Source organism: Rhopalosiphum padi, chromosome 2 (assembly GCF_020882245.1).
Source record: "Rhopalosiphum padi isolate XX-2018 chromosome 2, ASM2088224v1, whole genome shotgun sequence".
Lineage (NCBI taxonomy): Eukaryota > Metazoa > Arthropoda > Insecta > Hemiptera > Aphididae > Rhopalosiphum > Rhopalosiphum padi.
Genome location: NC_083598.1, coordinates 82,224,294 through 82,338,452, shown reverse-complemented (window position 1 = coordinate 82,338,452; position 114,159 = coordinate 82,224,294). Strand labels below are relative to the sequence as shown.

The 114,159-nt window shown below is 26.5% G+C and overlaps 6 protein-coding genes across 10 annotated transcripts; 1 reads left to right on the top strand and 5 right to left on the bottom strand.

Annotated features, from left to right (window-relative positions):
* Positions 1–725: 725 nt before the first annotated feature.
* On the bottom strand, positions 726–6,306 carry LOC132921326 (myogenesis-regulating glycosidase-like). Its single transcript, XM_060984290.1, has 8 exons — positions 6,150–6,306; positions 5,512–5,616; positions 5,076–5,383; positions 4,314–4,770; positions 3,150–3,408; positions 2,066–2,447; positions 1,813–1,969; positions 726–1,703 (listed from the first exon to the last, which is right to left on the bottom strand). Exons 1-8 carry the CDS (start codon positions 6,196–6,198, stop codon positions 1,417–1,419), a joined length of 2,004 nt encoding a protein of 667 aa, XP_060840273.1. The 5' UTR covers positions 6,199–6,306; the 3' UTR covers positions 726–1,416.
* Positions 6,307–17,720: 11,414 nt separating this feature from the next.
* LOC132921922 (myogenesis-regulating glycosidase-like) lies at positions 17,721–22,741 on the bottom strand. Of its 2 annotated transcripts, XM_060985168.1 has the most exons (9): positions 22,588–22,741; positions 22,402–22,506; positions 21,641–21,742; positions 21,225–21,532; positions 20,419–20,875; positions 19,263–19,521; positions 18,441–18,822; positions 18,188–18,344; positions 17,721–18,107 (listed from the first exon to the last, which is right to left on the bottom strand). In XM_060985168.1, the coding sequence occupies exons 2-9, from the start codon at positions 22,415–22,417 to the stop codon at positions 17,896–17,898; spliced, it is 1,893 nt and encodes a 630-aa protein (XP_060841151.1). In that variant the 5' UTR covers positions 22,418–22,506; positions 22,588–22,741; the 3' UTR covers positions 17,721–17,895. The 2 variants fall into 2 exon arrangements, with proteins under 2 accessions (XP_060841151.1, XP_060841150.1); XM_060985167.1 differs by having other exon boundaries at positions 22,402–22,741.
* A 1,337-nt stretch (positions 22,742–24,078) lies between these two features.
* On the bottom strand, positions 24,079–30,347 carry LOC132921987 (translation initiation factor IF-2, mitochondrial). Of its 3 annotated transcripts, none has more exons than XM_060985259.1 (16): positions 30,286–30,347; positions 30,025–30,140; positions 29,853–29,967; positions 29,488–29,599; positions 28,973–29,159; positions 28,698–28,858; positions 28,447–28,623; positions 28,070–28,119; positions 27,793–28,010; positions 26,609–26,813; positions 26,415–26,519; positions 25,683–25,824; positions 25,478–25,615; positions 24,684–24,848; positions 24,458–24,601; positions 24,079–24,392 (listed from the first exon to the last, which is right to left on the bottom strand). In XM_060985259.1, the coding sequence occupies exons 2-16, from the start codon at positions 30,051–30,053 to the stop codon at positions 24,220–24,222; spliced, it is 2,121 nt and encodes a 706-aa protein (XP_060841242.1). In that variant the 5' UTR covers positions 30,054–30,140; positions 30,286–30,347; the 3' UTR covers positions 24,079–24,219. The 3 variants fall into 3 exon arrangements, with proteins under 3 accessions (XP_060841242.1, XP_060841243.1, XP_060841245.1); XM_060985260.1 differs by having other exon boundaries at positions 30,295–30,331; XM_060985262.1 differs by lacking the exons at positions 29,853–29,967; positions 30,025–30,140; positions 30,286–30,347 and having other exon boundaries at positions 29,492–29,599.
* Positions 30,348–40,723: 10,376 nt separating this feature from the next.
* Positions 40,724–112,433, top strand: LOC132920634 (NADPH oxidase 5). The gene is made up of 20 exons (XM_060983164.1): positions 40,724–40,939; positions 45,975–46,371; positions 83,252–83,346; positions 89,147–89,258; positions 104,207–104,307; positions 104,443–104,563; positions 105,500–105,650; positions 106,194–106,404; positions 107,641–107,867; positions 109,060–109,248; positions 109,325–109,518; positions 109,595–109,916; positions 109,993–110,167; positions 110,243–110,418; positions 110,520–110,655; positions 110,753–110,978; positions 111,048–111,164; positions 111,229–111,438; positions 111,527–111,730; positions 111,838–112,433. Exons 2-20 carry the CDS (start codon positions 46,006–46,008, stop codon positions 112,033–112,035), a joined length of 3,531 nt encoding a protein of 1,176 aa, XP_060839147.1. The 5' UTR covers positions 40,724–40,939; positions 45,975–46,005; the 3' UTR covers positions 112,036–112,433.
* LOC132923000 (uncharacterized) lies at positions 94,216–97,258 on the bottom strand. Of its 2 annotated transcripts, none has more exons than XM_060986770.1 (3): positions 95,268–95,697; positions 94,731–95,077; positions 94,216–94,638 (listed from the first exon to the last, which is right to left on the bottom strand). In XM_060986770.1, the coding sequence occupies exons 1-3, from the start codon at positions 95,523–95,525 to the stop codon at positions 94,341–94,343; spliced, it is 903 nt and encodes a 300-aa protein (XP_060842753.1). In that variant the 5' UTR covers positions 95,526–95,697; the 3' UTR covers positions 94,216–94,340. The 2 variants fall into 2 exon arrangements, with proteins under 2 accessions (XP_060842753.1, XP_060842755.1); XM_060986772.1 differs by adding an exon at positions 96,948–97,258 and having other exon boundaries at positions 94,554–95,077; positions 95,268–95,579.
* On the bottom strand, positions 99,819–101,752 carry LOC132923001 (uncharacterized). The gene is made up of 3 exons (XM_060986773.1): positions 101,584–101,752; positions 100,719–100,760; positions 99,819–100,510 (listed from the first exon to the last, which is right to left on the bottom strand). Exons 2-3 carry the CDS (start codon positions 100,740–100,742, stop codon positions 99,887–99,889), a joined length of 648 nt encoding a protein of 215 aa, XP_060842756.1. The 5' UTR covers positions 100,743–100,760; positions 101,584–101,752; the 3' UTR covers positions 99,819–99,886.
* Positions 112,434–114,159: the final 1,726 nt, after the last annotated feature.

The following is a 114,159-nucleotide window of genomic DNA, read 5'->3' as shown; positions in this document are numbered from 1 at the left end:
ATCATTGAGTTTTATTTACGTAAATAAAAGGATTGATTAAAAATCTGTTGACATGACGTGACGTTTTAGATCTTGAGTGCTGTTAATATATTATATAAAATTGTATACAAATAAGGTCACAACACCATAGTCACCATCTAACATTTAACGTACTAAGCTACGACAGAAATTTCCCAAAAGGATTAGGAAAAATTGATGAAATTATAAATAAATTTCTTATATTAATATTGTACTATTGTAGATTCTGAAAAGTCTATCATAAAATAAATCTACACTTATAAGAAATATTTAGTTTTATAACTTATATGGTTTTTCTTTTTTTTTGTCGGTCATTATTTTGAATTAATTACGGAAAATAAATAATTAAAAATAATGGTCATTATCCATACGTATCATTCACGCCACTGACATCGTCATGTACATAATATAGTACACAATCACCCTCAATAAAATAAATGTGAGTTCCCATGAGCAATTCTGGTTGCCAACTAAGCCGAATATTAGGCGTTATGATTCTTTCTATTAGCACCAAGTCGATTGGTCGGTCAAATTATTTCAATTTTTTCTATTATTCATTAAACATTTTACATAAACAAAACTTTGAATACACTAATTTCATATATAGACAAAATCTAAGGGAGTTTATGGGAAAATTAAGAAGAAGACCTACATATTTATTTTAAATTTAGTTTCGTAGTACAAAAATAACAAGAACAAAAAAAAAATAATATGTAACCATTTGTTGATAAAAATTTAAAACATGTATATTTTTATTAATATAAAGTATATGTACTCGTTCATATTCTTATTTTATAAAAATAAATATATACTTATAATCGATTATAGATTACTTTAGGTGAATCAAATATATTATAATTTATTGTAGCTTACTAATATCCTCAGTACCTGTAATACACATTATTATATTATATCCGTACATTATAATAATAATAATAATAATAATAATTGTACATATAATAATATGTAAAATAAAATCGAATCTATACAATTCAAAAACATAATAAAAAATTCATCCTTTTTAAAAAAAAATATAATAGATTAAACGATTAAACAATTTGAATTTTTCAATTAAATGTCCCTATATTATTAAATTAATAAGTAGTATATACTCCGCGAGCTACTTGGCAGCTTATTTAATCTAAGACCACGCTTATTCATTTACTTGAACTTTCTCTTACATACAAGTTGGCACGTATAATTTCGTTAATAAATTAAACAATGTTTTGTAAAATGTCTAAATTATAACTATAATAATATCACGTCAGTTGAATAAATTAAATTCCAGCTACATTATTTGACCACTGGCTGTACAAACAAGTGTATAAATATTAGGTATATTATAATATTACACTATGTTAGGTAGGTAACTATAAATTTCATGTTATATCATTAATTTCATCGAAATAAATACGCGATTAAACCTAAAACGAAAATATAGCTAGCGGATGGTATACGGCAAATCGAGCTGGAGGGTTCTGATAGACTCTCAGAACTAACTCTAGTAAACCACGGAAGAACTTCAAGACTGGCAGGGTAATTGATCAGCCATGTTCTTCCAGATAACAGTGAACTTCCGGGATGGTTCTCATCTCTCCACAAACCCGTTGGCAAGTAGATATTACGAGAAGTTGCACCTTCGACGAGTACTGGAGCTACCAGGATATTTTCACCCAAAAGAAATTCTATAAACAAAACAAGCACATACAAATAAACAACTAATTATAAACACGTAATTATTTTACAGGATAAACAAATATTGATTGATGTTTATAATAAAATATATTTCCTTACGGTCATCGATCGCATATGCATCTGCATCAGTGGGATCGATCCACCAGACAGGTGGATTCACTGGGCTACCATTAGCAACAGTATTTTTCATTAGATCCACAATTGTGTCAGTATAGTTGCTGCGGAGATCCATAAAATGTCGGCACAAGTTTAATGTCTAAAATGTACGAAATTCCGATGTTAGTTATAAAACAATTTACTATATTTATTTTGTTCAACTAATATTAAAGTAAGCCCATTAAAACGCAATTACTTGTGAGTCAAAGTCCCAAGGAGTATATGAAAACTGTACGACTGGCATAAATACAGCGGCTTGCATCCATCTAATATACATCTCTTTAGATGGCGGTAAGTTGTTATAACCATTTCCACCGATCATATCCGGCAATACGAACGGATATCCGATCATATTCAGATGTATCAGAGATGTTATTAGTGTTGGTAATCCTAATTCGTAACTCCACCGGGACTCGCGATCAATCATTCTTAACAAACAACCAAATTCTTGACTTCTTCTGGATGATCTGTACTCTATTCCGTTGCCAAAAGCCTTAATTGTATTGAGATATGCGTTTACAATGTTATCAGGATAGTATGTCAAATCATTATCGTAATAGATTGGAAGTGGCGGACTCCTATGTAAAAACATAAATATTCTACTGTGAATCTTATGTATAAATGTGTTGGTTTTATAGTTTAAATAATATATATTGTCTATTTATAGTATTAGAAACCTATTTCAACGAAAAACTAAGATTTTTCTACAATAACAATAATATATATATAATAAATTAAAAATTATTAATAACTTTATCGACATTTTTATAATAATTTGTTTACACAACCGTATGACGAATAATACATTAAAACATCGTCATAAAAAATAATCGCTTTTCGTATGCAATGATTTATTTCTGAATTAGAATATAACATATCCTCTACATTTATCTACCCAATTACAAAAACGTGGCGTATGAAGTGGAAATGTGTGGTCAGATCTCTTCATGCACTATTTATTTTTTGAATGGATCAAAATAGTCAAAACTGTAGAAAAAGTTCTATAGAAACTATCGAACAAATTCAAAATGTGTGTTCTAAATTATAGAATAAACAACGATTACTATTAATTCGAGTAATAATAAATATAATATGTATGCTGTTATAAATCCCATACTCTAACACCATTCGGTAAAATACTCTTGAAATATTTCTTCATAAAAAAAAATGTACCTAAATTTATAATTTACATATATTACACAGCAGAGCAACTTCCTGGTTATATTTTATTATTTGCACTTAAGATTAGTACTTTATTTTATTGCGTACAATATACGTACCAACTGGATTCTCCTGCATCGAACTTCAATGTATCAATGCCAGATGTTGCAAGTAAATTACGTAGAGAATTGGACCACCATGCCGCTGCTTCGGGATTTGTGAAGTCTACATAAGAAGCATTGCCATTCCACCATGTAGAATCCACTGTATTCGATGTACTATTCACAAAGTATCCTTTGTTTTTGATCGTCTCGTGAATAGAACATTCTTTATTTACGAACGGATGTGTCCATAAAGATGTCTTAAAACCGTATGATTCTAGAAATTAATTATTATATTATATAAAAACAGTTAAATGATTATTCGTGCATAATGTTATAATATATTCATAGAAATTATCTATTGAAAAATAAATAAATAATTCAATTAAATCTGTTAAAGATTATGTACAAATTGCGATAAGATCTTTTCTTACCCATGATATTCTTACAAGCATTTGATGTTTAAAAGTTAATACATGCATTGCTTTTTTTAATTTTTACATAAATCTACATTTTGATCATGGAATATATTCAATATTTGATATTTTCAAACATATTGATATATATCATACTTGTATTGTATCAATATTCTGAGAAAAGTTAAGTGCTTCAGGTTATATAATGGTTAATATTAAGATAATTTAGAACGTTGGAATTTTATGATAGATAAACTTTTTAAAAATGTATGTTTTGTTTCAACTAATCATTAAGGTTTATACTAATTTCAAAACATATATTAATTTACCATAGAGAAGCTTTTAACAATGACCGAGTTGGTATTCAAATTGAAATCAACTATAGTAATTATCATATAATTTTATATTATAATATTAATTTGTGAGTTTTATAATTATTACTAAACATAAAATTGATTAAACAAATGATTAATATATTGAATAGTAATAAATAAACACTCAAGTAATGAAGAAATATTTTATAATGTTTTTCTGTATAATAAAGATGGTAATTAATTTAAGTTCAAAATAAAATCAATTCATACTTGTATTCACTCAAAATATTTAAAAATTAACTTAAATTATTATTCATTTTCAATTATGTTAAATTACCTACCAGAATTAAGTACAACTAGTGATATAATAAAATAAAAATCACAGTTTATTAATTTTTAAAAGTAGCAAAGTTAAAAATGTTATTGCTATATTAAATCAATAATATACTTACTTAGTTTATTTACTGTATCATGAATATTTTCAAATCGCTTTACATCAACCTCTGCATTACCGTAGCAAGTTTCCCACTTGTCATCAATCTCGAATGTACCTCTTTGAAATCCATTTTTTACTATTTCTTCGGCATAACTCAAAACGGAAGATGTGTTGACAACAATCTTATATCTAGCCCATGTTGACCAAATCGGGTACTTTATTACATAAGGATCGGGTATAGATGTAGGCGTGCCAAGAAAATCTTTAATAGCGTTTTCGTGAGCTATTCGGGGATTACTAAATTTGCATACACGGAATTGCATAATATTCCTAACTTTTCTGTACGGAGCAACAACTTTTGAGGTAAAACACATTTTTCCTGGTCTAGGGCCATTAATGTCTACAAATAAGGCAACTGAATCGTTGATGTGTATGTAAAAACCGTCGGAGTTGAAGAAATAAGACTCGACGACCTACGACAAAAAGTACAATTTTATTAATTTAATAAACTACAAACATTTAAAAATGAATACATATCTCTTAAACTACAATTGCTGAAATTAAAAATTAAGGGCATCGCTAAACACTGTGTCGAAAATTAAAAATAAATTTCATATTAAAGTTGTTAATGTTTAAGTTTAAATTTTAATAGATTTCAATTGAAGAAGACAAAATATAATAATTCTAATCAATGAATAAAACTAAAAAATAATAGAATCGAAAATTAATATTAATTTAATGTTTTTAGTTTATATTTTTTAAGAAACTATATACTCACTGCTTGGCTGTATGATTCTTTTGTTACATATGACATATCTGTCCAGTTAAGTTTATTTAGAGGCCATTCTTGTAAGCCCGTTTCAGCACCACCAAACCAAGAACTATTCTCCATGTCGACACAAAATTGAAAAATATCATTCATTGATTCACTGATTTGTTCGAAATGCTTACATTCCTGTTTTTCTGATTCTGAAAAGTAGCGTATGTAGCTTGAATTGTCTCCTGTTTTCGATGTGCAAACACTTGGATCTTTATTGATACAATCTTCATAGAAGGTTAGCTTTAGATTCTTCGATGTTATTGTTTCTGGAATTAATAAGAATTTAACAATAATTAGTGTTAAACTTGTTTCAAAATACATAAGATCTAAACAGTATTATTAAATATATAAATGCTTAACATTAAAAAACGTAATAATATAATATCGTAATTACTTTCATATGTCACTTGCAACTCCTTTTCATTTTCGGAGTATAAAACGATATAATCTGATGTAGCCAAAGACGCCGATACTAACGTCAATGCAATGACACAAAATGCTAAACAGAAAAAAACACCCATATTTTAACGATATATTTTTTAAATATTATTTTATTTGATAAAGATAATACGCGACAATCATGGAATTTTATATTCCAAGAAAAGTTTAAAAAATATTAATTTTATATATTTAATAGCATAACGTATCATCAAGTTGGGCTATGTTTTACTAGATTACTAGAATATTATTAGAAAGTTATTATTATTTTAAAATGTATTCAAAACAATTATGTCAAAAAAACTTGTGAAATATAAAGGTATGTAAATGTACAAACTTAAATGTTATATTATGTTTTATAATAATAAAAAATATAATATATATATTCAAAAGAGTTTTCTTTCTTTTTACTTATACGTAACTGTTTCAAATCAAAACCTTAATTAAAAACACTGAGTACTTTGAAATAAATTCAATAGTTCATAACTTGAGCCTTACATTTAGTAAGTAATTTTCTATAAATAGTAAGTAATCTAAAATAGCATTATAATTATGATAGTATAAATATATTAATTTTATGCATCGTATAATTACCTAAGAAGTTTGCCATTTTTAATTTTCTGTTAAAAGTTTGACGGTCCATGCGCGAGGAGTGTCAGCATATCAATGGTTCGTGTTGTTTGGATATCATCCGTATTATATAAATGTTATTCGAATTCGATAAGATTTATGACACTGAATATTGTATCATGATAATGACTTTAACTAAAACAAATGGTATTGAAGTATTCTGTTTACATAAGCTAATCTTTATTTGGATAATGAATTATTATTTAATTTACTAGAAAAAAAAAAAACAATTTTTTTATAATAATTATTTCCGAATTTAATCGGTTTACTGTAATTTTACTATCACAAAATATGGATTACCAATAGATAGCTAATCAATAGTTTTGATACATTTTAATATTTAGTATGCACCATTTTTTTTGGTTTTTTATAAATATATTGGTGACGTAATGACATCAGTCAGTCAATAGCTAATTTTCACTTATTCAATGGTACTTCATACTATACGTACATAATTTTAAAAAGATTACCTAATATTGATTTTTAAAGAGTACATTGAGTACAAATATTTAAAATAGAACATTGGAATAAGATTATTAATTGGTTAAGTAAAATAATGTTATCCTGGTGAGGTTTTAATTTATCTACAGTAGGATTATTTTCCTAATACTTCTTAATTCATAATCATGTATACTTTCTAGCCATTTAACAGTTTGTTTCGTTTTTATTTTAAATAAATATTTATTTAACAAGTTATAAAATCTTCGCTCTTTTTATTTGTTATATTAAATTAATATTTTATTTCAAATAGTTATCAAAAAATATTAAAAACATAATTTATATTGGTAACATTGATAAACTTTTTTTCATTTTATAGATATATTTTTTTAATAATTTAAATATTTTCCATATTAGTTGGTTAACAATTAATTTTGTTTAATTAGTGTGTCAAGTGTAATTCTTTAATAATCTTACATAGATCAACTGTTGACGTTTATATGAACGTCATATACTTTTATATTTATTTTATTTATCATATCTTCATCCGGTTGGATTACCAACTTTTATTGTTTCATTTGAATGAGTATTTTTCTTGTAAATAATTTCCTTGTTGTCATATCTTCTAGTTTATATCCAGTCTCCAGATAATATGTGTTTTTGATACTTAAAAAAAACAACAACAACGAAAAATATCATAGTTTTATAAATACTTAATATTAATTCATTCAATTTGTATTTAATTATAGTTTTGAAATTATATTAGTTATTACTTACAGGGTGACTCCACTTTTATTCGTTTTATCAAGCTTATGAGAATATCTGTTTTCTTCTAATTTAGTTTAAAGTGCTCAAAATTTAAAAAATGAATGCAAGTTAATCTATTAAAATAATAATATTAATTATAGTAAATAGTAATTAGTTTCATATTTCATATCGTATTGCTTAAACTTGAAATTTTTTAAAAATTAAGTGAATTTCATAAAACAATAAAACACCGATATGAATTTCGGTAAAAAGACTTAAATTAATTTAACGGTGCAAAGACGAAATTAGTTTATTTTATAATAAAATACTTATTTAAATCATTAAAATTGTATCTTTGTATGTTCAGTTTAATCTCAATAACATTAACCAAGGGATGAATACAGAGTTTATGGTTTTATACTTTTCAATGTTGAATGAGACCAAAAAATACTTGACCTACCCTATTCAAGTACATTGTATACCTTTCAAAAATAAATAAATATTTAATAATAACATTTTGGACGAATTAGTTGAACGAGCGCGAAATCGCTTCCTCGGTTATGCTGGATTCCTACTAAAATTGATCATTCCCAACATTTTTATCAATCTGTCATAGGTGCACTAAATCTCTTGCCTCTTGAAGACAGGCGACTAAAGGCTGATCATACTTTTCTATTGAAATTGATTCAATAGAAATTAGTAGTCTTTTAGTAGTCTTTTGTTAAAGCTATGCGCAATGTAAACAATAATAATGTTAATATATTATGTCCTTAAATGTCTGTATTTTAGTATGTTTTTATTATTCATTTATTTTTTTATTTTTTTTATTATATTTTGTTATCTACATCACTTATGTAATTTAATGTATTATCTATACTATACTACTATACCTAGATATGTAAAAAGCCGATTAGCGTTTATATCAATAAAATATATATGACATAATAACTAATATATTTGTTGAATTTTTAAATTTTTTTTAAAACTTAACTATACTATATGTATATAATTATAATTATTAATTTTATAATTTTAATAATATAGGTAAAGTAAGACCAGACAAATATAATGATAAGGCTTATCGGAGGATTATGATATTGAATATCCTATATCCCATATTATATAATATTTAATGTAAAAGTTATGGGCTGTCATTCTATTGATAAATATTAATGATACTAAATATCATTTTGAAGTGTTTTGTTTATATGAATCAATTATTCATATTTATATTATATAAATCATATTATTATGTTGAATTTTTTTTAAAAAATAGTAGTAGCAAATAAGATAATATTGACATTGAATTGGATGTAATTGTGTAGTTTATAAGTGTTACTTTTACTTCGCTCACCAAGCTATTGTTTTATAATGGTACTTATAACATACAATGGAAAATACATTTTTAATAATGGATTAGATATAAATACAATAAACATTATAATACCTAATTAATTTTCTATTAATTTTCTGGTCATTGCAATATAAATTAAAAATCGTAAAATAAATTTTATTTAAGACTTTTTATTGATTTCAATTAGATAATATTTACATATATTGTAATTATTAGCATTTTGTAATATTCTTTCAGATATTAATTAACAACTCTAAATGGAATTTCTTTATTATCTCATACTCTCTTTTATTTCTTCACTTCCTAGAATTGTTTACAATATATTATAGTTCTATCCAAAATTAAATTAACAACAGGTATTCATTCAAATATGAATTTTTACATGGACAATAAACATAAAGTTGTCAACATTTAACTATAATATAATATTTTTTATTAGAATCAAAAAAATTAGAATAACATAATGACAAAACCTGCTGATATATTATTTTATATGTTTATTGTTTACTAATTTTTATTTAGTGGGACAATATATAATATATTTTATATTTTATACTGTACATTAATTACGAATATTTCCGTAATCAATAGTCAATATACTAATGTAAATTTCATGAACTTATGTAACATATTTGACAGTGTATACATTAAACGACTATAATGCAATACCCATTTTTTTTTTTTATTACTAATAGTGTGTGTTAACAATGTTTGCTTGCATATTTTTCTATTATTTTATTGTACTTGTCTAATGTATAAATCATTTCAAGTGACGTCTTATTTACTTACATTGACGTATTTAATAACACTGTATTAAATAAAATACATTTTTTTCTTTATATTAGTTAGGTATGCTTATTAGTTCAATTTATTCTGTTTCTCGATTTTAAAATAAATTGTACTCAGCGTTGTTGTAGATACAACCTATTCTATATTAATATTTGTGGTAGGTACCTAGTTGGCATATAAATAACACTCCATAATTGGAACAGGAATTGCACACTTAACCTTACTACAAGCAATTGGGTATATAATAATATATTTCTGAACGATATTGACATATTGTATTGAAATATGTATACCTAAAATAATAATCCAAACATTCAAATTTCAAAGTTTCTAATGAGTTTTAAAATGTGTGTGAAACAACACTATTATATATTTGTGATTATAATGTATATAGGTAGTAAATATCGTTAACAAATATATTATCAATAAGTAAATTATATTATCTATTGTGTTCTTGTTAGGTGCTTACATTTAAATGAAAAATATGCATTCATAAAAAAGGTAAAACCCGTTAAAACTCCAATAAACAATTAATATATCTAACGATGCATTATATAAGTCTTATTATATTAAAAATAAATGTGTACTCGTAATATCAGCAATCATCTTTAGGAAATAATTTTTGAAAGTGGAAAAAATAAATCTAAGGAAAAATGTAATTTGACTAATAGCATTTAATATAAGTACATTAAAATAGCCTTTAATTGATTGAATTTCTATACTGCATAGGTACTCGAGCCAAATAGTACACACACTTCAAATACATAAATATAAGTTCCGGATACAATTTGACGGGTTTGATTATATTATAACTGTCATACTTCTAATCCGCCTGTCACTCAACCTTATATATAAGAAGTTTAGAAGTATGAATGAAATGGAATATCTAACAATGAAAAAAAAACAATTTAAAACCAGAATTGTTTCCATTGTCCTGTTTGAACATCTTCATTTATTTTTAAATAGCCTGTTAAATAATATATCTTATCAACGAGATATTTTTTATTTTCATCAAAATTTATCAATAACTATTTGGTATTAAATACTATCAATCATTTGTTAATAATAAAATTATTATTTTTTTATTGTAGTTGTATAATGCAAGTTACAATAACTATTTATTATTTAATATTTTGTTGGACTGCATGATATTCAAACCCGAAAAATTCTTATTTACATTTGAATTAAAAGTATATACTCGTAATAATATGTCACCCTTTATTTTATATCGACATATGTATAGGGTCATTCTATAAATTTGTGTGACACTGTCACACGGAGAGCGTTACCGTGACGTCATGAGGTACCTATAGACTTATGACGAAATTTATATGTATCACAATTAAATATACCTGCCTACAAAAATATTATATACAGCGTGAACGCCGAATTTCAAAAATCAATAACGACCATAATATTCATGATATAACTGGTTGTTGGTATGTGCAATGTATGCACTATACAGGTGCGTGTGTAAATTTATTCTTTACACGCGACAAAAAAGTTCCTAGTACCTAATAAATCGTATAGATAAAACCAATATTGGTAAATTAGTCAGTAGTCATAAGACATAATATACATTTCCGTCGTCCGATGTATCTGCAATGAAGATACTTTTGTTTTATCTTTTTTTGTATTACCTTTGTAATTTTTTTTTTTTATTTATAAATAATAGAAAAGCAAAGATAATATTGGTCCTCCTTGAGGGACACCCGACGGTTTAGCAAAAAGAGTTGAAATTTTACCTGAAACAATAACCTATTGCGTCCTTCCTGTTAAATAAGAGCTTAACTACGACAACTGTGGGCCACTAATATCAGAAATACTAAATTTATTAATAAAAAGTTTGTAGTTCATAGATCAAATATAATATATAAATACATATTATTATATTATAAATCAATATATGCATTATGCAATTATGCAATGTTTTCAACAAAAATTAAATTAACCTACTATAATACTAATAGTTAATAAAAGACTTTAATACCTATACCAAAAAACATAATAATATCAAGAAATATGCTCAGTGAAATTTGTTTTCAAACCATCTGCGCTCAAAATCATTTTTCATATGCAAATATAAGTACGTCATTTTTTGTGGTTGGAGGAGGGGTAGTGGTCAGAGTCTGTGATTTCACCGCTTACTTTTGAAATTTCAATTAACCTACTGAACTAATGAACCATTATTTACATAATTTAAATATGACTTGTTGAAATGTTAATAACTACAGTATAGGTAGTAGGTACATATAGAAATGTATTAACATTATTATAATTGTAAACCATAGATTAATATATTACCTAATTAATATAAGTATATTAATATGTATTATAATCATGAAATATTATTTTTAATTTGAATATTATCACTAGCAAGAATACAAAACCATAACTTTTAACTTTTATAAACATCTAATAAAATATAAGGCTGACATTGAATCGAGTCCCGCAAATACTTTTGGGTTATCGGAGTTGAGTCCAACCAATATTGTTAGGTTGTTCGAGTTGAGTCCCTTCAGCCTATTATTGATATATATATTGATTGCTTACATTGTTTTTAATAATAATCATAATAATTATATGTAATATAATAATGTTAACAATTAAATATAGTGTAAAAATTTAAATGATACAGATTTTAAAAAGTCAAATCTCCAAATTTGCTTATTTATATATTTGTTTGTCTGCTCCCGTAAAAATTTTTCTTTTTCCAATGTTTCTTTACATGGTCTTTTTACTTTGCTTTTTAATTTTATATATGTATCAGACTGTATTCCTAGAACTGATTATGGTAATACAAGATTTAGTAACTTGGCGCGTCTAAAAAATACTGACATTATGTATTTTCGTTTGAAAACTGGTATGAAATTTGACGAAAAAAAAAATTGATAGCAATTTAATAAAGTACTGAAAAATATTTCTAGAGTTTTAGCTGCTGTTGGATTCGTATATGACTAACGTTTGGTAATAACTATAATTATCAAATACATAGTTCGGCATGCCTCTTTATATACGTATTATAGATGTGTATAATTATATTATCTTCTAAGTTCAAACTTAGGTATTGCTAAACTGTTTATGTATGCGTATACACATCTGTAGTCATACATCAGTGTAGGACGTGTAGGTATATAAGTATGGATGAAAGCATATACCTATACATGTACCTATACAATTAACTGATAATCTTTAAAATAGTTAATATTCAACCGTAAAAATAATTTATTTTGAGCGTTAATTTTCAATTTTTTAATTCATTAATTTTGAAAGTAATACATATTTGAAATTTAATAAAATAAACTTTAGTTAGTCAAATTTTAATAAATAATGTAGAATTTCCATTTTACGTTCTATGCCAGTGAATATATTATTTCTCTTGATTAATCAAAAATATTGGATAAGTACTTAGGTAAATATTATAGGAATTTTTATTTGTATTATAAAAATCTGTTAAATAAATAATACGATAATCATTATATAAAAGACATGATATTTAAAATGGATATAGACGTTTCACAGTCTATATTGATCGATTTTTATGAAAACAATCCAATGAAATTTTAAATTGAACAAACGACATAACTATTTATTAAACTAACAACCATAATATATAATTTAAATTTGTTTTGTTTGAACTCAATTACTAAATGATTATAATAATTTTTAAAAATATATAGTTACCCAATAAATTGGTCGCATATTGGTTCGTTTTAATTGAAACACATAACATATTATGTAATGACAGTGCCGGTGGAGCAAAGAATACTGTGCTTGCTAAAGGCGAATTGCATTGTTTTTTATAGTTAAATTTTATTTTTATGAATTGGTGATTTTTATCAACAATATGAAATTACCTACGTCATTGTATATTTGTTTATTATATAATATAATTAAATTAAGTTCTTTACTCAATTATTTTAGTACTGAAGTATTTTGTTTAGATACTTATGTTAATAAAATATAATTTCAATTTCAATTAAAATAAACAAAAAAGTCATTATTTACATAATTACTTAATTTTAAATACTTAAATATTTCACTCGATTAGAAAATTAAAAAAAAATGGACAGCATGTCATCACAAGGCACTCATTTTTTTTTTACTTCTCACACTTCGTCACGCGTGCTTGTAACTTTTATACTATATAAACTATATAATAGCCTATAGCATTTATTATAATAATATAATGATTTTTTTTTTTAAATAATAAGACATGATAAATCATCACATTTAAAAAATATTAATTCTGTGCTATTGTATTTATAATTTATAATTTATTATGATTAGTATTCGTTTAGTTATTTGATATTCAAACTTTGATTTTTTTATATGCTATTAAAGTATTAAGTAAAATAATTTGAACTATTAATTGGAATTTAATAGAATACACTAATGTAAAATATTTATTAATTATTATTTTTACGTACAAGTACAAATTATGATATAAAAATAAGTCATATAATACACTCGGATAAAAACATTTAAAAATTTTAAAATGTAATTATTATATTAAAAACATTTTACTTTACATTTTACAATAAATTATCAAAGATGCTATAATGGAAAAAACTATTAAAAACATGATTTCAAAATTATATTTTTTTAAATATTTAAATGTATAATATATTTTATTACACTACATAAGATAGTATATAAAATAATTCATATTCATATTAATATATTTTAAATTATAATTATTAATATATTTTGTACATATTGACAATATTATACACTATACAGTATATAACTTAAAAATATACGAAATTATAACCGTGAGATACTTTGCTTTAAATCACATTTTTTTTTCAGTTCAATAGTCAATTTTACAATAATTTATAGTAAATGAAATGTTATATTGGTCTAATTTGTATTTTTTATTCAAAATTATTAATAGTGTGTCAACCAATTTTAAACTTATTTTAAATAGCCTAGGCACATAGCTTATGTTGGAGACTTCCATCAAGCAAGTTATTAATACTTATTTGAAATATTAAATTTTAAAAACGACTATTGCTTGCTTGAAAATTAAAATATTGTAAAAACCAATGGGCACAGTTACATAGTGTTTTTACATCTAAATTAGTATAATCTTAAGTCATAATAATATGTATTTTTTTCTTTTAATGCATAAAATTATATATATTATGCAACTGTATACAAGTAGGTACTCATTAATTAAATAGTGTAATATGATTTATTTTCTTGTATTTTTATTCTGATAATTGTTTTTAAAATATACAATTTTAAAAATATTTCATTTGTAATAATCAATGTTAAAATAGGTACAATCATTTTAAACTGAAATACACCCTCTGTTTTTAATGTTATCTCAGAAGTATATAATAAGACATAGTATTTCAATAGACATTTGACTAGATAAGAATAATTTTACCATATGGAAACTGTAAAATATATCTAAACGAATTATATTTAGAAACCTAAATATATTACTAATCAAGTTGAAAACAGTGACAAATTAAAGTATATTTATACCTTTTGCTTCCAAATTTACTGATTTTTCATAAAATATAAGACATTTTTAAAGCTATTTAGTACATCAATACCGTATCGCATGAAAAATGTATTGATTTAATGATTCAATAAAATTGAATGAATAAATTACAAGCTATTAAATTATGTTTAAGAGACCATTAGTCCATCATTAATTCATTAAATGTTTATTGATCATTCGTGCGAAATGCTGCTGCTAATTATTTACAAATAGTGAAGTGTATAATATGATTTAGGAACAATCGATTACGATAGATTACATAAGAAACATTTTTTACTTTTTAACTAGCTAATAGCCATCATACCCAATACCTACTTATTAGTTTTAATCGAAACCAGATTTGAATTCTTTTTTTATATATATCGATTAATCATATTATAAGTATAAAATTAACTAAAATAAATAACTTATTGTGATGTAAGCAAATTATAATACATTTTTAAAGATAGTCCTTAATTAATATAACACGGTAATGACATAAAACAATATCTTATTATCATATCAAATACATTTGTTTGTATGCACTAATAGTTAATACTTTAAATATTTAATAAAATAAATAAATAAAAACATTTCAACACAAAGCCACATGTATTCAAATAAATAATATGCGAATATAGATTAATGTATATGAATCGATTTAGGTATTGTAATTAATTTCCCTTGAGGAAAACAGTAATCTTTGGGATATTAAACACAATGAATTATACAGATCAAATAAATGTTAGTAAAAAAATGATAATTTTATTCTTTAATACTTTTTAATATTTTAAAGTAAACATCGCATGTTTTAGATTAGATAAATATTAGATGTTTCCGTGTCCCACCAGTCAAAGACTTATTAGTTTCAATAAAAAAAAATAATAGGATAGTAAATAACTGCTATACTGTACAGATATCTGTGTACCTGATTATTGAGTAGGTCACTGTAATGGTTGTGTTAAATTTGAATTCAATTATCAGTCATTGCATACGATAAACGACTCTGAGCGGAAACCATCCATTAACATATATTATATTAATTAATTAATTTTTTTTTATATATTTGAGTAAAATACGAGTACATTAATTTTTGCGAAAAATTCGAATTTAATATTTTATTAATTATTATAAATTATAAATTACAATTATAGCATATAATATAATATTTATTAACTTTTGAGTCAATACCAATTTACCGTGGAAGGGTATGATTAGGTTTGTGGTATGAATAGATACCTTAAAGTTAATTTAAATGTTTTGAAAATTTCTTATATTAAAATATAATATAAATAAAATATTTAAGTCCTCGCAGATATTTTTATATTACAAAAAATAATATAATATTAAAATCATTACCTATTTTTAATTTATAAATATAGTGCAATTCTTCGAATTTGAATTTCAAATTTCAATAAAAAAAAAATAATAATAATACAAGTTGAGATTACATATATTTTCAATTTTTTAGGATATCAGTAAGCTCTACTTATGAGAAACCTCTTATTAAATTTTCAAACCTTAGCTATATAAATTGAATATATTAAATATTAAATCATAGATTTATAACTACAAAATAGTATAGGTATTAGGTAATAATTTCATGATTTTGACGAATATTGAACTTCAATTACTTGCAAAAAAATGTTTAACCTGCATGTATTTTGATAAAAATATCATTACCATATTAATATTATTTGCTTCAAGAAAAATTTACAAGGATTTTGTATTACACTTATTTCAACATTTTTTATTCACAAACCGAAATTTTATTGTGCGAATATATAAATTAAAAAAAGTACTATAAAATAACAGAAAAAAAATTACCAACTTCAATATTTTAATATATTAATAGCTAATGAGGTTATTATAATTTGTCCGGCTGCACTTGACAGTTAGAAAATAACGTTTGTGTGATATAATTGTATGCATCTAATTAGTTATTAGTTAAAAATAAAAATTTACATGCAATAATATCTAACAAAATGACAAAATAATAAGTAATAATTGTATTATTTTGTGAATAGTTGAAATTAATATTTATGTTTAGTTTTGATTGGAATGATGCCATGGTATTCGTAAAATGTAAACACATTAGGCCATAATATGATCTTATAGGCGCTTGCTACCTAACCCGACACACTGGATAGCTGATCGTCGTAGTACAATTAATGCACTTATATGGTGAATCTGTATTACGCCACATCATATTAGTGTTCGGTGATCGGGTATTATGTTAGTTTGTAGTGTGAATAACTAAAATAAAAATTTACTGAAAAAGTTGGCTTATCCAAATCGAAAATATTCAATATTATTTCCAAATTATTTGAGTGAATTGTGGAAAAATATTTTTTTAGCGAAGTTGATTTCTTGATTGTTTTTCAGAATATGTCATCTCTTAAGTTAATATTTATTCTAACAATATTGAGAAGTGTATTCTGATATAAGTTTTTTTTATGAAATTGTTAAATAACTAGTTTAATAATGGTTTATCTGAAAGGATAAGGTATTTGTAACATCTAGGCCAAACACAAAGTTTTTCAAATACTTAATTAAAAATTATTACGAATTGTATTTATTATAATAAAATAATACAAAAAATTTTATTTTAAATAATAGATACTCAATATTTGTTTTAACTTAAAATGTTTGTGTTACTTCTACATTTTTACATTCTATAGATACCGTGAATATCACGTGAAAAGAAAAACAATTAAACATAAGTTAAGTATTTTTTTTCACAGATAATTTAACAATTAAAAAACAATAATTATTATATTCGATGTTTGTTTTTACATTAAAATATATATAATATATATGTATAAAATTATAACTAAAACTAATATTATGGAGCATTATTAATGTTATTAATAAATTAATATTAATTATTAAAACATGTGCGGACCAGCTCTAACTCTTGTAAACCACGGAAGAACCTCGAGCTTGGCAGGGTAATTACGCAACCATTTCCTGCCTTTAATGAGTTGTGAATTTGGATGATTTTCATCTCTCCAAATTCCCGAAGGTAAGTAAATATCTCGGGACTTAGCACCTTGAACAATGACCGGAGCCACAAGGATATTTTCGCCCAACAGAAATTCTATAAAATGTAAATTATAAAATAAATTATTGATTCAAAACTAAAATGTAGTTGCTTAAAACTGAAATATATTTACTTACCGTCAGCAATTGCTTGTGCAACTGGATCTGTAGGGTCGATCCACCAAATCGGAGGATTTAACGGAGTACCCTTACCTACACTACTTCTCATCAGTTCAATAATGGTGTCTGTATAATTAGCACGCAAATTCATTAAATTTCTGCATATATCTACTGTCTATAAAAACAAGAGATTCAGGTGTTATACAAATTTAGTAGTTTAGTTTGGTTAATGATTATTTTTGTCAATAATTAAATGGTCAACCATAATAACCTGTTGATCAAAATCCCAAGGTGTGTACGAAAACTGTACAACTGGCATGAATACATTTGCTTGCATCCACCTAATATACATTTCTTTGGAAGGTGGTAAGTTATCGTATCCGTTTCCACCAATCATATCAGGTAAGACAAACGGATATCCGATCATATTCAATTGTATCAGAGATGTTATTAATGTCGGAAGTCCAAGTTCAAAATCCCACCGAGAATTACGATCCATCATTCTTAAAAGACGACCAAATTCTTGACTTCTTCTGGATGCTCTGTATTCAATACCATTACCAAAAGATGAAATAGTTTTAAGATATGCGTTTACGATGTTGTCGGGGTAGTAAGTCAAATCACTATCGTAAAATACTGGAAGCTGCGGACTCCTACATAAAACAAAAATATAATATTTTTATTAATATTTTTCTGTGTTTGATAAAAGAAAGAAATTAATCATTACATATTTTAAACAAATGTATGTTTTTATATTAAAAATCTGTATATTCATTTTTTTAGACTGTGCCTATATAAATATATATAAATATATTTTAAATTTTAAATCGTTTTCGTTGTAATAGGTACAGTATTTAATATAAACTATGAATATACTATAATAAAGAAGTTTAAGTACATAAGTATAGCATTGTATGCTATAGTTTAGATGAATCTGTGTTTATTTATGTTAATAAAAAAGACTCAAACTAAAAGTTCAATAATACGTTTTAAATAATGTTTAGTCTTAAAGTGTTCACATCTAGCTATAGGTACTAACCGTAAATTACACCTTAATATTAAATTGGTAAATAAATTATTGATAAGTAATTACCAACTGCTTTCTCCCGCGTCAAACTTAAGTGTATCAATTCCAGATGTTGCAAGTAAATTACGAAGAGCATTAGACCACCATGCAGCTGCTTCAGGGTTTGTGAAGTCTACATAAGATCCATCTCCATTCCACCATGTAGTATTTACTGTGTTTGATGTACTTTTCACAAAATATCCCTTGGCTTTGGCGCTATTATGACAAGGGCATTCCAAATTTACAAACGGATGTGTCCACAAAGAAGTCTTGAAACCATTAAATCCTATAAAGTAATTAAACATATAACAGTTAATCGGATATTCGGTTAGAAAATATAAAATGCTGCAAACAGGAAGATACTTCTAGAGCAGTGGTTCTCAAACTTTTTTTTTACGTACCACTTAGGTATATTATCAATCAATCGCGTACCACTAATAACTAAATATAGAACGATCCAAATTCCAAATTGTACAATTACACACATTACATTTATTTTAAATAATAAGGCAGTAAAATACTACATTTAGTACAACTTCAGTATAATAATATTTGTATTTATTAGTTTTTTAAAATAAGATATAAATTAAATAATTGAATGGGTTTATTATCCAAAAACGGCCTTCCACAATTTGAGAACTGCTGTTCTAGAGAATAGTCTTACAAGGATTTTTTGAAGCTCAGAATAGGAATTATATATTTATATTAGTATATTACTAATAAACTAATAATTAATATTATTTAATAGCATTATTTCCTATAAAATTTACATATTTAAATTTTATACGATCGAAAAATAAAGATTTTCAATATATCTATTTGAATACACTTAATTCATTAATATATTATATAATATGTATAATGTATATTATATATGAATGTATAGAGATATATTAAATATGTATGAATTTACGTTTTTATAAAAAATTAATATCGCCATAAAATTTGTAATACAAAATATAATAAATTATGGGTACAGTTGTAAAAATATGCAATTTTAGATTATAATACTAAATTTAAATTTGTAATATCAATTTTAGAGATCGACAGATATTTTATTTATTTATAAGAAATATTTGTAATATCTATTATATCGCTATACAACAGTTTATTGTACATCTATAATACAAGTACCAATATTATAAATTAATCCAATTTTAATAATACATTTTTTAATACTTACTTAATTTTTCAACAAGTCTTTTTATATTCTTAAATCTAGATGTATTAAATTCTGCACTACCATAGCAAGTCTCCCATTTGTCATCAATTTCAAATGTACCTCTAGGAAATCCATGATCGATTATTTCTCGAGCAAACTTTTTTACAGTTAACGTGTCAACATCAGCTTTATATCTTGCCCATGTGGACCAAATTGGATACTTTATAACGTATGGATCAGGTATAGATGTAGGCATACCTAGGAAATCTTTAATAGCACTTTCGTGCGCTACTCGAGCGTTTTTGTATTTGCATACTTGGTATTGCATACTATTTCTATCTTTTCTATATGGAGCAACAACTTTAGCTGTAAAACACATTTTACCCGGTCGTGCACCATTTATATCTACAAATAGAGGAACCGACTCGTCAATATGAATATAATATCCGTCAGAATTGAAAAAATAAGACTCGACGACCTAAAATGAAAAAAAATATTTATATAAATGTATAATTATATTAAATTCGTCAGATTTTTTTTAAAAATAAATATATAATAAAATTTAAAAGTAAAAATTAATTTATCTTGTGATATCTTATTCATTTATTTTGAATATATAATATTTATTTTTTGTTAGAATTTCTCAATTGATAAAATATCATCAAATTATGACTTAAAATTTAGTTAAAATACAAAATTTCTTTAACAATACGTTTAGATTTACGCGCAAACAAGCATTGTCAAATGCTAACTAAAATATTGGCCAAATTGTATACTGAAGCCTTAGGTTTCATAAAATAAACTTTAATAATTATTTCGATACTCACTGCTTGGCTGCCTAATTCTCTAGTCAAATATGGTGTATCCGTCCAATTAAGTTTGTTTAATGGCCAATGTTGAAAAGTCGTTTCGGCACCACCATACCACGAGCTGTTTCCCATATCGACACAAAATTGCAAGACATCGTTCATCGATTGAGCTATTTGCTCGTAATTCTTACATTCTGGTTTTTCTGATTGTGAAAAGTAACGCAAATAATGTCCATTATCTTTTTTCTTTGGTGTGCAAACACTTAGATCTTTATTAATACAATCTTCATAGAAGTTTAGCTGGAGGCTCTTTTCGGTGGTTATTTCTAAAATTGATAAATAATAAATAACACGTATTGAATAAACACATTAAAGAATTAATTATTACAGTTAAATGTTATTTATTGTAATTTATAATAATATATAGTAATTACTTCCATGTTCCCCTTTCAATTTGTTCTCATTATCTAAGAACAAAACAATATTCTTTGACGCCAAACATGCTGACGAAAATGCCAATGTAATCAAATAGAAAACTAAAAATCAAAAAATTAAAAATTTTATTATAATCGTATATACCTACTCGTACAGTATAATATCTCATTGATTTGAATTATTCAAGTCTCTAGGAGATGTTCAACTCCTCTCCACCCCCCTAATGCCTTTCTTCGCATCTAAGTCATTATCAGCCATTCTTTTTTATAAAATTAAAAGAAAGTTTACTTCTGCAAAACTTCCGAAGTATAATAATGTATGATCGAAAAACTTCAATTATAATCACCTTTCATATTATACCTATTTAAAAATAAATATAAACATAGGTACTTACCTAATATCTACTCTTTTTAAATACTATTTTTTTTTCATAACCTCCTCGTATTCTTATGTTAAACGCACTAATAATAAGTATTATTATAGTATTGAATAAATAGCAACTTACTATAGAAATTCAATTATTTTCAAACTTCTATAATCAATAGATCATTAGTAAGTATAAGTAATAGTCGTAATAGAAAATATAGTTATAATATTCACAATAATTCTTAAAGTCATATATAATCTAAAACTTTTAGTTTATATAAAAAAAAAAATGTTATTTTAAATTTAATACCTACATAGTTGTACAAAATAAAATCATGCATACAATCATTAAGTCTAATTTTCAAATAATAATGCTTATAAAATGTATAATTACCCAAGAAATTAGACATATTTCTCCGTTTGAATAGCAACGTAATGATGTATAAAATCACTGGCTATTGACTATAATATTAGGTAGCTGCTATAGTACTTGCACTTCCTAGCGTTGTATTTTATAGTCAATTTTTTTTGTGATAAGTAGGTTTTCAAAGTTTGAATGGCATTTTTTTATAATACTTACGTCATTGACCATTGTAGATTTGATTGCTATATCATTCAATAATATTTTAATATTGAAGTATTTTGTTTGTTCATGTTATTAAACATGAATACAATTAAAATGTTTTTTTTTTTTTAAATCGTTATTTACATTAAATAAGCTAAGTAGGTAGTCTTCCTACTTTAAATGCACTTGACTGTAAAATGAAAACTAATGGACAGGAAATAGTGACTATGCATTCGTTTTGCCTCACCTACTTCAATACACACGGCTATATTATACCTAATGTTAAACTGTTTTATAATATGCATATTCCTAGCTATTATTATTTCAATTTTGACCCAATGATAAATGATGACATTCGAAAAATAACAATACTATGCGCATTCTATAAAATGACTTCATTGTTTATGATTTTTATTAGTTTAATTACCTATTTGATATTAAATAGTTTTTATTGTTTATTATTATTAATTTTCATTAAAGGTAAGTATATAGGTATCTAAATAAAGGTATAAGTAAATATGAGTAATACTTTAAAATTAAATTAATTAATAATTGGAATAGAATATAATTCACTAGTTTAGAAGTCTTAAGTAGTTATCTGCATAAATTACAAATTACGTCAAAATAAGTCGCGGGTACAATATTATCATGGATATCTATAATACAGGTACTTATATAGAAAACTTGATACATAAGGTTTCACATATGAATAAATAACATCAAACATCAAACCTAAAAGTCTAAAAGTTGGCGGTTTTATCTATAAGTACCTAAAGTTTAAAAGTGGACAAAATTAAATATTTAATGAAAAATATTGATTATTTTAGTTATTTTTTTGTTAGTTACCTATACCTATTATTGATGATATTTTATGTATAACATATACAAAATAAAATAACTGATAGTGAATAAACATATCTAGTTAAATTGTTTATTAATTTAAATTTACGCCAAATGGTTCGAGTACAGAAGTAATATGTAAGATATACATACAGTTTGTACTGTTTGTAGTTCATATGAGTGTGATAAAAATACAATACCTATACAATTAAGATACAACTAACAATTGTAAATATCATAGTATACTTAGTTATAAGATAATTTTAATTAAATTTGATCATAGGTCAATTATTATAATATTAATATAAGAAGTAGAAATAACACTTAGATATCAGTTTATAGGGTACACATAAAACATGTCCAGTAATTAAATGATGCAGTGCAAAAGATCAAGAAGAAGAAAAGTTTTTTAAATATTAGAAATATAAATAAATAGTATCAGGAAGACTCAATATAAAATATAATAGTTTCATGGGGAGTGCAAAAAGCAAAAAAATGACCATGTTTCCTCTACATTTTAGGTACCTAATTCACCAAGAACAGTTATGATAATAATTATATTTAACTTCTGGCTGTAAATTTTTTCTCAAAATATTAAACAATTTTATGATGAGTAAAAATTATTTTTGTGAAAATCATTACTAAAAAAAAACCATGTAATTAAAATAAAATAAATACATTTATATTTTTACAATTAACAGATTTGGTACATAATTGTTAAATTAAAAATGTATATTTTAACGAAGAACTAAAAACAAAAGTTATAAGAATTAATATGTAATTCAGTCAATATAATAAAATAAGTGTTTAGAAACCGGTTTCCCAAGTAATCTTTTGTTGTTGTTCTCGCAAGGTATAGCACACTATTTTATCACCTGGATTTAGTCTAATATTTGTATCTTCTAACCGTATCCCACATTCCATATTTGTCTTGATTGTGGCTACTTCATCTTTTAGATGTCTCATGGATGATAATTTACCTATTAATTACAAATGTTTTAATATTGTTATTCAATTGATGTTAATTAAAAATGAATGTATTAACCTCTATAAAGAACTGTATCATAATCACGGATAACTTTAAAAAGTGCTGCTTTTTTCAGTGTACCACTTGTGCATCTACATCCGGCAACTGGGATTTTTTTCTTATTTTCATTAATTAAAAATTCTTGTATTACATTGGCTTCCCCTATTTAAATATTTAAACAATAATAATTAGCTATTATATAAAAACATTTATGTTATAAGGATTATATGAATCAATTATATACCTTGTATATCCTCAACTTCAACTGGAGGTAAGCAATTATTCATTTCTTCTTTTATATCATCTACTAGTTTGTAGATTATATTATGTTGTTTAATAGTAATACCGTTTTGTTTAGCATTTTCTTCTGCGTCTTTTAATGAATCAACATTAAAAGCATACACTATAGCTAAAATAAAAACAAAATAAATTAAATTCCATATTAAACATGTATTATACTAAGAGAACGTGACATACTCATTATACAGTAAATTTAAATTTTATATTAACTGTTAATAATGTTACAATTGTATTATTTTTAATATTAGAATAAGTTAACTCCATAATTGAATTATTATTGAATTTCTAATAATAACAACATGATTTGCTTTTAGCTATTTTTAATATTTTAAAAAAAGTTTTCTTACAATGCAATAAAAATAACCAACACAAAAACAGAGAATATGTTTTAATATATTTTTAGATTACCATAGGTCTATTTATGCTATACTCTATTCCAAATAGGTATGGTAAGACTCGTGCCACCGCAGGAATGTTCGGACCACTGTAATTGGCAACAGTGGTTGGTGTGTATCATTATTCATTGTATGATACTGTGATGAATAGTGTTTTTCAACAAAGTTCTTTGGAATAGAGTATAGTATAAAACTGTGTTATTTTTGACAAATGTAAATTTACAGTACAAGTTGTATATTCTAAAATAGATATAATGGGTGTCATGTCATCCTAGTATACATTTATATGTATAATTGAAAAAATCTTTCTATTTTATAATTGAACTTCTTTAATTGTATTTACCTTTGAAAGCATCAGCATACTCAATATCAGTAACACATACGTTACCTACACCATAATGAATAATATCTAATTTGCATTGGTTACTTTCATAAGTTTCTAATACGTCTAAGATTGCCTCAACAGACCCGATAACATCTCCTAAATCACGAACAAGTACATGGTACATAAAAGCATTACAATTTATAGTTAAAATAGTTTGAATTACCTTTCACCACAACATTTAAACAGATTTCGTCATCAGTGGCATTTTTTCTATTTTCTAATTGCTTCTCTTGATACACTGCGCTGAATCGTTTTCTTCTGAAAATACCACCCCTTTTTTTTTCTGCCAGATGGCTTTGATATTCCTAATAAATCATACAAGTCTATTTTAATCACTTTTACTTATTGAAAAATATTGTTAAATACAAAAATGATCAATAAAAATGGTATTACTTATAATATAAATACTATTATATATTCATTATCAGTTATCACTACTTATTATCCAAAATAAAAACAGTTATACAAGATTTTATATTCTCAAACTCATACTAACATTTTAGTATACTAATATGAAAATAAAAATAAAATTTTTGTATCATATTTATTAGTGTTACATTCTGTTTATGTTAAAAAATTTCCTCCACACTAACCAGTTTTTAATGGTCAGACAAGTATAGAATATAATTCAGTAAAATGTCTATTTTTTATATGCTGTTAACTAGTTTTAAAATTAATTTTTTAACTTAAAAATATAAGCCAACCACTAAATTGTATTAGATATATCATATTAAATTGTTTTTGTGTATGAATTTAAAAAGTATATTTTATATGCGTTATTTTACACAATTAGCTCAAACTATATGAGCCTAATAATGTAATTTTAATAAATTTGTAAAATTTAATTTAAATAATAAAAAAGGACAATATTAAATCAGATAATTTTTATGTTTACCTTATTATGCTCTTCTAGTTTTGTTGAAATATAAATACTATCTTCATTTTGTTTTTGTTCAACAGATTTAGATATTCGGTAATCAATTACTTCCCGTGCACGTTTCTGCACAATAATAATAATTTTGATAGTTATTTTAAATTATTGAATAACTAATTTATGTGAAATAAGGGAACTGATTTTAAGATCATTACATCAGAAGAAACTTGTAAAAATTCTTGTCCAGCTTGAGGTAAGTTTTTCCAACCAATTAATTGAATTGCATCAGATGGATTAGCTTCTCGGAGAACATTGTTTTGATGATCCATCATTGTTCGTACTTTTCCCCAGGTGTTGCCAGCTACAAGTATACTATTATTTAATAATTTTCCACGTTGAACAAGAACTGTAGCCAATTTTCTAAAAAAAAAAATAAGTAAATATTTAAAATTAAAATTTAATGTATTAAAATAATTAGAAGTATTTTTAGAAATCAATTAGAGCAACTAAAAATGTACTACTCTTAACATTAAATTTAACTTAGCTGTAATAAAAATAAAATAATTATTAATTAATAACGCCAAAATAAAAATTTGTAAAACAAGAACAAATAAAAAAATAATTAAATAAATAGAAATTTATGTTAGTAAGATAATTTTTATATTATTTAAAATAAAATGACAAAACACATATTACTTAACAATTTTAATTAAAGTAAAATTGTTATATTAGGATAATGTGCACTAATACACTAAACAAATAATTAAAACATTATTTATTAGTTATTGAGCGTGGATATATAAAATAAATTTAATATTTAAATAACATTAACTTAGATATTTATAAATATCCTACTCATGTATATGTATATAATATATTATATGATATACTTCATTCCTACAGAGAATATTGGAAAAAAAATAATACCTAAAAGCAGTAAAAGCACTGCAGTAGAAACAATAAAACTATATAATAAATTAATAACACTATATATTATATAGTATGTATTACAAAAATTAGTCCAAAAGTAAGTTTTCCCATTTTTTTTTATTAAATAGGTAATAACTAATAAGTAACCCTGGAAATTAGCAGTTTTAAAACCGTATTCAATTGTAAAACATTAGCTATTATTAATTTTTAACTAAAAAAAAAAATAAAATGCATGTTACAGTAGCAGTTCAATAATAGTTTTAAAAAAATGGTGAGTCTATTGGATAGAATTGGTTTTAAGAAAAAAAAAAGAAAAACTTATTTTTAGACTATCACTTGTACATCGATAATACATTAACATTTATGATTTGTCTATAAGAAATTAATTACTACCCTTATTTATTTTTAAATTATTAAGTTAAGTTGTTTAATTAATATATTATAGTAAAATATATTTGTGTTAACTAACCCTTTTTGATTATCAAGTTTTGATTCTATTATTACACCTTCTGCCGGAGGATTAGGATCAGCACGTAAATCTAATATTTCAGCTTGAGTTAAAATTGATTCAATCAAACCGTCGAAATTGGTTCCATGCAAAGCAGATATTTGAACTACTTGTACACTACCACCAAATTCTTCAAGATCCAATCCACCTTGAGTTTGCAACATTTTTTTACAACGTTCCTGCAAAAAAAAATACAAGTAAAAAATGTTCTAAAATGTGTAATTTTTTTAATACATACTATATTTGCAGTCGGTTTGTCTATTTTATTGATTGCCACAATGATGGGAACTAAAACAATTTTAAATACATATTATAATTTTAAATTATACAAAAAATTGTATTATAATTACATATTAAATTTGTATATACCAACAGAATGATAAGTTAGAGGTATAGCATTGTATAGCCATGAGAATTTTGAAGTCATAATATATTATTATATTATATTTTTTAGGATAGATTATCAGTGCATTTTATTTATTTCATGGGTATATGAGATAAGTTTTGGTTGTTGGTACTTGATAGTGATTATTAATTTCAAAAATATACATTTGTATATTAAATTTATTATTTAATTATAATTTGCATGGTTGTTTATTCTGATAAAACACAAACCTTTCGCATGTTTAGCCATTCTAATTGATTCAATAGTTTGCTCCTTGACTCCGTCATCAGCTGCTACTACTAATACAACAATATCTGTTACATGTGCACCTCGACTTCTGATAGTTGCAAAGGCTGCATGTCCAGGTGTATCTAAAAATGTTATTTTTTTTCCATTTTCCAAAACAACTGAAAATAAATTAATTAAAACGTGAACTATCAAATAGTGAATTATTATATTAACATTAAATTATTATTATTACCTGGAAAAGCACCTATATGCTGTGTAATAGCACCAAATTCAGATTTAGCCACAGATGCATTCCTAAGAGTATCTAATAAAGTGGTTTTTCCATGATCTACATGACCCATTATTGTTACAACTGGAGGTCTCGAAATTGTAGAATCATATGGTGCTGGAGGTCTAAAAATAATTGTAAAATATAAAAATTATATTTTTATATTAATAAATTAATAATGGTAACACCTGATGCTTTATATTTAAAATTAAAAATCAATTTAATTTAAAATATTATACCTTTTAATAGCGTCTTTTAAATGTTCATCAGTTGGTTTTTTATTTGTATTAGGATTTGATGTTAAATTAGATTTAAATCCACATTTTTTAACAATTTCACGAAGTATTGAAACATTATCTATTAAACTTGTAGGTTCAAAATACATATGTGAATTTTGACCTAATTCAATTATTTTAAGAATATTATCTGAAATAAAAATGTATAATTAATATTAATCAATGTCAAATATGAAAAATATAACTATAGTACCTAAATTACAATAATTTGAAAATTATATCATAGAACATATTAAGTAAAAAAGTAAATATGTCACAATGTGTTTAATCCCATTAAAAACCTTTTTTTTTTAAATTACTATTTTTGGAATATTTTAACTTAACTATAATATTTAGTTTTAAATGTATACAGCAGTCAGATAAAAATGTACAAGATCAAACACAATGTATGAGAGTTATGAGACATTGTTTATAATAATGTAGTATTGCATAGTTTTTCATCAATACATATAATTTACCTACAGGTATTCCAGTCGCATTTGCCAATTCCAATACTGTCATATTTTTCCAAACATCAATAGTTTTATTTTGTTTTGGTTTTAAATCGATTACAGGTGGGATAATATTTTTCTAAAAATAAAAAAAATCATTAAGTTTGTTATGATAAGTAAATTTCAAGCAAGTAGGCAAGCAAGTAGGTTCAACAATCAAAGGCTTTATTTAAACAGTTTTATAGTAGTAAAATTAATCTTTGTTACTATATTACTAGGATATAACTGTCTTCTAAATGTAACATTAAATACTATCCACTTGTGTTTGTAATAGTATTTAAGAAATGTCTGTTATACAGAAAGAAAATAATTAATGGGAAATTGTACTTTACTTTTTCTTCTTTAGGTTTTCTTTTTTTTCTTAATATGTTTGATGAATATATATTAGCCTTGAATATTTCATTATAACATATTCGCAATTGAGAGCTACGAACCAAGTTACTCAATCTGAAAAAATTGGTTAAATATAAATAAATAAATAACATTTGAAATGAATAAACTCACAAGCTGAACTTCCCGGCAGTGTTGAACATGTTTGTAGTTTATAAAACTGATTTAAAAGTGCAACAAGCTAACTTAAACCAATATCTTATAACTTATGATGATGATAATGATGATAACTATTTAATTTATGCCAGTATAATTTTTATTTGAATTTTTGAAGACGAATCATTTTTAAAACGATCAGATTATTCATAAATAATAATTAGAACATTATTATAAATATGTATATTCATTGCAATAATAAAAAATAATAAATGGTACCTGACGTACGTTTACATCAGGAATCTTAATTCGTGGTTTACATTACTACGTTTATCCCTTTATCAAAATATAGGAGTAAAATCTTTATCAAAACAAGAATGATAAACTACTGATAACATCTAGGTAGCTGACCGATAACAACCACCACGGTATATGTGATAACAATAAACAGTAATATCGGTAATTATTACATGGGCATAAAAACACAGATACCTACCTATTTAGAATACAATTTATTCTATGTATCAATATTCAATAATATAATATCTGCAACCATAATAGCAAAAGAAATGATATCTAATTACTATTTTTATTTTTATTTAATAAATAATACCTATTATTATACTTAATGTTTATATTATATTTTTAAATTATTTAGTATGCTAATAAGTTGCCTATATCGATAATACAATGGGGTACAATTAATAGTCATCATAAAATAAAATCCATTGGTAATCGACATGTTTTTATAAAAAGTTTTATTTTTTTTAGCTTCTCGTAATATTTCTTAATTTTATTCATAAAAATGTATTTTAGTCAGTTAAATATAAGATGCGTTATTATGTTATATGTTAGTCCAGATAGGAATACAGCAAGTAAGTAATTTTAATATAATTTACATTATAATTATGTATTTTCTAGTGTGACAGTAGATTTCCTAATCTTAATTCTTAAAGTATAGGTGCCTACCAATTTTATACTATTTTAGGTTCTGAATAGAGCGATGAATATATATAATGTTATCAGACTGTACGGTTTTTTGTGTCTGTATGTACAATAACTATAGATAGTCGAAAGAATAATTTAATTTTCAACTTTGAGGGTAGTTTTGGAAATCAATTTGGATATAGTTTGTACTACAGAGAGGTAAAAAATTCAAAATTACCAGTATTTTTCAAAATAATCGGGAAAAATAAACAAAAAAGGTTGGCAAGCGAATATCGCTATGCTGTACATTAGGCGTCGAATGGGTCACTGCTATGGATGTGTTAATATTAAATTTGAATTAAAGTACCTACCTAAATGATGTATCATCGCATACAAAGAACAATTCTAAGCGAAGGTCTACCAGCCTATATCACTTTAAGTATATTTCATGATATACCTACCTCTTTGAAATAGCTATTAAAGTTATTTTATTAATGATTAGTATAAATTATAATACTATATTTAGGTATAATGTATCTATACCATACTATATGTCTATATCAGCTTAATCTTAGCTAACTCCAAATGTAATAACATAATATTTCTGTAAATATCATAAAAAGAAAAAAATAGGTTCATAGTATAAATAGATAACATCTTACAATAATCAAATAATATGTCAATGCGTATAGTAAAATTATTGATAATATAATATTATATACATAACATTTTAAAATCCCATGAGACTACGAATAATTTTTTTTATAATAACAAAATATTTTATACTTAATAAATATCGATATTAATAGTTTAAATAATAGTAATTTCTTCCAAATGTTAACTTAAAATATCTATAAAAAAATAATTCTATTATGAATTACTTATGAAGAATCTTTTACTACATTTTTAAAAGTTACTAGTATAAAGAAAAGTTGTTATGCATTTCTAACTACAAAATAATTTGATACCAATTTATTGAGATTTCGACGTACTTCGTATTTTTTTTTTTTTAATATAAACAAAAAAAAATTGTGTTTGTATTTTTATAAAGATGTAACATTAATGATTATGTTTGATCTTAAACTAAATTTTCAAAAATGTCGAGCATACGGATAATTATTTTAATTGATGTTTTAAAAAAAAAAAAAAACTAAAATGTCATGGATATAAGTATAGCTCAAATAGAGTTGAAATATTATCTTAAATAGAAAATTATATATACATTTAGTGAAAACAAGAAATTTTATGCGAATCCAGTATTACTTGACAAAATCGATATTGTTTTTTTGACTTGTAGATACTTGAAATTTTCAACAAATTGTTATTTAATAATTTTTTATATTTGGTATAATTTTAAAAATATTTTTGAACTTTTTGAATCATTTGGAGATAATTCAAATTTTCTATGAATTCAATGATAAAATATACAACTTCTCCGACTTCAACAATGGTTTGATTAATAATTTCATTCATCTTCTCTAAATCTCTTTAAAATAATAAACATTTTTTCACCTTGATAAATAAAAATGTATCAACCCATTTATATTTTTTTTTATCTTCAGTTGAGATTTCAACAGTATAACAATTTCTTTCTTCCTCTTTCGATCATATTGCCTTGTTAAATTTCCTATTTAAGTATTTAGTTGTTTTAAAGATAGTTCTATGTTAAATAATGAAAATTTTGATGAAAATTAAAAATATATTTTAATCTACTTAGGGTATACATATACAGGGTGATTCTTTTATCAAATTACATTCATTATTTCAAAATCTATGAAAGTTTTAAAATATATTTTTTGAATAAATTCTAATCAAGATAAACAACATTTAAAAAAAAAAAATTATATTTTGTATGTTTTTTGAACAACAGCATACATTTTTAATTTCATATTATGAAACAGAATATTTTTCGGAGTATTTCAATACATGAAAATCGAAATTCGAACGAGCAGTTATAACTGTATTAGTATTTAGTTTCGCTACGTGATGTAGTAGAGTAGACCAATATTTTACGGGATATCCCCGTACCACTGCACTTTCCTTTTTTAAATTTAAAAAAATACTTATCACTCATACACTAATCATCCTAATTTCGACTTCTATAAATAGAAACATATATATTCTGAAAAAATAAAAAAATATATATATACATATATATTCTGCGTTATAATATGAAATTAAAAATGTATGTTGTTATTTTAAAAAATTATAACATTAAAAAATATAATTATTTTTTTTAATGTTGTTTTATTTCAAGTGAAAATTATGAAAAAAATATATTTTTAAAAATGTTAATACATTTTCTGTTAATCACTGAATATATTTATAAAATTCTAATAACAGTAACATTATAAACTGTTATCAATTATCAGAAGTATATTTTTCATCGTTGTACCAAATGTAAAACTTTTCTGTACCTACTCATTTGAATCATGAAATCTATTCTGCTCTTATCTTCACTATTGTGCAGATATGTCACTATTTTAGTCACCATGTTCATAGTTTTTCATATTATCACTTTGTATCTAATATTCATTTTCGCCTCTGAATAACTCGTTGAATGTCGAAGGTTATTCGTGAGAAACATAAATTAAAGAATTTCGCAATAATTGCCTTGGTTAATACAGATTCAATTTTTCGTCCTCGGTTACTTGAATTATCCTCATTTTCATGAAATTTAATGCAATGTTTAAAGTTTACTAATATTAAGTACTTATTTTTAAATTGGATATTTAATTTTAAATAAATATTAATATTATACATTTTTTTTCTAATTTTAATCAAAACGTAAAGTTTTTGATTAGTTGATTTTACAGAAAGCCTTGGTATTTCTTTTCATAATATATCATCTCTATTTTATATGTTTACCTCAAGTATATAATATAGTGGTATTCTTAAAAAACTATTTTGATTTTCCAGAATATTATTTTGGCCTTTGGGAATATTATTTAAAAAATTTAAAGTTATTTAATTATATTTTGAAAAAATCTATTTTTTCACTATTTAATATCGTTATTGTTTTTGATTTTATGTTCTCAAGCTAAATTTTTTTTGAAAAAAAATTATAAAACAGAATTATAAATAAATAATTAATTAGTCATCACTTATAAGTATTCAATGTTTAGATAAGTACAAACTCTACGACCAAGTGATTATAGGACTCATATTGTCTGAAGTTATATGTATAGGTCATTTTCTCTCATAATATAAACATTATAAACTTTGAATATGTATTAAGTTATAAGTTAATTTGTTAATAGTTAACTTCTATTTCAAAATTTGTATAGCTATATTAAATTTCATACACAATTATTCTGGCTTATTTACTTTATGGTCCTTATGCAATGTATTCTGCACTTGTAAACAATTAAAAATAATAATATAATTATAAAATAGTGAAAATATGAATTTTTCCAAAAAAGCTAAGTTATGAATAATCAATCTAAAATGTTGGCATATAATAGAATCTAATAATGCGTGATTAAGTTTGGTCGAGTCCAGTAATAAGTAACTTACTCACGGTTTCGCGAAATATTGTCGATATAATTAATAGTCATGATTACAACAAAATAATATGTGCCAACGTGTTTGAAAAAATGAATGGTATTATCTCAATTTGGCAATGATCATTTTGCCAACATTGTGGAAATAAACATTTCAAAATATTTTACAAAGATACATGGAATACGAGTAACAAGTGACTTCATAGAATAATATTGTATCATCACATATTCACATATGAGTATATGACTATTATAATTTATCTATTATAAATGAACGATATTTCTGAAACTTAGTCACGATTATAGTATTTAATTATTTACGAATACAAAAGTAATATAATAATGTGAAGAATTATAATTTTTTTTTTTTTTTTTTTAGATTAAAATGCCATAATTATTTGGTTATAATCGTATCATTATCAATATTATAATTAATATTTTTACATTGATATTAGGTTAGGTATTATCTTAGAAATATTCATAATAGCAATAACCTGTATAACATACAGCGTACAGCGTACATATCAAATTATTACTATGTAATATGTTGCATATGTAATTAGTTCATTATAGTACCAAAATAATTTTTTGTATTTAAATGTTTATGTCAAACAAAATATTTTATATAAACTTATTAAAATAAAATAATTACATGAAGTTGAATTTTCCAGTAGAAATTTATTATCTTACTTTAGTAAGCTTAAACTAGTGTACGGTATTTGGGTAAACATAAACAAATTAGTATGGTTAAATATTATAATACATAAAATATATTTACTTGTATAATATTCTAATTTTATATTATTTAAATTTTAAATAAATACTTGAATTTTTCAATTATAATGTTTGAATTGCATAAAAATTACAGCGTATTCAAATTACTATTCATACCTAACTAAATAGTTACACCTACTTAGACCAACTCAACTACAACACTTTCAATAATTATTCAAACATACATAATACACATTATTATACTTTATGTTTTCGTTAAATTTTTGTTTGATCTGAATTTGTCTTACATTAGGTAAACTTATCGTTCTACACATACGGACATTTATTGTGCATACCTACTTACAACTTTCTTAAATATTTTTCATAATACAGAATTTTTGTTTATACTGTTTATAGCCTATTATTATATAATTAGTGATTTTCTTTTTGAATTGTTGGTAAACTATTTATTTTTTATTTTTATCTCTTTATAAAGTAATGCTGAAGCACTGGCGAGTAAATACAAACTGATACATTGACTCTAAAATAATTTTTTATAAATCATAAATTCATAAAATATTAACTTTATTTTCTTTAAATTTTTAAATATAAATGTATGGATAAATTGGTTTAAATTCTCACCATACATTTGGAATACCATACTTAATATTTTAGTTTGTAATATCCACTCGTATACCACGTTTTAAAATTATGATTATTATGTATTTTTAATAATGACAACTAGTAGTTAAAATTATAGTTTTACCGTGATAATAAAATAAATTTCAGTTTAATAAATTAAAAACTCGTATTGAAAAAACAAGAATTTATTCATATAAATAAGATCTATAATTATGTATTACATATTATTATATACTTGTACTGTATGGCTCGTGTTTTATCATAAGTCTCCAGGGGGTTATTTAGTCATAAAATGTATTTGTACTTGTTTTAATGTTGTAAGAAATTAAAATAGCAATATTATAAATAACAATACCTACCAATAGGTGAAGTAATAAAAATAATTAATCAAACTGGTTAATCATAAAATTGCATTTAGATAATATAGAATTAAGAGTATATATTGGCCGAGAACAAAATTAAAATGCTGATATTAAACAGGACTTTTTTTAATTCTTTAAAATAATTCAAGTATATTGTAATAGAAATGAATTATTATGGCATTGATATTTTAATGGACTTGTAAAAAAATATATATTTTATTTATTCGTAATAATTAAATGATTATTCTGGTTAATGTCATGGAAAAATTATGAAAAATAATATTCCTGCAGCTAGTTTTAAATTTAAAACGATTATTCAGTTTAGAATTTTTGCTTTGATTATTAGTTTTATTATTTTTAAATATTTATTTATTTTAAGTATTTTATTTCAGTATACTATTAACAATACATTACATACAATTTGGAAAAAATATTGAATTAATGCTCTTGTAGACGTTAATAAGTTTATGTTCAATATACGTCGATGAACAGGGTTTATGCTCATTCATTTATGTACTTTAACAACAAATAACAAGTAATAATCTTTTGATGGTTACAATTGGCTTGTTGTAAATTAAAAATAATGTAATAAATTTATTTTAACACTTGAGAATTGCAAGAAAGTATATTTTTTCTTCGTGGTGATTTTTCTGCCTTATGAATTTTTTTTTATTTATAATATTTACTAAAATTAAATTTTTCCATCTCGAACACCTACCTTAATTTATATTCTTTTTCTTTTATTTTAGTTATCTTGTATATAATGTATACTTGACTATCTTAAGTTATTCCTTATTCGTATCTTTTTTTTTCCATAGCACCTGTCATTTGTGCAGCATCACTTCGCACCTACCTCATGATGATACTACCACCCTGACTTCCTGCTCGCGCTCCTTAATTCTGCGTCACTCTTTGGCCTAGAGATTAGCTGGGGGGCATTCTAGCCTGGACTTGAACAGTTATACTAAACATGATTTTATAATACTTCGCAACCAGAATAGTTTTTGAGTCTGGATGAGGGCTGCTCTATTTTAGAGGCTATCTTTGGCGCCTTCAGTGCCCAAACCGGATACTTTTTAAGTACCTATATTGATATTGAGTGTAATACACTTAAATAACTTAAATTCAATGGTTTTTTTTTTTACGAAATTTGATGTATATATTTTGTAATTTTAGTTTAAATATTAATATTGAGTTCATAGTTCATGCTTTAAGTACCTATATACTATATTATATGGCTATCTGTAGAATAAATATTAAAAAATGTATAATAATATATTTTTTAGGGGTTTTTGAAATTACAAGAATATAGACTTTATTGTTAGGAAGATCGAGTACATTGATATAAATTAATATTTTTAATCATTTAAATTTAAGCTAGTTAATTAAATTTAGTTAGTTGTTATAATATATACAATTTACATGTTGACATTTTTGCCTTATTATACTGAACTTTGGTTTAATATATTCATAAAACTAGTTAAGTATTTACAGCGTAATTCGTACATAGGCTTATTTTGATACAAAAATAGTTATACTATGAAAAAAAAATATTCAAATTCATATTATGATTTTCGTGCTTTGAATCCTGATAGGTAATACTAAATGTTTTCAGTATTGTATACATCTTTTATATATGTTTTAAAATAAATGTATCAAAGTTCAAGATAGAATAAATAAAAAAATAAATATTAATATTGATACAATAAATTATACTAAATTTATTATTATATTCCTTGTTTTAATAAAAGTTTTTTTTTGTATTTTATTACTTTACTAGTTATCTTTTTTCGTATACATTTTTTTTACCATCCCTTTATTAGTAAATATAAAAATATAATAATATTTTACATAAGTACTTATGTTTTATAAAAATGTTAAAGTCATTTTATCTAAAAATCAACAATATATGAGGTATCTTATTAGTTATTATAAATAATTATACTAATATTTCGTGTATTATGTTATATAATTTTATGTGTGAAAGGAAGAGATTAAATAAAATATTAGATATTTAATTACTTACTAATTAAATGGTTTGTTTAAAAAAGTAAAATTGTATTAATTTGTTAATCAGCTTTATAACTCAAATAGTTAGTAGTTACTGTCTAAGTTTATCATTGAGTTTTAGATGTTGATAAAAAAAAAAAAACATGCTTTATAAAAAAAAACTGACATGTAGAATCCGGTTAGTATTTGTATTACGTGTCTTTCACAGCTCTCAGGCATGTGCTCAGAATCTTTAATATATCCTTTAGATCTTATTATCGTTTTATTAAATTTAATGAAAACTTCAATTGTAGTTAATAGGCTATTAAATTCTTATAATGTATTTTTTTTTAGGTTTAATTATCATATTCATGGTTTCCCATTATTAATCAAAGAAAAATATTATTTATCAATTATTACAGTAATGTATAGTTCATCAAAAAAATAAAATAAAATACAATTATTATATTTTTTGTATTTTATTTGTTAAATACTTAAATAATAAGTATTAAATAGTATAACATCTAGATAACTAATCTAAATCACTTTAAAATTGCTAAAATAATCGATTTCCATTATATTACATCACCAATTTAATTAATTATATTTAAATTGTTGTGTACATTTTATAATATCGTATTAATTGAAGTAAATATTAATATGTATATATTATATTACTTTTTAATATAACATATATAAATGTCTATTCATTTTACTCTTAATCGCTAGAAAATTGATTATTTATAATACCTAGTTTAATACACTTTTTTAAGTATATTTTATGAATATTATGCACTATTTATTGTACCTAATACCTATTATATATTTAATATTGTGCACCAGATACACATAAATAAATCATAAATGTTTTGAAGAGTCAACTATTAATTAAAAGTACCTTTACAGTATTTTTTTAAAGCGTTAATTGTTGATATAGTAGTTATACAACTGTTAGATAGGTATTCAATGTATGCTAAAAAATAACAAGTATTTCTAGAAGCTAAGTTAGAAAAAATTAGCAATCAAAACACGCGCAAAAAATTCCACTTAATTGGATTTGTACTTGTATTTTTAATTAGAACCTTTGGAATAGCAATAATATTATGAATCAGTTTCATTGGTAAACTAGGATAATAATCTGACATATACATTTTATTCATCATATAATCCACATTCCTTAAGAAATTATTTCAACAAGAAAGACTTCTGTCAACTAGTCAAAACATTTTTAATTAACTGACAATATTCATAATAAGTACCTAGGTATTATATAAATATATATTTATACATTAGGTACATAAAAATATTGTACAACATAATATTATATTTTTATTGATCTAAAACAATTGTTTACATTATCATTAAAACCACAAATACCAAAGATTGGATAAATTTACAAACAAATTAAATTGTATTACCTTCGTTAGTGCAGTGTCTTTAATTATTTTTGTTGTTTTATCGTAATAGTTTTCTTGATTAATCTAAATGTGATTCATAATACATACGCTATGACTTCGATTTTCGCTACTCAACGACATTATAGGTAATACATGTTAGGTTTTTTTCCGGTGGATATAAAAAAATAAAACCACACACGTATATAGTATGTGTATCAAACATTGATGGCTTCTCGTTTCCCGCGGTATACTTTATGAACCTACAGATCGTATTAACATGTGGTTTTGTCCGTTTGTGGAACTGGCCACCACTATCATCGTTCAACCGGAATCTTAAAAAACTTCTAACTTGTTGTCACCAAGTGTCAATTAATGTGTATAGTAACTATTTTTAAATTAATTGATACGTTTTTGTAGTCCTATATAATTACTATTAATTCTACTCACAATAATTAAAATAGCCAAAATATTTAATTTATACTATAGTAAATAATTATAATATTATACTTGTATAAACAAAGTTAAGGGTTTGTTGAATTGAATAAATATAAAAATACATCGTCGGGCTACCTGTTAAATTTATATTTGTTATATTTGTTATATTCATATTTTTATGATTAATTGTGTATTAATAAGCTTATTTAAAAATTTATCTTATTATAGAAATGATAAATATATAAAACATCAATGTAAAATATTAATTGTTATGTATACATATGAAAAAAGCATTTTCAATAAATTATTACTCAGAATTTTTTCTTGCTTATACAATATATTCTTATCCTAAATGTTGTTATTCATATAATTCGTTCATACTTATATATATTGATTTGAGAGCAGTACAAACATAATATTATTCTATAATGTCTAGTTATATCATTAGTTGTGGTTTGTAGATTATTATAGAGGAAAATGTTAACGAAACGGGCGTTATCAAAGGCCTGATTGGTCAGTGCTTGTAAGTAAAATTACCTTGAGTTGTCATAATTTCCACTAAAATCCTTGTGCGTTGGTATTTTATTAGTTAAATGTATCGTTGTTACACATTAGATAGTCACCATGTGTATCGTATTCAAATGGGCAGTGTTAGGTAAGTATAAGATAATACAAACAAGGGAAGGGGCAGAGAGAGGAACGTATACCGCCTTGTTGCGGGATGCTGGGTATCTAGAAGACGAGTTTTAAACCTCCAGTTACCAATTGTCGGCTCCGGTCACCCGACACGCAAAATAACACGAGTTCGTCTAGTTTATCGGTTTACTTTCAGTTTCGGGAAATTAACAGTTACGTTTTTTGATTTTAATTGTCTTGGTGCGAATTTATTTCGGTATTTTTCTGTGCTGTTTGTTACTAGTTTTTCTAACGATATTATTATATTGGATGAAAATAAAATATTTAGGTAAGTTCAATTAATTTCGCCTAATATAAAAATCGAAATAAATGGATTTATTAATTTTTTTATTGAAAAATTATCAAAATTATCAAATAATTAAACTAAGAGTATATTAAAATAAATAAATATATATTATAATGGAGTATATTTATATATCCTTATAGTATTATAACTGTTATAAGATAATAAAATACTATTTTAAATAAGGTAATCATAAATTGTTAATTATTAAATTATAAATATTAAAAATAATGACAAGTTTTTAATTGATAAATTAATTTAATCTTGATTTCTTTATATATTTACAATATCACTCACAAAATTATTTGTATTATTGTTTTAAACTATAATGATTAAATGAATAATATAATTATCCTTAAATCATTATGTTGATTGATTTATTTTTAATATCATAATAATAATAATAGTTACATAAAAAGAAACAAAAATAAGTTGAGATTTTTAGTGTTTTATTTGGTTTGTGGATACCATTTTACAAAAAAAAAACAATCAGTAACATCTTTAGTACCTATATTCTTTGCTTATTATAGCATTTTATTATATAACTAAAATTATGTATTACTAATTGTATTTTATTATTGATTAATTTGAGAAAATATAACTTTGATATTATAATATATAACACTGCAACAATAAATACTAAAATCGGTTATATAATTATGTACATTATAAGATATCTCAATAACTATATTTATTACTGGGTATCTACTATATTTAGGTGTAACTATTTTGGTTTAAACACTTTTATTTTCTTAAACCTTAATTTATTATATTTCATATTTTTCAATTAGATTTATATACAAATATTTCGAACTTTATTTTATTATTACAAAAATTATAAGTAATTAAAAAATATGTGCATAGTATAGCTATGTGTATAATAAAATTATGTACGCAGCATTGAATATATTATACGAGTATATACGTATATTGTTGCATATTTGCTATACTTAAATCTATGAAATTATTGATTAAAACTTAAAAACAATATTTAATTATTTTAAATTACTATATTAAATTTCATAATTTCACCTATTAAATAATTAAATGCGAAAAATACTTTTGTTAACATAATTGTATGTGATATTGTTTATTGTTGATTAATAACGGGCTGGGCCCAATAGCACAGAATTATAATGTACTTATCTATATGGTACAATTTTACTGCCCTCGAGTTGTTTAAATATTCGGTCAGACGTCTTTTGAAACGTGATGACGTTATGTAAAACCATTTTTAAAAATCATACACCGCATTCTCTATAGTAATATAGCCAATAGGTACCAATAATCAAACTTGTTATTTCTATTGTTTGACAGTAAAATATCGTTTGGAAAATTTAAAGATATCCATAACATCTCAATCAATATTCTTCGACAAATATATACATAACTATTGAGAAATATTACTCATAACGTAAAATAATAACCGTATGTAGATCCAGTTTTCGATTTGTACGATTTCTGTTTTACTTGGCATAAATTATACCTCCGGCTATTTGCGCGAAAATTAATAACTAACGATATGTCTTTCTATCTATTTTTTCTGTTATTCATTATTATTATTTTTATACAGTTGGAGAAATAATGATATGATTGATTATTAAATCTGTTCGATGAAAGACTGTATAAAATATATATCACACAATATTATATGAGACAACAAAATACTTCTGCAGCTATATCAGTTCTGATACTGTAACAGAGTGCTGACCTAAGGTAATATATTCAATTTAATGTGTGTATTATTTTGACACAATGTCAAAAGTCTAATTATGAATATCATTAACAAGCACAAAATTTCGATAGTTAATTATAATAAATATACATATTATGTGTAATTTTATTGATTTTTTGATTTATAAAGATATATTATTATAATCGAACTTGATTGGTCTAGCGTCTGCGGGTTACAGCGGCATCGGCAGTCAGACTTGTGGTTTCTTTAAATTGCTTATTTAGTTGGTCACGACACAATAACTTGGTCATGTGTAAATATAGCCAACATGTCTGGATACATAATATTTACGTACCTGTCTGTTTCATGTTTATTTTTTTCCATATAAATATGTAATATTATGATTATAATTGTACAGCTTATTAATGATTCATATACAAGTGCGACTCCCGGAAAGAACAAATGGGGCTAATTTGTCCACATAGCAAACTGCACCAACAAATTGTATATTCAACTGGTTTATCAATTGGTTTTGCGTGAAATAAAATCATAAAAACAGCTTAGTTATAAAAAATGAAAAAAATGAAAAATATAAGCAGTTATTTTATAGCATGGAACTGTAGGTATATATATGTAAATTATATGGCGTTACCGTGCCCGTGCAACGCGATGCACACATGAGTTAGTATAGAAACATCTAAAATAAAGTATGGGTAGGTACTAGTACCAAATATATTTTTACTTTTAAAATTGATTACACAATCGTATAGTATGCATAATAACTGTACATATTACTCTTTTTGAATTTGATTTCTATTTACTAAAAATCCCAAAGTATAATATAATTATATAATTAAATATATGTATAATTATGTATACTATAATAATAAATGTATATTACATACTTATATACAATATGTTTAGGCGCTTGCAAAAAATAATACTTATTTTAAAATTTATATTTTTAATAAAAAATTGTTTTTACTAATATTGTGAATATAAAATCTATAATATGTAATACTGATCATACATAATAATATATTTGAATAAATCTCAACCAAATAATTAAATTCTGCTAACTGTAATATGCTCTGAAAACAAAAGTAATTTATTTTTATTTTAAATATTGATTAATATTAATATTTATTTAATTTTTTTAAATCGATATAATATATATATTATATACATAGCTTTTGTATTATTATTGGTACCGAGTGACCGAGCAAATCATAGTATTATGTGAAAATTGTATTTTGTTATTATTATTATTATTATTATTATTATTATTATTTAGTTATAATAAGTGTTCATGCATTTATGTATACATAGAATATAGAAATATTTATAAATTTAATATGCGTAAGTGAAATTATAATATTGGTAATAGCTACCAGTATATGTAAACGAACTAGTATCGTTAGTTGTCAGATGCTGTTTTCTTATATCATAAAATATATAAATTTTGTTTTACAAGGAAAACGTTTTAAAACTGTTCTACGTCACTGATTTTAAATATTACAATCTCTATAAAATCTACTGTGAACTTATTACTGTTTGTTGTTTAAGTGTATTTAAAAAAAATACAACTTCACTCATAAAATACAATTTTTATAACTGAAAGTGAGGGTTATTTTTGATTAAAAAATAGGAGCCTATTACAAAATATACTTAGATATTTTTTTTTAGAACATGAAGATAATGTTATGATGTTTTCTAAAATAGCTAAAGGTCGATGATAATAATTTATCATTAAACATTTACATGTGAAACTACTAACGGAATGTTAGATTTATCTTAATTTTTAACTTATTTTTGAATCATTATTTAATATTTATAATTTAAATCGGTTTTAAGTAAATACATTTTGTATAAATTAAAAAATAGGTAGGTAGGTTTATAATTAATTTATTATTAATAGTTGACAAAAACCATCTACTTAAAAATAATTTTTTTAAGAGACTTTAAATTGAAAAAGATTATGGAATGTAGAATATAACTATTAAATACAATATTTATTTTTAATTTTGGTTTAATTTATAAATTTAATTATTCTGAAGTACTTATTATTTTTCATCTCAATTTTGAAATGAATAGAAACAAATTATAGCTTTAAAACTTATCTTGAAACGTTTGAAATTATAATATTAGATTTTTAATTTCTTTTGAGTCTGAAGATATAAAATTGATGTCATACGTCAATCTCAGCACAAGCATTTATTTTTAGCGTCATTATTTACTGTAAATGTAAGTGCCAGTGATTCGTGACTCGTGTGACTACAATACAAACGTTTATCTTTTTTGAGACTTATGGCCGGCCGCTTAAGACACGACATCGTTTTTGACCTGAAAAAAACACGTATGCTAGTGCAAACTAACCGAACTGATTTTATTACGACGACGGTATCGATAAAGTACACCGTTTTAATCGTCGATCAATCAACATTATAAATAATAATAATACTGACTGACCGACCGACCGACTGCTGTGCCGTTTTGGAAACCGTATAAAAGATCAATCTGACAGCGAAATGATGTGTATGTTTGTTTGAACAATGTAAATAGAAAAAAAAATCGATTGGGCGGGCTACTCACGAAATCCTAACCGGTCATCGGGTATTAAGAATTGATATACGCACCCAGTAACATACTGTTTGGTTCTGAAAACGTTGGTGCTAAATCATAATTGATGATAAATGAATGTAATAAACAGACTTCATCTCAAAATAAAACGATTTCAATGTAGTTTTCAAATAAATGTGATAAAATATTTAAAAATATAATTTATTATAAGTGTTTGTATAAAGTATGTTTAATGCATATAGATATTTATTATGAAGAGTATAAAGTATATACTATATACTATGAGTATAAAACAGTCTTATACAATTTTCCAATGAACGTTAAATAAAAAAATACGTGTAACTTTTAACAAGTTCAAATTATAACAACCTTAGATTAAGTAGTGAATAAAAACTATAATTTATTTAACTGATTTTTTTTATATTCTATTTAAGTACATATAATATTATAGTCTAAATAATTTATTTTGACGAATAATAGGTTTTAAAAAAATAAATCTATATGATTTTTACTACAGTTTAGTCGCGATAACTCGAAGTTGAAGGGAGATAAAAATTCGCTTCGAGATATTTAATTCGAATTTTTATTTCTAGGGGAATAAAAAAAGATTCGAGTTGTCAAGTTTTTTGAGTTATTGCGACTCAAATGTATTATCTAAAACTCAAAAAAAGGGTTACGTAACATTATAAATGGACTTCATTCCAATAAACATGTTTTACTAATTTAATTATGCTGATATAAATATTGTTTAAATTTATGTTTCAGACATGCATAGGTATTGAAAACTATAACAGTCATGGAACAGCAAAACTCGGTACGTGGTGACGACGACACGGCTACCAGGCGTAAGTCATTGGGTCGGCTTAAAGACATGTCCGTCGCGTGGGATATAGACCCGCATGGGGACAAGTATTCGCGCAACGATGACACAGAACCATGTTGTCCAAGTGGTCGAACCATTAACGAACAACGGACTTCGGTAGATGATCTGGTAGATGTGGAACTGACGCGGAAACCACCGAATATGTCTGCTATGGAAATGGAGAGCATTAAAGAACGGGAGAGGGCGTCAATGTTAAGAAAGTGTGCTCAACATTTGGAGTTGGAGAGTGTAAACGGAAAGTACAGCAGAGAAAACTTTAAACGTGGAATACTCAATAAGGTAAGTCTATTTTATTTTTTTAAATTCATACTATAGGAATACAGTTCTTAATACTTGATAACTCAAACTTAAATTAGATAAAATTCGTCATAGATTTAAAAAAAAAATTTAAATCCTGTTAAGTATCCAGAGTATCCTAAACACTTTAGGTAGTACGTAATAATACTGGTTTATTTTTATCCCTTCAACGATAAATGTGTAATCTTAATAACTAAAAAGTATTTTTTCTCTCAAACTTTTGAATAATCGAAATCAATATATATAATAATACTTAATAATAAAGAATACTTAATAATATCTATAAATATTCTACGCAACTTCATTGGTCACGCGAACATCTAGTTGGAACTTAAATTCATTTCATTCTATCCCTTGTAATTGATTACGTTAATATTTAGCTCTTCTGTGATTGATGATATTAGAGGTAACTACATATATCGGAAATACCCAAAATAAGCAGTCACATGTTCTTAGATCAAGTGACCTAGGGAGCGAAGGAAAAAGCATCAGATGATTCATTTCAATAACCCTGTAAACTCGTAATAGCGATATCACTCAATTAAATATTTAAGACGAATGACGATATTTTTCTATGGATAGCGTGAATGTTTTAGACACAGTTTAATCCATGATCGAGGTTATTATTAATTTCGTAATTTTGAATTATTGTTGCATATAGTTTACTCATTAGTATTGTTTAGGTTACCATAATGAAATTCAGTACATATTATTATCATTTATTGAAGGATGAAAACTAGGGTAACTGGTACTTTACAAATATTTAGATGATATACCGCATGTGTCTGAGTATAATTACATTTTAAATTATACGTAATACTAAATATTTTATACTTGTAAGTTAATGAAACATATTATACAAAGTAACTATTATTTTTTTATTTAAATATATAACTAAATGTCATTAACCTAATTTTTTTTAGTTTACTTTATAATATGATATTAGAAAAATTAAGTTAAGAACATGGTATGTAAATCCCTATAAATTTTAAATCTTAAATTCTTAATTAATTAAATAGATTTTTGTTAGCTGGACATATTTTAATTTTTTATATACTCGTAAGTACGTAAACATTACTGTACTTAAAATATACAATATATCTATAGGAGAAACAAATATGATCGACAATTGAATTTTTTAATAATTTATTAAAATTCACAAGAATCTTACTGGTTTTGTGTTGTTAAATTTAAATAATATATTTAAGAAAAAATAAACTGCGTTTTATTTGACTGCGTAGTCTGCTATATAGCTGTTTGAAACCGTGTCACGAGCCAAAACATTCCTCGGCCCGGCGGCGATGTGTTGGACACCTATACCTAGTGATTATCAAGACGCGATTGCGTTAATACTATAGGTGCTATAACATTCGACATAGATGCTGCACGTGTTTCGTTTAATAAACGTTCCCTAGTCGGGCTAGTAGGGGGTGGATGGATATGAAAATAATGTAATAAATAAAAGCTGTCAGACAGTTTCATTTACATATAAGGTGAATAGCACTCATCGAAAAAATAACGTTCATGAAAACGTGAAACCATTAAAGCTCGCGGTCGATGTTGATGACAGTTTTATTATATGATTTGAGATAACTTGTCGGGAGGGTGAATGATGATGATAGTAGTGGTAGCAGTATATATGTGTGTGTGTGAGAGGGAAAGAAACGAAACATGACACGCATTATAGATACGTCAAACAACTTATGTTGTGTAGAAAATATAGATGGCATCGTTCGAGATGGGAAAAAAATAATAACTTACAAATAACAATGATATACGTGAACGAACAATTAAACATATATTAACTTGTCATCGCTAGTGCCGACGTTTATGTATACAATTGCAAGCAAACCTAGTACTATTATTATTATATTTATTGCTTATGCCTCCTCCGCTGCTTAGCCGTAAAACAAAGTCGCAGGCGTACTGATAGTTTTCTCCAACCCAAAACGCAATCGACTTTCAGTCGTATTATGATATGTAACAATAAAATATAAAATCAAGACTATTTGACGTATACATTGTGTGTTGATAAAATATGGTATTTTAGTGCATGCTCTAGCACATAAACTGCAATAATGAGCGACGGATTTACTGGTACATATTTTTTAAATATTTTTTGTATAGTCCGAGTAATAGGCAATTTTTTTTTGTCATAAAAAAAGAGAAATTAAAGATTTTTAATTAAGTTTTTAGTGTAGATATTAATAATATTTGATGAGCCATATACTTATCTATTTTACTTCTGTTTGATAAATTATACAAAAAGATAACTTTATTATTTATTTATTAATTGCCACTTTTCATCAAATCATTCATATATTTTTTTTAATTGATTTAAACACATATCATATAATAGTATTAGTTAGTATATTTAACTACTTTATTTGTTATCTATATTGAAATCATTATTTGCAACAAATATTTTATGTTAAGAGATCATATACTATCATTGCCTTTTTAATGTATGAAATCATCTATTGTCTAGTATTTTTTATTTTTTTACACCTTTTCTTGTCGCCCATAAGTAGATTGCATGTTTGAATTTATTTGAGGTAATATAATATTATTATGTATAGGTTTTTAAGTGCATTAAAATTGTATGCTGAATTTATTTAATTATTTTATAACGCCCAAATAATCACGTTTTCACTACACCATACGTACTTTTATAAATGAGAATAAAATATTGCTATTTATTTTCATATATTTTAATAACTATAATACCTAGTATAACTATAACTTAAACTATTATAAACAGTGTATTTGCTTTTTGCATTTTATTATGTCATTTAAACACATTAGCGTAAATCGAAATATGTATATAGGTACATTATACAATGTATATTATACACGCGTGGAAAAATTAGAAGTTTCAGGTTAGAATTGCAATTGAATTATAATACAGCCGTAATGGCCATTAAAACATTTAGCGTTAATAAAATATCCAACAAATAATATTTGTGAATATTATAAAGATAATAATATGCACCGGTCGATAAATTTGCTGGTGCCGGCGCGCGGCGGTGGAGCAGATCATCAGACGAATATGGATCGACATGCATCGTGTCTGTGTGAGTGCTGGAGGGGGGTATTCGTATCATATAGCTTTCCGACCGAGCTATTGTTTTCGTGTTAACAATTAACAAATCGTGTAACGTATTATAATACCTATTATGATGACACACGGTCACAATGTGAGTGTGAATGTATTACCTATAGTGCATGTAAACTAGCGATGCGTATACGATGGTCACCCGCGCCCATTCGTATGCATGCAGTTAGAAAGTGGAGAGTAAGTCATTTGTCTGTTGCCGACAAAATGTCGGTGGGTCAAAGGTGACTTGTGTTCGCTAATAACCGCGTCTTCTTCGCGCCAATTCATCTTTCAACCACCAATAAGTACATATTTTTTACAAGCATTACGTGCCTTGGAAAACGTGTTTTAATAGAAAAGTACTATATGCACACATTTCCGTCGAGCCGACTAAATTATGTATGGTAATAATGATGATTCGAGAAATAAAATTAATTATTTTTAGTAAAGTACGGCGTGATCACTGTGTTATGTTTTATAAATTTAAACTAGTAGGTATTTTGAAGATTGAACTACTCAGCGATAATGGTATTGTTATTGATTATAAATATTTATAAATATTAATAATTAATGTAGTATAAATAATTAATGATATTAGTCTTGTATGATAATTTGGAATTTCTGAATAATACTTTTGAAACGATCGTTTTAATATTATATTACTTTCAGTTCTTTACGATAGTTTAAATGGAAAACATTTTTTAATAATTTTTGTGTTAATTGTGTAGTAATAAAAATAGTTATGTAATAATAAAAATGTATACATTCTTATAGATATATAGGACATAGATACAATATAGATTATGTCTATAAAAGCTGAAGTTTTGTATAATTTAGAAGCATCATATTTTATTTAATATGTAGGACGTAGATATATTTTAAAACAATAAAATATATTGTACTATACATTTGAACATCGTTATGGTTATAAATTGCAGTTTTTTATATAATTATAGATAGCTTAAAGATAAAAATATATTATTAGAAAAAAAACCTTCTTTAAGATTATTATTTTTATTTTTCTATTTTATATACCTGTAACATAGAACATTCCTATGATAACAAATTATTCAATCTGAAAATAAATTTACACAACATCATATAATAAATATATTTTTCATGAATAATTAAAATAGCAACGAAAGATCCATGAGTCATTTTTTTATATAGTTATTATTAATTTAAGTTTTATTTAATAATTGTAAATCAAATCTAATGTTATGTAATTTAAAATAGACTTATAAAAATATACATTTCAATATAGTTTACAATCGTATGTCTCCATTCACTACAATAATAATCGCTTAATTTTGCTATTTATTATAAATAATAAATATAAATAAATGACTATATCCATAATGATAATATATTGTATGGACACTAAGCACGCCTTACTATAATACTTTATAGATAAATAAATGGTGTTTGACAATGGTTATAAATTTATATGGATTACGAAATGTTATTTAAGATTACGTTCAAGTTTATAATATTATTAACTACGATAATGATATTGTCTACGACACCCTTTTTTCGCATTCGCTATATCGTTGAAACCAGTAGTGTATATCTCTGAAAAAGGTGAATCCAGGTTGATTTACTATTCGTATCGCGTATAAAACTTTCGAAACGTTCGTAATTGGACAGTAGCTGTACTTAACACGAACTTGATATTACCATTCGTGTCCCTGTGACTTCAGGGTATTCTACAATGATTAGGTAGTAGAGTTTTGGTGTGTTTTCATAATATTAACTATCGAACGATTATATTTTGAATAAATTATAGCTACCTTTTTAAAGCACATGTTATATTTTAAACACCTACATAATGTAATAATGGGTACTTACGTATATGATATTGTTTGAGTAACTAAAAATCTATTTAAACAATTCCAATAGCTGTAAAATATCAATAAAAAGGAAATACACGCAATCTATTTTTTACATACTTATAATATATAGTAGACTCGATTATTCGAAATTCAAGGGATCGAGTTAAAAATTCGATTTACGAGTATAGGGGTTTTAAATTTATCGAGTGGAAAAAATAAATAATTCAAATTAAAGAGAGTTGAAAAATTCTGTTAAATACATATTTATTATGCATTCTTATTTAATTTATTATAAATTAATTTTGATATTTATAAAAGTATTATATATTATATTTCATTAAAAATCGTATTATTATTATTATTTTTTTGATGAATTACTGGCCACAATCTGGTTCATAGCGTTTATCAACGAGCATTTAATATATTTTGTACTTTACTGAATACATTTTCAGACTGACCATGGTATACTAAATTTTAACAACTGTTTGCCTATCGCAGAGGTTTATAGTAGTGATAAATGATAAATGATACGATAAAAGTAGAAAAATCTAATTTAATTTAAAAATTATTGCTACATTCTGATAAACTACGATAATATCTTATCGGCATCGTTATTAGTTTTATTACGAGTAGGTCAATGGAACTATACTTCTAATTCAGTTTATTTGAATTTATATACAATAATGAAATTTAAATTATAGCGATTCTTTTCTGCCTGAGAATTGCAGAATGTCTCTCACCGTTGAACATTTAGAATTAACAAAGGAACCACATTAGTTTTCTTCGAATTATATACATTTTTATTTTGAATTATCGAATATATATAGAATATATATTATATTATTCAATTTTAAGTGAATTACAAATTAAAAAAATTAAAAAAACTATAGTATACTTTAATAATTAATTAATTTTTTACTATATATAGTAACTCCTAACTAATATGATACCATAAAGAAAAGAAATATAATTAAAAAATGTCCATACTATTATAATGTTTTTAAATTAAGTTTGCCTTCAAAAAATATAGTATCTATTTAACATTTTAGAATTTTTAAACTTTATTTTGTGTAATGTATGCGCAATATTTGTAACATAATAATATAAATTAAATAATTTAAGTCAAAGTTATTAACACTCTGGAGTAGATAAGTTCGTGAAAATCAATTTTTACGTTAGTTCAAATTTCGTATTATGTAGAAAGTTATTTTGAATATTATAAAAATAAAGAAAGTTGTGTAAGTAGTGTTAGTGTGTAAGTAGTGTAGTGTTGTGAAGTTGTGTATCACCTGGTCTGCATCAAAATATTACCTTTTAGTTGAACAAGTGTAATAATTAACGTCATCTCACTAGACACTTTTGCCGATCCAGCAATATTATTCGTCGGCAGAAACGGTGTTATTATAGTGCAGTAATGGTTATAAACGGGTCTAAGTGTATTATGTATAATGTATATTATAAATATATATATATATATGTATAGTGTATACGTATTTACTACACTATACTACGCATGTTGCGTGTACTCTTTCCCGTTATGCAAATACGAATGTCCAACTTTGGGTATACATTATTTTCAACGATAAATTCGATAATTAGAGCGAGCTGAGCATATGCGTAATGTGTGACTGTCATATACTTTATAAGAATTAAAACTTAACATAATTCAAAATATCAAAATATTTAATTAAAAATGTATCTATATAATTGAATACGTTAAATGCTTTATTATAGAAATAAAGAACAACAATCGTTATTGCGATTATTTAATCTGTATGTAAGATTAACTATAATAATATTAATTGTAAACATGTAGGTACACCAGTTGAAAAATATTTCTATTACATTTTTATTGTTTAAAACAATTTATTGTACCTTGATAAATTGATACTTTTGGATATTTAAATCTCAAGAGGCAAATAACTGCGTTAGTTGGAGAGTTCATAAATCTACCAAACCTGTCATTCCCAGACAGAATACTCGGCACTAGATCTAATTACCTAGTGAAATTCCACGTCTCCCATTGTTTGCAAATGGACCACCGCTCTCGGTGAATTAAAATCGCTCGCCGCAGCAATTCCGGATATGTGTATGAAAAAATAATATAAAACAAAAGCATTTCCATTTCACATTGCCGTTTATCTCGAGGGCCCCGTTATGTTCTTATTATCGACCTCCTGACATAATGTTATCCGTGGTTCTAATGATGTTAAATCAATGTCACTGATTTTCCCTCAGATATGTACTTCTTCCTATTTTTTTTTTATATTATTCATGTTTCAGCCCATTAAGCCCAGGCGTATGAGTGATATTATAAACAATAATAATATAATATTTTTCTGGACACACGTTATCATCTTTATCACGTCTTACTGGTATATCAATAACAATTATACATTCCCCAAATAAAATACATAGATGTCTGATCAAAAATTGAAAAAAATCTTGTCTTAAAAAATACAATCTTCACTTCTTGACCCGTAAAAATATTCTATAATTAACAATTAAAATTATTGAAAAGTGTGGTTAGATCATTAAGTTAATGTCATCAATATACTAAACTAATAAGAATCGTTAAGAAAAATACTCAAACGTTTAAAATAATTTAGAAACATACAGGTAGACATGTGAATAACGTGTTTTGTAATCCTTTGACAGTTTCAATTAAAAGTTACAATAAAAGTATCTTAATTAATATTTTATAACATTGTCATAAATTCATAAATGTTGTATATTTTTTTTTATTCCATTTTACTTTTATAGGATGTTAATGATAAATTAATAAAAATTTGAACCTAATCATATATCAACTAGAGTGACTCGTTATCCACACTCTACTATGATACATATTTAATTGTACAAAAATACTTAACGTTGATAATATTATTAGGTATTCACAAGTAGATATCTCTTTTTGTCAGTATTAAGAATATAATTTATATTTTATTTGTTTGTAATTATTAAAATTTATTTCATTAAATATATAATTTAATATATTTTTTTATTGTGCGATATACCACAGCTTATTAAGGTTAAATTACGAATATTCATCGCTAAAGTAAGGCTTAAGATATGATAGGTACATATCGTATAATATAATATTAGGTAAATAATGGCATACATAATATGTGTTATTTGTTATTTGTTCATAATCATTGTACTATCCTTGACGTAATAATTATATACACAGTTTTCACCAAATATATTTTTAACTATGATAAAACTGCACGAATAGTTTTAAACACAATAATTCTTTCAAAATTTTGTTTGCTTAAGCACCCGATGAAATGCCTATATAGACATTTAAATTATTAATGGTGATGTTATGTACTTGTAGTACGATAAAGATCACTATTCACTATATAGCATCATTCGGATATTATAAATTATAATATAGCATCGATCACCGCGTACCTATAAAATACGATTTGTTTTCATCAAACGATTAGTTTTACACGTGTAGGTAACTTTAATAACGAAATAAATTAACTAGCCTAAGACATATTGCCCAATTAACTGTTTCGTGGTGGGGGTCATACGTTATTTCAAACACGCCCCTAAATGACGCCATTCGCACCTTCTAACCCCTTGTTACGGATATTTTTGATTTAACGCATTCGTGATGTTATAATAATTCGTTTATATGATCACGCGTGTAAGAAAAGTAATCTTTCTTTTAATTTTTTTTTTTTTACAAGAGGTCCTTGATCGCAACAATGTGACGAGCCCGATGACCGTTTCGTGCAGCGGTGTACATGGCAATAAATAATATATCGGTTATGCCCCACTATATAATAGTAAGTAATGAGTCGAAAAACACACGATCACGACTCGGTCGCTACACGAAGTTCATGTCGAGTCGGGTAAAATGTTGTGTTCTTGGACACCCTTGATTCTCGCCCAGATTATCACGGTGTATATTATAAAATATAATAATGTGTGTTTCTTTTTGTCGAGCATAATATGTTGTATAAAAAGTATGGTATAATCCATACATATACCTAACAATCGAAAATAATTAAATAATAAATAGTAGTATTGTCTAAAAATATTTTAATTATTATTATTATTTATTTATTAAATTTTGTTTTCGTAAACATCTATATAATTATATAAGTGATGAAACCGGGCAGTTGTCAGTTCTTACTCGTGTTTAAACATAACGGCATTTCGTTTGAACTAAGAGGGCTACCGGCGGCGACGGTGGTCGCGCCGCGCCGTCGACAGAAATGATTTATCGGTTAAACCAAGCCAGACGTATGTATGCATAACATAATGTCGTTGAAGGTGAAACACTCGTGTATTTCATCCATTGGCACCCTAGGACCGTCAACCGTCCTCTTAATTATGTCAGAAATAAATTAAACACAATGTTTTTTTTTTTACACAATATACGTCTATATACTTTCGAATAACATAATTTCTGTTAGTCAACGAAGTGCATTAATTTCAAGATACATAATTATAAAACAAACAACATACCTACACAGTAACAGTATTATTACTATTTTTAAACACTAAAGTTTTTATAAATTATATCATAAATATTATTATAGGTTATTGTTATAGTGATATTTACCAAACTTAAATTTTATTTAATAAATACCAATGATTCCTTGTTTTTTTAAATTGTTGACTACACAATATAGTATAGTTCGTATTACATATTTTTATGTTCAATATAATACAATAATAATAATAATAGGTATCAGACATCAGTACCTATTTTTTTTTATTTTTTTTTTTTATGATAATTCAACAATGATAATAATTTATAATAACTTTTGTCCCCCAAAACATATTGTTTAATTATATAAAAACCACCAGTCTAATAAACCATATTTTAATGACCTTATTGGAGACTTTGATGAACTCCATTGATATATTTTTAATTATTATACTATAAGAATACAAATATTAATTTTATATTAATTTTATGAATACCAATTCATTTTTAAATATACTTAATGCATTGATATTAACATAAAATTATATATTTTAAATTATAAATACGAGTATAATAAAATAAATGTGTAAAATATTAAATTTAAAATATAAGAAAGATTAAGAATTTTAACATGCATATACTTTGTTTTCAACAAAGTATTTTTGTTTTTTTAAAAATGTTTATAATAATTTATATTATTTATTAACTGCTTTTAAATATATTAAACTTAGAGTTTATAATGCACTTTGTAAGTGTTTATATTTAATTACTAACTGTTAAGTATCAAGTCAAAAAAGTGGTTAAGATGTTTATCAAAAGAAATAGGTAGTTAAAAACTGATATAAACTTTACTATAAAATATATATGATTTCCAAATTAAAGATTTTTAAAAATATTTCACAAAAATCAATAAATATTTTGTAAATTTATAAACGTCAAATACTTTATAAATATTTTATCAATTTTTATGAACATAATATTAATAAGAAAAAAAAATGATATAATAATAATATTTTAATTGCCACAAGTCCATAAAACTTATAACTACAAATAGCTCCTAAGCTACAAGGTATGATTATAATATTACAAATTGAACGTTTATTAAATAATAAATCTGATGGTCCATTTAGCCTAACTAATTTATCCATAGTTGTTTACATACATTATTAAAACGTGTAATAAAAGCCATAATGTTTATTAGTTCTTCGTAATGATAAATTATAGACGCGCTCCGCTCGCTGGTTGATATCTATTTATTAATTTTTTTTTTATTATTAATTTATTAAATTAAGATTAACCTTTTGGATTCAAAACGCATATTGAATACGCGTATATTTAATTATTGTTTTTAATATAACACATTATCTCTAGTTCTGTAGATGGGAAATTATATAAAATCAGTAGGATATTTGTATATTATGTTATTGCTTAATATATTTTACTTGTTCTTAGCGTAAAATGTCAAAAATTATAAATATATTTTGAATGTATCTAGCAATACGATTTAAGTTATTAGAGATATCCTCAGTAACAATTCTCACTTTTTATATCAATTTAGTGACAATCAAAATATTATTAATTTAATTTAGCATTCATTGATGTACTAGAATTTAAAAAGTAGAGTACTTACGTGTATTTGACAAGTATTATTATTTATATTTTTTAAGATATTTTCTTGTTAAAATAAAAACGTCTTTTATTAAGTACTATACATTTGATAAATATTTTACTCTAAGTTATCAAAAAATAAAAACAATTATATCTTTTAGATTTAGAACATCTATACTTATTAATAATTATACTAATATTTGATTCAAATTTTATATTATGATGATATTTATAACATTTTAATAATAACATATAAAATATAATATTAATTAACCAAAATAAAAAATAAAAATCCTAAAGGTTTTTTAAAATATATGTTTACCAATCAATATAAACTATTTAATATGCTTACTAGATTATATAAGAATATACCAAGTAATATAATTTTACAGAAAATGAATTATCTTTATTTTTTCTATATTTCTGATAATATAATAAATAGTATGCAGATAAACGTAGCACTATTAACCAGATACTTTAATAATATTAAATACTTTTTAATTAATGAACGTTTATTATATGTAGGTGATTATATGTTAATTATATTATATCCTCGACCTAAATTATTAAATTTATTATTTTTTAAAGTTTAAACATTTCTTTAATAAGTTAAATATTATCATAATTATGTTTTTATTTGAATTGCTTATGTATAAATACGAAAGATTCGGTGGAAAATTCAAGGGAGATTAACAATACGATATTGCATAGATAAATAATATTATAATACTCATGTAGTTAATAAACCTTGATTAGCAAAACAAATTAACTTATAATTTAATTAATTGAATACAAATTTAAAGTTTTATATTTTTTATACCGTTCTTATAATAACTACATTTTATTTGTGTTTGTGTTAACAATATGAATTAAGAATATATACCATATATATTTATATTATATACATTATACATGGTTTAAATCGTTATCGTTTGTATAGAGGTACTTAAATATTAAAATTATGTATATTTTGGCAGGTACCAATTACAATTATTCCAATTATAAAACATATCTATTTTACATGATCATTATAATTAAACGTTAAAACCGTTTAACAGTGACCACATGGCAACGTCTCGCGACGATGAAATACTTAATGTGTGTATTATAAAAACATTGAATCCATTTTTTGATCTTCACTCTAAACCTAAAAATTATTATTATTTTTTTGAAATAGTATATTGTGCTTATTCGGCACTTTGTTTAAAGAGTAATAAAAAAAGAGAGGAAAAAATTATAGTTATGATTTTCTAGAAACTCGTGCAAGGTTTACAATGTCAGGCGTGAATAATGGTTGTGCGGATACCGGTTTTTCGGACTTTGTGGACCACAAAAGATAGGTGATAACGTTTGTGGTCGACAAAGATACCATAATAACAGGTTTTATCATTTTTAATAACTTCCCTCCGGTGTCTAAATCCATAGTATACCTCTGTATATTATAATAATATCTAATACACTAAAACATGCAATATATATATATATGTATAACAAATTATGTATGTTTGTATACATGCCATTACTTTGTTATACATACACGTATATGGATTTAGTGGCCACCAAAAATGGGCCAACCTGACCCACCACAATAATACGATATAGTGAGTTGAAAGTGTAATAAATAACATAATATTAAATAAACAGAACAGGTTGGCGTTTTTTATATTAAAAATAATATTTAACTTCATAAACTTGAAATATTTTATGAAACGCAAAGTCACTTTATGTGTATTTATTTTTAAATTAAATGATGACAATAATTCCTTTACACAATAAACTATATACTAAGAATAAATATATATAATTTGTATTTACATGTTATTATGCTTTTACTAAATAACTGAAATATATTTTCCAAAAAAATATTTTATTAAACGAACTTAACAATTTACATTGATCATTTTATCAAAAATATTTAATAAGTATACACCTACTTAAAATAAATACGTTTATTTCTTAACTTCATTTTCTTATCAACAAAAATGTCTATTATTTATAATAATCACTTGTAATGATAACTGGAAAGTGGGTCAGTAGATAACTATTAAATTATTTTTCAACAAGAGAATAAAAATAATTTTATCATTTCAAAAAATAAAGTATTTGCTCATATTTTTAATAATATATTGTACAAATTAAAAACCACGTTAAAAACATTTTTTTTAATTCATAACATATTTTAACATATTTGTATGAAAATATTCGCTTAAATTTGTTCAGATTCTTGGACGATATTATTTTTTTATAACATTGTTACATAGAACATATTTTTCTGTAAGAAAATAATATTTAAGTTTACAAATATTTATAAAAATCCTTTATGATTACTTATCGTACTTTTACTAGTTATGACATTTAAAAAAAAAAAAATTATCATTTTAGTAATTTTATATTCTTTCCTAATAATTAATTACTTATTTTGAATGTTAAGTCAAATGCATTAATTGTGATTAAAAATAGTTTTACCAATTTAATCAACACATTCATACTGAGTAAGTATGTATTTAAGAGCAGTTAGGTTGTCAACGTCAAATTTATAACTTTATTTTGAATTATAATGTACTTAATAAAGAGACAGGTGTCGATTATTCAAACCAAAATAATAATATCTTTGGTTGTCACGATTTTAAGAACGATTATTCTGTAAACGAAGGTTCATGTAGATGTATTTTAAACTGCCTAGAAGCTATACTACATTAAAACACACGATTAGTCGATTTATGATCTAAAAATCTGTCAAATATATTGGTAAAATGATATGTATGCATATACGTATATATAATTATGTATCATCCGTTTTACATCTCTTCATGTATTTGATTTATTATCTAACCGTAATTTCTTCTGCCATGTATAATATTTACGCAAAATTTTTTTATTGCATATTGTACTGATTAAAAAAAATAATAATTAATTATTTACATAACAACTTATGGTAATGGTGTAATTTTGATTTATAAGTGTTAAAAATAAATGCAAACATATTTCTGACGTATCTTATTTTGTGTATTAATTTACTTCAATACAATTATTATATTAGTATACACAGTATACTTTTCAATAATTTAAATTTAAAAATAATATTGTATATTTATATATTATACAGATTTTATTTTTCATTTATTGTACGTTTAAGATGAAAAATGTAATTAAATGAAATACAGTAATTTAATTAGACACTCAAGAGGTTAAAGGGACATGCTTAGCTAAATTAATGTCTCTGACATTGAATATTCTGATAATGATAAATGTTCTGAGCGGTGAAGTTGGATTTTTAAATAATATAGAAACGTCTTTGATAATTGGTAAATGCATATTATATACAATAATAATAATAATAATTAAATTAAATTAATAATTATTATTATTATTTTATAACGATACTTTTTACCTATACAAACTAATGTACATTAGAGATGTTGGATACAACTTTAAGATTTGTTTCACTGTCCTAATAACTTACTGTGTTTAAGTAAATATATTGGTTTTAAAAGTAAAGTAAGAACTCATAGACATTTATTATATTTTGATAGTATATATACTGCATAACGTAAACTAATGTATAAGTATGTTTTTTAATATTTTAAATGATAAAAATAAATAAACTAAGAATCTACAAATATTTTAACATAATGCTCTGTTTCGAATTATATTTTTCGATAGATTATACTTGAATTTTAAATCTAAATTTTAAATTTCTTAATAAAGTCTACAAGTACATAAAAATCATTGTTTACATTATAATAATTTCTAAGATCTATCGTAATATAGTAAAAAGTAACACGTGTGTAAGAAATAATATATTTTTCTAATGACCTTATTGATCGTTTACAATTTAAAATAATCTTTGATGACAATCTGAAGTATAAAAAAAAATATTACGTTTGATCTAATAATTGCTCTGACGTACCTTTTATCCTGTTATAACTATATAATTATTGAAGACAAGTGTTTATAAACATGTGGAATGCGCTACAATAAATTTGCCTGTACTCGAAACTTCAATGAGACTTGGATCGATACCGGCAATGTGTAATATACCTGAACCATTTAACCGTGTACATTTTTGAAATTTTCTTTCACGCCCAGTCATTGTGACTGGTAAGTGGTAAGCGTGTGTGTAACAACGGTAAACAAGTATAACCGTGTAACTCCACAGTCGCGATGTTTACACACAGTCATACATAACGCTTAGCAGCAGCAATGTGAATGTAAAACATATAGTATAAATCACAATTAAGCCTAATACTCAATGATGCTGGTTGATGGTCGATATATTATACTTCATGAAATTATTATTGTATGTCATATAATCAACTAAATACAGAGCTGATAACATACTATACAATTTATAGAAAAGCAAATCAAAATTGGTAGTTACTTTATTTATTGATTTAATATCAAAATATTTTATTGGACATAAATAGAAACGTTTATAATATAGGTATTCTGTTTCATGAATTAGAACAAATGTTTAAAAGAATATTGTTTTCTATAAAAAGTTTTCAATTTTATTGGTTTAGATTTTGCATCCATTTTATACGGTAGTTCTGATAAATACATAATGTATTATAATAAAAAATATGTAATATTGATATCAACATGTGTGTACAAATTGTATTTAGTAGTCATATGAAGGAATTTAAATTTTGTTGGTTATACGTTTTGTTCAATTTGTAATGGTTTATAATGTTCTAATTAAAATAATCATAAATTTAAACCACGAATTTCTAACATGTTAATATTCTTTGTTTCTATTTGTATTGTAGCCCAGGGGTGATTTATAAAATAGATTTATAATAGCCCATTGGTAAATACCAAAAATATTGAGTTTGTTATAATTTACAACCAGAGGTTTTTCGATTTCCAGTGTCCGTTATTGTTCAAAGTTAAAATGAGCTGTTATAATATTATTTTGTCGGTTGTCGATAACGTCGATTCTCGTTTTGCTCATAATATTTTATGTTGTGACTGTAAATAATGCCATAGGTTATAATAATAATATAATACAAGCTGAGATCTATATGATAATATATTTTAAAGAATTTATAGCCAACTCGATATTCGGATCGGATAGTATAATACAAGACAAGTATATTGATACAGCCAACAGCGTATAATCCCCGGGCTCTTAAAGTTTCATTATAATAATAATAATAATAATAATAATAATGGTACTCCACTACTTTTTTTTCTGTTATACATTCCACATTCCCACATACGTATTTTCATTGGTGCGGTGTGTATTCCCGACTGTATTGCAGTATATTATATTGTTTCGGTTTTAGTTTTGTATCATTTATCGTATTCGATCTGGTTTCGATCAACTTTTACCATAATATGTCACCTTGACAGTACGGGCTGGCGTTCACTTTTCACATAATATAGAGGTGGCGATCGCCTTGGATCTGAAAGCCAATAATGAACGTGTAGACGTGTCATAAGCACCGCCCACATGTCAGGGTGTTGCGATTTTCGCCGGATTACGCGTTACCTCACTACTGTGCAATGGACTTCTTGTCTCAAGTACATTTGATCGGTCTGCAGTTATACTCCACGAACAAGACCTTGATTGGGAATAATTGATACAAGAAATTAGAAGCTCTTCTTATTATAAAAATATTGTTATTTCAGTTTACTAATGTTTAGTCAATTCATAGTCTCTGCTCAAAGCTGAAGTTTGTAGATTGTAAAAGTACAACTTTTTATTCATCTTGGAAGGTTTCGACTTTGATTGTATTCGTTTCAATCAAATACTAAATTTTACTAATATTTTACAAAATTATGATTTAAAATCATTTGTTTATGTATCGAGTACGGTGTGTAAGTCTACTAAGACTGAAGCATTACCGTCAAAAATTAAATTCACTACCAATCTACATTTATTTACAATTTTGATTTCTCACTGATTAGGTAGGTATACCAAAATGTGTTGATAACGAAGTTTGCGTAAATGTTTCATATTGTATATAGAATTATTTCACTTTATATGCCCAAGAATCTACGTCTTTTCGGGACGGCTGGTATATACTATATAGGTATTATTATGGTGTATACTTGTAATTATTTTTTTTTCCGTCAAATGACCTAGGTTCAGATCAAATCCAGGGGCGTCTAAATGAATATACTTGAAACGTGGAAGCTATTCATTATTCTATTATTGAATAGATATAATAACGTGTATAAAAAGAAAAATCGTTCCGGCTCATGTTTGATTTACCGGCTCCTTTGGTTCACGTGACGGACGTACAGTTACGAGCAATTATAAAATAAGACATATATTATGTACGCTTACACGTCTTGCCAGATAAAAAAAATCATACCAATCATGGATACTTCAAATAACTGGGTTAGTTTTTACAAAGCAAGACAATGGCACGATTGTTGTTTTTGCCCTTACATTGTCAACAACAGCTTACTATTATTATTACTATTATTACACATTTTCCCATCATAAAATATGTCTTTTAAGGTTTTGGAAATGTCAATTTTTTTTTCTTTCCGATTTTTTTTTTTTATTACTATTATTATTATTATTACTACGAACATATATTGAAAACCAGCACTATAAACAAGAAGTAACAAAACGTAACTCGCACGATTCTGTCGTGATGGACCATTTGAAACGCGTTTACTATAGCGTGGGTGAACCTCATTTTATTGTTAGCATTATCTGAAGGTAGCCGGCTGAGTATGCCAACAGCTACTGGCAACAAACGTTGTGGCTTAAGCAAGACCACGACTAAAGATAATAGTATCTTTAGTCGTGGGCAAGGTGATGAACATCAAAATCTCAAGTGTTCCGGTTGATGCACCCATCTATAGTAAAAAATTCTTCGGTTGGCTTATAAGACTATTTGCATAAACTTGTTCGTCGTCTTCGTGGTTACCTTCGAGTATAGTTATACTGTAACAACTAATAAAACATAAATGGTTCATTCATATTTATTTAAATTCAATATTACATAAAATCACCATTAAATGTAAGATAGTTTGATTTTTTATGTGTTGGCTGAATTTACTACAGTATCGTCAAAAACTAAAACATCAGGAATTTTTTTTAAACTTTGTGTTATTGGCTATAATGCATTGGCGTCTAATTCTGATTACAATTTTAAAACTGTTTTTATTGCATCTTACCTACGATACTTGCCTGAATATTATCTCGTGGAATGTCCATGATGGCTTGTGATTCTTGTGAATCTCTCAGTGTTACACATACATACACGAAATCCAAATATTTTGTTTCGATTATTCTCTACCGAAACTTGTAATACGAGTTTGTTGGCGACAGTAAAATTACATTATAATTATTATGCGTTGATGCGTATGGATGTAAGAAATAATAAAGAAGCATAATATTGTTATTACAGCCATCAAACATTCTGTTCACATTGAACTCCGAATATTCTTACAGTTGAACCGGTTTTAAAATACATCCAAAATAAAATAATCGGAAGCTACCAAATAAGTAGAGCAATATAAATGAATCATCTTTGTTTCAAACATCTGTATTTTCGTTTATAAAAGGTATTCATGTTGAAGAAAAAAGCGTTTTAGTATGAATGCTGTATATAAATCATAATGTATTAGTTTAAATGGTTTTTTCATTTAAAATTTGTAATATAAATAAAATAATAAATTGCATGCAACACTAATATAAAAATAGTATTAATTTATAATGCATTGAAATAAAAGTACTTAAATCGTATTTTTATTCACGAGGAACATGAAGGAATTTTGGTTTCTTTTACATCGAAATTATCGAATATCTACACAATATAGTAATGTAACAAAAATTTACGTTTTATAGAAATAATAAACTCCAACCAAAATAGGTGTGAAGTTAGTAGTTGTTATTATAAACACGATATGTTGGTATGCATACAATTAGGCCAAGATTAAGGAGGGTCATGGCCTCGGGTCTACAATTCTATATTTTCTAGGGACTCATTGGTCAGTGATTACTACTATTTAAATATTTATATAATTTATAATATTATATACCATTTTTAGGTATAAACATATTTTTTCTCTTTTTTAATTATTTACTAAATTTAGAAATTCTTAGCTAATGCTTACTTTTTTAATTTGAAAAATGTTATAAAATAATAATATTATTATAATTCTTTATTGTTTAATTATTATACATACATAGTTTTATTAATACAAACGTTGAAGTATTAAAATGAAAATGCTATCATGGTTATAGCTACTGTATTGTGTACACGATAAAACGTGCAATTTTTTACATTTCCAGTTTTAGTTATTGAATGAATAATGATAATAATAAAAAAGCAATTTAAATAAACATAGAGTTCTGTAATGTTTCTCGTGGATGAGTTTCAAAATCGAAATTATACAGTAATTAGTAATTACAACGTTAGACTATACAGAAGGTAGGTATCATGCAAACAAATCGTTGTAACTGCGATCGGTATCGATGCTATAACGACACACGTTTCTGATAATTGTCTTCGGCCCGCAAAATAATAATAATCATAATCATAATCACAATCGTAATTGGTGGCCTTTTGGGGGAGGTTGCGCGGGAGCGTGTACCTACATGTATTCTGCATCATGGAATATGTATTCGTGACCAGACCTATATAATTTCAAAGTCGTTTCATGCTTATAGCCCACCACAAATTCGATCTTACTAGTAATTTATTTGCTCACTATTACCTCCTCTGAATTTTTATCCCTCTAATCGTTTCATTACGTGCACCTGTATAATATGCTGCATACACACTAATCACGCTACCGCATCTTTGCAACCTCAGCGACTGTCGTCGTATTAACAGGTATAATACTGTATGTACATTGTACAGTAATTAGCAGTAGGTCATTAAAATAACTAATACATGGAAGTTAAGTAGATAAACGGAAACCTTACAAGCTCAGACATCGTGATAATACCTCCGATCATTATTTCATGAAACAAATATAACTTATAAGATATAACTACAATTTCTGTTATGCTCGTTACTAAATACATTATAACATCATTTTTGTAAATTTAATTTTACCATCCGATTTAGGCATTATAATGGTTACTAAATTAGACGGCACATAATTTTTTATTTAGTATCATAGTGTACTTTTATATCACCACAAAATAATGGACATAGTCAATCGATTTTAAGTTTTCTCGACATTTCTTTTGATTGCCCAAAAAAATAATAATTTATGAAATCAAACTGGATATCACGAATTTAATATAAGTCAATTTAATTCGGTTTGTATGTTGCTTAGGTGTTTATCTATGTTTTATCACCATTCGAGCACGTAAATCACCAATGGAATAATATAGTGATTACCTACGCTATAAGTCTTACAGGATAAAAGCATAAAGCCCATCGCAAAAATCTTCGAATATTATCTTTTGACAATCGTTAACCAAATACTGATTAAAATATTTTTATTTATATATATATATATATATTATATATATTATAAATATCATTGCTATCATATGTACTATAATAAATAGTAAGAGTATTGTGATTGTGAAACGTAGTTAGTTTTGATGTCACAGTTTTAATTAAAAATATGTTTATAATCATTGAGTGTTTTGTTCGTACGCCTAATATTCAATATTTTATTGTTAACAACCATTCCGCGGTTACCTTCTTCTTTAGTATCGATTCATGATTCATTTTTTTAGTTATTTAAGTATTTCAAATGTTTGCTATCATCACGTTCATTCGAAATTATTATGTTTTGTTAGATCTTGTATATTATTCATTAGTATATACATTATACAATATAAGCTTATGAGGCACAATGAGTAATTAATCATTACTATTATGTCGATATTTTAGAAATTTAGAACGACGATATTATAACTTATGAGTACCTAATTTAACCATATCATCTAATTATAATATTTTAATTATTTAAAAAAATAATCAAATTTTTATTTAAACTTTAAATCAAATGTGTACATAAATATTTAATTAACACTTTCTTTAAATTAATTAATATAAGTCACTTCGAAATTTTTCTATTGTAAATTGTAATATTGTTCAAACAGTCGATACTGAAATAAATGTAAGTATACATTTGGTTACACAATCTTGTAAAAATATGTAATAATTTATGCTTAAGTATATGGTATAATAGTTAGTAATTATTAAATCATTTTTAGTATTCAATTATTATAAAATTAATTTCAATGAAATATTATGCGCATAGTACACGTGTTATTGTACATAGCACACAAAATAGTCTAATCAATCAAAACTTCTTCCTTGAGGCGAACATTTTGGCAATCAAAAATAACAGTTGATAAATTTTGTACATATGACATATCTACATTGAATCTATTAGCGAATAAAAACAAATGGACAGTTCTTCTAGTGAATAGGACTACATAATATGATTGCCTACCTTCCCGACGATAACTGAAATTATAAACGTTTATAAACTCCCGCGCCTTAGGGCTATTATGGTTTTTTAATTGGGTTAGAATTTCGTTTTTGATCTTTTTTCTTCACTACAATTTATGTCGTAATAATGGCTGCGTTCTTAGTCAAACTGGTTTGTTGGAATATGATTTTTTTCACGTAAAAAACTATCTGAAAATACGACAGACGACAAAAACGATGTTTTATGATGTTCATACATTTAGGACAATAATTGTGTGCGGAACGTGAAATTTTTTATAGAACGTTTAACAAAAGAAAACAACTACTAACTGGGTTAAGTTTTTGCGTATAATTTTTTTTCGTTGCTGTAACCGGAAAAGTTGGATTTTGTAATAATTAAAAATAATTATGAGGATTTTAGATAATCCAAAAATATATAAGCCTGTTGTTTCTGTAATGGCAGTCAGTATAGCCATATATATCATATATATAGCCACTTAAATTCTATGTATAACGCACGATAAACTTAAATACAATTAAAAATACTTACAATTAATTTTTCCAGTATATTTTTGTTTACAATTATGTTTTTATGGTAATATCATTACTAATATTATGGATATACTATTATGCAATTATAAAATGTATAATAGTTAGGTACTTTAAAATATAAAATGAATCAATAGTTTATTGATCAAATGGCCTTTCGTGTTAAACTGTCATAATTTAATATTATTTATATCGTGTGAACACTTGTGGATGATCAATTTTAAAATGTGTTATTACATTTCTAAGATTCAAATTATATTATTATTTTTTTCATATAATTGTTCTGATGTATATACTATGACATACATATATACATATATAAGTACATAGTAACTATGTAATTATATTACTTGATTATATATATATATATATATATATATACATATAATTTATAAAAGGATTCTACCCATTTATATTTTATGTCGTATTTTAATTTTTTATACAAGTATTAGTACCAGTATTAGCTATTGGGTCAAGTAATTTGTATTAAATGTACATACAAGTTGTAATTATACTAATTTTATGATTTAATTTACTTAAATAAATGTATTTTCATAGTATAATGTAAAGCAAATCAAATTAATATAGTTTAACTTCAACCTTAACCCAATCATCTTGATAAAACGATGGTAAACGGATTCAAAATAATTTAAAACTTATCTATCGTAAAATATATAAGCGCAAAAATTAAATTTATTCAAAATGGATGATGTATATTTTATTTTTGAATAAATAATTTACATTCTCGTATATATGAAGCAATTAAAATTTAAAATATATTTGTTTCTGGACTCCAGTCTGGAGTATTTATAGATACGGTTTTAAATATAATGTATTTAATAGCAAGATTTTATTAGATTATTATCCTAGATAAATGCAAGGAAAATTTATACAAATAATAATATGTCACATTTAATCTTATTGTTAGACTAATAAAGTGTTTTAATATTACACGAATTAAAACATTATTAAATGTTTCAATTTTTATAACAGATTTTAGTATATATATAAATATTTTATTAACTTATTTATTTTTATTTTCATGAGACGTGTAATACGAGTATACACTTTTATATTAAACTTGTTTATTAGATATATTATAAAATATATTAGGTAATGTACTTTATTATTATTATTATTATATATTCGCTCCCCTCCCCTAATGTATAACAGTACAATTGTATTACAGAATTAAATGAGTAGTACCAGTGGTAAATGTTAACACGTTAAATAATGTTATGATACAATTAACAATAATAACATTTAAACTGGTGAAATCGAACATTTACCAATATTATATCATATTGATTGATAACTATTGATCGTCTATCTCTATATTATATTGCCTTATGATACACAAAAAAACTTAATAGTTAGGTATGTTAAAATTAATAAAATATTATTAAATAACAAAGTAATAGACCTATGTATATCAGTTTTATATTCTATATTATTACGATGAACTGTTTTATTAAAAATAAAAAAATATAAACAAGTTTAAAATGTAAAGCATAAAAAACACTTATCTAGGTACTTGAATTTTAATCAGCATAATACAAATAAAATTGAAGTAAATTCGATATTTTACTGTAAGGTAAAATTCAAACAGTAGAATTATATAATTTTGACTGTCAGGTTCGTTAACGGGATTTGACAATGATAATTTTAACGTTAATTTTTATAGGTACTTGTGTTTGTGTAATGTTATGTTAAAGTGGATTTACTAAATAAGTAAATACCTACGTGCTATCGATCAACGACCGTCTATTATACATTTAAATTGTGTTCATTTGTTCCTCTGGAAACCCAATCTTATTACTTGAAAGCAGTTCTACGTATATAGATTTATATTTTATTTCTATTTCTGCCGTATTAAATCCATTAGTTTTGACTAATTTAAATCACGATAATATTATGTAAATTGAATTTTCCAAATGCGCTGTCTAAAAATGACCGATGGATGAAATTTTCACTATGGTTATACTTAATATAATTTTTTCATAACTGTAGAATACTGGTTACGTCTACTTAAGTTTGGACGAAACTTGTTAGATAAATTTTAATATCTTTAAAATTTCGTTGGGTAAATGTTTTATGGTTATTTGTATTGAAACAGTTTAGATTGAGGGCCAAAAATAGTTTAACAGGCCACGACAAGCCGATTCCAAGCTAAATTGATGTGTCAAAACTGACGCCGTTATGAAATGGGCTGCACTAGTGTCCGAAGTTAAAACGTATAATTGATTTCAAAGAAAGCCACTGATACCTATTTTTCCATGGTATATTTAAAAGTAGTTTGACGGGCCAGTAAAAGACAGAGGTTTAAGCCGACACACAATATTTTGTTTTATAGGTACCTATATATTACCAGATAAAAACAACTCATTGGCGATTCAGATACAATATCAACACTTAACCGTTAACACCCTCTATAATAATATATATGAGTGTAAATGTCTTGATATTTATGATTTAATGGAATGATCAATTAAAAAATGACAGTTTAACATTTCTAGCCAACACTTTAGTGTAACATTTAAATCCGGTCCGACAATTATATAAACAGTTTAACTATAAAAATATATTTTTTTTCCAGTATTATGAATATAATTATTTTATATTTACAAATATTTAATGTATTCACTCTACTTTTATATATATCATTTTTATTTTAATTCGAAATTCTAAATATTATAGACACACCCACACACTCAAAAATACGAGTATAGCTATATATTATATAATTAAACAGACAAATTAAATACCATAATATTTTCTTAACCAGTTTACATTTTATTACTCGTATCAAACATATTGTAGTGTTTTTATATGAAAAAATCCCACGTACGATGATGTTTGTTAAATACACGATGACAGTTGTATAAACAAAAAAAATTTTTTTTAAAAAAAGGTAACGGTAAAAAAGTCCGGAGAAAAAAATAATATTTTAGTCATTATTATTATTAATTTTATGCATTTACTTATTATTGTTGTTATTACTATTATATATACTATATCATTAAATTATTGATTTTATTACAATTATTTCCTTCTTTCTTTTTCGTAAACAATGTAAGATATTTCATAAAAGTTTCCATATAATTTCGTGTTCCTTAGATTTTAAGTTAATGTAATTTGGCTCTATTTTTTCTATATTTATATGTATTGTTGCAGTAAATTTTAAGATAAACTTCTATATCATAGGATTTTTGTGCCTTGAAACATAATATAATATGAATATATTATTGCAGCTCATGCAAATAGTAGTACTTGTTCGATGTTAAGAAATTCATGTGTGTTCAGTTGTGGGTATAATGTCTCTTTAATGTGGCCTAAGTTATATTTCATAAATGTTGTGTAATGGTAAAAAAGCTAGTCCATCTAACTTTAGCGCAAGAATTACTAAAATTATAATGTCAATACCCAAGGATGAATTGAAATGATAGCTGTATCTAATAAGTTAATTTAAATTACATGCAGAGTGATTAAGACATTTATAAAAAAATTGCCGTCAGAATTTTTCTTAGCACTTTTTTTCTTAAAATCAAAATAACGATAATGTTTACATGCCACGTGGACATCTAATACATGTTTACTAAGATTATGATTTCTTTTTAATAATAACGCGAATATATCTACGGTGTGTATGCTGTGGCAAATAATTTATCACCCTCTATAATTGAATACTATTGGAAAGTTAGATGATTTAAATCACTCATTTTTTGACTCACTGCGTTTAAGTGAAGCGTATAATTATTGGCCATTTGTCTGCAGTTAAAATCGTAATAGCTAATAATACCGGTGGTTCATGTTTGCACAAGAAAATCATAATTATCCCAAATTAACGGATGCTTGTATATATATATAATATATAAATATATAGGTATTACGCATATTTGTGCATATTATATGTGTGGTGTGCACACGTCATGTGTCATGTGTGCTACCTAAATGGAATCCCTAGAAAATGTTTCTCTGAATGTGGTATTCAGGTCACACGATCCTTGGGGGGATTTCAGACAAGGCCTTGGACATTAATGAAATTAAAACAACAACGTTGCAGGTACCGATATAATACTACGTATATTAATAATATAATACGACCACCAATGAAATATGTTATGCATTTTTCTTTATTTAAAAACGTCGTCGCATCAAGTAGATTGCCTCGATTGACACGACGCATAACACAAATAACTAAATTCTGTCCAATGATAGGTTAGGTACGTTTAACATACCATAACCCTTTAATATAATATCTGATATTTATTGTTAAAATATTTTTACATGGTAGATTTTTGTAATCTTATTACTATGACTATCGTATAAACCGCAGATAACGGAGTGATTGATAATAATTATAACTATAGTACATGTATTGTACGGTTTTCGCGTAATCTGCAACATTTCTGCGTGGTACACGGAGTAGATATAAGCTATAATTACATGTATATAATACTTATTTTTAAATATTCATAATTATAATATTAATAATATGATTACTCGTTTGATTTAAAAATAGATAAAAAAATGGCATTAGAAATATACGTATACTATATTAATACAGCTGCCTGTGGGTAAGAATTTTTTTTTACCGACTTAATAAGACTGGGAATAGGATCGTTGTAAATTTAATTATATTACTATAGGTAATTTCGTTTTCGTATCGAAGGGGCCATAAAACAATTATTAGTCGGTCCCTTCGATAAGATGTATAATAAGATAAAATTATTAAAACCCAACAGTACTATTATATAATATACTAGTCGATAAATTCAAAGTTAACGGCCGTGTCTGGCGGTGATCTTAATATAATAACAATAATATGATACTTTAAAACGATGTAGGCAGTGACTTCAATGAACGGACACACTGATGTCAACACTTGCACACCAAACGTGTCTGATTTCCGACCCACTGGCGATCCAACCGTGACGGGACGTATAATATATCGTCCTTCTCGTAGAATTTTCTCATCAGCGTCCATAAAACGGCCGCCGACCTCGGACCGAAACTGATTATCATAATATAACATGGAAATTATAATTATTATATAACTATTATTATTATATTGATAGGACAGAGTACATATAACAATGACACGATCCGCGAGAAGTACAAATGTGTCAAGGTCCCGGGGACTCATTCATGAATTGCATTAGATTGAATAATATTATATTGTTCGTGATACTCGAACAAGATTAATTATTCAACGATGCTTTTCATATATTATAATAATAAAAATAAAATATTTAATCAAATCAAATCAAACAAAGGATGCTTTAACCCTTATAACTATCGATATACTTAAACTTAAAATAAAAACAAATTTAACATAATATTACTATATGAACGCCGCCAGTTTTAAAATATATATCTTTTAATGTGTATATGATTGTATCTGTCATTCGAGCCTTTAGGCTTTAATTACAATATTACAGTAGAGCTACATGAAATATTCTTATTGCAATCATATAATATAATGTATTGCAGATTGTATAATATACTCTGAATAACAAAAGCGAACTCGAGTACATAAATTAGTAGTACGCCTATATAATTTCTACAAACTTACATACACAATATTAGCAGACGTCAGATACACGCACGCGTTGTGTATGTCAGTGTGTGCACGTATAATATTATCGTATTATGATCATTATTAATTTCAACCGCCGCAGCACATACACCGAAGACGGCAAACTACCTATAAGCTGTGGTTCGTTTCTTAACTATATATATCTATTTTAAGATTGAAATGTGTGCGGCGATTGAATATGATAAGGCCTTAAGGAATAATATTTTTAAATAAACAAGTAGGAAGGCTCGGTTCCGCTGAGATCTCTATAGATTACATACAACCGATTTTCTAATGTATTCAAATGTTACGTACCTACTCAAATCCTAATACCCGAGTATTATAGTAGTTATACATATTCTATCGCTTCTATTTATAATAATTAAATATTAAATATAATACTGTGAGAGACTTCAATAGATTAACCTGATTTATAGTGTGGGTTTATCTACCCGAAAACCATTCGATAAATAAAATATTTTCTTTTTCAATCCACGCTCTAGAGTCTAGAATCAGTAGAATCTAATTGAATTAAAAAGTTCAATTTCTAAGTGTCGAATGTTAGGTTAAACATAAGCCATTAGTACTCATTATAATATTTTAAAAACCTTTTGTAAGCGCCGTTAAAGTATTTTAAAAATAATCTGGTTACAACTTACAAAAAACTTTTCTAGCTTCGGATTTAACATAGATAGATAATTTTCGGTATTACTTTGTAAAACTAACATGATTTAAAAGATTTTATTGAAATTATATGTATAAAAAATATAGATAGTAAATGGCAATAACGCTGATCATAAATTGTAGAAGTAGTAAAAGCACAATAATGTATATACAAACTTTCAAGAGTCTAGAGTAATCATTATTTTTATTAATATTTTTTTTTAATTTTGCACTAGATATTATACTTTTTTTTAAAAACCCCATTATTGAAGTACCTAGTGAAAAAGCTATTCTTAAATGTCTGAAATGAAAATTCGTGAAATTCTATTGATGATATGTAAAACATAATGCAAAATAATTATTCGGAATTTATTTTTAACGTACATAAAATCGTACAAGTACAAATGGTAAACGGTGAGAATAGATTCTGGACTTGTTTAGACACCCTAGAAAGGATTAAGCCGGCGTCAAGTAGCTCGGGAAACCGTAGGAACCAAATGTGACAAAAAGGAAAGTATATTGACACTGTTCCCTTCCAAATGCACCGGAGGGGACCAATAAGATCTATGAACATTGACCTCGAGCGACCATTGGTTGTGTGTTCCTCTGAATCTGCTATAAACAACGTGTGTATAATAATTCATAATATATGCCGCACGATGACCGTGGGCAACGTTGTGTGAGAAAAATGTTGTACATTTCGGGGTGTGTAACTGGTGTGAAAAACCGCAATAATCACTACAAATTGGACACTTGCCCATAATTGTATATGGTAAATAGCAAATTGGCAGTACAGTAGTTGTTGGGCTGTTTTGTTAGTAATAATATTAATCTGATATACACTATACTACTATAGTTACTTACTTCTACTACTGCTACTTATGACCTAATCAATGTTGACATAGTCATTTTTATTTATTTATATTTTCTCACTCTTGCAGGTTTGTCTTAGTATTGAATCGAGCCACATTATACGATTAATGAGTAATGACAACCTTGCATGATTACCTACGTAGCTACCAAAATAATTGCATAATTCGTTTACTTTAATTGTATATAATATTATAGTTTTGATTTTACTAATATTATTTTTATGAATATTCATATATCTAACCACAAAAAAAGAGTAACTATTTGTGTAATGGATGGTGTATTTTGATCGTTATTGAACTTCATAAATATTATTCTGTACAGTAATTATTTTATCATTTATTTTGCTCGCAAATTATGCGATATTTTATGTAACTCATATGTGATGTGTATAATTTAAAAATGCGATTTCACTTGAAAAAAGTATTACCAAATATTTGATTCATAAACATTTCAATCTGACTTTCAAATCAACAATATTTGATTAGGTATTAACGTATACTATTATGTATTCAGTATTGAACGGAGTATAAGAAGTAAAAAAATGTAGTGAATAAAAGTAACTTAATAACATTATTTTCTCATGGGTTTGACGAGAATGTCTTCTTTCGCAGCCGGTTTTAACGATGTGCTTTATGGTTTTTCAATTCATGGGTATATTATAGCTACAGGTAGTAAGCAATACTCGGTGTCCATAAAACGTAAGCAGGTACAATGTTTCCGTTATAATAAAGCAAATGCAAAATCTTGAGATCGATCAACGTTGTCGACTTCGAAATCCTGCAAAATACTATTTCATCTAATCTACATAATACACAATATAGTTAGACCGATATAATGTTATTATACGATTATCTGCTGTATATTTTATACTATACAGTATATAAGCACATTAAATATAATATGTGGAAAACCGCGAGCACAATTTATAATTGCCAATAAATTTCGCGTTCAAACGGTTTTCGCCTTATATGCGATCGAAACGATCGCTCTCCGGCTGTATGATTCGACGTACATGCCTATAATTAAAACGTAAAGAACGAACATAATATAATATATGATATAGGTGATGTATAATATGATAAACTAACGATTACGCGGGCCATATCATAATATATAATGTTACGAGAACGAGACTATAATATCATTATTGTGTGTGGTGTGTGTGTGTGTGTGTGTGTAAGAGTAGGTATACCTATCTAAGTCTAATATCGAATACGTAGTAATATTATTATAATAGTACCGGCGCGGTCGGATGCAAATATCGGACACGAGATTTAGTTATCGATCTATATATAGACCGCACGCGATATAATAACATTATATTATTATTGTTGTACGGCTGCATATGTGCATTGTAGTCGTAGTCATCGTCGTCTGTACAGGCACAGTTGCGCACGCCACGATTTTCTATGGTGCCATTAGGACGCGTAAACATAAATCGGTAAACTCCGCGGTGACTTGTGTGATCGGAATACGTAATGTCAGCGGCTATATTATTGTGCACGCATGTAATACGTACAGGCAGGCTGGTGGGTAGGCAAGTGGGTGGGTACCCATATAATATATTATGTAGGCAGGCAGGTACCTATATAAATATAGAATATATATATATATATATATATATATATACACGTACGCGGTTTACGGTAGTATAAACCAACTACGTTTCGCGGCCGATAAACTTTATGCGCTTATACCCATTATAGTGTACCTGAATATATACGATAATAATATCATATTATTATATAATATTTATTATATGGACGCATTTAAATACACCCATAATGCATAATAATACGGCGTGTATAATACAGACTGATTCACCAAGCATATGCTCACCCCCATCGGCCGCTTTAAATATTTAATATTTTTAAAATTCTAATTTTTGGGAGTTTTTAAATACACTACATTTCAAATTCAATTCATATTTTTTCTATAAATTGTTAATCAAATGACTTTTTTGGAATAATATCTAGAGTAAATTCTAACGAGTAGTTTTTGAGTTATTTAACTTTGTTTACTAAGAATATGATTATTTGAAAACTCAAGAAATTAATATTAATTTATCAAAATTTTCCGTAAAAATGTCGGAGTATATAATTAATACTAGATATAGTAGATCTAATATTATATATTCTGTCTTATATTTTTGTAAGATCAATTTGAATATGTCTATATTATCTCAATGTATACATTATAGTAGTATACATATTAACTGCTCATTCACATTTATATTTAGAATATTTAGATACATTAACATTTTTGAAAAAATAATCGACTAAATTATTTACATAGTAAAAAAGATTGGTTCTCAAAAATAATTTTGTAATTTGTATCACCACAAGAAATTTCTCGTATGGAATAAAAATTATCAAATAATTAATTGAAAATGTAGTAAGTATAGTTAAAAATTCTAAAACTGGGAATTAAGATAAATGCATTATTAAAGAAAACATGGGAGTGAGTATATGCTTAGTACCTTGTACCTATACCAGTAGAAAGCAATCATAGCGGAGCAAACGAATTTTTTCCATAATATAAATATTTATAAATAATGTAAATTGTAATATAATATATTAAAGGTACCTACATAATAACATTTAACTCACGTTAGCGTATACATTGGTTAGTGCTCGGCGTCTCTTCTTCGACGATAATATACCGATATGACAGTCAAAATGCGAAAACGTGAAACAAGCATGCATTTTTGTAAGTCATAAAAATACGTTTCATTGTTCCGATTTCACATCGACATCGGCAAGTCGAACGATTTCTTTTCAATTTTTTTTTCTACAACCGATAACGACACGCGCGTTTATCGTGATCCACTGTGGGTATTACGTACCTATCTATTATTATTTTTTATTATATTGTACGATATGCATGATGTCACATGACTTCAGCTGCAAAGGTATACAGTTGACTATTGCGCGAAGAACATAATAATATCACCGATGCGGTCATACGACCGCGACCTGGGTATATATATTATATATACGACATGGGCAATAATATAAGTCTCTCTATATAATAAAATGTGTGCATATACTTATGTCGCATCCAAGATGACGCCGATAATATTGCGCGTAACGTCATTATTGTGTTAACCCTGCATATATTATAATGTATATATTATATGTGTGTATAATAACGTTATGGCGCATGCTACTTATACCGATGGGCACGCGTGTAATGTAAATACCGCAAACGGTGTACGAGCGACTAAGATTGTGACATTGTCGCGAGTCCGTTAAGTGTCCTGTTAAACCGACTGTAACCGGCTGGGTAACCGCCGTAGAGAAGTTTATAAATAGCGATGATAATCTATTGATAATCAATCACGAAAATATCGTACTTTCGTCGTCGATGCGGAAAGTGAGCGCGTGCTTTGTTATTATTTCCGGCCAACGGAAGTGCCGCAACGGAAGTTCGTCGGAAGTTTTGCGCGGGTAGTAAAAATAGTTACGACCACAATTTCAAAGACCGATTTTAGCGTGCTATGTCAAGTTCATCTGCTCATATAAAGATGATTATAAAATGTTCAAATTAGTTTATTTCTATATACTTTAATTTTATTTACTATTATTATGTGTTGTGTATGCATTATGGATCCATTTAATGATACTTAACTTAACTTAAACATTAAACATTTAAACTTCTGTTACAACTTATTTTGTTCAAAAGTACTTAAAAATTCGTGATGGAAGTGCAAAAAGTAATATTTAGTATTTACTAAAAACGGAGAAAAGTAGAAATAATTGGATAGAAGTATTGAAATATAGGACTATTGAATAAATTAAATTAATAAAATATTTTGTGAGGTAACAATACAATAATTGAAAAACTAAAAAAAATTGTTTTTAATATTAAACCCTTAAATCAAAATAGAATGATATTAACTTATTATTTTTTTTCTTTACAAAACAATCTTTGTTTTCCGGAAATAAATAAAAATCTATGCTTCCGTAATCAAACAAGCTTAAAAAGTAAGCTCAAATAACTTATGATAATCTTAAGGCAAAAAAACGTACCCATGCTAAAATGGGCTAAAATATTGCAGTCAGATGATATACGAGTACATAATGCATTTAGCCATTTAGGTTGAAAACAACGCGATAGTAAAATTTCACTTTTTATTAATTATATTAAATAATTAAGCTGCACTCGGATAAAAAGCAGTTAATAGCTTAATAATTTCATACCTTTAAAAAAAAAGTCTTAATAAAAAAAAAAACTTTACTTAATCGTAAGTACTATAATCTTGTTTACCTATGTTATGGCGTACTTTATCGCAATAATAGCGTAATATTAATACGTGAACCAATTAAATTAATAAATTGAATATTATATAACTGCTTATATTGTTATGTATATGCTCGAAAATCAATTACCAGATTTTTCAGGAATTCAGTTTGTTGTAGTTTCTGCGAAAAATAATTGAAAAGTTCAAAAAACGTTTTAAAAAAATGTATATCCCATCTATAACATATTATATATATATTATTAACATAATTATACACATAAAAATAAATTATTTTTAACCACGCCAATGATTAAAATAATTTTCGCTTCTATGCCTGTAAGTAGGAAGAGAAATAAGTGTTTAAAACGCATGACACTTTTGTTGAAACACCTATTTTTAACCTGTGTGCAGTTAGAACGTTATTTGGTTTTTACTCGAATGCAATTCGACCATTGCCTTTTTATTAACCCACACAAGTGCGATATTCAACCGACCATACCTCAAAAAAAGGGAACACGCGCTCAAAATATAGACGCTATAAACATGTAACTATTATACAGTATATATAAGCACTAAGTAGGTGCAAATTCTTCGGCGGCTAAATAAACGCTAAAATATACGGATTATTATTGTAATAACCGACCCCTGCAGACGATACGCGCATGTTGTGATTATTATTATTGCATTAGATATTTTAATTTACGCTCAACACGCAACACGCATCATCATATTATGATTTTGCATAATATTATATACATAGATATAATATTATATACGTATATATGCATACGTGCGAACGGGCCCGTCGTCGTCGTCGTTGTGAGAGGATATTATCATAATACAGGTAAGTATACCTGTACGGATAGAATCGGTATGGGCATCATAATACGTCCGTATGTGCGTATATTACCATACTTTGCACGAATGATAATAATAATTATACGACTGGTTAGCTCGGCGTCCCGTTTTCGGAGGAGGTATATAATATTATTATTATAATCGCTGTGTTGTACCTATCCACGTTAATGGTTTTTTTTTCTCTACTCTCGAGATGTATCCGTCGATTCAGCGATGTAACGTCAACACATGTTTACGCCGCCGCCGCCGCCGCTGCCGACAAACACACCTATATTTATTAGTACAATTTAATATTAAACACTACGCACCTCATCGTGTATACGTATTATAATATGCACATCATCCGACGCGAAACGAGACTGAAAATATTATTATAACACCGACGGACGTGACGACCACAGCGTGTACACCGCGCATAATATTATACATTATTATAATATCGGTTTTTTCGCTCGGCAAACACCGCAACAGTTAGCGGAGAAGACATTATAATATACCCGCGCGATATCTATACATCCGTCTGTATGATATTATTATTATTATTATTATTATTATTATTATTATATAATATAAAGTGTGTTCGCGGTGCGTGTGAATAGTTTAATTTCCCCCTCTTCCTCTCGTCATAATTTCTCGCGGGCCCAACTATACCTGCGTACAGGTAGTTTCATGTTTTGCACTTAGCAACGGCGGCGGTGATGGTCGTGTGGATGTATATTTTTCTCGTGTCAAACATTATACATAAATATATATTATAATTTTCCGTATTCTCCGGTCACGCGCACTCCGCAATACCTACGCCATAAATGAAGCACCTATATTATAATATATACATTCTATATATATTATATATTGTATATAAATCTATATAATATCATATGTGTCTAATTTTATATATATATTTTTTTATGTATGATATTATAATATACGCGTTTTGCGTTAAAACGCAAATGAAAATTGCCGTATTCGTCATATTATTACATACCGCGCATATACCGTTAGGCCAGTCATAATATATCATATCTGTTTTGTAATTAAAACGAAACCGTCGCTTTATGATTCATGTATGTAGCATAATATTGTATATATTATGTATGTTTGATTATAATATGCGTATATGTATGAGGTACCTATATACCTTCCCACCTGTGTATAATATGTACGATATCCTTCATATATATCTCATACCTACGAGTATGTAATATTATGTATTTGCCTAATCGTGTGATATTGAAAACATAAACTTCTGCGAACGACCTACGGAGTACCTATGCCTATTCCGTCCTGCAGTATATATGTATACGAGTATACACTGCAGAGTCCATTGTAAAATACATAATATACCTATACAAAGTATCTGTACACATATAATTATTTCATCATAATGTTCTCGATCCATCACGTATAGTATAATACGCAAATACATATAAATATAGCACACACTTGAGCTGTAATAATTGGTATAGTACCTATATATGTATATATTATATAGATCGCGATCGTAATTTAACTTTTTACCAAACATTATTATAATTTATAGGTCACCTAAAATATGAATACTAGACCACCCACTTAGCATATATATTATGAGACTATATTACATAAATATTGTTGTATTACGGTTAATTGGGTATATGCCAAATAAAGTCTATACGTCATCTACTTTAAAAAACAAATTTAAAACATTTTTTTTACACTGCACACAATATTTGGGTCGAAAATTAAATGTTTATTAGATCAGTTGAATTATTCAAACGAAAAAATTGCAATAAATGTCACGAGTTTATCATAAATTATCATATTTCATTTTTGATCCAGATATTAAATATTCGATGCATATTTTAAACACTCTGGACTAAATTTATTGAAATTAAGATTACGAAAAAATACTTATTTGTGATTTGAATGTTACGTGTATTATGTAAGTAATGTAAGTAAAAGTCAGGGACTTCGAGTTATTTTATTAAATTTAATTAAATATGTAGTAAAATGTCGAAAAAATATGTAAATGGCATTAGAGATTTGTCGTACACGTGTAACGGGAAATAGATCCCGACCGCGATTTAATTTATTTTATGGTTTAGGAATAAACGCCCATCTGCGTAAATACGTAAACTAACCTACATTTTAATGAAATTTTATGAAGCGTTATATTCTTTAATTTCTGATCCTTGTCTCTGATGACTGCAAGGGCGGAAGAATATCATAATCGTGCACCAAATGCAACCTCTTGTACCGCACTGCAAGTCAATTAATCAACTGGCTTCAAGAAATAAATTCAATTATTTCTCTCTATTTGTTGTGCGTATAAACACTAGTGGCCGACAAACATCAGACCAAACATAACACAATAGCATGATGTGGCGTATACGAAAATATTTACTACTATTAACCATCCCATGACCCGAGGGCTGCCGAACAAACTTGGGCTTCTGTTTGATTAATTTTTTTTTTTTTAATCTTTTATACACTTATTAAGAATGTTTGTAATCTTTGAGTAACTATTTCGTTTATATGCGTATGGCATAAATTAAAAGATTATTTTTCTTTTGCTTCAATGTATTCACTGTGCCACTCTGTGACTACGTGTCACTATGTTGCGATACGTAAAAACATAACAAAAAAAATAAACTGACGAACAAAATAGCTTTTAAACACGTTTATATAATATTATGATCAATAATTCAGATTTACCTAATCTGAATGCCTTAAGGTTTTCTAATATTATTTATTCTATTTTACAGGAAGTTCTATCAATATTGTTTCAATTATTCGATAAAGATAACGAAAAAGTACTCGTACAAGAACAATGGATACAATCATTAAAAGAGAGATTACTGTGAGTATGTTTTATTTCGAAATATTAGATATAATGCAGGTACTTCATTAGCAATGAAAACGTTTTTTTTTTTTTTTAATTTAAATGTGTAATAATAAATTCACTACAAATTGATTAAAATTTTATCTAAATAGGTGAGGTTATTATTTGTTCTCTTTTACGAGTTTTCTCAGTGGGGTCCAGTATTTATTATATGCTATTCAAATTAAATAAATAAATTTTTATATCCATATAAATTTGTTAATCTTATTATAGGGACATATTTTTATACTTCATGAGATTATTTGCAAGTGCCTATATTATATTACGTATAATAATTAATAAGTGATATACTTAAAATAAAACGAAAAATAAATTAGATTTAATTTACTGGCTACAGTAATAACATGCTAAATATCTTGTACATTGGATATGGCAAACACTTTTATGTTTTATTTTTATTTTTTTCTGTCGTGTTTTCTAATAATATGTCAAATCTAATTAAAATATTTATGCATAAAGGATAAAATTAACCGGTTGTAATGAAAATATATATAAAATCAAAAGCGACGTTATCTCGTATCCATATAAAGATTATAAAACATAAACATGTACTAAAGACGAGGATTAAAAAAATAAACGGACATTAAACACGGGTGGTAATTGCGTATTTTGTGTAGACAACATATTTATATCAATTTTTACTGTTAAAATTTATCTTACTTATAAAATGCTTTTAAAATATATTTATTAGGTACTCAAGTGAATCTGCACAGTTTGTAGATAACTATCGATTTAATAAAAATAGCAGTGAAGCACTATTCAGAATTAACGCATAAAATTAAGATCAACTATTTTATTACATAACCTTATAAATCGCATTTCAGTCGTCTTGAGATGCTCGCACAATTTGTATTAGAAAAATTTCTAAACTGATAATAATATATAATTGCATGTATATTATATTATGTAACTTAAACTCTAACTAACAATTTTAATATGTTTGTTCAATGTTAACATGTAATATTTAGTTTGTAACTAAAACAAAAATTTCCAATTTATTTTTATTTTTAGGACACGTACCTATATAAATTATAAACATTATAAATTCTCATGAAAGTATTTTTTTTTATACGACGTATCATAATTTAAGATTTAAAATATTAATAATATTTTTTTGGTATATTTTTGGAATAAAATTTTAACATTTAGCAAATTAAAATAATAAGTTCAATATTTAAGTATCAATAACTTTAAATATGTCGTTAACTGAATTAAGATTAGGTTTAGAACAGAAAATAAATACAATACCTACTATAAATAAGTTTTTAGAACCAATAAACTATCAATATATTAATCATAAATCTATCATAAATACAAAAAAATATAAATTATAAGTTTCTGAGAAAAAAATATATTTTAAATAAATCATTTTCTTACGCGTAAAACATTTAAATTTATTATGTGCTGGTATCCATTTAAGGAAGCATATATAATTTTTATATTGTATTTTAAAAATGTGTTAAATAATGACATAAAACAAATTATGTTTATTTTACATTATAAGTAGGATAATATACTTGGTACATAAATAATTGTACAACGAACCGCAGATGGTTTGTTACTTGTAAGCTCCGTGCCATTAATATGGTGCATATTATCATTGCTCTAATCACGCATAAGTAGCCATCTCGTAAGTCGTAATGTACTGAAGGAAATGTAAATTTTAAATCCAATTAAAGTAATTAGGAATGTATATCGTTTAAGACCTGCATGTATATTTTGCAATTATACGGAATCCGCAGTTAATTAAAACAGATGTAACTGAGGCTGATGGAGTTGCGTGGTCGTAGATATTTCTTTTTTGCGTTTTATTGGTAATTTTTTTTTAATTTCTTTCACTATTCAGTTTACACTGTACACACTAGGCTCGCTGCCAGTTTCTGTTCAAATAAATGTATTTTGTACGTAGATCAGACAACACGAGTCAACGATATTTGCATAGTAATTAATTGTCGGAGCAAAGGAAAACAATATTATTGTCTGAATCATAGCCAACGTAAAAACATCTAAGTATTTAATGAGAATCAACAGATGATAGAAAGAGAATATTTACAAAATTATTTCTGAATTTTCAACTGTCAACGCTAATGGATTCATTTTACTAAGAACTTATAATCATATAAAAAGTTATTGACACTTGTATAAATATTTTACTTATAGTATAATTATTTAAATATTATATGTTATAACTATGTAAAATTAAATCGAGTTTTATGACTGTTATATTGTGTATAGATCGATTGCCCGCATTTATCAAAAATATTTAGTCTTACAAAATTTAAATTTTCAGAACTTTCTACATCATTTAATTTTCCCATATCAACCCAAAAATGCTTAGTTTTCTCTTTAAATGTAAACGAGGAAATCGTCATTAGACGAATATCGAACTATTTGTAAGAAAAAAAAATATTTAATTAGGTATCTCGGAACTTTCTTTTACTTTTATCAATTTCTAGTGAAAATAAATTGATTACAATAATACGACCATATCGAATTAAATGTACTTATTTTAGGAAAGCTGTATGTAAGCGAACCGTTGTTAACATGCTTTACAACTAATCATACTAATCAAACTGCTTTGATTTGTGTCCAAGACTAAGACTACTGTGCGATGTTTCCCACGGCATTTATCATGTGTACCACAAGCTGTTTTCAAGATCAAATTCTCCGATAATCATGTCGCGAACCATTGCTTAGCAGGTGGTTTTACTTTTTTTTTTCATTTCATAGTACATATTTTTTTATAATGTATAACAGTTATAAAATAATTGTATAATATGTTTGTCTTAACATAACCAAATAAATATTATTTAAAGTAATTATAACGTTGACCAAGTAAGATATACATTTATCGGATATATTTATAGATATATTAGTATAGCAGCAGTTATAATACATTAACTAGGAACTTTTCGATGTATTGTACTATTTAGAATTAATTTAAAAAGTACTTAAATTCGTTATATGAATGTAGGTTTTTAATTTTATAAAATAAAAATTAAGATACTGTCCATGATCCACCTATATTATTAATTTCCATCAACAATAATAATTAATATTATACACTATTTTAAATTTAATGTAAAATTTACTAAAAAATGAAGAAGTATATAAGCTAAATCTATTACATTTTTTGTCTCTATCAAATACCGAAATTAAAAATACATTTCCCAGGGTTATTTTCAATAATAACACACATTACAGGTACTAACACATAATTATGTATGTATGAGTTTGTATGGACGTGATTTAAAAACAAAAATGTATTATATCTTTATATCTATGTATATATTTATATTGTATATTGTATATAACCTAATTAATTCCATCTTAACAATGAAATATAATTTTGTATGAGATTAAGAAATAATAAAAATCGTTTCGGATGAAAAATTAATACTGTCCATATTTTGTGGTTTCCGGCATTAAAGTCTCCATTACTAATGCCTAATAGTGATTTAAACGTTTTATTTTATTATATATATATTTTTTAATAGTAGTATCTTTTATGATAGCACCTATTGTGCCAAACCGACGACTTAAAAAAGTTTCTAAATTATACGTGTCAACAATAATAAAATATGATTTTTCCGAGACTGCAGCACAACATACATATTACACATACACGCGAACTAGCGGTGTTCGGTTAGACAAATATAAGTGCACGTATAATTCTCAAACCATATTATAATTTTTTATTATATATGTGTTTATCTTTTAATTATTATTCGCTCTAATTAGTCGTTATCACGATGGTTTCCAATACGACTGGCTGTGGCGACGTGGGTCGAACCGGTTGGCGGTTTATATTGATCACTGTCCAGCGGTTTCCGCAATGTGCCCATTAATCTGCAGTTGATATATTCAGTAGCCGGACTCCGGCAAAAGGTGCGTTGAGTAGAAAGCGAAAAAAAAATAACACTCATATTATATAGGATTTGATTTTACGAATTTATCCGAAGCGCGAGAACTTGTTGTAACCATTAATAAAAATCTTATAAATCATCTCCTACGGTCCCAACAGCAGTGTATATATATAATACACATAGGTATAACACTGCAGTACAGTGAGTCAGCGAATTCGATACGCAAAAAAAAAAAGCAATAATAATAACTGTACGATAATACTTCGTAATACTTAACATTTTAAAAGTCTGTTAATTTTCATAACATGGTGTCCGCCTATAAGTTATGTACCTCGAAACAGCAACGGCGATAAAGATAATTAATACAAACCGTTTCCATTTTTTGAACGGTATACCATTGATTATAAATACTAGTATTTACTAGTATTTATAATCAATGGTTTTACGGATTAAATTTGAAGAAATGCGTAGAAAATAATATTATGCGTATCGTGCATTAGTTTGTCTATAATAAATATATATATTATATTATTGCTAGTCTAAAATGATTACCTACTAATTGACACAGATTCGTATGGAGAAATACCGTATAAACACCTAAATTTTACCGGTTTGTCTTATCCTCGAGATTATTTTAATAATATGCCTATATTTTTAAATGGCGTGCCGGACAACACTATATTCTCATCGGCCGTGCCCCGTATTATTAACACGAGAGTCCGTAAACAACAATAATAATATGACACCTCAGACTTACGGCACACGGTGCTCATGTCAGAACAGGTTTCTTTTGTTTTAGAATTAAGGATAAAAAAAAAATAATAATAAAAAAAAATACGAGAGCACGCCTTATCCCGCTTCTGATCTGGTCAGGTCGGAAACTCGCGGCGTCTAATGCCCGGGCCCGTGTGTGTAGTGTGCACATGAAGTATAACTTCCACCGATTGTGTGGCAATCGGCTTTAGATATAATACGCAGCGCTGCAGCAGTCACGCCGGTGCTCCTTATTGAGAAACCTCTGGTCCTCCGGTGCAGCGTTTCCCATAAATACACATGGTCGCGTTCATAAATACGACTATTATGTCGATTTTGAGGAATATATTGCTCAACTTGACTGCAATCAAGTTCGACATCTCTACAAAAAACGATAGAAATCATAATAAAAAAAAAAAAACGTGTGGCGTTTAATTAGCGTTTTTTTTTTTTTAGATATTGTATAATTTTAATGGCTCGTTTTACTTTACAACACCCATACACATAATAAAAATAGTATATTATAATATAAGATTTTGTTTCACGATGATTTGGCAACGGATAATTAAAATTTATCGGGTGTAAATTGATTATTTTCTGTACTCGTAAAAAATTAAAATACGAGTGTGCTATAACCTCCAGTATAATGATTATGATTGTAATTATTGTAGGTGGAGTACAAGATGAATAGACGCACATTCTACCTATAAAAATTAAAAAAAAGTATTATAACCAAACTGATTTTTGGCCAACGATAAAACTACGATTTCCAATTTTAAATGTATTGTATTTGTTATCGTCTAGTTTAAATTTCCTTCAATTAGTACATTTTTTAGGGAATACAGTACGATATTTTATTCATATAATATATATTGAAATAATAAAAAGTATACTTATATACTCTTACTTTTCTTCCTGAGTCATAAATACGATTTTAATTTAGAGTATTTTATAATGTACAATTCTGAAAAATCTTAGATCAGTAAGAATCTGCTACAATAAAAAAAAAAACCTATAATAAAACTAAGACGTGTTTATATTATATAATTTCTACTATGTATAATTCTTCCTAATGATGTAACTCTATATATTATATTATAAGACCGAAATTTTATCTAAATGTATGATGTTTTCAACAGGGAAGAAAAACAAGGAGATTTAGCTGAACAGTTAGAAAGTGTGGCTTACGTGCTCTGTGGTGATCAACCTATAAGCTTACAAAAATTTTATCAGATATTTCAAGCGAAAGGCGTAAGTACAATGCAATTACATACTAAAATAAAGTAATTAATAAGGTTGACATAGTGATTTTTTTATCTTTAAATTACCATGTCACAACACAAGTTACCAACAGGTTAATGAGTGTACCTACATAATTTTAAAGAAAAAAAATCATGGTATTTATTTTTGCGAATAAAAATCCATTCATAATTCATAACAAAAAATTGCTTTAGTCTTATAAAGTCATAACATTAAAAATAAAACACAAAATTGAAAAAACAAACATATAATATATAAATAGGCTTAAATGAAAATCATTAATTATTAAGAATTTTAGATAATAAGTCTTATATACTATTCGATTTAAATATATAGATAATTATTTTATACTTTAAAACAATTTTTATCTTAAAATATGCATAAGACATTGTACCTAATAATTATATAGGTACTAGGTAGGTACTACGCATGTTATTATATTATATTGTATTGTTATTTGATGTATATCGTTGTGATCAACGAGCTTTCACCGAATCTCTGGTTACATCAATATATTAAATATTAATATATTATAAAAACAGCTGTCCCTTACATTAACCGTCACTTATTTAATATTAAATTATAATATAACATATTAAGCTAGGTACGTATATGACCGTTTAGCAAATAATAATAATAAAAAAAATTGCATAATAATTTTATTAAAAAAAAAAATCTTACGCTCCGGCTAATAATGAAATTAATTAATTCAATCTTTTTATAGGTTAAATATGAATGAATACTTTTACTTCATATTATTATCGATTAATACACAATATCCAATAACGTTTAGGTCGTAACTTTAGAGAGAGGAGTGTTGGGGGCTTGTAGTATATACGCACCCTTCCAAGAACTAAAAAAATTATATATTCAACAGTATTATACAATATAAACGTTCCAACATAGTGTATCACTCATAGGTAGCTTGTTATCCATAATATACAACGTAACACTGCATAATATTATTGTGATATGTTGTGAAATACAACACGCGTATTCAGATAAAAACCTTCCTACTGAAAAAAAAATATCCGCGAATATAAAACCATCGTATATCCATCGTACCCCATGAATGCATTTTCCGAACTCAGTATATACAATTGTTGAAAATCGGTTTGGTCTCGACGAGGGAAAAGAAACGAGTAGATATATATTATTATTATTATTATATTTAAATCTGTCGTACACAATAATATTTCTTAAACGCACATAAATCTTAAATTTCAATTATTTAATAATGTGCATATATTATACGCGTATGTACCTACATAATGATATTACTAAAAAGTAAAAGTGTTTTTTTGTTTTTGTATTTTTATATTAATATTGTTATGATTGATATTGATAGGTTATTTACATATACGTATATATATATACTTAACAATATTATATCAGCGTACCGTGTACAACACTGTATGCGTAACATGTATATGTATTATATTATATTATGTTCATAAGATATTGTTCGATAAGAAAATTGATAGTGACCGTGACTGCAGACACATGCCAATATATAATTGTCGTGTGTCAGAACGGCGGTGTCGAGCACGAAAAACGACATTGTCGTACACGATCGTATCGTAGTTGTCCGGTGCTATACGGCCGATGGGTTTTTTTTTTATTTTTTATTATTCTCGTTATTAGGGCCCACCCATTCTGCAGGACATGTTCGGTCTTACAAATAAGTTATGCGCGTACAACTACTGCAGCGCGGGGCGTGCAACCATACGTAGTACGACCATACCATACGTACCTACGTATGCGGCGCGTGTTCAATCATGAATATTATTATTACGAGTAATTAAAAATTAAAATAAAAAAACAATTGGGTCAAATAATATGTGTTTTGTGGTGTTACGTCATAGTTTAAACGAGTTAACGAAAAAAAAAAAAATATAAACAAAATAATCGTATTATGAATTTTACGATACGATCATAATAAATTTTAAATACCTACCCATTAAGATCGTAAGCGAGAGTGCCCATATTATATGTATAATACCAGTTCGAATCGATCAGACTAAATCATTAATCGTTCGTGTTTCTTAGTTATAATAATAATATTGTCATAAATATACTTAACGGTATAAAACGCCAAACACGAAGTTCGGAATCCAAGTCGTTTTTATTTACGTATATGAACGTCTATCAATATTCTGGAGGCGAAATGATTATTTTTAATCTTGTAGATTTTTTTTAATCATATTTCGTGTTAAGTGCAAATTACTTTTTTTTTTTATTAACTGGCGTTTTGCCATAATTTATTATACCCACTTAATTTATTTTCTGTACAAAATACAAATACATAGTTACTGTACAAAACGTGGTTATTTAATTATAACTTGTTAGTTATTTAAGTATTAAACTATCAAACAACCCTTGTTATAAGATACGGGTACATTTTATTTATTCAAAAGTTATGTATCAAGTATATCAGGTTCAAAATGTTTATATTTTATAGGTATAAAATAACTAAAATTGCTTACACATTTTTAATTTAAATAAATCATCGTTTTATGTAAATCATTGGCCTACAAACCATAAAGTATTCTTATTGCTATAATTAATTTGTATTTAATATAATAATTATCTCCTCTCCTTCCTCCCCCCCAACCTCGCAAACCAACTTTTATCGATAAAATATAATAACTCTATACAAAAATTACCTAGTATTATTTTATGTTTGCTATATAATTTACAAGATTAAGTCACATTATGGATAATATTAAATATAAAATTGTACATAAGTGCACTTAATATTTTTCCCCGATCGTTACTTATTATTGAATAAGAACTATGTATAAGAAATATAATCGGTCAATTTAAACTCGTATATCATAATATGTGTAACATTACGACCGCATTAAAAACCATGCCTGCCCCTTTACAACAAATTATTCAAATTGTGACGTTATAAAAAAAAAAACATATGATTCATTTTGTACATAAAAATAAAGTAATAATAATGAATTATAGTTTTGGTGAAATTAAATCCCAATACATTCTGAATAATAGCAATTTATTTAAATCGTCTTGAATTTTATTGCGATAATAATAATATTAAATGTTTTATATTCGCTTTTAATAAATCGTTCTGCGCTTTGGGTGTAGCAGAATTTTTGTGCAACGATCGCATTGTTCTGCGCATAGTCTGTTGATAAGGTACGGTCGTGTAAGTACGGGCAGGTTTACTATATAATAACTATTATTATTATTATTATTATTATTGCAGCACGCGTGAAAACGCTTGTGCGCTTTTGAGAAACTGCGTCGCGTGCTGCTCGCGCCCGGCTCTGAAATTTATTGCAACGATCGACCGGCAAAGATAAAGACGTAACTACCACGAGTTAAGATTTTTTTATATGATATATAACATATATATATATATAAAGGTAGATATACATATATGTGTGAGTAGAGTATAATATATGTTCACCGCGACAATCCAACGAGTTTGATTATTTATGATCTTTATAGACGAGCGCGTTTACCTATGCCATGCCGCTTGTAAACGCGAATCAAATGAAAATAATGGATTACAGAACGAGACCCAATTTAATATATATAAATATATAGGTAGTATTTATTGTAGAAAGGCGTTTTACTTCAGGGCTTAATGAGACAAAATTGGAGAAACAAAACACCAAAGTAATTTTATATTATGTTCAACGGATAAAGCTTATACTACCTTATTACCTTATATAGCTAATTTATAGAAATATAGTAATAATGTGATGTAGGTATAGTAGTAGTATATTTACCTATACAGAATTAAAGTAAACATATTTTGTAAAAATTATTATTTATAGACAATTATAGTTATTCATTGATTAACGCTATCGTTAAGACTATAGGGGTCAGTGAATAATTAAAATGCAATGTAAAATTGTAATTAAAAAAAAAAAACCAAAGATAAATAAATAAAATACACGTAAGTACACGTAAGTACGCGTATTATAAATAAATAGTAAGTGTAATTAATGATTATTAAATTATGCGTTGGTTATTCTCTCTTCAATATTTTATTTTCTAATTATTACTTTTGATACAAGCGTCTAATTATTTGTTTTTGTAATGATAAAATAATTGTACACATTAGTCATTGATGTAATCATAAAAAATAAATAGATAAATAACTGTTTTAAACAGTTATTTTAATGTAATCAATAGCAATGGTATTGATTTTACTTTTATTATGAAATAAATTTGAGCATAATATAATACAACATTATATTAATTTAAGACATTGTTTTGACCACTATACTAACTTGTACTTACTAAACGACCCTCAAAATTCGAACTTGAAGCTATTTTTATGTTTTTTTACTTAATAATAGGGGACAATTATGTAATATCATAAGTCTAACGAATCACATCATAATGTAAATAAGTGTGTGTTTCATCATTCATATAACCTACAAAAGCAATTATTTTCAGATTTTTGTTTGCACCCATTCACGTTAAACACTTGATTTCTTACCTAACTACTATTTGAGAGCTGCAGGCAATATTTCTTGACCAATTAAAAATATGCCCAGCAGATTATATTAAAAAGGAAAGGCAAAATTTGTACAGTAATTGTTTAAAATTTATTCATGAAATTAGTTTATTTTCTATTTGTTGTTTAGTATTGAATTATTCTTGCCGTTTTGTTGTTTTGTTTATACGTAATTAATCATTTTTTTATAGAAAAATATTCTGATATATTTTTTTAAATACAACAAAGAATCACTTTTATTACATTTTATAAGATATAATCATAAATAAGATGTATAATATTTTTATCTTTTTATCATTTTAAAATTAATACTATTAATTTATCCACAAAATTATTCAAAATTAGTTACAGGTTCTAAAAAAATATTTTACAGGAATCAACATGCTATTAAATACATTTAATCTGTACGTGTAAATATTTTATTAGTATTATAAAACAGCGTGCCTCCTCTATAGACTGTAACTTTTATATTGATATAATATTTAAAAAAAAAATATTTTTAACATTTTTTTATTATGTATTAAAGTAGAAAGTATTAATTTATATTACGTTGAATGTTGATTAATGGCAATGTATTAATGTAAGAATGGGAGATGACGAGGGTGTGGTGTGCGCATTTTCGGTGCTATGTACATCATCATAATTTCAATAATAAATACAGTAATGCTCAAGATAATTCCGAACGATAAAACAATGAATGCTATTTCAAGATCTCTGACAGAAAAAACTTTCGAAGTATCGTAATCTTTGGGATTGATTGGCTTGTATTTATTAAATATATACTTGGAAACGTCACTGTTCCACTTGAGTACCAGTCCAGCCTGATCAATCCATGACAGCAAGATATTTATTCTTCTTTTATACGGTGAATTCCTAAAAAAAATAGAACAAATGAACATTACTAACATTCGTAAAGTTTCAAGGCAAAAATGTCGTTCCGAGTGGGTATTTATCTTTATCATAACCTATGGACTACGTATGATATAAAGTACGATATCAAACACTCGTTCATCGTGTGTAGTACGCGAGTGTTGTTCCTATTGGCGATGAATAATACGTCTTTGAAATGCTCCAAATTGAAAACATTAACGCGCTCAAATCCAGCGAACTTGCCGTCGGAATTATGAATGTCTTCTTCTTTTTCCCACTTCTCGACTCGGTAGGCTAGAGATTTCAAGTTAGGGTCTCCGGTCAATATTTCCTTGAAACTGATGCTAGATGTTCGAATCGGCAAATTCGACTGTTTCAGATCGGTAAATGTATTGACATCGGGATAGTGCATCGGTGTGCTCAAGAACGTCACTAGTGATCCCTATAACATTCGTCAATGGTGGCTATTACAATCGCGTTACAGAATGTGGGCAAAGTCATTACACTTAAGTGGTTGATGAGACAACAAAAATATTTTTATTAGGACACATTGTAAATAGTTTAATATAATATACAATAATATTGTTCGTGCTGCAAGTAAAATTTGTCACCGCAATCTTAATAACCGTTACCTGGAATGCGTTCAAAATGACTAGTGTAAAAAACAGACAAAACGAAGTCAATATCCTGCGACAAGAGTAAGCGAAAATTCGATTGGTCGGCGCACCGATGAACATTCTGTAGATTTCCAGCCCTAAATCGCATCCCGTGGGACCTGGCCTGTGCGTGTCCAACGCCGCAGCCGCGAAATATATGACAGTAACCAGTACGCACGTGATTGCCGTCATCGTCCAAACTTCTCTCTGGAAACTCATCAATACGGTCATCATCGGCGGGATAACACCGGCTTTGGGCGTGAGCAAACACACCTTGTCGCTCGTTATCTGTTGAATTGGTAAAAATCCATATTATGTATGAACATATTAAAATACATATCTACTATATGTTCCTATTATTATTAGAAAGTCACAACAATACGAGCCATACGATAATATTACAATATTATATATATTATAAGCTGTTACGAATATGGGCAATAGTGTTGTCAATGTGTACCTACTCGAACTACACGCAATACCTACGTATTACCATTGATTATACATTATTATTTATAAATATATGCAAAATAAATGATATTACATATTATTTCGTTCGTTATACTTGCAATACAAAAATATATAAAATGCACAACTGTGTTTAATATAAAAATAAAAACACAATTCGTTTCCCGAGAACTTGCATGGTAATTATTTTTACTATAAATCGTAGTTTCATAATAATATCGTGTCCGTTTATTATGTATTTACAACATACAGTATACACGCTATATAGTATTGTTATTATTAAATTCAACTGGTGGCAGTAAATTATAATATGTTTTTATTCACTGTACATGTCAATGTTTTCATATTATTTCAATGGAAAACTATTTAAAACATTACTATAATAGTAATACCTATGTATATAGTGTTCGTACTAGTTATGTTTGAAAATCAAAAAAAAAAAAGATTAACTTGTTTTTAGACATTTTAGCGAGTCATAAATTATGATTTCTGTTTCACAGTGATTTCTACACGACGCCCTCAAGCGTCGGCTGTAATAGTATATATAATATATCCATACAATAAATTATACACATATATATTATATATATAATATTCTTATTTCTTACATATAAAATCGTAGGCAACCTATCGACCTGTGAGATAATTATTATAATAAATAATTTGTTTTTTGAGAAATTACTTAATATTAATTAGGTATTTACATAAAGTATATAAAGTAATTCATCAAGTAGCTCACTACCTTTTATTTTTCAATAATACGGAATATCAAAATCTGATTTTTCCGATTTTCAAATATACTTTTAATTTATTATACAAACTTTAGTATTTTAATGAGATCCTCTCCCTATACTGTAATTTACTTAGTAAATAATGTTTAAAAACATTATGGTAAATGAATATTAAAATTTTAAGGAATACTTTTTGAGTTATTTAACTTCGTATACAAATAAAGATAAATTATAATGGTTTCGGAGATATGAGAGATGTGATGATTAAAAAATTTCGGTAATTCATAAATACTCTTATCATCATTACGTCATAAAACACTTATCTTTTAGTCTATTTAATAATTTCTAAAATCAAATTTTGAATACCTATATTTATTATTAAAGGAAATAATGGAAGTGAGCACACTCGGTGAATCGCCCTGTTTTTATAATAATAATAATAATCGTTGTAATTTACGTGTCTGGTAAGCTCGGCCAAGTAACAGTTGTAGTCTTTCAGAAAGTGTCCGTTGACCGAAACGTCGGCCCAGCCGCCGATCACCCCCGCAAAAGTGCCGTACGCCCGGCCGTCAGCCCACTTGTACCCGTAATAGATCTTACCGTTGGCCGACGGCTCGGAAACGTAAACCAGCGTCGCGTTCATTTTGGCGGCCAGCACCGTGGCGAACGTGCCGTCCTGGCCGACGTACGTGCCGCCCCTCGTCGCGATTACCGTCGGTATCCGATTGTTGACGATGAACCGCAGCGGGAATTGCCGCAGGTTTCCGATTCGCGAATGCAGTATGCTCGGTATTCGTCTCAGTGACCGCGGCGGTAAACTCAAGAACCGGCCGTAGACAGCATTGTTGGCAAACGGATCTAGGATTTTGATCACGGTTTGCGTCACCACGATTACCCTGGGGGGTGATGTGTAGAAAAAAACTTCGTTATTCTCTTAGCAGTGATCGTAATTATTTCGTTATAGGCCTATATGATAATAAATAAAGATCATAAATCTTAAATTTTTGTATTCGAGTATACCTAAACGCTAGCGACAACGACGTTTGCACTTCCAGTATCGATATATAATTTTTATCGACAGAATATGTTGAGTAAGCCAAGAAAAGATTTAAATTGCATAACCGATGAGAAATGAAACCTTTATTTAAATATTTCAGAAATCGATAATATATTTTGATAGTATAACAAACCAACTGCTAGATGACGCATTGTCAACTATAAATAAAGGTTATTTGCCGTGTTAATGGTTTAATATATTGTTTTGTTAGTTTTATTTTATCATCTATAAATTATAATTTAAAAATGTTTAAAATTGGCACGAACAAAAATAAATACATTTTTAAGAACAATGAAAAATTATAAAATTCGACTGAGTTTATTTTAACGAAATATTATACATATTCATATGGTTTTCAATTTATTTTCCGAGAAGAGACATGGAAAATAAATAAATTTAATATTATAATATTAAAGTTGCTTTTTTTTAAACTTTTTTTTTTTTTGTAAAAATACAATTATACATTATCCTTATTGGATAGTTTCTTATGGAGTTATGATGAATCGCATCGCTCGAAAATACTCTGACATCTGACAATCAGTCAACATCCCTATTATTTTCAAACTTAATCGATTTAAATGATAGCAATTCATCATAGGCAACAAAAAACCAAAAACGATTTCTATGAAACGACAAAAACAATCCGTGTTTACCGACGTTAAAACATCACTGTCGACGAATTATTCTAAAGTCTTTTCATATAATATCCCACACTGAATGTTAAAAATATAGTATATACTTTTATTCAACGTGTACATTGGTCGTACAACAGGTAAAATGCTAAAAAAAAAAAAAATAAAAAATAGCACGTAGACGTCCTACGTGTACGTTGCGGAACACATTACTCACGAACTGGTGCCATGCACATATAATATACCACGAGAACGTCTTACCACATCGTTAAGGAATTTAATTTATAGTGTATCGGCTGTAAAACGGCGTTCTGTCGCGTTTTCACCGGATGGGTAAGGAAGTATAATAATACCTACATGCGTATATACCTAACCCGACTAGCTAGTCCTATCTACCTACCTAGGTAGGTACCCATCGCGCAGCTCATTTACTTCCATATTATACGTGCGCGCGTGTATGCATTTGGTTTGTCGTTGCGCTGTGTATTATCTTATAGTTGCGCCGGTTCCGAAACGACGATAATTTAATATTCCGGTTTTCTCTTTTACTATACATAATATTAATATCTCTACCATATAATATTATGATGCAGTAATAATAGTAATAATAATAATACGTTCACGTCATTAATTTTCCGCGTGCCTATATAGTATTATATTATAATATACGCGCGCATCGGCCCACCGCTGGTCGTCTGGCGGTAGGTATATTATAGCGTTTCGACAAACCTCCCATGAACTCATCAATTAAGTCGTCGGCCAGACTAATATACGCGCGCGTCTACCCACCCGGGAAATCGTTCGGTAGGTATCACAATAATAATATGCATTAGATATTATGTTTATGATATATCTAATACGTCTGCATGTCACCGGTCAAATAATAATCAATTCGTCCGAACGTTATTATGCAACGATGTGTAACTGCTGCTATTATATAACTACTGATTTTTTGTTTTTTCAACGAATAATAAAATAGTTGCGAACCACCGCCTTTGCATTATATTAAGCGCGTCGAACCAATTTTAGTCACTCACCTGTACAACCTATAACATATACCTAAATGTGATTATAAAAATGTCATCTAAACAATGTGTACACATTTAAATAAAAACTTAAGGTTTATTTGTGACTAACGCTACATCGTAAAATTATACAAGTTGTTACTTTTACCGATCAAACAGACTACAACATATGCACAAAATTGCCCGGGATATTATAACGCGCACTCTAAATAGTACCTAGATATCGATGCTAAATAATTAATATTATATCGAGTATTAACTGAAATATACCAATTAAATTAATAGTGTTATAGTTGTAGCTAATACATGTATATATAAAATGTACTCGATTGAGTCAATTGACACCTTAAGTGTACTCGTATGATGCTTCACTTTGCCACTAAAATCTATCTTTTCTTTCACCTCCAAAATGAAAATATAGAATTTTGTTCTAATAGTAACAATTGAAATAGAATAACATACATCCGAGTTTACTTTTTTCAAATTTTTTTTAATTTTCTAGTACATCATATAAAGCATTAATTTGGGAACGTTCATTTTTGATTATATGTTGAATTTTTTTTTATGTTTTAATATGTTCACCAATATTTCGATTGTATTCAAACGCGCGTTTTCTCGTTCAAAATGTTTGATTAATAATATTATATTATAATAATACATCGGTCGGACCACGATCGCATACCTACTTGTATATGGAGAGGTCGCGCCACACGTCGTACACCATCCGTCGGACGGCGGGGTCGAAACCGTTGACAGCTACGATCAAGTAGTAAACGTCCACGTCCCAAAACGTGTAGTTGAGTTGGACCAGTTCGACGAACGGGTCTGGGTCCCGGTCCGACGGCACGATACCGCGAAACAGGACCACGTACCGGGACTTCAGCGGCAACAGAGACCCGAGGCCGGGGTTTACGGGACGTCGGCAGGGCTCGGGAAGCGCGTCGTCTTCGCGATCCGTGAACCGCGAACGGCCGTCGGACAACAGACGGTCCAGATCGGCGGCGTACACGGGCTGCTTGTAGCGGGATTGCAGATTCCGTAAGAAACCGTACGGTACGTCTTCGTCGACGCCATCACCACTTCCGTTAGGTCCACCGCTAATTCCATCGCCTCCGCCGCTTCGGGACCAGCGGATCGCCACTACCATTACCCCTTTGCCGAGCGACGACGAACTGTTCTCGAACGATGAGATTATGTCACCGACCGTCGTCGTCGTCATGTCATACAGCACGCTACCATTGCGACTGTTACGTATTGGCTCGAGTCGCCCGACGACAGCCGCCACGGATAACGTTAACAATAGACCCTGTGTCGATGAAGTCATTATAATATTATATACTATATTGTTATAATGTACATTATAATATAAAAAAATAAATAAATTCAAATGTATGGGGTTAGAAGTATCTTTTTTTAAAAAAATTGCTCTTAGTAACCTAGTGAGAAGTAACTTAATTGTAATCTTTTTAACTCGTTAATATTCAGCTCTGTAAATGTACAACGATTCTACTTACCAGAACGACGATATAAGGCGACATTGAACAGCGAATCTGAAACTATACACAGACAGCTTAAAAAAAAAATTATTTTCATACAGTTGTAACTTTACACGATCGTACGATATAGTGTTGTTGTAGTGCTTTCTCAAAAACGTCGAAATATCTATACGTAAACTGAAGTAATAAGATAATTATTTGTGATATATGAGTTGAAAACATAATATTTAGTCTGGCTCGTGTTAAATAATATTGTTTGACCTGAGCGATAAAAAAAAAAAAAAAAATGCAAATTCGGTACCGTATTTTAAAAACGATTATGTTGCGTTATTCAATTTCGTACGAGTTAAAAACGGATGTATTAAATATATAGGTAGGTAGGTGTTAAGAAGGCGTTTGGTAGCCGCCGCGGGTGTGTGTACGACTGTAATATTATAGGTAAAATTTCAGCACCCTCGGTAATATAAAACTCTAGCCGCGCGTCTATGCGATCGTAATAACACGGTTTATCACGTATATTTCGTGATTATTATTATACTTATAGATTGTAACGATCGGGACGTTATAATTTATATTTTATTTTGTTACCATGTTTTTCGTGTGTAAACGAATTTCATTACAAAATGCACGATTTGCCGTATAAACATACTCATATAATATTCTGAAGTCGAAGGGCGCGTAACATTTTTATTTATCTCGCAATAACTCATTTAATCATTGTTCGGCACTGGGTATAGTAAGTTATTTATACCTACTATGGTGTAGGCTGTAGGCGCTGTGATAAAAATAATAATAATACATTAATACTGCCGCTGTAATACTACGTATTTTATAATTTGTGCATAATAATAATATGCAAATATCAATTGTCGTTTGGTCTTACCTCGTGTAATATTTTGCCGACAATCGATGATTAAATCATTCGAACATTAGACGTGGTCGTAAAAAATGTACGGTGCGTTTTTAAGGCTAGTCCGATGTTTTAAATGCTCGTGACAAAATGTCTAATTGGCGTGTTAATGTTTGGAATGACATGAACTATAATGTGTATAATGTGCGTATTTATCTAGAAGTAGTTATCACTATAAGGTACCAATACGAGTCGACGGTGTTATTTATTTTTATTTTTTTCGTTTACCCGTTGTCATCAATGACAATCATAATTTAAGTGTAAAAATATTATCACGTTCGCCCACATAATAATGATATTGTACGTAAAATAAATATTAAACGTACATACAATTATGCGACAGTTCAATGGGTAAAATAATTGAGACTATCAAATGTTTTTTTTTTACCTCGAAAATACGTAAACTTTGTATTTTTTACTTTACATATAAAATAGGTTGCTATGATAGAATTTTCAGACAAAATGTCATTCTGTCACGAATTGTTATTTTTGTATTTCACATATCACACGCTTGGCGTATATTCAATGCGTAGGTACAATAATATGTATATGCATTTCACATGGATCAATGTAAAATATTATTGGAAAGTGATTGTGAAACCAAAATACTTAAGACAAAAAAAGATTTTTATTGCAATTGATTACATAAAATGGAATATTAATTACCATCCAATAATATACAATTATATACTAAATATTATTTTCTTTTACATTGAAAAATTCGTTTTTGATATATTATTATAAGAGTATTATTTTTAAAATGTAAAAAACTAATGCCTAAAAAAAAAAACTTGTTATGATTTTTAATCCCCAAAAATATTTAACTCCTGGATGATGTCCTTGAAAATATTGTGTTTTATACCAGGTGGCTGCGGTGTATTAACTTTCAAATTCATTCAGGTATAGTTTTCTTGGGTTTACGATCACGATATCCGTGTGAACGCAGTTTTTTGAGTTCTCAAATCTTTCGATATAATATCTATATACGCCAAACCATATCCGTTTGTTATATTGTTACTAAACAAATTATACATTATATATTTTGTACGCATCATTTCAATTGTGGGACCATTGAGGGATAATGGGCCATGCAAAATAAAGGTATAGGTAATTTATACGTGAGAGGGAAGTATAATATGATATTAATCATTTTTGTGAAACAAAAAAAAATAGCAACTATATATTATTAGTTTGAAAATACGAATATATAAAATGTACCTGAGACGTAGAAAATTAAAACTTCCTATATATTATTTAAATATTTTACTTCAATCGCCGCCAACCGGATACGTTTCCGGCTAAAATGATTCGTTCCTTCTGGCAGTAAAACGGTAAAAATTACATAATCGGTAGATAAGTACTATATTTAAGAGGACTTGTATACGTCGTTAAGCGTTCAGTAAGCAACAAGTGGCTAATGATGACAACATCATCACAGGTATAAACTACCTATCTACCTATATATTTGTCTGTCAAAATGCGTTTTGTCGTGTTTGTTGAACAAAAATTATAGTCATTATAGATTTAATTTGTCTAATATAATTCAAATTTAGGTTTATCTTAACTTATAATGAATGCCCTCTATTGACTTTGAAAATTCGAATTACGTAGGCACCTCTCTACTTTTCCACATGTAAACTTTATTATACAAGTACATTGTCAATATGTTATGTTATATAGGTATATTAGTTTTAATTCTACCTAATTTTTTACAGAATGGTACAGACATTTTGTACAGTTGTTATAAAATTATTAAGAATTCTATTTATAAGCTTCACTAGTCATCTACAAATAATAACTGTAGTCATTTGCACTTTGCAGTATTATAAAATAATTTAATTTGCATCATTAATTTTATTTATTTTAAAAGCATATGAATTATGATTTATTATTATGATAGAGATATATTTTAGTTCATATAAATTGTATGATTATTAAAAGCCATAAAGTTTAAATTATACATAATAATATTATAATACTGAGAAGAAAATAAACTATATAAAATCCGTACAATACTATAATATTGTAGAGAGAATGGTTTAGTTTGAAAAAAATATTGAGAATTTCTTTTAAACACATTAAACTGTTTAAATTCATATACTTGGTGATTTTTTTATGACTCAGAAAACTAGATCATTTTTGGTTCCACTAATAACGAATAATTTTTAACGAATTAATGTCACAAATACGAAATACATTTCACAGCCAATGAAATTTTATAAAAATATTAATAATAGTACTATTGACATATTTAACGAGCTGCAAAAAAATCCTATTTACATGTCGACTAGTGTACGTTGATTACTGGAAATATCCATTATCTGAGTTTATTTTTAAATATTAACGCGACTGTTCAACATTGTTATTATTATGATCAGCTGTAATCATAATGTGACTGTGTTAATGTACAGACTTACAGTTTGTAGTGTGAAATGCACACAATTCGTACCTACGCGAAATTATTAATATAAAAAATATGTTAATTGTAGTACATATTTATTGCGTTAATTCACAACTTGTTAAAAAAAAAACAATATATAAATTAGTGGTGCAAATACATTTTTATTAATTGTCATTATGTTTCTTTTTTAATTAGATCGTCGAAAAAGTGTTTCGACTTATTGACAAAGATTCAGACGGAATCATCACACCATCACAAGCAATGGATTTGATAACTACAATTACTTACTCTTCCAGGTATTTATTATTATAACAATAACAGTTAACGGTAAAATAAGCACAAAAAAATAAAAACGCAAGCTCATAATATTATTTTTTGAATTTATATTTTTGTAAATAAACTCAATTAACCACTAATATATTACTGTTTAGAGTGAAATCGGGATTTGACAGTGAGAACTTGATGTGGCTCGAACAGTTATTTAGACAAACTGTTGGGGATGAAATGGAAATCAAACGGGATGATTTCAATAAAATTTTAATCACTAAAAATGTAAGTTTACTAATCTATCAATTATATTTTTTTTTCGAAATCGGTAATTATAACGCATTTATAGATCATAATAATATAGTAATAAATATGATAAATCACATATAGGAATTTCATCATTTCTGAAAACCGCATGTAACAGAAACCGTTAAAAAAACAAAAAGTACCTGTAAATTACACTATTTGAGTGTTACACGTCTTGATTTATTATTATTTGAGTTACCTATGGATACTACAACAACTGTATACTTACTATTAAGTATTAGGTTTTCTACTCATTCAATATCTATAGCGATATAAAACTGGTGCATTGATGCATCTAATTTTATTCTATACAGTATACACAAATATTAAGTAAACATATAATCATGGGCGTATTTTATAATATTAATATTTATAGATATAAGAGTTATAAACTCTGGCCTACAGCGGTAAATGTCGAGAGGCGTTAAATATTTAACCATCCTAGAATTTAAAATCAAAATATTTGTCTGTACTTATACCAATGGTCCATATTATTACTATTTATAATGCTCGCCGCTATGCTATATTTCACCTCTGATTAGTGTGGCAGTGGTTTTGTTATTATTATAATTTAGAGTAGCTATTCTGCTAACGCCTTGAAGTGAAGCAAATATAAATACACCACTGAATATAATTTTACTTACATGAGAAATTGAATCGGTATAAACTATGCACGATAGCTAGAACTCTATAAGCTTAACAATACGAACTCAAGTAATACCTAACAAACTATAATTGAGATTTACAAACAAAAAATGTGATTAAACTATGCACTTAATGTGCAAAATTGTAATTTTAAGAATTTTATCATATAATACCTACAAATGGTGTGCATTTTGAAATGTATTTTATGCAAGTTGAAAAATATTTTTAACGTTTGTAAAATCTAATTACTTATTTGAAAAATATTTTTAGCCATTCTTTACTGAACGTGTATTTCAAATATTTGATAAAGATAATTCTGGGTCAATATCGTTACATGAGTTCCTTGATGCAATGCACCAATTTGCAGGACAGACGCCAGATGACAAAATTCGATTTTTGTTTAAAGTATACGACTTGGACGGTATGTTTAATTTGTTTTATTTTGCGTATTATTATTAATATTAATAATGTAATTTATTGGATTAGAATAAACAAATCCAAAATATCCTAACACTATAATAACATTGATGTGACCAAAAAATCATTACGTTATAATATTATTTGTTAAATTAGTGGATTTAAAATCTCATAACTAATGAATTTATGAGAAATACATTGTAATGTTAAAATAAAAGAATTGATACATTATGATATTTAATGTATTCTCCAGTAATTTTTTTCAGTTGCATAATAAAAGTTAAAAACAATAAGTACGTACCTACTTGTTAATTTTTAAATTCAATATTTATATAATATTAAATTATCTATTATTGTAATACAAAAATAATTGTTTATCATTTGCAATAAACGAAAAACATTATAATTCTCCTTTACAATTCATTAAAAAATAATAACAAGAAGTAAAATAAATATCATGCTTTGGAATGATTGGAATTCATCTTCGGAATCAGGAGAAATGAAAAAAAAAATAATGATAATAAATTCAATAATATTATTTGTTTAGGCGATGGTCTTATACAGCACCGGGAATTGCAGCATGTGATGCGTGCGTGTATGGAAGAAAATGGAATGCAGTTTTCGGAAGATCAAGTGGAAGACCTGACGATGGCGTTGTTCGAAGATGCCGACAGCGAGTCGAGGGGTGCTATTACATACGAATCTCTCAAGAATCAATTACAAAAACACAACGGGTTATTGGAAAATCTGTCGATAAGGTAACATAACGCGTCGTTTGTGTTTTGTAGTAGTGCTTAATACATATAATCATATTCACGCGTTCTTTTTAGAGAAGATCGCTCGTATAAAAAAAAAGTATTTTTCATTGAAACGCACATTAATCTATACTATAACTATACAATAGGCGTTTGATTGGATTTATATTTCAGCTTATAACTCAGTTTGACTGGTATATTAAAATATAAAAGTCGTGTTTTTTAGTTAACACATATTATTATGTCCGGGTTGATTACTTTCGTGAACGACTAATAAATTAATTAATGTTATTTTTGTTTATAAAACGTCGGTGAAAAATAAAAAAAATGTATATATAATGTTTTATATGTGTATAATGTATATATTATAGAATATCAAAATGAACGTAAAATAAAATTAAAAGTGTTTATTTATTGTATTTAACCTTCGATGAAAATAAAACTCACATTTTGTTTCTTTGCCCGAGGAAAACTATTCTATTGAAAATACACAAATACTTTTTAAGTATTGTAATCTACTAAATATTTATATTAGTTGTTATATATATATAGTTGTTAATTTTATGTCTCGAGGGCGCAACTGAAAATTGGTTGTTTCTGTGTCTATAACATATTAATCGAGATACCAAATTATAATTTGACGTAGAATATTATAGTGTAAAATTACATTTATTCGTAATTCACTTATTTTAACTACATGGTTTAATATTGAAATTCAGAAGTTTTAATAATTTTTTCATTTTTAATAATTTATGTTGTTATATATAAATAATTTTTAAAAAAACTTTAAATACCTATACCTAATGAAGTAAGATTAATTTAATGGTACTGTTGCTTGTCTATAAGTCTATGCAAAATAACGATTATATTTTTCTCAATAATGTTTTATAGAACCATGTATATTTAATTATAGAGTATTCTCTGTATTTCCTTTTAATAATCATACGATATAGAAAATAGAAAGTTGGTTGATTTGACATATTTTAATTGATTAACTCAATAAATAAAAATATGTTATTAGTAAGAACTAAGAATTACGTTATCTATTTTAATAAAATAAAATGAAATAGTTAAAAATAACATAAATATTTTAAAGTGTATATAGATTAAATGAAGAATATTGAACTACAAACAATATATTATTTACTTTTTTTTTTTTTTTTTTTTTTTTTTTTAATTACCATACTCGCGTCAAACATCTGAAACACTCGTTCATAAAAACACACTACTGTTTTTCAGCATAGACCGCTGGCTAGTACCGCCAAAGCCAAAACAGCCGCCAGCTTCAGTTTGGGGAAAAATCACTGCGTTGCGTCCGTATCAGCTGACGTTGCCGTATATGCGCAACAACTACGTTTATTTGATATTTCTGGCTGTATATGTACTTGTCAATGTATTGCTGTTTGGGACTAGAATCTATCAATATCGTAATTCCAATATATATACAATTCTCGCTAGGGCCTGTGGTAAGTCCGTAAACATAATATTTACTATTATAATATTATACTTAACCTCGTTTTTATATTTTATTATCTACTTCCTATTCGGTGCCTCGGTGGCACGTCTTTTATTACAATATTATTATATACACAATAAACTTTTCTTATGTAAAGGACCTTCAGAATTTGCGAATGAAATATGTTAGTCAATGAAGAAAACTAATGACTACAGTCATAAAGGGTAGATAATTGACATTTATGATGACGCCACACTTGCATGTATTGTCTCCTTTTTGCAAACGTACAATATAAAAAAAAAATTACATACATAATAATGAATAATTAATTTTATTAATTTTAATAGACTTTATTATTTTTTTTTTTTTTAAACTAAAGTAAATTATTATCAACTTATCATAACATTTTTAGGTAGAATTATTATTAAGGTTTATTATTATTGTAGGTTTTAATTTATATTTGAATTATCAAAATCTTATACTTTTCAATATTACATTTTTAAATAACAAATTTGAAAAATTGAATAATATTGAGATAACAAAATTAGCTAAAAAATATGAGAAATTCGTTTTTAAATTTACTTTATGACCAATTTAACTATTATTTTTTCAGAAATTATATCGGATATATAGATTAGTCAAAATAATTATAGAATTATAACAAAATAACTTCAAGACAATATTAATATTAATTTATTCAAAAAAAAAACAAAAATACTTACACAAAATAATTAATATTCGTATATTGCATTATTGATATGTGCGTGCACATGCAGAAGCGCACTGCAGTTCTGTTATATTTTGTTTTACACTACAGTCATACACACGTTACACTAATGATTACCAACTTACTGTAACTTACTATACACATATATTATATACAATACGCACGCACTCACTTATAGAATTGCCTATATTGAACTCCGTAAAAACGGTCAGTATCAAATTATTATTTAATTTTTTTAAGCAGTCTAACTAAGCTAGACGCTCGTTTAAAATACCCGTAGTGAAAAGTAATAATTAAAAAAAAATAGAATAAAAGTATTTTCATTTATTTATTATACAATATGATAACATGATTATACTTATTACATAATTATATATATTGTCATTGTGCCTAATATTTTATACGTTTATAATGTACCTACCTTCATATAAATATATATTAGGTTTCTATTTTGTTATTTGTAATTGATTTTCAGGCCAGTGTTTGAACTTCAATTGTACTTTTGTATTGGTTCTCATGTTAAGGCATTGTATTACGTTCCTCAGAACCCGCGGATTCTCATTATTTTTGCCTTTGGACCAACATATATATTTTCATAAAATTACGGGATTTTTCATATTTGGTTATAGTATACTCCATACATTTATGCATTTATTAAATTTCAGTAAGTTAATTTTGTAACGTTTATTATGTTTTTCGTTGCCGTTTAATTGCTGTTGCATTATTTTTATTTACTATAGATACCGTCATAATATATGATCCAAATTTAAACTACGAAGGATTCACAGTGTCCGAATGGTTATTTACCACCGACCCGGGACTTTTTGGACTCATATCAGGATATGCTAATCCCACGGGCATATTACTAATCATTATTCTATTCGTGATGTTCATTTGTTCACAGCCATTTGTTCGTCGAGGAGGATGCTTTGAGGTTAGTAATCCAAATCGGAGTATGACTTATTTCCCTAGAATATATTTTTGCAATTAAATATTTTGTTGTTTTTCAGATATTTTATTGGACTCATTTATTATATGTGCCTTTTTACTTACTCTTGATTTTGCATTGTCCAAATTTTTGGAAATGGTTGATCATTCCCGGATTATTATACTTATGTGAACGTTTTTACCGTTTCTCATTGATGCGTTCTGAGCATGGAAAAACTTATATCAGTTCTGGTTTACTTTTACCATCTAAAGTCACGCACTTGGTAATCAAAAGACCACCACATTTCGATTTCCATCCCGGTGACTATGTTTTTGTGAATATACCAGCAATAGCCAAGTATGAATGGCATCCATTTACTATAAGTAGTGCTCCGGAACAAGAAGGTATATATTTATATACACATTTAATAGGCTTAATTACATTTGAAAAGTATTAAAGCAAAAAATTATTTATATTTAGATTATATGTGGTTACATATCCGCGGAGTTGGAGAATGGACAAATCGATTGTATTCATATTTCGAAGAAGAACAACAAAAGTTACATTTACTTAACGAAGAACTACCTGGTTCCGTCAACAGCAAAACTTCCTCTGTAGATACTATAGAATCTTCAAAAATTAAAAAGCTACAAACGTATGTTTCAAACATGAAATTGATTTAAATAACAAGTTATACTCTTAAACTAATTATTATATATAAATGTTATAGGTCTCTTCAAAGAACATTTTCAGGAAGAACTGTGGAGGATTCCACCAAAGGAAAATACAAAAAAGGTGGCGATTTTAGTTATACTAATCAGAGTTTTAGTAGTTTACCAGAAGATTTTCAAATTAGAGGTTCTCCAGAGAACGATGGAAGTTCTGGTAATTCAAAAACTCCAATGGGTAATATTAAATATTATATTGTTTTTAGATTTAAGTTATTAGCTAGTACGCAATTAAATTAATAAAAAATAATTGCCAAATATTTAATCATGAATTATTAGAAGTGAGAAAATCAGTGAAAAAGGCACCAAACACCAATCTTCACAAACTTGTTTTGATTAACAAGGCCCCACTGTCGAAATCATTGTCTATGCCTGATATGGACAATCGTATTAAAAAAAGAGAACGTCTATTAGCGTATGTATTAAATATTTTGTATTTTATCAATGGCATAAGTTCATATAATTTTATTATTATAAAATTAAAATTAAAATTTATGAATGTTAATTTTTAGCTTACGAACTTACATGCGATCTGAATCCGAAAAGAGTTTCGATGAATGTCAAATGAAAAGAGCAAGACTTCAATCTTTAGGTTTAGCATATTTAAGCCCTCAAAACAAGTCGTTGGCTCAAAGTTTCCGTTACATGAGACATAAGCCAACCATAATAGCGTTCAAAACGCCAAGCTTAGAAAATTGTGAAACCAAAGTTTCATCGTATAGTATTACAATAGAAAATGTAAGCAGTATTACTATTTTTTGATATGGCTGATAAACATCGTTTGAAACTTTATTTAAACTGTTTTAGTCGTCCAGTATGGGCAGCATGGAGTTTGTTACAAATGAAAACAAGTCAAAGGAAAGATCTAAAGAAGACAACAGTAGTCAATCACCAATAAATTATCCTGTGGGCAAACCACTAGAGGTGAGTAATATCAGGTGAACATTGGCTTTAATGGTATACCGAATAACTTTTTTTTTATCGTTAGATCTATCTGGTCGGGCCATACGGTGCGCCGTCTAGTCACATATTCCGAGCTCAGCACGCCGTGATGATAGCCACGGGTATTGGCGTCACACCGTTTGCTTCTATATTACAATCAATCATGCACCGGTACTGGAAAGCCCGACACACGTGTCCGAAATGTAAATACACTTGGGCGAGTGAAATACCACCGACGGTGATGCATCTCAGAAAGGTAAGAAACACGTCGAAATAGATCTATAGATTATTATGCATAGTATTGTGTTTGGTAGTTAATTTTATTCATTATCTATTGCTTATAGGTTGATTTCTTTTGGATTAATCGTGATCAAAGATCGTTTGAGTGGTTCGTGAATTTACTGTCACAACTAGAAATCGAACAGGCTGAGCTCGGTGGAGCTATGGAGAGGTTCCTAGAGATGCACATGTATATAACGTCAGCTTTGCAAAAAACCGACATGAAAGCCGTTGGACTCCAATTAGCATTGGACTTGTTACATGAAAAGGTGAGAATTTATCTAATAAGTGCTATAATCATTTTATTCAATTCAATATTATATAAATAATAAACGTCTCTATGAAATTAATACAATACAACGATCGTTTTTTTTAGGAAAAACGAGATTTTATCACAGGCTTGAAGACCAGAACAAATGCAGGAAGGCCAAACTGGGATAAAGTGTTCAAGCAATTATTAGACCAAAAGAAAGGAAAAATCACAGTATTTTATTGCGGTCCACCACAACTCGGCAGACTCCTGAGAGTTAAATGTGATCAATTTGGATTTGATTTTAGAAAGGAAGTTTTTTAGAGTTATAAATACTCGCAGACCGTGCTTTTATCTCTTTGTTATATAATTAATACAACATACGAATTTGTACATACGAATTTTATATGTTTAATACATGAAAGTTACCATTTTGTCAAAGAGAAGACTGTAAAATATGTTACCAATTTACCATATCGCAATCAAGTATTTTATAAAATAACAATGATACCATTAATTTTTTTTTTGATAATTTATTATTAGTATTTTAATAAAAATAAGAATTTTTCCGTCTGAATTTTATAAATTTTATAATATATACATATATATAAATTGTAATAACGTATGACATTATCTGTGTATTATTATTATTATTGTTTAAATTCAAAGTGTAAATATATATTCCATTATTTTAAACACGAATACAATATTATAATCTACAATTCAATCTTATGCAATTATTATAGATATTTGTAGCACGATTTAAAACAAAGTCGTAATTAATAAAGTATTAGAACGATAGTATTTGGGGTATTCAACAATTTCAAAAATATAAGTACTCTCAGAAAAAATACATGCGTTCAACGATACAAAACATTTTTCTACAACGCATATTACAATATATTTGTATAGTAAACGTCGAACAACGAGCTGCCGCGCACAGTAAACATATCGCACGCACTCGGCCGTGTGCTGTATTTGTGACAATCGTATTTGTATTGTTTAACATTTTATCGTAATCGTCTCGATAAGAATTTACAATATGAAAAAAATAATGTTAGAATTATTTAGGTGCCTATGGACTGCGCGGAGAAAAAAAAGAAACAAACTGATCATCGTAGGACATTTAAATATCAGTAGATTTTTTTGTCTTAATAACATGCATCATTATTCAAGATACGGGTAGATAGTTCAAGGAAAAATAAAATAAAGACATCTATTGAATACATTTAAATAATAATATAAGTAGAATATAAGGCATTGTACATCAACAAAAACGTGGTCTTTATAATCTTATACCAAACTCTATCATATTGTAATATGACGAGGATACAATATTATAATATGACTTTTCAGGTACTGTAAATACGAAATATGATAATAATAAAGCCAAACATAAGCACGACTGTACTTTGCTTATAATCTCCAATAGCCATTGCTGCCATGGAATATTTAATAATAATAATAATATGTAATGAAAACCAAATATAAAATTCAGGTATTTTAAAATACAGCAAATCCGACTACAATGACTCTCGAAGAGCCTTTCAAAAATATTTACCGTATAGAGAACATAATCTTAAAATAATTAAATATAATAATCACGAAAAAACATTTAAAACAAATTCGTGCTCAGATTGTTCATAGAATAAAATATTTCATCTAAAATCTAAATAGGCTTTTATATTTTCTTACATATGACGTACAATTCAAATTATTCTCAGTAGTTTTAACCACCTGCAACACCCGTTACTTATTTATTTTATTTGATATTATTTTACACACGAACATGGGATTTAAACACATGCAGGTCTATTCAAACCTATTGCATAGTTAATGCGTTAAATCCACTTGCAATTACACTTCTTATGTTTTAATTTATTACTTATATTGTTAACTTTACTATTGTTTTTATCATTATGATTTTTAAAAATCCATCAGTGGTCATACAATTTTCAAACATTTTTTTGAACTTAAAAAGTTTCAAACCGTGCAAAAAATGCAAAAATAAGAATATATCGAATGAATTTTAGTAATTTTGTCACAACACAGTTACATTTTTAATTTTAAAACTCATTTTATTTAATAAAATATCCATATATGATATAATATTTAGTTTAATATGAGCAATACAATTTGTTATACATATTTGTCGTAAAACACTACAAGTATATTTAAGTTATTCAGTGGTATTTTAATATTTTTTTTTCATTACTATTGGTGAATGATTAAATTATTTACATAATTTGGTTCAATAATTAATTATGTTCTAATAACTTAAAAACTTATAAAACTATGAAATACATGATTAGAAAGTCTCATGCTTTAAAAGTATTGCTAAAGAAAATATTTAGACTAGTTTCAATGTAAACTACTAAAGAAATTTCCAGAATAATGTATAAAACGAGTTGCATAACAAGCAGATTATTATATTATTGTTTTAGAAAT

Bases quoted from the DNA above. Each gene is read 5' to 3' on its own strand.
- LOC132921326 (XM_060984290.1), bottom strand. From the start codon at position 6,198: ATGGACCGTCAAACTTTTAACAGAAAATTAAAAATGGCAAACTTCTTA. The intron at 5,384-5,511 runs GTAATTACGATA...TATTAATTCCAG, and splicing joins GTTGCAAGTGACATATGAAA to AAACAATAACATCGAAGAAT. The intron at 2,448-3,149 runs GTACGTATATTG...GTTTTTACATAG, and splicing joins GATGCAGGAGAATCCAGTTG to GAGTCCGCCACTTCCAATCT.
- LOC132921987 (XM_060985259.1), bottom strand. From the start codon at position 30,053: ATGTTCAACACTGCCGGGAAGTTCAGCTT. The intron at 29,600-29,852 runs GTAAAGTACAAT...TTTTATTTTTAG, and splicing joins GAAAACCTAAAGAAGAAAAA to AAAAATATTATCCCACCTGT. The intron at 29,160-29,487 runs GTAAATTATATG...TTTTTATTTCAG, and splicing joins TGCGACTGGAATACCTGTAG to ATAATATTCTTAAAATAATT.
- LOC132920634 (XM_060983164.1), top strand. From the start codon at position 46,006: ATGGAACAGCAAAACTCGGTACGTGGTGACGACGACACGGCTACCAGG. The intron at 46,372-83,251 runs GTAAGTCTATTT...TCTATTTTACAG, and splicing joins AACGTGGAATACTCAATAAG to GAAGTTCTATCAATATTGTT. The intron at 110,979-111,047 runs GTAAGCAGTATT...AAACTGTTTTAG, and splicing joins ATAGTATTACAATAGAAAAT to TCGTCCAGTATGGGCAGCAT.
- LOC132921922 (XM_060985167.1), bottom strand. The intron at 19,522-20,418 runs GTAAGTATTAAA...ATTACTTTATAG, and splicing joins AAGACTTGTTGAAAAATTAA to GATTTAATGGTTTCAAGACT. The intron at 18,823-19,262 runs GTAATTACTTAT...TGTTTTATGTAG, and splicing joins GACGCGGGAGAAAGCAGTTG to GAGTCCGCAGCTTCCAGTAT.
- LOC132923001 (XM_060986773.1), bottom strand. From the start codon at position 100,742: ATGTCGCCTTATATCGTCGTTCTG. The intron at 100,511-100,718 runs GTAAGTAGAATC...TCATCGACACAG, and splicing joins CGCCTTATATCGTCGTTCTG to GGTCTATTGTTAACGTTATC.
- LOC132923000 (XM_060986770.1), bottom strand. From the start codon at position 95,525: ATGATGACCGTATTGATGAGTTTCCAGAGAGAAGTTTGGACGATGACG. The intron at 95,078-95,267 runs GTAACGGTTATT...CGAATGTTATAG, and splicing joins TCATTTTGAACGCATTCCAG to GGATCACTAGTGACGTTCTT. The intron at 94,639-94,730 runs GTTATGATAAAG...TATTTTTTTTAG, and splicing joins ATATCATACGTAGTCCATAG to GAATTCACCGTATAAAAGAA.